At 42.3% G+C, this 134,981-nt stretch overlaps 5 protein-coding genes across 8 annotated transcripts; 2 read left to right on the top strand and 3 right to left on the bottom strand.

Annotated features, from left to right (window-relative positions):
* Positions 1-2,075: 2,075 nt before the first annotated feature.
* Positions 2,076-13,660, bottom strand: LOC132766304 (zinc finger protein ZFP2-like). The gene is made up of 2 exons (XM_067465064.1): positions 13,620-13,660; positions 2,076-7,350 (listed from the first exon to the last, which is right to left on the bottom strand). Exon 2 carries the CDS (start codon positions 7,253-7,255, stop codon positions 6,206-6,208), a length of 1,050 nt encoding a protein of 349 aa, XP_067321165.1. The 5' UTR covers positions 7,256-7,350; positions 13,620-13,660; the 3' UTR covers positions 2,076-6,205.
* Positions 13,661-19,861: 6,201 nt separating this feature from the next.
* On the bottom strand, positions 19,862-69,680 carry LOC132765839 (zinc finger protein 850-like). Its single transcript, XM_067463248.1, has 8 exons — positions 69,608-69,680; positions 63,667-63,779; positions 60,703-60,829; positions 42,028-42,114; positions 33,236-33,322; positions 29,083-30,670; positions 26,403-26,439; positions 19,862-23,346 (listed from the first exon to the last, which is right to left on the bottom strand). The coding sequence occupies exons 1-8, from the start codon at positions 69,672-69,674 to the stop codon at positions 20,833-20,835; spliced, it is 4,620 nt and encodes a 1,539-aa protein (XP_067319349.1). The 5' UTR covers positions 69,675-69,680; the 3' UTR covers positions 19,862-20,832.
* A 4-nt stretch (positions 69,681-69,684) lies between these two features.
* Positions 69,685-89,610, top strand: LOC132766182 (zinc finger protein 585A-like). The gene is made up of 6 exons (XM_067465007.1): positions 69,685-69,752; positions 75,139-75,205; positions 77,088-77,212; positions 81,421-81,547; positions 81,730-81,816; positions 86,091-89,610. Exons 3-6 carry the CDS (start codon positions 77,096-77,098, stop codon positions 88,532-88,534), a joined length of 2,775 nt encoding a protein of 924 aa, XP_067321108.1. The 5' UTR covers positions 69,685-69,752; positions 75,139-75,205; positions 77,088-77,095; the 3' UTR covers positions 88,535-89,610.
* Positions 89,611-95,073: 5,463 nt separating this feature from the next.
* Positions 95,074-105,371, bottom strand: LOC132766279 (oocyte zinc finger protein XlCOF6-like). Of its 3 annotated transcripts, none has more exons than XM_060760663.2 (3): positions 105,299-105,371; positions 101,222-101,296; positions 95,074-97,473 (listed from the first exon to the last, which is right to left on the bottom strand). In XM_060760663.2, the coding sequence occupies exons 2-3, from the start codon at positions 101,226-101,228 to the stop codon at positions 96,275-96,277; spliced, it is 1,206 nt and encodes a 401-aa protein (XP_060616646.2). In that variant the 5' UTR covers positions 101,229-101,296; positions 105,299-105,371; the 3' UTR covers positions 95,074-96,274. The 3 variants fall into 3 exon arrangements, with proteins under 3 accessions (XP_060616646.2, XP_067321161.1, XP_067321160.1); XM_067465060.1 differs by having other exon boundaries at positions 105,224-105,361; XM_067465059.1 differs by having other exon boundaries at positions 105,229-105,361.
* A 231-nt stretch (positions 105,372-105,602) lies between these two features.
* On the top strand, positions 105,603-130,121 carry LOC132766249 (zinc finger protein ZFP2-like). Of its 2 annotated transcripts, XM_067465026.1 has the most exons (4): positions 105,603-105,662; positions 113,935-114,138; positions 120,761-120,964; positions 127,735-130,121. In XM_067465026.1, the coding sequence occupies exons 2-4, from the start codon at positions 113,988-113,990 to the stop codon at positions 129,036-129,038; spliced, it is 1,659 nt and encodes a 552-aa protein (XP_067321127.1). In that variant the 5' UTR covers positions 105,603-105,662; positions 113,935-113,987; the 3' UTR covers positions 129,039-130,121. The 2 variants fall into 2 exon arrangements, with proteins under 2 accessions (XP_067321127.1, XP_067321126.1); XM_067465025.1 differs by lacking the exon at positions 127,735-130,121 and having other exon boundaries at positions 120,761-125,373.
* The last annotated feature ends 4,860 nt before the right edge of the window (positions 130,122-134,981 follow it).

Here is a 134,981-nt window from a genome sequence, read left to right as displayed (position 1 = left end):
TAGCATTACTTCCTTAGATCTAGACACTAGGCTCCTATTGATGCAGGCCAAAATCCCATTGGCTTTTTTTGCCGCCACATCACATTGTTAGGTCATGTTTAACTTGTTGTCCACGAGGACTCCAAGATCTTTTTCACACGTACTGCTCTCGAGCCAGGCATCATCATCCCCCCATTCTTCGTTTTTCCTGCCTAAGTGGAGTATCTTGCATTTGTCCCTGTTGAACTTCATTTTGTTAGTTTTGGCCATTCATCTCTCTAATCTGTCAAGATCGTTTTGGATAATACAGAGTATTGGACAACCAGGGCTCTACTGTATATAGTGTCCCTACTTCACAGATTTTCACTTTTCGCGGGTGATCCTGGAACGTAACACCCGCGATAAGTGAGGGAACACTGTAATAATAATAATAATAATAATAATAATAATAATAATAATAATAATATGCTTTATTTATATTCTGCTCTATCTCACCAAAGGGACTCAGGGCGAACACATATATGGCAAACATTCAATGCAGTTATACTATTAACAAAGGCAAACAATACATTAAAAAAAAGGTATAGGCTTTCCTATCTTTTTCCATCTCCGGCATCTGGAGGCTCTACTCGTCTGCAGACGTCCTCCAGATCGAATCGCTGGCATGTCCCTATGCATGCCTTATATTACCTCCCCGCTTAATATTACCTCCCTGCGGTACCGATTCATCTACTCACATTGCTGTTTTGGATTTGCTAGGTGAGCAGAAGCTGGGGCTGACGGCGGCTGCTCACCCTGACCCGGGGTTGAACTGCCAACTTTTACCACTGTGCTTCTTACATGTGTATGAATGTATGTGTATACACACACACATACATATATACAGTACTACCTGCATATTTAAGACTTACTTGTATATTTAAGAATTACCTGTATATCTACCTATCTATCCATACTTATTCATCTGTCTATCTATCCATCCATCTGTATATCTGAAATGAAAAGCCTCTTCTAGTCTCAAGCATTTCGGATGAGGAAAACACAACAGATATGAAGAAAAGTTCAGAAATAAATCTGTGGATAGAGCACAGCTCTTCCGATATAAACAACCAGTTTCTAAATAGCTCACAAGGAGAAAAGACTTTCATTCGGTGAGAAGAAAAGAGTGAAGAGAGAAGAAAGAAGCCGAAAGAAAGGAGGAGGAGAAAGAGGAAGAAGGGGAAGGAAGAAGAAGAAAAAGAGGGAGGAAGGAAAGAAGGAAGGAAGGAAGGAAGGAGGGAGGGAAGGGAAAAAAGAAGGAAGGACAGAAGGAAGGAAGGAAGGAAGGAAGGAAGGAAGGAAGGAAGGACAGAAGGAAGGGGGGAAGAAGGAAGGAAGGAAGGATAGAAGGAGGGAAGGACAGAAGGAAGGAAGGGAAAAAAGAAAGGACAGAAGGAAGGAAGCACAGAAAGAAGGAAGGACAGAAGGAAGGAAGGGAAAAAAGAAGGAAGGACAGAAGGAAGGGAGGGAGGGGGGATGGAAAGAAGGGAGGAAAGAAGGATGGAAGGAGGGACAGAAGCAAGGAAAGAAAAAAAGAAGGAAAGAAGGAAGGACAGAAGGAAGTGGGGGAAAGAAGGAAGGATAGAAGGAAGGAAGGAAGGAAGGAAGGAAGGAAGGAAGGAAGGAAGGGAAAAAAGAAGGAAGGACAGAAGGAAGGAAAGAAGGAAGGAAGGTCAGAAGGAAGGAAAGAAAGAAAGAAGGACAGAAGGAAGGAAGGAAAGAAAGAAAGAAGGAAGGACAGAAGGAAGGAAAAAGAAGGAAGGAAGGACAGAAGGAAGGAAGGGAGGGAGAATAGAAGGACAGAAGGAAGAAAGGAAAGAAGGATGGAAGGAAGGACAGAAGGAAGGAAGGAAAGAATGAAGGAAGGAAAAAAGGAGGAAGGGCAGAAGGGAAGGAGGATAGATGGAAGGAAGGAAGGAAGGAAAGAAGGATGGATGGAAGGAAGGAAGGAAGGAAAGAAGGATGGATGGATGGATGGAAGGAAGGAAGGAAGGAAGGAAGGAAGGACAGAAGGGAGGGAGGATAGACGGAAGGAAAGAAGGAAGGCTTTTTCTTGACCTAATGAGAGCCAGAACGGCTAACAGTAAAAACCAAAGCCATGTGTGAATTAATACCAAACTCATATAAGCATCAAAGTAGACTTGAACACAGAAATGTTGGAAAAATACATAACTAACAGCAATAAAACCATGAAACAAATATGTTAAATTACACGAAACAGCCCGTATGGATTGGTCTCACAAACTCCCTTCTTTGAACATTGACCCTGACGAACTCATGGAAGATGTGATCCCGGTCATCTTGACACCAACTGCTTTCCTTTCTGACAAAAGGTCTTCTCCACATTTCCTTATAACGTGATGCCACTGGGGCCCCTCTGTTGCCTTCTTCTAAGGGTGGGAATGGCGATCCCAAGTCCATCATTCCAACCTTGCCCTGGATCCCAGTACACAAGTTCATCTATGTGCATAATCATTGAAGTAATGTCCATATTCCACTCCTTTAAGGAAGTGTTTCTCAACCTTCCTAATTTTTATTTTTATTTTTTGTCGTATCAGGAGCGACCTGAGAAACTGCAAGTCGCTTCTGGTGTGAGAGAATTGGCCGTCTGCAAGGACGTTGTCCAGGGGACGCCCGGATGATTTGATGTTTTATCATCCTTGTGGGACCAAATTTGGCACAAATACCTGATACATCCAAATTTGAATTCTGGTGGGATGAGGGGGGGGGGGGGGTTGTTGATTTTGTTATTTGGGAGTTGTAGTTGCTGGGTATGTCAAAGAGTATTCTGAACTCCACCAATGATGGAATTGAACCAAACATGGCACACAGAACTCCCATGACCAACAGAAAATACTGGAAGGGTTTGGTGGGCATTGACTTTGAGTTTTAGGAGTTGTAGTTCACCTACAACCAGAGAGTGGACTCAAACAATGATAGATCTGGACCAAACTTGACACAAATACTCAATATGCCCAAATGTGAACACTGGTGGAGTTTGGGGGCAATGGACCTTGACATTTGGGAGCTGTATTTGCCGGGATTTATAGTTCACCTACAATCAAAGAGCATTCTGAACTCCACCAATGATGGAATTGAACCCAACTTGGCACACAGAACTCAAATGACCAACAGAAAATACTGGAAGGGTTTGGTGGGCATTGACCTTGAGGTTTAGGAGTTGTAGTTCACCTACATCCAGAGAGTACGGTGGACTCAAACAATGATAGATTTGCACCAAACGTGGCATGAATACTCAACATGCCCAAATGTGAACACTGGTGGAGTTGTAGTTGCTGGGATTTGTAGTCCACCTACAATCAAAGATCATTCTGAACTCCACCAACGATGGAATGGAACCTTGACATTTGGGAGTTGTAGTTGCTGGGATTTATAGTTCACCTACAATCAAAGAGCATTCTGAACCCCACCAACGATGGAATAGAACCAAGCTTGGCACACAGAGCTCCCATGCCTTGAAGTTACATGCTGGCACGAGCCTCCCTCCAGCCTCACATGTTCTCCGTTGCCTGCACATGCGCACCATGCTGTCATGCGCCAAGCACGCCTACTCTTCCCTCCTTGCTTGGAGTCTAAGAAACAGCCCTCCCCTTGGCTCAGAGGTCGGCCAATCACGGCGGAGGAGGGCTTTTGGTGGGAGGATTCACATCTGTTTCCAAAAAGGAAGAGAAGGACTAGTGGGAAGATCTTCAGCCTTCTCTACCAAAGGGGTTCTGAAGGCCATCAGAAGTATGTTTTCTGATGGTCTTTGGCAACCCGTCTAAAATCCCCTTGTGACCCTCCTAGGGGTCCCGACCCCCAGGTTGAGTAACACTGCTTTAAGGTCTTACCAGCGAAGGTCTTCTCTAGATTCCTCTATACAAGCAAATCCCAAATTATGCAACTATAGGATTCCATTATCCACAATTATGCTCTTATTGAAGGCCTTTCCACATTCCATTCATGCATAAGGTTTTACACCACCAAAGGTTCCCTGTCGATCCCATTGTACTTAAGGTCATTCTAGTCTAACTGCTACCAGTAACGAAGGTCTTCCCACATTCCATACATTTATATGGTTTCTCCATTATGTGGCTTCTTTGAATGAAGGTAGACGCTCTTCCCACTTCTCTATGAGTTCGTTGATACTTGGAAGATGCACCACAACGATGGAAAGTCCTTCCATACGTTCCTGTAGTTTCTTCATTACATGGCTCCTTTGAATGAAGTAGATGTCCTTCCACAGCACCAAAATCTCCATGGGTTTGATGATGCTTGGAACGTGCACCACAACTATGGAAGGTCCTTCCACATTCCATTCATTACTTGGTTTCTTTAAATGAGAGGAGATGTTCTTTCAAGACATTGTCTCCATGGTTTCATTGATGGCTGGAATATGCACCATGACTACTGAAGGTCCTTCCACATTTCATACATCCATGTGGCTTCTCTGAATGAGGGTAGATGTTCTTTCAAGACGTCATGGTCTCCATGGTTTCATTGATGGCTGGAACAAACGCCATGACTATTGAAGGTCTTTCCACATTCCATACATCCATGTGGCTACTTTGAATGAAGGTAGATGTTCTTTCAAGACGTCATGGTCTCCATGGTTTCATTGATGGCTGGAACAAACGCCATGACTATTGAAGGTCTTTCCACATTCCATACATCCATGTGGCTACTTTGAATGAAGGTAGATGTTCTTTCAAGACGTCATGGTCTCCATGGTTTCATTGATGGCTGGAACAAACGCCATGACTATTGAAGGTCTTTCCACATTCCATTCATCTATGTGGCTACTTTGAATGAAGGTAGATGTTCTTTCAAGACGTCATGATCTCCATGGTTTCACTGATGTCTGAAACATGCAAAATGACTATTGAAGGTCCTTCCACATTTCATACATCCATGTGGCTTCTCTGAATGAAGATAGATGTTCTTTCAAGACGTCATGGTCTCCATGGTTTCATTGATTGTTGGAACATACGCCATGACTATTGAAGGTCCTTCCACATTCCATTCATCTATGTGGCTTCTTTGAATGAAAGTAGATGTTCTTTCAAGACGCCATGGTCTCCATGGTTTCACTGATGCTTTGAACATGCACTACAACTATTGAAGGTCCTTCCACATTCCATACATTTATGATATTTTCCATTGCATGGCATATTTGAATGAAAGTAGAGGTTGTTCCAAGGCATCAAAATCATCATGGGTTTGTTGATGCACCAGAACTATTGAAGGTCCTTCCGCATTCCATTTTTTAATGTGGCTTCTTCAAAGGTAGATGTTCTTCCAGGACTCCATGGTCTCCATGGGTTCATTGATGCTTGGATCATGTGCCCCAACTATTGAAGGTCCTTCTGCATTCCATTCATTAATGTGGCTTCCTTGAATGAGGGTAGATGTTCTTCCAAAACTCCATGGTCTCCATGTGTTCACTGATGCTTGGAACATGTGCCCCAACAAAAAGGTCCTTCCACATTCCATACATTTACGTATTTTTCCACTGCATGGCATATTTGAATGAAGGTAGAAGTTGTTCCAAGGCATCAAAATTGCCATGGGTTTGTTGATGCACCACAACTATTGACGGTCCTTCCACATTCCATTCTTTAATGTGGCTTCTTTGAATAAAGGTAGATGTTCTTCCAGGACTTCCTGGCCTCCATGGGTTTGTTGATGCTTGGATCATGTGCCACAACTATTGAAGGTCCTTCTGCATTCCATTGATTAATGTGGCTTCTTTGAATAAAGGGAGATGTTCTTCCAAGACTCCATGATCTCCATGTGTTCACTGATGCTTGGAACATATGCCCCAGCAAAAAGGTCCTTCCACATTCCATACATTTATGTATTTTTCCACTGCATGGCATGTTCCAAGGCATCAAAACTGCCATGGGTTTGTTGATGTGCCACAACTATTGATGGTCCTTCCACATTCCCTTCATTAATGTGGCTTCTTTGAATAAAGGTGGATGTTCTTCCATGGGTTCCATGGGTTCGTTGATGCTTGGAACATGTGCCCCAACTCTTGAAGATCCTTCTGTATTCCATTCATTAATGAATGAAGGTAGATGTTCTTCCAAGACTCCATGGTCTCCATGAGTTCACTGATGCTTGGAACATGTGCCTCAACTCTTAAAGGTCCTTCCACATTCAAGACATGTATGTGGTTTCTCTGTTAAGTGGCTTCTTTGACCAAAGATGGATCCTTTTCCCAGGCGATGTGATCTCCATGGGTTCGCCGATGCTTAGAACATGCACCACGACTGTTGAAGTTCTTCCCACATTCGGGGCACTGATACGGTTTCTCCCCCGTGTGAATCCGTTCATGGATGGTGCATGCGCCGCACTGGCTGAATCCCTTCCCACAGGACATACATTTGTAGGGCTTCTCCCCGGTGTGGGTCCTTCGATGCCTCACGCAGGTCCCGCTGTCACTGAAGCTCCTCCCGCACTCCACGCAGGTGTAGGGCTTCTCCCCCGTGTGCCTTCTCTGATGGGATGTAAGAGTCCCACTCCGGTTGAAGCTCTTCCCACACTCCGTGCACTTGTAGGGCTTCTCCCCGGTGTGGGTCCTTTCATGTAATGCAAGAGAACTGCTACAAATGAAGGTCTTCCCACACTCCATGCACTTGTAGGGCTTCTCCCCAGTGTGGATTCTCTGGTGCTTAGTGCATGCTCCGCTATCACTGAACATCTTCCCGCATACGGAGCACTTGTAGGGTTTCTCGCCCGTGTGGGTTCTTCTATGAGAAGTAAGATCACTACTCACGCGGAACCTTTTCCCGCACTCCGTACATTGATACGGCTTCTCCCCAGTGTGGGTCCTTTCGTGCAAACTCAAGGCACTGCTCACGATGAAGCTCTTCCCGCACTCCATGCACTTGTAGGGCTTCTCCCCAGTGTGGATCCGCCCATGGATGGTCAGCTTGCTGCCTTCACTAAAGCACCGCCCACAATCCAGGCATTTGTACGGCTTCTCCCCTGTGTGGGTCCTTTGGTGCAGAATGAGAGCGCTGGTGCTGCCGAAGCCCTTCCCACACTCCATGCATTTATATGGCTTTTCCACCATAGGGGTCCTTTGATGGGTTGCCACATGTGCGGCACCATTGTCAAACATCTTCCCACCTTCCATCTGTTTACATAGGTTCTGTGTTGGATGGGTTGTTTGATGTTCGGTCCATGCTCCAGGGTCAATGAAGTGCTTCCCACACTGTTCCTCCTCCATGTTGATGGTGATGTCTACGTTTAGGAGGACTTTTAATACGTTCCCACAGACAAGATACAATTAAGTTGCTTGTCTCCTATCAATTTCTCCTTTTCCTGAAAAAGAAGAGATAAACCTCAGTTACCTTTTTTTATTCAAGTCTCCTATTTTTCCTCTTTATTTATGATGCTGAAATTTGTATACACAATTATTATTATTATTACTATTATTATAATCATTATTATTATTAGTGGTGAAGTGTGAATAGCTTTAGATAGGGTTTGATCAAACCCTAGATAGGGTTTGAGCAAAAAAGGGGAAGAGAACCTCAGTAAGAATCTTTACTGTAATAGAGAGGGAAATAATAGGCTAGTACCTGGAGTGATCTGTTAAGGAGAGAAACACATTTTGAAGGAAATAAGTTTAAAACTTGTCTAGTGGAAAGAACAGTCCTCTTAAGAGTTGTTTTATGGAAGTTTATAAATGTAACCGCTAAAGGAATGTCCCTCTAGGAGTTAAGAAACATTGAAACCATTAAGCTTCTATACTTCAATAAACTTATTACAGTTTCTCTTAAATCCAAGTCTCTGTTTCGTATACTTTCGAGTCAAGCTGTGCTACATATCAAAGGAAGATAAACATCATCCTAGGCATCAAATTGTGCCTTTTGTAAGCCGCCCTGAGTCCCCACTCAGGGGTTGAGAAGGGCGGGGTAGAAATACACGAAATAAATAAATAAATAAATAAATAATACTACAGGCTAGTGGCTGTGTTATCCATTTTGTAGATTCATCACAAGTTGTAGGAGACCCTGACAAATCGGTAACATCCCTTCAACTGGTGGCGTTGTTACATCATCATCATCATCATCATCATCATCATCATCATCATCACTAGCCGTCCCCTGCCAGGTGTTGCTGTGGCCCAGTTTAGTGGTGTGGGAAACAAAGTAATGAGAAAGTATTGGTTTCTAATATATGTAATTCCTTTATGCTTGTGAGTAAATAGTATTTCTTGCTGTTTCTTTGTTAGTGTTGATGTGGAGAGTGTCTGGTTTGCCTAATCTGGAACAAACGGCATATAAATGTCCATCTTTAGGGGTCCCTTTCAAATCTATGATACTATATCTCTCTGTGTGTGAATCATATCTATCTATCTATATCTATGGCTGGATGGCTCTTTGTCAGGAGGACTTTGATTACGTTTTCTTTCCCTGGTGAAGGGAGGTGGACTGGGTGGCCTACAATCAAAGATCATTCTGAACTCCACCAATGATGGAATGGAACTGAATGTGGCACACAGAACTCTTGTGACCAACAGAAAATACCGGAAGGGTTTGGTGGGCATTGGCCTTGAGTTTGGGAGTTGTAGTTCACCTACATCCAGAGTGCACTGCGGGCTCAAACAATGATGGATCTGGACCAAAGTTGACATGAATACTCAATATGCCCAAATGTGAACACTGGTGAAGTTTGGGGAAAATAGACCTTGACATTTGGGAGTTTTAGTTGCTGGGATTTATAGTTCACCTACAATCAAAGAGCATTCTGAACCCCACCAACGATAGAATTGAACCAAACTTGGCACACAGAACTCTCATGACCAACAGACAATATTGGAAGAGTTTGGTGGGTGTTGCCCTTGAGTTTTGGAGCTGTAGTTCACCTACATCCAGAGAGCACTGTGGACTCAATCAAGGATGGATCTGGACCAAGCTTGGCACATATACTTAATATGCCCAAATGTGAACACTAGTAGAGTTTGAGGAAAATAGACCTTGACATTTGGGAGTTGTAGTTGCTGGGATTTATAGTTCACCTACAATCAAAGATCATTCTGAACTCCACCAACCATGGAGTTGGACCAAACTTGGCACACAGAACTCCCATGACCAACAGAAAATACTGGAAGGGTTTGGTGGGCATTGACCTTGAGTTTTGAAGTTGTAGTTCAGCTACATCCAGAGAACACTGTGGACTCAAACAACGATGGATCTGGACCAAACTTGGCACGAATACTCAATATGCCCAAATGGGAACACTGGTGGAGTTTGGGGAAAATAGACCTTGACATTTGGGAGTTTTAGTTGCTGGGATTTATAGTTCACCTATAATAAAAAAGCATCAGCGATAGAATTGGGCCAATTTCCCACACAGAACCCCTGTGACTAACAGAAAATGCAGCGTAATACTGTGTTTCTATCTTGAGGCATTGAAAGTTTGCTTTTTTGTGTTTAAATTGCTCTGAGTCCCTTGATTGTATGTAAAAAGGTAAAGGTTTTCCCTTGACACACTGACTCTGGGACTCTGGTGCTCATCTCAATTTCTAAGCTGAAGAGCCGGCGTTGTGCATAGTCACCTCCAAGGTCATGTGGCTGGCATGACTGCATGGAGCGCTTTTACCTTCCCGCCAGAGCAGTACCTATTGATCTACTCACATTTGCATGTTTTCGAATTGCTGAAGCTGGGGCTGACAGCGGAAGGTCACACCGCTCCCCAGAATTGTACCTGCAACCTTTTGGTCAACAAGCTCAGCAGCTTAATGTTTTAACCCACTGTACCACCGGGGGCTCCGGTGAACATTGATTGTAGGTGAACTATAAATCCCAGCAACTACAACTCCCAAATATCAAGGTCTATTTTCCCCAAACTCCATCAGTGTTCACATTTGGGCATATTGAGTATCTGTGCCAAGCTTGGCCCAGATCCATCCTTGTTTGAGTCCACAGTGCTCCCTGGATGTAGATGAACTACAACTCCAAAACTCAAGGTCAATGCCTACCAAACCCTTCCAGTATTTTCTGCTGGTCATGGGAGTTCTGTGTGCCAAGTTTGGTTCCATTCCATCATTGGTGGAGTTCAGAATGCTAATTGATTGTAGGTGTACTATAAATCCCAGCAACTACAACTCCCCAAATGTCAAGGTCTTTCTCTCCCCCCCCCCCCCCCCAAAAAAAAAAACAACTCCACTAGTGTTCACATTTGGGTATATTGAGTATTCATGCCAAGTTTGGTCCAGGTCCATCTGTGTTTGAGTCCATAGTGCTCTCTGGATGTAGGTGAACTACAATTCCAAAATTCAAGGCCAATGCCCACCAAACCCTTCCAATATTTTCTGTTGGTTGTGGGAGTTCTGTGTGCCAAGTTTGGTATCATTGGTGGGGTTCAGAATGTTCTTTGATTGTAGGTGAACTATAAATCCCAGCAACTACAACTCCTAAATATCAAGGTCTGTTTTCCCCGAACTCCATCAGTGTTCAAATTTGGGTATATTGAGTAGTAGGTCGAGATCCATCCTTGTTAAAGTCCATAGTGCTCTCTGGATGTAGGTGAGAGCCGTTCAGCAGTGGAACTCTCTGCCCCGCAGTGTGGTGGAGGTTCCTTCTTTGGAAGCTTTTAAACAGAGGCTGGATGGCCATCTGTCAGGGGTGATTTGAGTGCAATATTCCTGCTTCTTGACAGGGGGTTGGACTGGATGGCCCAGGAGGTCTCTTCCAACTCTTTGATTCTATGTATGAACTACAACTCTAACATTCAAGGACAATGCCCACCGAACCCTTCTGGCAACTACAACTCCCAAATGACAAAATCATTCTCCCCTCCAACCCCACCAGTATTCAGATGTGGGCGTATTGGGTGTTTGTGCCAAATTTGGTCCAGTGAATGGAAATTCATCCTGCGCATCAGGTATTTACATGACGATTCTTAACAGTAGCAGAAATACAGTTATGAAATAGCAATGAAAATAATGTTCTGGTTGGGGGTCACCACCACAGGAGGACCTGTATCAAGGGGTCGCGGCATTAGGGAGGTCTATTCAAGAAGATGTAGGACCCCTTTCATGGGCATTCCCTCTAAGAAAGGACACCTAGAGAACTCCTGGTGGGGTTGGCGGGGGGATTGATTTTGTCATTTGGGAGTTGTAGTTGCTGGGATTTATAGTTAACATGTAAACAAAGAGCATTCTGAGCCCCACCAACAATGGAATTGAACCAAAGTTGGCACAGAAAACTCCCAAGATCAACAGAAAATACTGGAAGGGGTTTGGGGAAAATAGACTTTGACATTTGAAAGTTGTAGATACTGGGATTTATAGTTCACCTACAATCAAGGAGCGTTCTGAATCCCACCAATACTCAATATGGCCAAATCTGAACACTGATGGGGTTTGGGGAAAATAGACCTTGATATTTCGGAGTTGTACTTGCTGGGATTTATAGTTCACCTACAATCAAGGAGTGTTCTGAATCCCACCAATGATAGAATTGGGCCAAACTTCCCACACAGAACCCCCATGACCAACAGAAAATACTGGAAGGGCATTGACCTTGAGTTTAGGAGTTGTAGTTCGCCAACATCCAGAAAGCACTATGGACTCAAACAATGATGGATCTGGACCAAACTTGGCACAGATACTTTAATATGCCCAAATGTGAACACTGATGGGGTTTGGGGGAAATAGACTTTGACATTTGGGAGTTGTAGATACTGGGATTTATAGTTCACCTACAATCAAGGAGCATTCTGAATCCCACCAATGATAGAATTGGGCCAAACTTCCCACACAGAACCCCCATGACCAACAGAAAATACTGGAAGGGCATTGACCTTGAGTTTAGGAGTTGTAGTTCGCCAACATCCAGAAAGCACTATGGACTCAAACAATGATGGATCTGGACCAAACTTGGCACAGATACTTTAATATGCCCAAATGTGAACACTGATGGGGTTTGGGGGAAATAGACTTTGACATTTGGGAGTTGTAGATACTGGGATTTATAGTTCACCTACAATCAAGGAGCATTCTGAATCCCACCAATGATAGAATTGGGCCAAACTTCCCACACAGAACCCCCATGACCAACAGAAAATACTGGAAGGGCATTGACCTTGAGTTTAGGAGTTGTAGTTCGCCAACATCCAGAAAGCACTATGGACTCAAACAATGATGGATCTGGACCAAACTTGGCACAGATACTTTAATATGCCCAAATGTGAACACTGATGGGGTTTGGGGGAAATAGACTTTGACATTTGGGAGTTGTAGATACTGGGATTTATAGTTCACCTACAATCAAGGAGCATTCTGAATCCCACCAATGATAGAATTGGGCCAAACTTCCCACACAGAACCCCCATGACCAACGGAAAATACTGGAAGGGTTTGGTGGGCATTGGCCTTGAGTTTGTGAGTTGTAGTTCACGTACATCCAGACAGAACTACGGACTCAAACAATGATGGATTTGGACCAAACTGGCACCAATACTCAAAATGGCCAAAAGTGAACATTGATGGAGTTTGGGGAAAATAGACTTTGACATTTGGGAGTTGTAGATACTGGGATTTATAGTTCACCTACAATCAAGGAGCGTTCTGAATCCCACCAATGATAGAATTGGGCCAAACTTCCCACACAGAACCCCCATGACCAACGGAAAATACTGGAAGGGTTTGGTGGGCATTGGCCTTGAGTTTGGGAGTTGTAGTTCGCCTACATCCAGAGAGCACTGTGAGCTCAAACAATGGTGGATCTGGACCAAACTCTACACAAATACTCAATATGTCCAAATGTAAAACCTGGTGGAGTTTGGGGAAAACAGAAAATACTGGAAGGGTTTGGTGGGCATTGACCTTGAGTTTGGGAGTTGTAGTTCGCCTACATCCAGAGAGCACCGTGGACTCAAACAATGATGCATCTGGACCAAACTTGGAATGAATACTCAATATGCCCAAATGTAAAAACTGGTGGAGTTTGGGGAAAACAGAAAATACTGGAAGGGTTTGGTGGGCATTGACCTTGAGTTTGGGAGTTGTAGTTCGCCTACATCCAGAGAGCACTGTGGGCTCAAACAATGATGGATCTGGACCAAACTTGGAAAGAATACTCAATATGCCCAAATGTGAACACTGGTGAAGTTTGGGGAAAATAGACATTGATATTTGGGAGTTGTAGTTGCTGGGATTTATAGTACACCTACAATCAAGGAGCATTCTGAGCTTTTTTAAAGGAAGGTTGAGAAACACTGGTCTATTCAAGAACATGTGGGGATCCTTTTCAGGGGCATTCCCTCTAAGGAAGGACCCCTGGGGAACCTAAGAGAGGGACACTTCATCTATGGGGGGTACACCCTATCCAAGGAAGGGCTCATGGGATCCTTATGGGGGACACTCCTTCTAATCAGGAATATGTGGAATCTCTTTGAGGGACACTCCTTTGAGGAGAAGACCTCTGGGGACCTAATGGGGGGGGGGGGGGACACAACACTCCTTCCTATGGGGCACCCTTGAGAAGCACCCTCCATTCCCCTCCTTCCCACCCACATCTCCTCCTTCCCTCTCTTCCCCTTCATAGGGGGGAAATGTCCCCATCTGTAGCTCTCTTTACCTTCTCTTCTTCCTCCTCCTCCTCTTTGTGCCCCCCCTTCCTTCCTTCTCACCCCCCCCCCTTCCCTTTCCTCTCTAGGAAACAGGGCTCTCTTCCTTCCACCCTTAAGATGCCAAAATCAGTAGCCAAGCAACACACCTGAGTTGTATCTTTCTTGCTGTGTGTTTTCAAATTGTTCCTGATTTATGGCAACCTATCATAGGTTGTGCAAGGCTTTCATTGCTGCAATCACTGAGTTGCTGTGAATTTTTTGGACTGCATGGCTATGCTCTAATAGCATTCCCTCCTGACGTTTTGCCTGCATCTGTGGCTAATGGCATCCTCAGAGGGTTGGAAATGAGGCACCGACACTGATTCACTTTGCAGCTGCAAGGCTACAAAATTGGCTTCAAACTACAAGAGATTCCATCTGAACACAAGGAAGAACTTCCTGACTGTGAGAGCCGTTCAGCAGTGGAACTCTCTGCCCCAGAGTGTGGTGGAGGCTACTTCTTTGGAAGCTTTCAAACAGAGGCTGGATGGCCATCTGTCAGGGGTGATTTGAATGTAATATTCCTACTTCTTGGCAGAATGGGGTTGGACTGGATGGCCCATGAGGTCTCTTCCAACTCTTTGATTCTAGGATTCTATGAAATGCTAATCAAGCTCGCTAATTGCAAACATTTACACTTGCTTCAAACGGGTTTAGGGTGCGGGGTCCCTTTTTGAAGAAATCCACAGAGTCCAATTGGTTCATGTAAGACACCATTTAATCAAGCTGATCAACATGAGACGGACAGAAACACTTCTGTTTGTGCTTTCAAAGACTGCCGTGCCCCTCCTCTGTTTCTGCTGACTTTTATACTGAAGAAATAGGTCATAGAAAGTACTCTCTTTCCAGCCCCTCTCCCTTGTCCTTTTGATGGAAAGTACCTTCTTGTACCTGCAGACTCTGCGCTTAACCACAACCTTTGGAATTAACCACAACACAACTACTTCCCATGTAGGCTTGAACTTTGTATGACCTCTACATGCCACATCTTGTCTCTCAAAAACATTTTCTTCCGTGTTGCTCCTTTTCTACAGAGAAAGGGTATATTTCTCTTTTGCTGTTAATTTCATTCAAAGCCCCTTGCTTAGCATTTGCAAATTTCACTCAGAGACCCTTTCACAAACATAAGGATTCTTTCTCCAACCCTGGACATTATTCCACAGGTGTATGTGTGTGTGCATATATATATATATATACACACACACACATACATATACTAGCTGTACCTGCAACATGTTGCTGTGACCAACGTTTTCTTCCTCTTTCTCTTCTTTCTTTCTTTTCCTTCCTTCCCTTTTTTCTTTCCTTCTCTTCCTCTCCCCTTCCTTCCCCCCCTTTCCTTTCCCCTTTCTCCCTTCTGTACCTATTCTTTCACTGCAACTCCCAGCAGTCCTCCTGATCAATCGATTTACCTACCTATCTACCTACCTACCTACCTACCTACCTACCTCTATCTCTATCTCATCCATCTATCTAATCTATCTGGAGGATTGCTGGGAGTTGCAGTCCAGGAATAGGAAATATGCCGGGATGGTGATGCTCTCAAAGAAATCCAAGGAGAAGAAAGCTTGCAGCTTGGAAGCCGTGCATTTGGATCATCCTCCTCTCCTAAAGGGCCTGGTCTAGGGGATGATGGGAGATGTAGTCCGGAAGAGAGTGTGGATATGCTATTGTGTGTTTTGTTTGCCAGGGGAGTCGTTTTTGCACATGCGCTGTAGCATCCTTTTGCTTTTCTGGCTGTTTAAGTCCCTCCCATTGTGTTTTTCAGTGTTTTTATGAGTGATGGTCACTCATTGGCCCGAGAGGTGTATTCTGTCCAAATTTGGTGTCCATGTGAGGAATCCTAACAGGTACTATCAGGAAACCTGTCATCAGGGCCAGCCCTAGGTAACTTTCAAGTGTAAGCAAACAGTATTTTGCCCCCTCCTTCCTCAAGAGCTTCATGCCCCAAAGAGAAGCATCCTCTCTGCTAAAGTGGCTGGAAAGGGCCTGAAGCTGTTAGGGATGGTGAGAGTTGGCATCCAAAACACCTGGAGGGAAAGCCCAAGTTGGTGCATGTCTGCTTTACTGAGAGACAACAGGTACAAAAGTCAGTAGCGAAGGCCAGGGAATTTTGTAGAAGAAACAGGTCCTCACTACCCTTACTTTCCAACGTCCGTCCCTCGCACACATGCACGATCCTCAATTGCCTCTGATGCCTGGATGTCAACCATGCATCCAGCATGCGTTGCTAAGCCCTTGCAACACACGCATGTGCACTGACCTCCCTGTTTTCCGCACTTGAAATAAAGCCTGTTATGAGTGGGGAGGTAATACTTCTTGCCTGGGGGTGTGTGTAGAGATGCCATGCTGGCTGCCTGTTTCTCTCCCCATTGAAAGAAAGGTACTGAGTCCTTGTTACTACATAGTGGTCATTTCTCTAAAGCACTTCTCCTGGTGTTCTTCGCATCCTTTTTGGTGCAACAAAAGACGGGGAACATTAAGACATGCGCCCTCCCCATCCTTGGCAGTGTCTGAAGGAGGAGAGGGCTGAAGGATGATGGCCCTCCACTAAGAAGAACTCTGTTACTGGATTGGCTGTTGTTAGGTGTTGGACGGGGTTGCCACCTGTGTTGGATGGGGTTGCACTCACCCTGAAGTCACAGGTCCACTTACGTTTGAGGCTCAGGTGTCGGCGGTGGCCGGGAGGGCCTTTGCACAACGAAGACTCGTGCACCAACTGCGACCGTACCTCGGGAAGGCGAATCTGGCCAGGGTGGTCCATGCCTTAGTCACCTCCAGGTTGGACTACTGTAATGCGCTCTACGTGGGGCTGCCCTTGAAAACGGCTCGGAAATTCCAGCTGGTCTAACGGGTGGCGGCCAGGTTGTTAACTGGTGCTCCTTACAGAGAGAGGTCAACCCTGTTTAAGGAGCTGCATTGGCTGCCACTCATTTTCCGGACCCAATTCAAGGTGTAGGTTCTTACCTACAAAGCCCTGAACGGTTTGGGACCCTCCTACCTGCGTGACCGCATTTCTGTGTACGAATCCACACGATCTCTTTGATCATCTGGAGAGGTCCTGCTCGCGCTCCCGCCTGCATCGCAAGCGCGACTGGCGGGGACGAGAGAGAGGGCCTTCTCAGTGGTGGCCCCTCGACTCTGGAACTCACTTCCTAAGGACATCAGGCATGCCCCATCTCTGGCAGTCTTTAGGAGGAGCTTAAAAACGTGGTTATTCCAGTGTGCCTTCCCAAAATAATGAACCCTTAGCACGATGTCCTCTAAAGCATCTTATAGTGATTTAGGATTGTTTGTATGTTCCCACCAACGCCCCATCTCCCTATCTTGTTCATGCCCAGCATTATTTTAAATTTTAATTACATTCAGCCCAGCCATAGATTTTAAATGTATGTTATGCTATTGTCAATCTTTATGCTATTTGGGTTGAGATTTATTTTAATTGCTTTGTATTGTTGTTGTTATTGCTTGTATTGATGTATTGTGGGCTTGGCCTTACGTAAGCCGCACCAAGTCCCTTGGGGAGATGGTATTTATTTACTTATTTCAAGTACTTCTACCCCGCCCTTCTCAACCCCCGAGGGGGGACTCAGGGCGGCTTACAAAAGGCACAATTCGATGCCTACACATACGTATATAACAGCAATTAAAACAATTATAACAGTTAAAACAATCAATATATAGCACAATTAATAAAACTAATCTCATGCTCAGCGTTCATCCTTCAGAGTTCCATAATTTTATTCCACTTTGTCCATTCTTGTCAATTGTCAAAGTCCTTTCTTTATCTGCCAGATTGTCCGAATGCCTGGTCCCAAATCCATGTTTTCAATTTTCTCTTAAAGGAAAGGAGGGATGTCGCTGATCTAATTTCCCCGGGGAGTGAATTCCATAGGTGAGGGGCCACCACCGAGAAGGCCCTGCTCCTCATCCCCGCCAATCTTACCTGTGATAGAGGTAGGGTCGAGAGCAGGGCCTCCCCAGAGGATCTCAGACTCCGGGGTGGGACATAGAGGGAGATCCGTTCGGACAGCAGGGTGCAAATAAAGATTATTATTATTATTAGAATCATAGAATCATAGAATCCTAGAGTTGGAAGAGACCTCATGGGCCATCCAGTCCAACCCCCTGCCAAGAAGCAGGAATATTGCATTCAAATCACCCCTGACAGATGGCCATCCAGCCTCTGCTTAAAAGCTTCCAAAGAAGGAGGCTCCACCACACTCCGGGGCAGAGAGTTCCACTGCTGAACGGCTCTCACAGTCAGGAAGTTCTTCCTCATGTTCAGATGGAATCTCCTCTCTTGTAGTTTGAAGCCATTGTTCCATTGCGTCCTAGTCTCCAAGGAAGCAGAAAACAAGCTTGCTCCCTCCTCCCTGTGGCTTCCTCTCACATATTTATACATGGCTATCATATCTCCTCTCAGCCTTCTCTTCTTCAGGCTAAACATGCCCAGTTCACTAAGCCGCTCCTCATAGGGCTTGTTCTCCAGACCCTTGATCATTTTAGTCGCCCTCCTCTGGACACATTCCAGCTTGTCAATATCTCTCTTGAATTGTGGTGCCCAGAATTGGACACAATATTCCAGATGTGGTCTAACCAAAGGAGAATAGAGGGGTAGCATTACTTCCCTAGATCTAGACACTAGGTTCCAATTGATGCAGGCCCAAATCCCATTGGTTTTTTTTTGCCGCCACATCACATTGTTGGCTCATGTTTAACTTGTTGTCCACGAGGACTCCAAGATCTTTTTCACACGTACCGCTCTCGAGCCAGGCATTGTCCCCCATTCTGTATCTTTGCATTTCATTTTTTCTGCCAAAGTGGAGTATCTTGCATTTGTCACTGTTGAACTTCATTTTGTTATTATTATTATTATTACTAGGTGAAGTGGCCCTATGTGGAAGAGCCCACTAAATCACAGAGTTGGAAGAGACCTTGAGGGCCATCCAGTCCAACTCCCTGCCAAGGAGCAGGAAAACCGCATTCAAAGCACCCCGACAGATGCCCATCCAGCCTCCTCCCACCTCTTTTTCTGATTTTTGTTTTGGGCAGCATTCAGATGACAAAATACAAAGGCTAGTCTTTCTAGGCTGGCAAACAAAAACAGCCTGCAGGTAAAACTTGAGCGACGAGAAGGAACAGAAGGAGGGAGGGAGAAAGTCAGGGAGGGATCAGGGATTCACTTTCAGGGCTTTCGTAGGCGAAGAAAGAGAAAGCAAGCCCTGCGGTGCAAGAGAAGGAAGGTCCTCTACCTCCTCCTCCTCCTCCTGAAGACGTCACAGGAGACAGCTTATCCCGGGACAGAGGCGAGGCTGCGCCGGGTATTGTGAGCCCTTACCTGTCGCTGTCCCTCAAGAGCGCCCCTCAGGACATGGCGCTCTACGCAAATGCGTAATTTGCCTAATGGTTCAGCTGCCCCTGCCTGTCATAAGCAGCCACGGATCTCTGCATAATGGCTGACTTGGCCACGGTAGTACACGCTTTGGTTACATCCCGCTTAGATTACTGCAACGCTCTCTACGTGGGGTTGCCTTTGAAGACTGCCCGGAAGCTGCAGCAAGTCCAACGCGCAGCAGCCAGATTACTAACGGGGGCTGGGTACAGGGAGCACACCACTACGCTGTTACGCCAGCTCCACTGGCTGCCAATTAGCTTCCGAGCACAATTCAAAGTGCTGGTGTTGACCTATAAAGCACTAAACGACTCCGGCCCTGTTTACCTCTCCGAACGTATTCTCCCCTACGAACCATCAAGATTACTAAGATCATCTGGAGGGGCCCTGCTCTCGGTCCCACCAGCCTCGCAAGCACGCCTGGTGGGGACGAGGGACAGGGCCTTCTCGGTGGTGGCCCCGCGACTCTGGAACTCTCTCCCTCTGGAGGCCAGAACCGCCCCATCCATCCTAACATTCAGGAAACGGGTGAAGACGTGGCTGTGGAGTCAGGCCTTCGAGGAATGAGACAACACCATAGGACCCTGGATGGAAGTTGATGTAGATCCATCTTAATAGGACGACTGACCACTGTAGTTTTAGACATAGTGTTATTTTAAAGTTTTTGTAATTTGTGATATATGATATTTTAATGAATGTATATGTTTTTATGGCTGTAAACCGGGCTGAGTCCCTCAACGAGGTTGAGAAGCTCGGTATACAAAACTGTGAAATAAATAAATAAATAAATAAAAAGAGGGATGAAAGGGATTCCTCTTTGGCAGCAATAACGTTGGATTTATAATCCTGGGAACAACTGATGTATCAGCCTTTATATACAGAACCATAAGGAGACCTCCTGATCTTGAAAACAAAAACATGGTGACAGCATGGTGAGCCATGAAGCTCTTCGGAAATAAAGTGGCACTGAGTACAACAGGAAGCCCAACGCTTACCCAAAGTCACCCAGATTTGAAGTTGTTGTCCAACACTCAAAGCAACTACGTCACACTGTCTTTGAATTTACCCTCTTTTAAAAACTGGTACAGGTTAAAACACAGAGATAAAAACAGGCATGAGGCTATGAAACAACTGATAGCGTTAAGAAGAATTTGGAACAAATCGATTAAAACAATGCAACTCTTTCCATATAAAGTCAGTTCCAAACGGTTTCTCGGGAGAAAAAGCTCTCTTCTGGGGAGACCTAGGCTCAATCCTTTAGGTAAAGGTAAAGGTAGTCCCCTGACATTGAGTCCAGTCATGTCTGACTCTGGGGTGTGGTGCTCATCTCCATTTCTAAGCCGAAGAGCCAGCGTTGTCCGTAGACACCTCCAAGGTCATGTGGCCACTGGCATGACTGCATGGAGCGCCGCTCAATCCTTTAGGCCCATATAAAATCCAGATTATCTGCTTTGAACTGGATTATATGGCAGTGTAGACTCATATTTTGGATTAAAACCTGAATCCATGAGTTTACTAAACAGTGTGTAGATAAGGTCAGATGCTGGCAGTTGGACTCTTGCTGATAGATGGGCTGAAGCATGTTTTTGCTGTGAAAGGACTCTGCTGTGTTTCGTTTGCTATCCAGCTTGCAACGGTTCAGAGAGGTCTTGATTTGGAAACTACAAATCACTTCATGTACCAGCATCGCACAATTAACATCAGTGTAGATACTTCGATGTGCAATCTAAAAGCTGTCAACAGTGAAGTGGCTTCCAACGTCCATATGTTGGAGTGTGATTTCTCCACTAAACGGCTTCTTGGGCAGAAGGGAGATGCTTTTCCAACACTCCGCAACCTGCGTGGGTTCGTTGATGCTTAGTGCATGCACCCCGACGGCTGAAGGTCTTCCCGCACTCTGCACATTGATACGGCTTCTCCCCCGTGTGGATCCTTTTGTGGATGGTGCATGCACCGTACTGGCTGAATCCCTTCCCGCACTCTGAGCAGGTATAGGGTTTCTCTCCCGTGTGGGTGCGTTGATGCCTCACCCAGGTCCCGCTGTCGCTGAAGCTCCTCCCGCACTCCACGCAGGTGTAGGGCTTCTCCCCCGTGTGCCTCCTCTGATGGGACGTGAGAGTCCCGCTCCGGTTGAAGCTCTTCCCACACTCCGTGCACTTGTAGGGCTTCTCTCCCGTGTGAATTCTTTCATGCAGTGCAAGGGAATTGCTGCTAATGAAGGTCTTCCCACACTCCATGCACTTGTAGGGCTTCTCCCCGGTGTGGATTCTCTGGTGCTTAGTGCACGCTCCACTGTCGCTGAACATCTTCCCGCACAGGGCGCACTTGTAGGGCTTCTCGCCCGTGTGGGTTCTCCGATGTGAGGTGAGGTGGCTGCTCACGCGGAACCTTTTCCCACATTCTGTACATTGATAGGGTTTCTCCCCGGTGTGGGTCCTTTGGTGCAAACCCAAGGCGCTCCTCACCGAGAAGGTCTTCCCACACTCCATGCACTTGTAGGGCTTCTCCCCGGTGTGGATCCGCCCGTGGATGATCAGTTTGCTACCTTCGCTGAAGCACCGCCCGCACTCCAGGCACTCGTACGGCTTCTCCCCCGTGTGGGTCCTCTCATGCAACGTCAGGGCGCTGCTCATCGTGAAGCCCTTCCCGCACTCGGCGCACTCGTAAGGCCGCTCCCCGGTGTGGGTTCGCTCGTGCAATATGAGAGCATTGGTGCTAATGAAGCTCTTCCCACATTCCATGCATTTGTACGGCTTGTCCACTATGGACATTCTTTGAACTTCAGCGGATGGTCTTGTATGGCCGTACGTCCTCCTGGTTTCCATCTCTTGACCTTTCTCATCTTCTTTCAAATGGGTTTGTTGATGTTCTTCACACACCCAACGCTCATTCATGCATTGATATGGCTTCTCCGCAATGGGTATAGCAGGTCCTTCATTATTAATGAACATCTTCTTGCCTTCCATCTCTTTCCATTTCTCCTCCATGTGGGTTCGTTGATGTTCCTCACATGCCCCATGCTCACTGAAGCTCTTCCTGCATTCCATGCATTGATATGGCTTCTCCGCAATAGATATTCTTTCACGTACAGCAGGTCCATCACTATTAATGAACATCTGCTTGCCTTCCATCTCTTTCCATTTCTCCTCCATGTGGGTTCGTTGATGTTCCTCACATGCCCCATGCTCACTGGAGCTCTTCCTGCATTCCATGCATTGATATGGCTTCTCCACAATGGATATTCTTTCACGTATAGCAGGTCCATCATTATTAATGAACATCTGCTTGCCTTCCATCTCTTTCCATTCCTCCTCCATGTGGGTTTGTTGATGTTCCTCACATGCCCCATGCTCACTGAAGCTCTTCCTGCATTCCATGCATTGATATGGCTTCTCCGCGATGGATATTCTTTCACGTGTAGCAGGTCCTTCACTATTAATGAACATCTTCTCACCTTCCATCTCTTTACATTTCTCCTCCATGTGGGTTCGTTGATGTTCCTCACATGCCCCATGCTCACTGAAGCTCTTCCTGCATTCCATGCATTGATATGGCTTCTCCACGATGGATATTCTTTCACGTATAGCAGGTACTTCACTATTAATGAACACCTTCTCACCTTCCATCTCTTTACATTTCTCCTCCATGTGGGTTCGTTGATGTGCCTCACATGCCCCATGCTCACTGAAGCTCTTCCTGCACTCCATGCATTGATATGGCTTCTTCACGATGGATATTCTTTCCATCTCTTGACCTTTCTCCTCTTCTTTCATATGGATTTGTTGATGTTCCTCACACACCCAACGCTCATTCATGCATTGATATGGCTTCTCCACGATGGATATTCTTTCACCTATAGCAGACACTTCACTATTAATGAACATCTTCTCGCCTTCCATCTCTTTCCATTTCTCCTCCATGTGGGTTCGTTGATGTGCCTCACATGCCCCATGCTCACTGAAGCTCTTCTTGCATTCCATGCATTGATATGGCTTCTTCACGATGGATATTCTTTCCATCTCTTGACCTTTCTCCTCTTCTTTCATATGGATTTGTTGATGTTCCTCACACACCCAACGCTCATTCATGCATTGATATGGCTTCTCCGCAATGGATATTCTTTCACCTATAGCAGACACTTCACTATTACTGAACATCTTATCGCCTTCCATCTCTTTCCATTTCTCCTCCATGTGGGTTCGTTGATGTTCCTCACATGCCCCATGCTCACTGCAGCTCCTTCGGTACTCCACGCATTCGTACCGTTTGTTCTCTATGTTCACTGTGTCAATGGAGTTGACCTATTAATAAGAAAAAAATGCAATATGTCACATGACTTTAGCATGGAAATGCTTCAATACAGCATAAACAACGTATTGGTGGAGTTTAGTTAGAGCAGGCATGGTCAAACTTTGGCCCTCCTTCCAGATGTTTTGGACTTCAACTCCCACAATTCCTAACACACACACACACACACACATGATATACACTACCTTAGGTACCCAATGTTGTCCAGGTTTATCTCTTTAAGGTTATAAAAAATGAAAAATATGCTACTTTATAAATATACCACTGAGAGAGAGAGATTCACATCCCATTGCAATGGACCCTATTATACTGCACCCTTTCCATGCACCAATCCCATGCATCCTATTGCAATGCACCCCACTTTATTGCACCCTTTCCCCATGTACTAAACCCATGAATCCTGTTGCAATTCACCCTATTTATTGCACCCTGTTCCCCATGCACCAAAGCCATGTACCCCTTTGCAATGCACCCCATTTCATTGCATCAAACCCACACATCTCACTGCAGTGCATCCCATTTATTGCACCCCATTTCATTGCATCCCATTGCAATTCACCTTATTTTAATGCATCATTTCCTATGCACCAATCCCATGCATCCAACTGCAATGCACCCTATTTTATTGCACCCTTTCCCCATGTACTAAACCCATGCATCCTATTGCAATTCACCCTACATGCACCAAGGCCATGCATCCTATTGCAATGCACCCCATTTCACTGCGGCAAACCCACACACCCCATTGCAATGCACCCCATTTATTTCACCTTTCTCCACGCAGCACATTGCAGTGCACCATTTCACCATGCACTAAACTCATGCATTCCATTGCAATGCACCCCATTATCATTGCAACCTTTCCCCATGCATCCTATTGCAATGCACCCCATTCCATTGCACCCTTTCTCCATGCACTAAATCCAAGCATTCCATTGCAGTGCACCCCATTTCACTGCAACAAACCTGTGCATTTCACACACTGCAGTGCACCCCATTTCACTGCATGCTTTCCCCATGCACCCCATTGCAATGCACCCCATTTCATGGCATACTTTTCCATACGCCCTACTGCAATGCACCCCACTTTGTTGCACTATTCCCCCATGTACTAAACCCATGAACCCCATTGCAATGCACCCCACACTTGATGGCACCCACTGCCTTGCACCCCTTAAAGGGCCACAACATAATTTCCAGACCCACCCACCAATGCTACATAAACACACAGAAACATGTTTTACCTCTTAGTCCTCCAGAAAGGAGGGGGGTCCTTTCCACTTCCTTTTTAGTCCATTTCCTGCTTCTCTATGACCCCCTCCCTTCCTTCCTGTCTCCCCCCTTTTCCTAATTTGCAGCCACTCTAGGAAGCTCTGTTTTGCTCTTTGGAGGACTGCATTTATTTACAGTCCTTTGGGACTCAGTCTCATTGTTTTGCAAGAACAGCCTTTCCTTCTGACCCTCTCCAACATCACCTTCCAGCTCTGCTTCAGAATAATAATAATAATAATAATAATAATAATAATAATAATAGCAGCACAGGCTGGGTGGCCCTCTGTTGGGAGGGCTTTGATGGTGTCTTCCTTTATGGCACAAAGGGGTTGGACTAGATGGCCTTTAAGGGTCCCTTCCAACTCTAAGATCTTATGCTTCTAATAATAATACATATAATAATGTATATAATAATAATAATATTCCACTTTGAGCTCTTGACCCAGAAGCAAATGGATAAAATAATAACAGTAATAATAAATATAATGTAATTAATAATAAATATATAATAATAATAATATTCCACTTTGACGTCTTGACCCAGAAGCAAATGGCTAAAATAATAACAATAATGAATATAATGTAATAAATAATAAATATTTAATAATAATATCCCACTTTGAGCTCTTGACCCAGAAGCAAATGGCTAAAATAATAACAATAACAATAATGAATATAATGTAATAAATAATAATAATAATATCCCACTTTGACCTCTTGGCCCAGAAGCAAATGGCTCAACTAATAACAATAATAATAAATACAATATAATATAATTAGTATAATAATAAAATAATAAATATATAGTAATAATATTCCACTTTGACGTGACCCAGAAGCAAATGGTTCAACTAATAACAATAATAAATGCAATATAATGTAATTAATATAATAATAAATATATAATAATATCTCACTTTGACCTCTCGTCCCAGAAGCAAATGACTAAAATAATTATATAATTATAATAAATATAAAATGTAGTAAAATATAGTAATAATTTTAATATCCAACTTTTTATAATAATAATAATAATAATAATAATAATAATAAATGTAACATATTTCTATACACATACTAAAATAGAAAATATGTATGTGTGTGTGTGGATGGGATGTCCACTTGCACAGATATATACATACATACACACACACACACATATCCTATGCAAGTTGAGTGTCCCTCATCCGAAATATTTGGCATCAGAACTGTTTGGGGTTTGGGGAAAGAAGTGTTTTTGCATACATGTTGTTGTTGTCGTCGTCGTTGTTGTTACTGCATGCTTTCCAAATCATGGCTGTCAGTCAAATATAAAGCCATGTAAGATCTATATAAATAAAAATGCAAATGTTTGTTCAAAACCTTAAATCTCCCCAAATACTTCACCGATTGCTTTGACAGCTTGTTTTTAAAATAATTTCCGCACTGCTACATTTGTTTTTATTATTAATTTTTAATAGAAGTCGTTTTAATGATGGTGTTTTTACATGCAATAAAATAGAAAAGGAAAAGTATACATAGGCATATAGCATGCAGGAGAGAGAGGTCATCTACAGCCCTAGAATCGCATTGGTGGCCTTGCAAATACCTAGAGACAATATATATATATTCGTAGAGGCAGATAAGTGTGGATACAAGGGTTGTGCTGTATATAAGAAGTATTGGTATTCCACCCCACACTGCTCAAGTCTGCAGTCCTCAATGAGGAGGGGTTAGTGAGCTGAGAATAGGCTGAGGATTGTATCTACAGTGTTCCCTCACTTATCGCAGGTATTACCTTCCAGGACTTTTGTCTTTGACTTCTACGTTTACATCTGAAAAACATGTAACAGTAACCAAAAGTCCCAGGCTCAGCCATCTCCCTGCATGAAGTCCTGTGCTGTGTGCATTGAGCTCTTTCTCTGTTTGTGTGTCAGGAGAGATGTAGAGCTTGGAGATTTCCCCCTCTCTTTTGAAGCCTAGATGAAGGTATAGAATAGCTAGGTCCCAGTTCTTTTACTATTAAGAAATAGTTATTATTTCTGTAAATAAATCTGTTGTAATCTTCAAGATTGTGTTGGAGCATGCTGAGCCTGGGACTGTTGGTTACTGTTACATTTTTCAGGCTCGAGCTAAGCAGGTGTTTAGAGTGAAGCAGAGAGAGACAGATTTTGGAGTGTGCTCACGTTTCATGAACTGCCAAAGGAGTTTGTTTACATGGACAAAGAAAGACTATTGGTTGGACTTCATGAGGGGAAATGGCTGAGCCTGGGACTGTTGGTTACTGTTACATTTTTCAGGCTCAAGCTAAGCAGATGTTTAGAGAGAAGCAGAGAGAGACAGATTTTGGAGTGTGCTCTCGTTTATGAACTGCCAAAGGAGTTTATCTACATGGACAAAGAAAGACCATTGGTCGGACTTCATGCGGGGAGATGGCTGAGCCTGGGACTTTTGGTTATTGTTACATTTTTCAGGCTCGAGCTAAGCAGGTGTTTAGAGAGAAGCAGAGAGAGACAGATTTTGGAGTGTGCTCTCATTTCATGAACTGCCAAAGGAGTTTGTTTACATGGACAAAGAAAGACCATTGGTCGGACTTCATGTGGGGAGATAGCTGAGGCTGGGACTTTCGGTTACTGTTACATTTTTCAGGCTCGAGCTAAACAGGTGTTTAGAGAGAAGCAGAAAGAGACAGATTTTGGAGTGTGCTCTAATTTATGAACTGCCAAAGGTGTTTGTTTACATGGATAAAGAAAGACCATTGGTCAGACTTCATGTGGGGAGACGACTGAGCCTGGGACTGTTGGTTACTGTTACATTTTTCAGGCTCAAGCTAAGCAGATGTTTAGAGAGAAGCAGAGAGAGACAGATTTTGGAGTGTGCTCTCGTTTATGAACTGCCAAAGGAGTTTATCTACATAGACAAAGAAAGACCATTGGTCGGACTTCATGTGGGGAGATGGCTGAGCCTGGGACTTTTGATTACTGTTACATTTTTCAGGCTCAAGCTAAGCAGATGTTTAGAGAGAAGCAGAGAGAGACAGATTTTGGAGTGTGCTCTCGTTTATGAACTGCCAAAGGAGTTTATCTACATGGACAAAGAAAGACCATTGGTCGGACTTCATGTGGGGAGATGGCTGAGCCTGGGACTTTTGGTTACTGTTACATTTTTCAAGCTCAAGCTAAGCAGGTGTTTAGAGAGAAGCAGAGAGAAACAGATTTTGGAGTGTGCTCTCGTTTATGAACTGCCAAAGGAGTTTATCTACATGGACAAAGAAAGACCATTGGTCGGACTTCATGAGGGGAGATGGCTGAGCCTGGGACTGTTGGTTACTGTTACATTTTTCAGACTCAAGCTAAGCAGATGTTTAGAGAAAAGCAGAGAGAGACAGATTTTGGTGTGTGCTCTCGTTTCATGAACTGTCAAAGGAGGTTGTTTATATGGACAAAGAAAGACCATTGGTCGGACTTCATGTGGGGAGACGGCTGAGCCTGGGACTTTTGGTTACTGTTACATTTTCCAGGCTCAAGCTAAGCAGGTGTTTAGAAAGAAGCAGAGAGAGACAGATTTTGGAGTGTGCTCTCGTTTCATGAACTGCCAAAGGGGTTTGTTTACATGGACAAAGAAAGACCATTGGTCGTACTTCATGTGGGGAGATGGCTGAGCCTGGGACTTTTGGTTACTGTTACATTTTTCAGGCTTTAACTAAGCAGGTGTTTAGAGAGAAGCAGAGAGAGACAGATTTTGGAGTGTGCTGTTGTTTCATGAACTGCCAAAGGGGTTTGTTTACATGGACAAAGAAAGACCATTGGTCAGACTTCATGTGGGGAGATGGCTGAGGCTGGGACTTTTGGTTACTGTTGGTTACAACTGATCACATTGTACATATGCTGTTCTGTACTACGAAGAGTAAACTACTTGCTATTCACTATTCATCTGCGTGGTGTGTATTTTCTTTCTATGACAAGACAGTGTGTGGGCCGATCAAACGTGGACTACACGTGGTTTACTTTACATTACACCACGGATTGAACTCTGGATCTTTGCCTCCTAAACTCTAAATTCTTTACAGCCATGTGGCACTTCACGCTGTGCTTGCTGTGGGCTCGATGCTCAACTTTACGTACGCTGTGTTTGCATATTTTTGGATGCTCTGCTCTATTTTTTGGCTAGTTTTCCCTAACACAGAAAATCCTAACACACAAATAAAGATGAAAACACAGCCAAAATGACAGAAAAAAATATTAACAACAATTTTTGGACTTTTCTTCCAATGTCCTAATATATAAAATCCTACACGGACTACATTATTCCCACGCTTCTTTAGCTCATCAAGACCTACTGAGGAGAAAACAGTTTTCAGGTCATTTATGGGTTTTCCCAAATAGTTTATCCATCTCAGTCAAAATCATTCGAATTCAACAATGCTTTTCTATTGACGTTGTTGCGCCCTTCCATTTCTGAACATATAATATGGTCACTGAGAATCGTCCAACGAGGGAGTCATGGGAGCAAGGAAATCATGCGATTCCGGCAACTCCTCGCTGTTTGGCAACGTGTGGGTTTTCTGATGCCGCATATAGGATCCTCTGTCTCGGAAGCTCATCTCGCACTCCAGGCACTTGTAAGGCTTCTCTCCCGTGTGGGCCCGCTGGTGCACCTTCAATGTGCTGCCACTGCTGAAGCTCTTCCCGCACTCCAAACACTGGTAGGGCTTCTCTCCTGTGTGGGTCCTCAGGTGGGAAGTCAGGTTCCCGCTCTGGCTGAAGCTCTTCCCGCACTGCAAGCATTTGAATGGCTTTTCCCCTGAGTGGGTCCTCTGGTGCACGCAGAGGCTTTCCCGGTGGTTGAACCTCCTCCCGCACTCCGCGCATTGGTAGGGCTTCTCCCCAGTGTGGGTCCTTTCGTGTTTGACGCACGACCCAGAATCCACGAAGGACTTCCCGCACTCGGTGCATTTGTACGGCTTCTCTCCGCTGTGGGTCCTCTGATGCTTGATGCACGAACTGCTGTCGCTGAAGCCCTTCCCGCACTCGGCGCACTTGTGAGGCTTCTCCTTGCTGTGGATCTTTTGATGCGAACGCAGGTTCTGAGACCGACTGAAGCACTTCTCGCACTCGGTGCATTTGTACGGCTTCTCCCCCGTGAAAGTCCGTTGGTGGCTGGTACACGCTCCCCGGTGACGGAAGCTCATGCCGCAATCCGCACATTGGTACGGCTTCTCCCCGGTGTGGGTTCTCAGATGTACTTGCAACGTGTTAATGGCTCGGAAGCTCTTTCCGCATTCTGCGCACTGATACGGCTTCTCTCCAGTGTGCTTCCTCTGATGCACCACAAGAGCGTATTCCCTCAGGAAGCTCTTCCCACAGACCAAGCACTGGAAGGGTTTCTCTCCGGTATGGATTTTCAGGTGATTGTTGTAGGCGCCACCGTCGCTGAAGCTCCTCCCGCATTCGGCGCACTGGTACGGCTTCTCTCCTGTGTGCTTCCTCTGATGCACCGACAGCGAGGAGTGCGAGGTGAAGCTCTTCCCGCACTCCGAGCACTGATACGGCCTCTCCCCCGTATGGACTCTTGCATGGGCTGTGAGAGCAGAGCTTCGGATGAAGCTCTTCCCACATTCCGTACACTGATAGGGTTTCTCCCCGGAATGGAGCTTTTGGTGTGCGTTCAGGTAAGAGAGCTGGGTGTAGCTCTTCCCGCATTCCGTGCACGTGTAGGGCTTCTCCCCAGAGTGGATTCTCAAATGGATAATGAACTGGGATTTATATCTGAAGAATTTCCCGCAGACAGGACACACTTGTTGGTGACGTTCCTGAGGGTCCTGGGCTTCGCTATTCTCCGTCCTCTGAGAAGTCGATGGCTCCATGGAATCATAGAATGGGAAGAGACCTAGCGGGCCATCCAATCCAACCCCATTCTTCCAAGAAGCAGGAAAATTGCATTCAAACCAGTCCTTTTCTGTCTTGGATTGGTCCCTTTGGACATTTGCTTGGCTTCCCAATCCCTCTATTCCTGCTTCAGGCTTCATTGTCTCTGGGGGGAAGACGCTTTCTTCCTCGTCGCCTCCTGGACCAAAAAGGGAGAGAAAAATCTCATCAATACATATAAAGGGGGTTAAAGCACCAATATTATTCAATCCATATATCAATGACCTGCCTGGATCATAGAATCCTAGAGTTGGAAGAGACCTTATGGGCCATCCAGTCCAACCCCATTCTGCCAAGAAGCAGGAATATTGCATTCAAATCACCCCTGACAGATGGCCATCCAGCCTCTGCTTAAAAGCTTCCAAAGAAGGAGCCTCCACTGCACTCCGGGGCAGAGAGTTCCACTGCTGAACGGCTCTCACAGTCAGGAAGTTCTTCCTCATGTTCAGATGGAATCTCCTCTCTTGTAGTTTGAAGCCATTGTTCCATTGCATCCTAGTCTCCAGGGAAGCAGAAAAGAAGCTTGCTCCCTCCTCCTCCCTGTGGCTTCCTCTCACATATTTATACATGGCTATCATGTCTCCTCTCAGCCTTCTCTTCTTCAGACTAAACATGCCCAGTTCCCTAAGCCGCTCCTCATAGGGCTTGTTCTCCAGACCCTTGATCATTTTAGTCGCCCTCCTCTGGACACATTCCAGCTTGTCAATATCTCTCTTGAATTGTGGTAATGAAGGACTCTGTAGCTCATATGCCCAAAGTCCTAAACACATACGGAAGGGCGGAATACAAATACTGTAAATAAATAAATAATAAACAAGTGCTGTGGTTCAAATGTAAGCAAGTCACAGTACAGTGTTCCCTCGCTACTTTGTGGTTCGCTTTTCGCAGACTCGCTCTTTCGCGGGTTTTTGCCTCCCAGTTTATGAATGGTTGCCGTTGGTCAGAGCGGTGTTCTAATCCCACTCCCTGGCAACGATAGAGTGTGGAAGGGGGTTTCACCCTCTCCCTTGGGAAAGAGGCTGCCAATCAAAAGAGATCGCAAAGCAAAGCAGAGATGGCTAGCAAAAGGTGTGCGGTGCCTTTAAATCTCTCCTCGCTTCTGCCTCAGACTCGGAACATGATATACATATATATTATTTATTTATTATTTATTTACAGCTTTTATATTCCGCCCTTCTTCTCACCCCGCAGGGGACTCAGGGCGGATTACAGTGTACACATATATGGCAAACATTCAATGCCAATTTTTGACATACAAACATATACAGACATACACAGAGGCTATTTAACTTTTTCTGGCCACCAGGGGAGCTGTTGCTTTCATTGTCCATCTGCGACACTGATGAAGCACTTCCGCATTCCCCGCATGCTTCCCCGCTGGAATGCTTTTTGCTGGAGTCTTCTTTATGTCCTCATAAATCAGTTAATTTAGCCTCCCCACACTTTAAGGTGGTACCTTATTTTCCTACTTGACAGATGCAACTGCCTTTCAGGTTGCAAAGGTCGACAACAGGCTACACACAATTGGTTGGAAACCCACTCCAACCCGGGCTGGCTTCGAACTCATAGAACTAAAAAGTTGGAAGAGACCTCCTGGGCCATCCAGTCCAACCCTATTCTGCCAAGAAGCAGGAATATTGTATTCAAATCACCCCTGACAGATGGCCATCCAGCCTCTGTTTAAAAGCTTCCAAAGAAGGAGCCTCCACCACACTCTGGGGCAGAGAGTTCCACTGTTGAACGACTCTCACAGTCAGGAAGTTCTTCCTCATGTTCAGGTGGAATCTCCTCTCTTGTAGTTTGAAGCCATTGTTCCCTTGCGTCCTAGTCTCCAGGGAAGCAGAAAACAAGCTTGCTCCCTCCTCCCTGTGGCTTCCTCTCACATATTTATACATGGCTATCATATCCCCTCTCAGCCTTCTCTTCTTCAGGCTAAACAAGCCCAGCTCCTTAAGCCGCTCCTCATAGGGCTTGTTCTCCAGACCCTTGATCATTTTAGTCGCGTGAACTCATGACCTTTTTGGTCAGAGTGATCTTAATGTAGCTGACACTCAGCCTGCTGCGCCACAATCCTGGTGCGCAGCAGGCGCAGCAGTCCCTACTTCACAGATTTTCACTTTTCGTGGAACATAACACCCACAATAAGTGAGGGAACACTGTAGTTGCACTATTTACAAGAACTGGGTTCCCATAACACAAATAAGCAAGTACATGGTAGCTTTACATGCATGCAGCAGTCTTCACACTGGAGCTTTTCTTCCAATGTCCTCTCTTTTGAGGTTTCAAGAAAGGGGAAAAAAAACACCAATCACTACATTCCCCTGACACACAAGCAGAGAGAGACCTCAAAGCACACAGCACAAGTAGAAAAATATCAATTTTAAACAAGCAATCAGAACAAGAGCAGAAAAAGAGATGAAAAGATACGTTCCCAACTGTCATAGAGGAGACATGGGAGAAGGGAAACCCTCAGACTATTCTAACGCTAACTAACTTCTCCCCATTGAAGACTTGAGACTTGGGCAGTAGGGGGACAACACAATCAGTTCCGAATCAACTATTTACACAGTCCCAAAGTAAGCATGAGCTCGAGCCTTTGACAACCTGAAGGTGAGTCACCTGTGTGCGTCTTTGTGGATGTGACCAAGTCATTTGCTCTGCCCCAGCTCATTGAGGGCACCATAAATACATGGGCATCCATTACCTGCAGGGCTGTCCCTGTGCATCAATCCCAGGTCAAAGGGGTTTCCTCCGTCCACCAGGCAGGAAATGAGGGTCGGCTTTGAGGATCCTGCCAAAGGAACAGGGAGTGAAAAATACTCGTTATTATTATTATTATTATTATTATTATTAGCTGTCCCCTGCCACACGTTGCTGTGGCCCAGTCTGGTGATCTGGAAATGAAGTAATGAGAAAGTGTTGGTTTCTAATATATGTAATGTCTTTCTGCTTTGTGAGTAAACAGTATTTCTTGTTGTTTCTTTGCCAGTGTTGATGTGGAGATTGCCTGGTTTGCCTACTCTGGAACATGTAACATATCATTGTCCTTCTTTAGGGCTCCCTTTCAAATCTTTGATACTGCATCTGTCATATACATATATGTGTGTGTGAATGGCTGGATGGCCCTTTGTCAGGAGGGCTTTGTTTTGTTGCCCTGGTGAAGGGAGCTGGACTGGATGGCCTTAAGGCAGCATTTCTCAACCTGGGAAGTCAATACACCAAGGGGGGGGGGGGGGTCACCAGGGGGGAGTCAAAAGGGTCACCAAAGACCACCATGGGGGTTTTGGTCATGGGGGTTTTGTGTGGGATATTTGGTCCAATTCCATCGTTGGTGAGGTTTGGAATGATCCTTGATTGTAGGTGAACTATAAATCCCAGTAACTACAACTCCCAAATGTCAAGGTCTATTTCCCCCAAACTCCATCTGTGTTTATATTTGGGAATATTGAATATTCATGCCAAATTTGGTCCAGATCCATCATTGTTTGAGTCCACAGTGCTCTCTGGATATAGGTGAACTATACAACTCCCAAACTCAAGGTCAATGCCCTCCAAACCTTTCCAGTATTTTCTGTTGGTCATGGGAGTTCTGTGTGCCAAGTGTGGTTCAATTCCATCGTTGGTGGAGTTCAGAATGATCTTTGATTGTAGGTGAGCTATAAATCCCAGCAACTACAACTCCCAAATGACAAAATCATAATTTTTTTAGTGATGGTCACTCCTTGCATAGTGAGACATTTTGTTGCCAAATTTGGTGTGATTTCGCTTATTGGTTCTTTTGTTTTTAAGGTACTCTTTATGCACAGATCAGATATATATATATATATATATATAGAGAGAGAGAGAGAGAGAGAGATTATTATTATTAACTTTATTTATACCCCGCAAAACCTCTCGAAGGACTCGATGCGGCTTACAAAGGCCAAGGCCGCCGACAACAACAACATAGAATACACAATAATCTCATAAGCAAATAATAAAACATCAAGCAAAACAATAAAACAGTAAGACAATAACACCGTGACACAATTAAAACCAAGGGCTGGGCCAAATGTAATGGACAAAATTTAAAAAGTGCTGAACTTTATTTATTTATTTACTGTATTTGTATATACTGCATTTCTCAGCCGGTTGGCGACTCAAGGCGGTTTACAACAAATCAGTACACATAATATCATAATACAGGTTAAGACACTAAAACAATATAAAACACAACAGAAGCAATAAAAAACATCATTAGCGTCTCCTTATTATTATAGAAACACTAGCTGTCCCCTGCCACGCATTGCTGTGGCCTGGTCTGTTGATCTGGAAAATAAACTAATGAGAAAGTGTTGGTTTCGAATGTATGTAATTTCTTGATGCTTGTGGGCAAACAGTATTTCTTGCTCTTTCTTTGTCAGTGTTGATGTGGAGAGTGTCTGGTTTGCCCACCCTTAAACATGCAACGTATCATTTGTCCTTCTTTAAGGGTCCCTTTCAAATCTACGATACTATATCTCTCTGTGTGTATGAGAATCCTATCTATCTATCTATCTATCTATCTATCTATCTATCTATGTGGCTGGATGGCTCTTTGTCAGGAGGACTTTATTATGTTTTCTTGCCCTGATGAAGGGAGTGGGATTGGATGGCCTTAAGTATTTTCTGTAGGTCATGGGGGTTCTGTGTGGGAAGTTTGTCCCAAATCTGTAGTTGGTGAGGTTCAGAATACTCTTTGATCGTAGGTGAACTGTGAATCCCAGTGACTACATCTCCCAAATGTCAAGGTCTAATTCCCCCAAACTCCATCTGTGTTCATATTTGGGCGTATTGAGTGCTTGTGTCAAGTTTGGTCCAGATCCATCATTGTTTGAGTCCACAGTGCTCTCTAGCTGTAGGTGAACTATAATTCCCAAACTCAAGGCCAATGCCCACCAAACCCTTCTAGTGTTTTCTGTTGGTCATGGGAGTTCTGTGTGCCAAGTTTGGTTCAACTCCATCATTGGTGGGGTTCAGAATGCTCTTTGATTGTAGGTGAACAATAAATCCCAGCAACTACACCTCCCAAATGACAAAATCATAATTTTTTGAGTGATGGTCACTCCTTGTGTTGTGAGACGTTTTCTTGCCAAATTTGGTGTGATTTCGTTTATTGGTTCTTTTGTTTTTAAGATATTCATTATGCACAGAACATTTATATATAGAGAGATTGTCCAATTCCATTGTCGAGTCATCCTATTTCCTATATCAGTTACTCTGCATTTGTAAACGTTTGCTCAAACAACCATGTTTTACTGGGTTGTTGTAGGTTTTTCCGAGCTATATGGCCATGTTCTGGAGGTATTTTCTCCTGACGTTTCGCCTGCATCCTCAGAGGCGAAACGTCAGAAGGAAATTGCCTTGAGACCTCATTGTGGAGTGGAAAAAAGAGGGGATGAAGAATAAATATATATAGTAGATTAAGCCTGAAGAAGAGAAGGCTGAGAGGGGATATGATAGCCATGTATAAATATGTGAGAGGAAGCCACAGGGAGGAGGGAGCAAGGTTGTTTTCTGCTTCCTTGGAGACTAGGACACAATGGAACAATGGCTTCAAACTACAAGAGAGGAGATTCCATCTGAACACGAGGAAGAACTTCCTGACTGTGACAGCCGTTCAGCAGTGGAACTCTCTGCCCCAGAGTGTGGTGGAGGCTCCTTCTTTGGAAGCTTTTAAGGAGAGGCTGGATGTCCCTCTGTCAGAGGTGATTTGAATGCAATATTCCTGCTTCTTGGCAGAATGGGGTTGGACTGGATAGCCCACGAGGTCTCTTCTAACTCTTTGATTCTATGATTCTATGATTCTATAAGTATCAATAAGCATATATAATACTAACCTACCAACAAATAGACTTAAGTACTGTATATACTCAAGTATAAGCCTAGTTTTTCAGCCCCTTTTTAAGGCTGAAAAAGCTCCCCTCGACATACTCGAGTCAAGGTTATTTATTATTTTATTAATATTATTTTTATTTCATGTATTATTTCACTTTCTTTATTATTATTATTACATTTACAGTATTTTACCCTATTATTATTACATTTATTACTGTACACTATTTATGATTATTTTGCATTTATTATTTTACTTTATTATTATTGCATTTATTTTTTTATTCTATTATTACATTTATTATTTTACTCTATTATTACTGTTATTATTGCATTTCCATTATTATTATTATTACATTTATTATTTTACTCTTTATTATTGTTGGAAGGCTATGTAAGTACATTTACATAGAAGAAGGTGAGAATAATGATTTAATCAGAGTTGGGCAGTCTTATCTCAAATTACAGTTTTACGTAAATATTCAACAGCATTTCACCTCCTGATGCCTCAATTAATGTAATTTTATTGGTATCTTTTTTATTATTTTTAAATTTATTTATTTAGAAGATTTCTATACCGGCCTTCTCAACCTCGACGAGGGACTCAGGTCGGTTTACAGTGCATATCAAATACAATCATATAAAACACCAAATACAAAACATTACATATTAAAATAGTACAACTCAGTACAATAAAAACCTCATCATTACATCATTGCAGTTTCCTACGCCAAATCGTCAATCCAGTCATGGTCATAATCATATTCATAGTCACAGTTCATCATAATTCATTACAGGGAAGGTTCTAGGTTCAGTCTTTGAATGCCGCATTCCAGAGCCATGTTTTTAACGATTTCCTGAACGTCAGGAGGGAGGGGGAAGATCTAACCTCTAGTGGGAGGGAGTTCCAAAGCCGGGGAGCCACCACCGAGAAGGCCCTGTCCCTCGTCCCCACCAGCCGTGATTGTGAGGGTGGTGGGACCGAGAGCAGGGCCCGCCCGGAAGATCTTAGTAGCCTTGATGGTTCATAGGGGAGAATCCGTTCGGACAGGTAAACTGGGCCAGAGCCGTTTAGGGCTTTATAGGTCAACACCAGCACTTTGAATTGTGCCTGGAAGCTGATCGGCAGCCAGTGGAGCTGGCGTAGCAGAGGGGTCGTATGGTCTCTGTACCCTGCTCCTGTTAGCAATCTGGCTGCCGCGCGTTGGACTGATTGAAGCTTCCGGGCAGTCTTCAGAGGCAACCCCACGTAGAGAGCGTTGCAGTAGTCTAAACAGGATGTAACCAGAGCGTGGACCTCCGTGGCCAAGTCAGACTTCCCAAGGTATGGGCGCAGCTGGCGCACGAGTTTTAATTGTGCAAAAGCTCCCCTGACCACCGCCGAGACCTGGGGTTCCAGGTAAATTTACCCATAGCAGCTTCATTTTCCACCCTCAGTTTATATTCGAGTCAATATGTTTTCCCAGTTTTTTGTGGTAACATTAGGTGCCTCGGCTTATATTCGGGTCGGCTTATACTCGAGTTTATACGGTAATAGCTTTCTAAGAATAGCTTAGCAATAAAAAGAACCTAACAAGAACCAAGAAGAACCTTCAAGAGAAAAAGGAAAGAGGACAACCAACCCAAAAAAAAGATCCATCATAAGATCATTAGGATTAAAGGACAATAAGAGTCCTTTACAGGAAGAGAAGAATACTGACTTTACAAAAAACTCTCATTAGTGATGACCACACAGCGGTCATTATCAAGAAGAGGAGATGAGGGTGACAGGAAGTACTTGAACAGCCAGATGTTTACAGGATGTTCTTATCAACTATTAAGGAAAATGAGTCTAAAATATACAGCAGAGCATCCAAAAACACACAGGATACAAAAGTTGAGCATTCAGCTCATTAGTAAGCAAAGCAGGAAGTGCCGTGTGATGTGGTTGTAAAGATTACTAACTACAAGCATCTGAACGTACAAATATGTCCTCTCTAGAGTCCTAAATGTTGCCTTGAGTTCTCACTGTGCAGTGGAAAAAAAGAGGGGATGAAGGATAAAGATATATAGTAGACTAGCTGTGCCCTGCCACGCGTTGCTGTGGCCTATAGTAAAACTTATCAAAGTTGAGGTAGATATCTGGACTATTATGAAAGAGGGGTACCTACCTATTCCTTCCCCCTTTCTCTCCTTTCTTCCTTCTCTACCTCTTTCTTTCTTTCTTTCCTTCTTTCACTACTTGGTTTCATCCTTCTCTCTTTCCTTCATTCCCTCCCCCTTTCTTCCTTTGCCTTTCTGCCCTCCCTGTTTGCTTCCTTCTTTCTCTTTTTATTTCCTTTTATTTCACCACCATCATAACAATAACAATAATGCAATGCATTGCCTCCGGGACCTGACACCTCTCCCATTCCCCCTAAAAGGGTCTCAGAGGAAGAATAGCATCATCATAATAATCATAGAAATAACAACCTTTACCCGCCACGTGTTGCTGTGGCCAATCTTCCCTCTTTCTCTCCTTCTTTCCCTCCCTCCCTCCCTCCCTCCCTCCCTCCCTCCCTCCTTCCTTCCTTCCTTCCTTCCTTCCTTCCCATCTTTCCTTCTCCTCTTCTTTCTCTATCTCTTTCCTTCCTTCCCCCTTTTTCTTTCTCTTCTGCTGTCTCTCTTTTCTTTCCTTCCATCTTTCCTTTTCTTTCCTTTTCTTCTTCCTCTAACTTTCCTTCCTTCCCCCTTTTTCTTTACCTCCCTTTCTCTTTCTTCCTTCTTTCCTTCCTTCCTGTCTTTCCTAGATTTTGACAGGGCGGGAAGGGGCAGGGTGGGGTTTGGAGGTGGCGTGAAGTAAAAGGAGGTAAGATTGGGGCAGGGGAGTGATGGAGCGTGGGGTTGCGTGTGTGTGTGCGGCAGTGGGGGGAGTGATGGAGCGTGGGGTTGCGTGTGTGTGTGCGGCGGCGGGGGGAGTGGGGTTGCGTGTGTGCGGCGGTGGGGGGAGTGATGGAGCGTGGGGTTGCGTGTGTGTGTGTGGCGGCGGGGGGAGTGGGGTTGCGTGTGTGTATGCGGTGGCGGGGGGAGTGATGGAGCGTGGGGTTGCGTGTGTGTGTGCGGCAGGGTGTGTGTGTGTGCGGGAAGCGGCGCGGCGGGGCTTGGAGTGGGCATGGTTTCCGCAGAGGGAATGTTGGCCGGAAGGCCATGTGCGCGTGCCAGGGAACTTGCGGCTGGGCGCCAATGCGCATGCTCAGTTGTTTTGCCGTTTTGTGAGTGTGTTGTTGTGTTGTTTTTCATTTTGAGTAGATATGTTTGTACCTTGTGGGTTGTGTTATGGGTATGGGAATTTTGGTTAAGTTTCGTTGGGGTTTTTTTGAGTTTTGTTCTTTTGCCGTTTTGTGAATGTGTTGCTGTGTTGTTTTTCATTTTGAGTAGATATGTTTGTACCTTGTGGGTTGTGTTATGGGCACGGGGATTTTGGTTAAGTTTCGTTGGGGGATTTTTGAGTTTTGTTGTTTTGCCGTTTTGTGAGTGTGTTGTTGTGTTGTTTTTCATTTTGAGTAGATATGTTTGTACCTTGTGGGTTGTGTTATGGGCACGGGGATTTAAGTTAAGTTTCGTTGGGGGATTTTTGAGTTTTGTTGTTTTGCCGTTTTGTGAGTGTGTTGTTGTGTTGTTTTTCATTTTGAGTAGATATGTTTGTACCTTGTGGGTTGTGTTATAGGCACGGGGATTTTGGTTAAGTTTCGTTGGGGTTTTTTTGAGTTTTGTTGTTTTGCCATTTTGTGAGTGTGTTGTTGTGTTGTTTTTCATTTTGAGTAGATATGTTTGTACCTTGTGGGTTGTGTTATGGGCATGGGAATTTTGGTTAAGTTTTTGAGTTTTGTTTCCTCGTTGGATGCCCCTAACAAATTTATATATATAGATTAAGTATCTATAAGTATATACAGTGGGGGGGGGGCGGGGTGAGTATTCAGTCAGATACCAATTGCACAAGTTCTCCCACTTAAAAAGGTCTGTAATTGACATCCTAGGTAGACCTCAACTATGAGAGACAACATGAGAAAACACATCCAGAAAATCACAGATTATATATCTGTGGAATGACCAGGGTGGGACAAAAGACTCTTGTCTGCTGGAGCTAGGTGTGAATGTTTCAACTAACCACCTTGATTAGCATTTGATGGCCTGGCAGTTTTTTGGTGTAGCTTGTTAGTGCCTGGGGCAATCTTTTGTTGAGAGGTGATTAGCTGTCCCTGATTGTTTCTTCTCTGTTGTTTTGCTATTGTAATTTTAGAGTTTTTTTTAATACTGGTAGCCAGATTTTGTTCATTTTCATGGTTTCCTCCTTTCTGTTGAAATTGTTCACATGCTTATGGATGCAGGCGAAACGTCAGGAGAGAATGCCTCTAGAACATCATCATCATCATCATCTTTAATTACTTATTAATCGCCCTCCATCCGAGATGCTCCAGGCGATTTAGATAGCAGAAATTATACAGGATAAAACACATACATACAAATATTAAAATTAACATGGGTCAAATGATCTAGTAAAAAGCCAGGTCTTAAGTGCGAGGATAAAATGCCCTAACATGGCCACATAGCCCAAAAAAACCTACAACCACCCTATTGAGATGAACTTTTGTTATGGACTAAATACTTATTTTTCCACCATAATTTGCATACAAATTCATTAAAAATCAGACAATGTGATTTTCTGGTTGTGTTTCCTCATGTTGTCGCCCATAGTTGAGGTCTACCTATGATGTCAATTACAGGCCTCTCTCATCTTGTTAAGTGGGAGAACGTGTACAATTGGTATCTGACTAAATACTCCCCCCACCACCGATGGAAAGATCCATCATAAGAGCATTAGCATTGAAGGACAATAAGAGCCCTCTTTTAGACAGAATGCACACGGACTTTCCAAAAACTCTTCTTAGTGATGACCACACAGTGGTACCATCAAGAAGAGGAGATGAAGGCGAGAGGAAGTCCCCAAACCGCGGGTTATTTACAGGATGTTCTTATCAACTATTAAGGAAAATATACAGCAGAGCACCCAAAAACAAACAGGATACAAAAGTTGAGCATTCAGCTCACTAGCAAGCAAAGCGTGAAGTGCCGTGTGATGTGGTTGTAAAGATGTAAACATCACAAAAGTTTTATTTACAATAATAAGAAACAACTGCATTTCTTAATAATCAAGAACTGGTTCTGAGTTACTCTGACACCCATCTCTTCTAAGGTTTCAAGAGAAGGAAGAAACACCAAACATCCCTCTGAGACACAAGTTGAGAGAGATCTCAAAACACACAAAGTAGAAAAGTATTCATTTTAAACAACTAATCAGAACGAGAACAGAAAAAGAGAAGAGAGATGAAAAATATACCTTCCCAACGGTCATACAGGAGTCATGGGGGAAGTGAAACCCTCAGACTATTCCAATGCTAACTAAGATCTCCTCATTGAGGACTTGCAACTTGGACAGTGGGGGGACAACACAATCACTTCCGAATCAGAACCGGCTCAACTATTTACACAGTCGCAAAGCAAGCATGATCTCAAGACTTTGACAACCTGAAGGTGAATCGGTTGTGTGTGTCTTGTGGACATGACAAAGTCATTCGCTCTGCCCCACCTCACTGAGGCCACCATAAATACATGGACATCCATTACCTGCAGGGCTGTCCCCGTGCATCAATCCCAGGTCAAAGGGGTTTTCTCCGTCCACCAGGCGGGAAATGAGGGTCGGCTTCGGGGATCCTGTTGAAGGAACAGGTAGTGAATAATACTCAAGTACAGAAGGAACACTGACTTTCCAAAAAACTCTTCTTAGTGATGACAACACAGTGGTCAACATCAAGAAGAGGAGATTAAGTTCCCAAACGGCCGGTTGTTTACAGTATGTTCTTGTGAACTATTAGGGAAAACAACCCTAAAATACACAGCAGAGCATCCAAAAACAAACAGGATACAAAAGCTGAGAATCAGCTCACCAGCGAGCAAAGTATGATGTGCCGTAGAAAAGAATCCATCAAAACAGATACGTTCCCAACTGTCATACAGTATAAATATGTGAGAGGAAGCCACAGGGAGGAGGAGGGAGCAAGCTTGTTTTCTGCTTCCCTGGAGACTAGGACGCAAGGGAACAATGGCTTCAAACTACAAGAGAGGAGATTCCATCTGAACATGAGGAAGAACTTCCTGACTGTGAGAGCTGTTCAGCAGTGGAACTCTCTGCCCCGGAGTGTGGTGGAGGCTCCTTCTTTGGAAGCTTTTAAACAGAGGCTGGATGGCCATCTGTCAGGGGTGCTTTGAATGCAATATTCCTGCTTCTTGGCAGAAGGGGGTTGGACTGGATGGCCCAGGAGGTCTCTTCCAACTCTTTGATTCTATGATTCTAGGAGACATGGGGAAAGGGAAGCCCTTCATCTATACTAAACTCACTAACTGCTCCTCATTGAGGACTTGAGACCTGGACAGTGTGGGGACAAGCCAATAAAATCAGAAACGGCTAAACTGTTTACACACACAATCTCAAAGTAAGCATGAGCTTGAGGACTTTGACAACCTGAGGTCACATGGACATCCATTACCTGTAGGGCTGTCCCCATCCATGGATCCCAGGTTGAAGGCGTCTCCTCCGTCCTTCAGGTGGGAAAAGAGGGTCGGCTTTGGGAATCCTGCCAAAGGAACAGGTAGTGAAAAATACTCAAGTTATTCCATGCCTTCCCCAGGCTATTTCCCTCTACACCCCCCAAGGTAAGTCCTCAAATGGCCATTTATTTACAAGATGTCCTTCTAAACTATGGCAAACTGAAACTGTAACATGGCATGCAAACCGCAATGATCCTTGGTTTATTATTATAAGCATCAAATGCGTCATGGAGGAGGGAGAGGCTTCCGTTAACCGAGGAGCCCCCATAGAAGTCGTGGTGGGGAAGGGGAGATACGGGAAAAGGAGACCTTTAATTCGGCCTAGGGAACGTGGAACAACATTAGTAATCCCAAATCGGTCTCCTGATACGGTAAGTAGGTGTAACCAGGATGGCGGTCCCTCAGGATTGAAAGTGGTGCTGTTGAACGCCAGATCTGTCAATGGTAAAACAACTTTCATCCAGGATTTAATCCTGGATGAACGGGCAGATCTGGCGTGCATCACAGAGACCTGGCTGGACGAAGCTGGAGGTGTAAACTTGACCCAGCTTTGTCCACCCGGGTTCTCTGTGCAGCATCAACCGAGATCCGGAGGGCGGGGAGGCGGGGTTGCAGTAGTCTATAGCGATTCCATTTCTCTGACCAGGACCCCCATCCCGCAGTCAACAAATTTTGAATGCGTCCACCTGAGGGTGTGTGACCGGGACAGATTAGGGATTCTGCTAGTGTACCGTCCACCTCGCTGCACTACAGTCTCCCTACCTGAGCTAGCGGGGGTAGTCTCGGACCTGGCATTGGAGTCCCAACGGCTGCTTGTGCTGGGGGACTTCAACGTCCACGCCGAGGCTGCCCTAACGGGAGCGGCTCAGGACTTCATGTCTACCATGGCGACCATGGGTCTGTCCCAACAAGTATCTGGCCCCACCCACAGTGCTGGACATACATTGGACTTGGTTTTCTGCCAGGGATGGGAGGAAGGTGGCGGTGTTGAGGAGTTATCCATCTCTCCGTTGCCATGGACCGACCACCACCTGGTCAGCTTTAGACTTACTGCGCCCCCTAACCTCCGCAGAGGTGGAGGACCTATTAAATTGGTCCGCCCCAGGAGGCTTATGGATCCGGAAGGATTCCTGATGGCTCTTGGGGATTTCCCCGCCACCTCGGTTGGTGATCCTGTTGATGCCCTGGTCGCTCTCTGGAATGGGGAGATGACCAGGGCAATAGACACGATCGCTCCAGAACGTCCCCTCTCAAGTAGCCGAACTAAACCAGCTCCTTGGTTTACTGAGGAGCTGGCGGTGTTGAAGCGAAAGAAGAGGGAACTAGAGAGCGTGTGGCGTTCGGATCCGAGCGAGCCAAACCGAACACGGTTTGTGTCCTTTTTAAGGTCATATGCCGCGGCAATAAGAGCCGCAAAGAAAACTTTCTTTGCGGCCACGATTGCGTCTGCAAAGAACCGTCCGGCTGAACTGTTCCGAGTTGTCAGAGGCCTTTTAAAACCCACCATTCAGGATGGGTGCCCTGATGACGCGGCAGCTCGCTGTGAAGCTTTTGCTCGGTTCTTTACAGACAAAGTCGCTTTGATCCGCTCTGGACTGGACACCATATTAACGGCAGTCTCTGAGGATGTAACACGAGCATCTGCTTGTCCGATTTTGATGGATTCATTTCAATTGGTTCAAACCGAGGATGTGGACAAGGTGCTTGGAGGAATGAGAGCTACCACATGCATCCTAGACCCCTGCCCATCCTGGCTTCTAAAGGAGGCCAGAGGGGGATTGGCCGAGTGGGTTAAGGTGGTGGTTAATGCCTCCCTTCGGGAAGGCATTTTTCCAGCCAGCTTAAAGCAAGCTGTGATAAAACCGCTGTTGAAGAAACCATCACTGGACCCCACTCAATTGGTAAACTATCGGCCTGTTTCCAATCTTCCCTTTTTGGGCAAAGTCATGGAACGTGTGGTGGCCTCACAACTCCAGGCATTCTTGGTAGACACGGATTATCTAGACCCGGCACAGTCTGGCTTTAGGCCGGGACACGGTACCGAGACAGCCTTGGTCGCCTTAGTGGATGATCTCCGTCGGGAGCTCGACAGGGGGAGTGTGTCCCTGTTGGTGCTACTCGACCTCTCAGCGGCCTTCGATACCGTCGACCACGGTATCCTTCTGGGACGCCTCGTGGGAATGGGTCTCGGAGGTACTGTTCTACAGTGGCTCCGGTCATTCCTCGAGGGTCGGTCTCAGAAGGTGTTACTGGGAGACTCCTGTTCTACCCCACAACCTTTGTTTTGTGGGGTTCCTCAGGGTTCAATACTGTCCCCCATGTTGTTTAACATCTACATGAAGCCGCTGGGCGAGATCATCCGGAGTTTCGGGGTGCAGTGTCATCTGTACGCAGATGATGTCCAACTCTGTCACTCCTTCCCACCTGCTACTAAGGAGGCTGTCGAGGTCCTGAACCGGTGCTTGGCCGCTGTGACGGTCTGGATGGGGGTGAACAAATTGAAATTGAATCCAGACAAGACAGAGGTACTCCTGGTCAGTCGCAGGGCCGAACAGGGTATAGGGTTACAGCCTGTGTTAGACGGGGTCGCACTCCCCCTGAAGACACAGGTTCGCAGTTTGGGTGTGATCCTGGACTCATCGCTGAGCCTGGATCCCCCCAGGTTTCTGCGGTGACCAGGGGAGCATTCGCACAGTTAAGACTCGTGCGCCAACTGCGACCATACCTTGGGAAGTCTGACTTGGCCACGGTAGTCCACGCTCTGGTTACATCCCACCTTGACTACTGCAACGCTCTCTACGTGGGGTTGCCTTTGAAGACGGCCCGGAAGCTCCAATTAGTCCAACGGGCGGCAGCCATGGTATTAACAGGAGCAGGGCGCAGGGAGCATACAACTCCTCTGCTGTACCAGCTCCACTGGCTACCGATTAGCTACCGAGCCCAATTCAAAGTGCTGGCTTTGACCTTTAAAGCCCTAAACGGTTCTGGCCCTACATACCTATCCGAACGTATCTCGGCCTATCAGCCCACCAGGACCCTAAGATCTTCAGGAGAAGCCCTTCTCTCCATCCCGCCTGCTTCACAAGTGCGGCTTGCGGGAACGAGAGATAGGGCCTTTTCTGTGGTGGCCCCCCCGCCTTTGGAATGCCCTCCCTACTGAAATAAGATCAGCCACCTCGCTAATGGCATTTCGGAAAAAACTGAAAACTTGGATGTTCGAGCAAGTTTTCAACTAATTCCGATGTGATGATGTTTTGATCATGGACTAGCAATCAAGGATAACGAATTGGATTACGACTTTAACTATGAGATGTTCCGGTCTGTATTGGTGGCCCAATACTATGTATGTATATGTATGTATTTTTATATTTTATTTTATATTTTTAAAGTGAATATTGTATTTTTAAATATGTTGTAAACCGCAATGAGTCGCCGCACAGGCTGAGATATTAGCGGTATACAAGTGTACTAAATAAATAAATAAATAAATAAATAAATAAACAACCCAATCAGAACCAGCACCACTGTTTACACAGTCCTCAAAGTAAGCAGGAGCTCAAGACTTTGGCAACCTGAGGGCATAATGGCCAGATTTGTCTTGTGGACGTGACAAAGTCTGTTCACTCTGCCCTTCCTCATTGAGGCCACCATAAATACATACTTAGACCCCCGTTACCTGCAGGGCCGACTCTACCCATCGATCCCAGGTGGAAGGGGTTTCTTCCATCCTCCAGGTGGGAAAGGAGGGCCGGCTTTGGGGATTCTGCCGAAGGAACAGGTAGGGAAAAATACTCAAAGTCATTCCACATCTTCCCCAGGTTATTTCCCTTTTCAGGTTAGTTATGATGTCAGGTTTTACAATGTATTGTAATGTAATATAGCTGAGTCATGCACTGCTAATGGGTTTCTTTTGGAAATGCTGAGTCATGCATTAACTGTATATAGGGAATCATTTGCGGAAACGGTTCTGGCCCAACTTATCTATCCGAACGTATCTCGGCCTATCAGCCCACCAGGACCCTAAGATCTTCTGGGGAGGCCCTGCTCTCTATCCCGCCTGCTTCACGGGTGCGGCTGGCGGGGACGAGAGACAGGGCCTTTTCTGTGGTGGCCCCTCGGCTTTGGAACGCCCTCCCCATAGAGGTAAGATCAGCCCCCTCGCTGATGGTGTTTCGAAAAAGACTGAAGACATGGATGTTCGAACAAGCATTCGGTTAACTCGGTGCAATGAATCTGATGATCAAGGACTGGTAATCACAGACGATGAAATTGGACTGCGTTTTTAGTTAAGAGATGCATTGGTTCGATATTGGTGGCCCAATATTGTATATTATGTATGTGTTTTTATGCTTTTTATATTGAATATTGTTGACTATTGTAGTGTTGTAAACCGCGTTGAGTCGCCAATGTAGGCTGAGAAACAGCGGTATACAAGCGCAGTAATAAATAAATAAATAAATGTGTTCTGGCCTAGTCCAGGTGATTGTGAATGATGTAATCCTGCGTCTGAGTTAAGTTAATGAGTTGGAAACCAATCAGTGATTGCTTTGTGTAATTGTATAGAATTGTATATAAGGAAGTCATGTACAGTGTATATTTCTCTCCTTGTGCTGTGATGTTGTTTGTCGAAGGCTACATGTAATTGATTAAAAGAACCTGTCTGCTAAGACAAGATATAACTGTATGCTGTGGTAAGTCTGTAATATCATCTAGACTGGGGGAAAGACAATGGTAAAACTGACAATGGCCGGGCATGTGCTCAAGTGTCTGTAAAAGGTTCCAGAGTGACTGCAGGCTGTGGGAGCAGTTGACTGAAAATACTGTGCAGGGAGAAGCTACTGGAAAGCGCTGGAGTTGTGCAACTGATCTGCTGCTGAATTGTGAAGTTAATCTCAACATATGATTTATTCCCCATATCCAATTTGCCTTCTGTGAGGTGTGGGGTCCACCCCCTCCACATATAATGGCCTTTGTGTATCATATCCCCATCTCCTCACCTGGGGAGGTAGCGTGGTCACAGTCCTCCATCATGACCTCCTTGTAGAGGCACCTCTTCTCTGGACCCAGGAGGTCTCACTCCACCTTGGAGAAGAGCACCACCACCTCTGCAAAGGAGACACAGACCTGCAAGGTGGTGGTGGGGGGGGGGGGGAGAAGCAAAAACCAACGGGAATGTGGGTTGTTGTAGGTTTTTTTGGGCTATATGGCCATGTTCTAGAGGCATTTTCTTCTGACGTTTCGCCTGCATCTATGGCAAGCATCCTCAGAGGTAGTGAGGTCTGTTGGAAGTAGGCAAAAGGGTTTATATATCTGTGGAATGACCCAATTTGACATAGGGAAGGCCATGACCAAGAGAACATACTGCAGGGGTTACTGGGAACTGACCTTAGTTTTGGGAGTTGTAGTTCACCCCCACCTAGAGATACAGTGACCCCAACAGACCCCAATTTGACATAGAGAAGGCCTATGACCAAGAGAACATTCCGCAGGGGTTTGTGGGAACTGACCTTAGTTTTGGGAGTTGTAGTTCACCCCCATCCAGAGATAGTGACCCCAACAGACAATGGAAGGGGACCCAATTTGGCATAGAGAAGGCCTATGACCAAGAGAACATGCTGCAGGGGTTACTGGGAACTGACCTTCAATTTAGGAGTTGCAGTTCACCCCCATCCAGAGATAGTGACCCCAACCGACAATGGAAGGGGACACAATTTGACATAGAGAAGGCCCATGACCAAGAGAACATACTGCAGGGGTTTGGGGAAAATTGACCTTAGTTTTGGGAGTTGTAGTTCACCCCCATCCAGAGACACAGTGACCCTAACAGACAATGGACTGGGACCCAATTTGACATAGAGAAGGCCTATGACCAAGAGAACATACTTCAGAGGTTACTGGGAATTTACCTTAGCTTTGGGATTTGTAGTTCACCCCCATCTAGAGATACAGTGACCCCAACAGACAATGGAAAGGGACCCAATTTGACATAGAGAAGGCCCATGACCAAGAGAACATACTGCAGGGGTTTGGGGGAAATTGACCTTAGTTTTGGGAGTTGTAGTTCACCCCCATCTAGAGATACAGTGACCCCAACAGACCCCAATTTGACACAGAGAAGGCCTATGACCAAGAGAACATACTGCAGGGGTTTGGGGGAAATTGTCCTTGATTTTGGGATTTGTAGTTCACCTTTACCCACAGAGCACTGACCCCAGAAGACGTTGGATCAGGACCAAGCTTGGCACACAGGCCCCATAAGGCCCATTCTGCACCCAGGCCTGGTTTGGTGGTGGGAGCTGTAGTTCACCCTTATCCTTGGCCTCTGGGAGTTGTAGTTCACCCTTCTCCAAAGAGCCCAGGACACAAAGGCCCTTCTCACAGAACGCCTGGTCCCCAAGCTAACACTACATAAACACAGAGAGACATTTTTACCTCCTACTCCTCCAGGATCGGCGTTTTCTTTCCACTTCCTGTTTAGCCCACTTCCGGTTTCTTCTCTATGACCCCCACCCTCACTTCCTTCCGGTCTCCTGCCGCCTTTCCCGCATTTTCAGCCGCTCTAGGAAGCTTGGCTCTGCTCGTTGGTCTTTGGAGGACTGAAAAGGGGAATCTGTTTACATCTGCTTTTGTTTGCAATCCTTTGGGAATAATTCTCATTCTTTTGCCAGAACAGCCTTTCCTTCTGACTCTTTCCAACATCCTCTTCTAGCTCTGCTTCACTATCATAATAACAGGAATACTACTATTATTATTATTATTATTATTATTAATAATAATAATAATAATAGCAGCACAGGCTGAATGGCCCTCTGTTTGGAAGGCTTTGATGGTGTCCTCCTTTAAGGCAGAAGGGTTGGGCAGGACTAGATGGCCTTGGAGGGTCCCTTCCAACCCTGGGGTCTTATAGTTGTCATAATAATAAATATAATAAAATTATAATACATATAATATAATAAAATTGTAATAATATAATATATAAAATTATAATAAATATAATATATTAAATCATAATAAATATAATATACTAAATCGTAATAAATATGATATATGAAATTGTAATAAATGTAATATATAAAATTGTAATGAATATAATATTTAAAATCGTAAGGATTATAATATATAAAATTACACACACACATATATATAATGTAAAAATATAATAAATATAATATATAAAATTATAATAAATATAATATATAAAATTGTAATAATATATAAAATTATAATGAATATATAAAATTATAATGAATATATAAAATTACACACACATATATATAATGTAAAATATAATAAATATAATATATAAAATTATAATAAATATAATATATAAAATTACATATATATATAATGTAAAATATAATAATAATAATAATAATAATAATAATAATAATATCCCATTCTTACCTCTTGACTCAGAAGCAAATGGCTAAAATGATAAATACAATAATGTAATAAATATAATAATATATCAATCAATATAATAATAATAATAATAATAATAATAATATCCCACTTTTTCCTCTGGGCAGATCTAGACCGCCCAACCCTTCCAACCCTGGGATCTTATAGATCTCATAATAATAAATATAATAAAATTATAATAAATACAATATATAAAGTAATAATAAATATAATATATAAAATTATAATAAACATAATATATAAAATTATTATATATAAAATTACACACATATAATGTAAAAATGTAATAATAATAATAATAATAATAATAATATCCTATTCTTACCTCTTGACTCAGAAGCAAATGACTAAAATAATAATAATAATAATAAATACAATAATATAATGTAATAAATATAATATTTTAATCAATATAATATAATATCCCACTTTTACCTCTTGACTCAGAAACAAATGGCTAAAATAATAATAATAATATAATGTAATGTAATAAATAATATATTAATCAATATAATAATAATAATAATGTCCCACTTTTACCTCTGGGCAGAACAAAACGGCCTTGGAGGGCCCCTTCCAACTCTGGAATCTTATAATAGTATATAATAGTTCTCATAATAGTTCTCATAATAGTAAATATAATCTGTCAACTGCAATAAATATAATCTGCCACCTGACTTGGATCTGCGCCCATCATTCGTAAATACATCACACAGTCCTAGACGCTTGGGACATGTTCAACTTGTGATTTTGTGATACGAAATTCAGCAGAGAGATCTCGTTTGCTGTGACATACTGTCTTTTTGTGTCAGTAAAATAATACATAAATAATAAATATAATAAAATAATGATAATACTATAAATATAATATCCCATTTACCTCTTTACCTACATATAGCTAAATTATTAATAATTAAAAATAAATATAATGTAATATATAATAATAATTGTAATATAATAAATATAATAATAATATCCCACTTTTATCTATTGACTCAGAAGCAAATGGCTATAATTGTTGGGGTTCAGCCTGAGTTTGAACTTGAACCTGATTCTCTGTTTGTTCCTCCTGTTGCTAATGAAAATATATTTACTGATGCTAATGGAAATGTACCTCTTGATGCCAATGCTCCTGAAATTAGTGAGGAAGAAACTGCTGTAGGTTTGGAAAATGCCAATGTTCCTGAAATTAGTGAGGAAGAAACTTCTGTAGATTTGGAAAATGAAAGTACCAGTGTTCATGAGAATGTTTCAGAGGGAGACCTTGACCTCTCCCTCCCTTCTGCACCTGTTAACTGTAATGACAACAGAAGGGGCCAAATTTGGGAAGACAGAAGTAAAACACTCAGTTTGCGTCGATCCTCCCGAATTCAAGAATTAAAAACATTGGCTTCAAAACAGAAGGGCGGTTCACGGAACCAATTCTTGAGTTTTAATTGCCTTCCGCCGGGCTGACTGTCTCAGTTCAGGCATCGTTTCAGAATTGATGAAGACCTTGGCAGTTCTCCCGTTTCCCTGGCCATAGTTTTGAAAGATTTCTGGATATCAAGTACGGTTAGTGGATTGCTAACAGGTTCCAGTATTTCCCAGTGAGGCTTTTGGTTTTGCTTTGTCCACTTAAATTCATGTTTGCTGATTTTGCTGTGGCTTTTGACTTGCATTTTTCCTTTGTTTTGTAACCATTTTTCTTCAATAAAAAAGGATTGTTTTTCACAGCCAAGTGTGGTGGATAGTTATCTTAGGGCCTCGTTCCCTGCTCTGGATTGCAACAATAATAGATAATAAAATATAATAAATATAATAATAATATCCCATTTGACCTATTGACTCTGAAACAAATGGCTATAATAACATAATATAAATAATATTATTCCACTTTTACCTATTGACTCAGAAGCAAATGGCTATAATAATATAATATAATATAATATAATATAATATAATATAATTAATAATAATATCCAACTTTTACCTCTTGACCTAGAAGCAAATGGCTGGAATAATAATAAATATTATAATGTAATAAATATAATAATACAATAAATATAATGATAATGATAATAATAATAATAACAATAATATCCCATCTACCTATAGCTAAAATAATATATATATTTGACTGGATGGCCCACTAGGTCTCTTCCAACCTTATGACTCTATGAAACCAATTTAATATTTTTAAACGGGTTGTTGTGTGTTTTCCGAGCTGTCTGGGCCATGTTCTAGAAGCATTCTCTCCTGACGTTTCGCCTGCATCTATAGCAGGCATCCTCAGAGGTTGTGAGGTCTGTTGGAAACTAAGAAAATTGGTTTTATATACCTGTGGAATATTTTATAAATAAATAACTCACTGCTACATTGGTTTGTCTTAATTATTTTTAATAGAAGTAGTTTTTATTAAGATTTCTTGACATGCAATAAAATAGAAAAGGAAGAGTACACATACACATCTATAGTATGACCCCCACATGCATGGGAGATACGTCGGTCTACAGTCACTTTCCACGGAATTGCATTGAAGGCCTTGCAAATGCCCCAAAACAACATATTTTTGTGTAGATGCAGGTAAGTGAAATCATGTCTGTGGATACAGGGGTTGTATTGTATAGAGTATTGTGATGATGTGTAATTTTATCCCTATAGTCATGTATTGTTTAGACCAGTAATTCTCAACGTTCCTAATGCCGTGACCCCTTAATACAGTTCCTCATGTTGTGGTGACCCCCAACCATGAAATTATTTTCACTGCTACTGTTATGAATCATTATGTAAATATCTCATATGCAGGATGTATTCTATTGGAGTGTTATGGGAGGATTGATTTTGTCATGTGGGAGTTGTAGTTGCTGGGATTTATAGTTCACCTACATTCAAAGAGCATTCCGAACTCTACCAACGATGGAATTGGACTAAACTTGGCACACAGAACTCCCATGACCAACGGAAAATACTGGAAGTGTTTGGTGGGCATTGACCTTGAGTTTGGGAGTTGTAGTCCACCTACATCCAGAGAGCACTGTGGTCTCAAACAGTGATGGATCTGGACCAAACTTGGCAAAAGCACTCAATACGCCCAAATATGAACACAGATGGAGTTTGGGGGGAAATAGACCTTGACATTTGGGAGTTGTAGTCACTGGGATTCACAGTTCACTTACAATCAAAGAGCATCCTGAACCCCATGATGTATCTGGACCAAACTTGGCATGAATATTCAATATGCCCAAATGTGAACACTGGTGAAGTTCGAGGAAAATAGACCTTGACATTTGGGAGTTGTAGTTGCTGGGATTTATAGTTCACCTATAACCAAAGAGCATTCAGAAGCCCACCAACGGTAGAATTAGGCCAAACTTCCCACACAGAACTCCCATGACCAACAGAAAATACTGTCTGTGATGGTCTTTGGCGACCCCTCTGACACCCCCTCGCGACCCCTCCAGGGGTCCCGACCCCCAGGTTGAGAACCACTGGTTTAGACAGTAGTTAGTAATGGTAAGTATGGAAAGTAATGGAAATGGAAAGTTCTGAGAGTGCCTTGGACTGCAAGAAGATCCAACCAGTCCATCCTCCAGGAAATAAAGCCCGGCTGCTCATTGGAGGGAAGGAGACTAGAGACAAAGTGGAAGTCCTTTGGCCACATCATGAGGAGACAGCACAGCCTAGAGAAGACAATTATGCTGGGGAAAGTGGAAGGCAAAAGGAAGAGGGGCCAACCAAGGGCAAGAGGGATGGAGGGCATCCTTGAAGTGACTGGACTGACCTTGAAGGAGCTGGGGGTGGTGACGGCCGACAGGGAGCTCTGGCGTGGGCTGGTCCATGAGGTCACGAAGAGTCGGAGACGACTGAACGGATGAACAACAACAAGTATGTAGAATTGTATTTTTATTAGGGATGGTCACTGGCTTGGCTTGCCTTGAGCTGAGTTGCCATAGCAATGGGGGCGGAGCCAACTGCCACTTGGCAGCGCAGCTTTTTGAAAGTTGTCAGTCTGTAGCTGGAGAGTTACAGAAGAGGACTGATCTGTGAATCAGTAGTCTGTAGTCGGAGAGTGACAGGAGAGGATTCTCCAGCGAGAGGATCAAGGAACTGATCGGTAGTTGTGAACTACAGAGGTAGTTGATCCTGTGTGGAAGTAGAAATCCAACAGGAATCCTGTAGTGATAGATTCTTTGATTAAGAATCAAGATTTGGCTTGGAGCTAATACAGTTGAATAAGTCAAGTGGCTTATTTGTATTACCAGAACGGTTGTTAAAGAAAGAAACATCTGCCTAAAGAAACCTTTTGAAATCTGTTTAGTCCCTAGAGTCAATATCTCTCTTGAATTGTGGTGCCCAGAATTGGACACATCTGGAATATTGTGTCCAATTCTGGGCACCACAATTCAAGAGAGATATTGACAAGCTGGAATGTGTCCAGAGGAGGGCGACTAAAATGATCAAGGGTCTGGAGAACAAGCCCTATGAGGAGCGGCTTAGGGAACTGGGCATGTTTAGCCTGAAGAAGAGAAGGCTGAGAGGAGATATGATAGCCATGTATAAATATGTGAGAGGAAGCCACAGGGAGGAGGAGGGAGCAAGCTTGTTTTCTGCTTCCTTGGAGACTAGGACGCAATGGAACAATGGCTTCAAACTACAAGAGAGGAGATTCCACCTGAACATGAGGAAGAACTTCCTGACTGTGAGAGCCGTTCAGCAGTGGAACTCTCTGCCCCGGAGTGTGGTGGAGGCTCCTTCTTTGGAAGCTTTTAAGCAGAGGCTGGATGGCCATTTGTCAGGGGTGATTTGAATGCAATATTCCTGCTTCTTGGCAGGGGGTTGGACTGGATGGCCCAGGAGGTCTCTTCCAACTCTTTGATTCTATGATTCTATGAAATGTAAGCGAAGACATATACAACTTAACAGGTCAGGACTGGTGTGTTGAACGGTCACTGAGAATTGGTTGATGAGGGAACCATTGGAGCAGGGGAACTGTGTGACCCCGGCAACCCCTCGCCCTTTTCTGACTTGTGTGTTTTCTGATGCCGCGTATAGGACCCCCTGTCACGGAAGCTCTTCCCACATTCCAGGCACTTGTAAGGCTTCTCCCCCGTGTGGGCCCTCTGGTGCACCTTCAGCGCACTGCCGTTGCTGAAGCTCTTCCCGCACTCCACGCACTGGTAGGGCTTCTCCCCTGTGTGAGTTCTCTGGTGTAAAGTAAGGTTCCCACTCTGGCTGAAACTCTTCCCGCACTCCAAGCATTTGAACGGCTTCTCTCCCGAGTGGGTCCTCTGGTGTGCGTAGAGACTTTCCCGCTGGTTGAACCTCCTCCCGCACTCCGCGCACTGGTAGGGTTTCTCCCCAGTGTGGGTCCTTTCGTGTTTGATGCACGACCCACTATCCACAAAGGTCTTCCTGCACTCGGTGCATTTGTACGGCTTCTCCCCTGTGTGGGTCCTCTGATGCTTGATACACGAACCACTGTCGCTGAAGCCCTTCCCACACTCTATGCACTTGTGAGGCTTCTCCTTGGTGTGGGTCCTTTGATGCGAACGTAGGTTCTGGGACCGACTGAAGCTCTTCCCGCACTCGGTGCATTTGTACGGCTTCTCCCCCGTGAAAGTCCTTTGGTGGCTGGTGCACGCTCCCCGGTGACGGAAGCTCATGCCGCAATCCGCGCATTTGTACGGCTTCTCCCCAGTGTGGGTCCTCAGATGTACTTGCAACGTGCTACGGACCCGGAAGCTCATTCCGCATTCTGCGCACTGATACGGTTTCTCTCCAGTGTGCTTCTTCTGATGCACCACAAGAGCATAGTTCCTCAGGAAGCTCTTCCCGCAGACCAAGCACTGAAAGGGTTTCTCTCCTGTATGGATTTTCAAGTGATTGCTGTAGGCACCACCGTCGTTGAAGCTCTTCTCACATACAGCGCATTGGTACGGCTTCTCTCCGGTGTGTTTCCTCTGATGCACTAAAAGGGCAGAGTTTGCGGTGAACCTCGTCCCGCACTCCAAGCACTGATAGGGCTTCTCCCCCGTATGGACTCTTGCGTGGACCGTAAGTGCAGAGCTTTTGATGAAGGTCTTTCCACAGTCCGTACATTTATAGGGTTTCTCCCCCGAATGGAGTTTTTGGTGCGAATGTAGATATGAGAGCTGGCTGAAGCTCTTCCCACATTCTGTGCATTTGTAGGGTTTCTCCCCTGAGTGGACTCTCCAATGGATGATGAACTGAGATTTGAATCTGAAGAATTTCCCGCAGACAGGACACGCTTGGTGGTGACGTTCTGGAGGGTCTTGAGTTTCGCTATTCTTGTTCCTCTGAGAAGTTGGTGACTTCTTCTTTCCTTTCCTTTGGACACTTGGTTCACTTTCCAATCCCTCTTTTCCTGCTTCAAGCCTAATTGTCATTTGGGGAAACACGTCTTCTTCCTCATCACCTCCTGGACCCAAAAAGGAAACAAAAATCTCATTACTTACAGGGCCAGAGGTTTAGCACAGTTGGTAAATCGTCTATGCTGACGATCGTGCCATCACCGCTCAAGCAGGAAGCTTTGAGATGGTTGAACAGAAGCTCTCCTAAGGTCTTACTGCCTATTACAGGTGAAACCAGCTCATCCCTAACCCATCTACACAGACATGTGCTTTTCATCTAAAGAACAGACAAGCATCCCGAGCTCTGAGGATGACCTGGGAAGGAATCCCACTGGAGCATTGCAGCGCACCCAAATACCTGGGAGTCACTCTGGACCGTGTTCTTACCTACAAGAACCACTGCCTGAACATCAAGCAAAAAGTGGGTGCTAGAAACAATATCATACGAAAGCTGACTGGCACAACCTGGGGATCACAACCAGATACAGTGAAGACATCTGCCCTTGCGCTATGCTACTCTGCTGCTGAGTATGCATGCCCAGTGTGGAACACATCTCACCACGCTAAAACAGTGGATGTGGCTCTTAATGAGACATGCCACATTATCACGGGGGGTCTGAGCCCTACACCACTGGAGAAATTACACTGCTCAGCCGGTATTGCACCACCTGACATCCGCCGGGAAGTAGCAGGCAATAGTGAAAGGACCAAGGCAGAGACATCTGCAGCTCATCCCTTGTTGGGGTATCAGCCAGCATGTCAACGACTTAAATCAAGACATAGTTTTCTAAGATCTACAGAGACACTCGCTGGAATACCTCAGCAATTGAGAGTCCAAAAGTGGCAGGCTCAAACCCAACACCTCAACCAATGGCTGATACCAAATGAGAGACTCCCTCCTGGGCACACAGAGGACGGGGCAACTTGGAAGGCGCTGAACAGACTGTGCTCTGGCAACACATGTCTGTGTTTTAGATGGGTTGGGGATCAGCTGGTTTCCCTTGTAATAGGCAGGAAGAGCACCTAGAGCTTCAGAGAGCTTCTGTTCAACCATCTCAAAGCTCCCTGCTTGAGCAGTAATGGCACGGTCATCAGCATAGATGAAGCTCTCTGTCCTTTCTGGCAGTGGCTGGTCATTTGTGTAAATGTTGGACATGGATGGAGCAAGCACGCTCTCCTGAGGTAGGCCGTTCTTCTGTTTCACTCCAGAAGCGACCAGAAGTGACTAACCTACTAACAATAGACTTAAGTAACAGCTTTCTATGGCCCCTTCCACACAGCTGTATAAAGTCCACACTAAACTGGATTATATGGCAACGTGGACTCAGATAACCTAGTTCGAAGCAGATTATTGTGAATTAGCTGACTTGATATTCTGGGTTATAGGGCTGTGTGGATGGGACCTAGGAAGAAACAACCTAATGGGAACAACCAAGAAGAACCTTCAAGCAGAAAAGGGAGGAGGACCACCAACCGGAAGGAAAGATCCATCATAAGATCATTAGGATTGAAGGACAATAAGAGCCCTCTTTTCTGTGGAAGGAACATGGACTTTCCAAAACCCCTTCTTAGTGATGATCACCCAGTGGTCATCATTAAGAAGAGGACACGAAGGTGTCACGAATGACTTTTCAGTGACTTTAAAGCATACGTCTTCCATCCTGGATCCACCTCCGTTTCCTGGCCAGATGTTGAACTTCTTGATTGGTGTTGATCTTATGTTGACTTCCTTCTTAACATTATAAACAATTCTTATCAGAGTTTACTTTTCAGCTCTTATTAGCAATTTTTAATTACAATCCAGCAAGCAGGCAGTTAGTCATCGTAGGCCTTATCATTTCCCTGGTTTTTCCAAAATTATTCACCCATACATTCGGTCAACCCTCCTGTTTAAGGAGCTCCACTGGCTGCCGTTCATTTTCCAGTCCCAGTTCAAGGTGCAGGTTCTTACCTACAAAGCCCTGAACGGTTTGGGACCCACCTACCTGCGTGACCGCATTACTGTGTACGAACCCACACGATCTCTCCGATCATCTGGAGAGGCCCTGCTCACGCTCCCACCTCTTTCACAGGCGCGATTGGTGGGGACGAGGGAGAGGACCTTCTCGGTGGTAGCCCCTCGACTCTGGAATTCACTCCCTAAGGACATCAGACACGTCCCAACGCTGGCAGTCTTTAGGAGGAGCCTGAAAATGTGGTTGTTCCTGTTGGGGTTCAGCCTGAGTTTGAACTTGAACCTGATTCTCTGTTTGTTCCTCCTGATGCTAATGAAAGTATATTTACTGATGCTAATGGAAATGTACCTTTTGATGCCAATGCTCCTGAAATTAGTGAGGAAGAAACTGCTGTAGGTTTGGAAAATGCCAATGTTCCTGAAATTAGTGAGGAAGGAACTTCTGTAGATTTGGAAAATGAAAGTACCAGTGTTCATGAGAATGTTTCAGAGGGAAGCTTTGACCTCTCCCTCCCTTCTGCACCTGTTAACTGTAATGACAACAGAAGGGGCCAAATTTAGGAAGACAGAAGTAAATCACTCAGTTTGCGTCGATCCTCCCGAATTCAAGAATTAAAAACATTGGCTTCAAAACAGAAGGGCGGTTCACGGAACCGATTCTTGAGTTTTAATTGCAATACGCCAGGCTGATTGCCTCAGTTCAGGCATCGTTTCAGAATTGATGAAGACCTTGACAGTTCTCCCGGTTCCCTGGTCATAGTTTGGGAAGATTTCTAGGATATCAAGTACGGTTAGTGGATTGCTAACAGGTTCCAGTATTTCACAGTGAGGCTTTTGGTTTTGCTTTGTCCATTTAAATTCATGTTTGCTGATTTTGCTGTGGCTTTTGACTTGCATTTTTCCTTTATTTTGTAACAATTTTTCTTCAATAAAAAAGGATGGTTTTTCACAGCCAAGTGTGGTGGATAGTTATCTTAGGGCCTCGTTCCCTGCTCTGGATTGCAACAGTTCCAGTGTGCCTTCCCAGACTAAGGAAAACTCTTAGCAATATGTCCTCAAATGCACTTTAATATTGATTTAGGATTGTCTGCGCACCCTCATCTTTCTCTGAAAACCCTATCCTAGTTCACCTCCTTGCTCATGCCCAGCATTTAAACATTTTAATTATTATATTTGGCCCGGCCATAGGTTTTTAAATGCTGTTATGTTATTATTTTTATTGTTTATTGCTTATTGTGTATTTTTGTTTTTGAGTTTTATTTTATTTTAATTGTTGTATTGATTATTTGTTATTGCCTTCGTTTACTGATGTGCTGTGGGCTTGGCCTCATGTAAGCCGCACCGAGTCCCTTGGGGAGATGGTAGCGGGGTACAAATAAATAATAATAATAATAATAATTATTATTATTATTATTATTATCTTCCATTCATTCCCACACATCATCTTAAATTCACAATTATCAAATCTGCAATGATATTTTCGCGACAAAGGAAGTCCCTGAACGACCGGTTGTTTACAGGATGCCTTTGTAAACAACCCAATCAGCTCCAAATCAACTCAACTGTTCACATAGTCCCAAAATAAGCATGAGCTCGAGACTTTGACAACCTGAGGATGAATTGGACATGTGTGTCTTGTGGATGTGACAAAGTCCATCCACTCTGCTCCACCATAAACACATGGACCGCCATTACCTGCAAGGTTGTCCTCGTCCATCGATCCCAGGTCGAAGGGGTCTCCTCCATCCTCCAGGCGGGAAATGAGGGCTGGCTTCGGGGATCCTGCCAAAGGAACACGTAGTGAAACATACTCAAGTTATTCCATGTCTTCCCTGGGTGAATTCCCTCTTCACCCCCAAGGTTACTTGTGACTTATTCCCCATAACTAGTCCACCTTCTGTAATACGAGGGGTCCGTCCCCTCCGTGTATAACGGCTGTTGCGTATCATCTCCTGATCTCCTCACCTGGGGAGACGGCATGGCCGTAGTTCTCCATCATGACCTCCTTGTAGAGGCGCCTCTGCTCCGGACCCAGGAGGCCCCACTCTGCCTTGGAGAAGAACACCGCCACCTCCGCAAAGGAGACACGGACCTGCAAGGCGGGGGGAAGACTGAATGGAAAGGCGTTTCAGGAGACAATCCCTCCAAAGAAGGTCCACAAATGCCAAAGGGAGGGGACTATAGAGTGGGCATGGGCCAACTTTGAGAGAGAGAGACATGGTATAGAGATAGATATAAGATACAATATAGAGCTAGATATTATATAGCACTAGATATAAGATACTACATAGAGATAACTTAATGTAGATATAGATATTATATAGGTATACGATATAATATAGAGATAGATATAATATATTATATAGAAATAATGTAATGTAGAGATAGAGATAATAGAAAGCTAGATATAATATAGAGATAGATATAAGATATAGATAAATATACAAATAGATACAATATAGATGTGCTATAATATGAAGATATGATATAACATAGAGATAGATATTATATAGCTAGCTTTGGTATATAGATATAATATATAGATATAAGATACAATATAGAAGATAGATATTATATAGAGCTAGATATATTATATCTATATTATTATATAGAGCTAGATATATTATATAACATATATACATAATGTATAGGTATTATATAGATATACAATATAATATAGATAGATATTACATAGAGATATACAGATATACTAAGTTAGATATAAGGTATTATATAGAGATAATGTAATGTGGAAGTAGAGATAATATAGAGATAGATATAATATAATATATATATAATATATAGATATAAGATATATATATAATATATAGATATAAGATATAATATAGATAAATATACAAACAGATATAATATAGATGTTCTATAATATAAAGATATGCTATAACAGAGATAGATATTGTATAGATATAGTATATGGATATATAGATATAAGATAGAATATAGAGCTAGATATAAGACAATATATAGAGATAACGTAATTTAGATATAGATATTATATAGATATACAATATAGTATAGATAGATATTACATAGAGATAATATACAGATATACTGAGTTAGATATAAGGTATTATATAGAGATAATGTAATGTGGAGGTAGAGATAATATAGAGATAGATATAATATATAGATATAAGATATAATATAAATATACAAATAGATATAATATAGATGTGATATAATATAAAAATATGATATAACATATAGATATTACATAGATAGATATAGTATATAGATATGATATAGATAGAAGATATAATATAGAGCTAGATATAATATAAATATATAGATATTATATAGAGCTAGATATATTATATAAACCTAATGTAGATAGAACTATTATATAGATATAAGATATAATATATAGATATTATATAGAGATAATATAGAGATAGAGATCCTATAGATAGATATATAGAGCTAGATATGATATTATACAGAGATAATGTAATGTAGATATAGATATAGAGATAAACATATAGATATAAGATAAAATATAGATATACAAATAGATATAATATAGATGTGCTATAATATAGGGATATGATATAATATAGATAGGTATTATATAGAGATAATATAATGTAAATATAGATGTAATATATATTATGTTATCTCTATATAATATCTTATGAGTCGCCTGAGGGCTGAGAAAAGCGGTATAGAAATAAAGTAAATAAAAAAATATATAGAGAAAGAGATAATATAGAGATAGAAATAAACATACAGATAGATGTAAGATATAATATAGATAAATATACAAATAGATATAATATAAATGTGCTATACTATAGGGATATGATATAATATAGATAGATATTCTATAGAGATAATATAATGTAAATATGATGTAAGATAGAGAAAGAGATAATATAGGAGATAGATATATAGAGCTAGAGATAAGATATTATATAGAGATAACGTAATGTAGATATAGAGATAAACATAGAGACAGATATAAGATATAATATAGATAAATATAAAATAGATGTAATATAGATGTGCTATAATATAGGGATACGATATAATTTGTTGTTGTTCATTCGACCTCATGGACCAGCCCACACCAGAGCTCCCTGTCGGCCGTCACCACCCCCATACAATATATTATAGAAATAGATATACAATATTATATAATAATGTAATGTAGATATAGATATTATAGAGATAGATATAATATAGATCAGGGGTCCTCAAACTAAGGCCCAAGGGCCGGATACGGCCCTCCAAGGTAATTTACCCGGCCCTCACTCAGGGTCAACCTAAGTCTGAAATGACTTGAAAGCACACAACAACAACAACAACAACCCTATCTCATCAGCCAAATCAGGCCTACACTTTCCATTGAAATACTAGTAAGTTTATATTTGTTAAAATTGTTCTTCATTTTAATAATTGTATTGTTTTAATGTATGTTTTGCACTACAAATAAGATATGTGCAGTGTGCATAGGAATTCATTCGTATTTTTTCAAATTATAATCCGGCCCTCCAACAGTTTGAGGGACTGTGACCTGGCCCTCTGTTTACAAAGTTTGAGGACCCTTGATATAGATAAATATACAAATAGATACAGATGTGCTATAATATAGAGATAAGATATAATATAGATATTATATATAGTATATACATATATAGATATAATATAGAGATAATATAACAAAAATATAGAGATAATATAATGTAGAAATAGATATACTATAGAGACATATATAAGACATAATATAGAGATAGATATAATTATCTCTGTATTATATCTATCTCTATATTATGTCTTATATCTGGGTTGTTGTTGTTGTTGTTAATATTATTAATATTACTATTATTATTATTATTATTATTATTATTATTATTATCCTTCCTGCAGTTGCCACAATGAGAAAAGCCAGAGAGCTTTCCGCTTCCTCACCGGGTTCCCTTGGGATCCTCTTGCAAGACCCCAAAGAAGGGGGACGGGGGGCTCCATGGTGGCCCTTTCTCCCCGATCCTGAACGAGGGCGCGTCCGGATGCCATTTCCCAACCTGTGGAAAAGACAGGAAGAAATAAAACAATATTGGTCCCATGTCTCTGGACTGTCCAGACAACGATGGAATATATTTTTGCCTTAATTACTGTATTTCAGTATGAATCTCAAGTCAATACAGAATTTACGGTATGGTGATAGTAAGGAGTGTAGTACGAATTAGGGCTATTTTTAATAGTACTCAAGTCCCATATTATAAAATGTTGGCAAAACTATTATTATTATTCACTTTCCTTTCCTAAAAGGGACTCTAAACTCAGACAAAAATAGACACATCGAAACATTTACTCATAGGGAGCATTACTGTGTTTTCAGTAGATCAGGTGGATCCTAGAGCCAAATCCTTGAAGATATGGTGTTCCCATATTATTATTACGATCTTTATTATTATTATTATTATTATTATTATTATTATCGTCACTAGTAGTATTATTTAGTTTTCTTTTTTATTACTCGTATTATTCTCTATGGTAATATTATTTAGTTTATTATTACTTTGTTGTTGCTGTTACTATTACTAGTAGTATGAGTATTATAACTAGTAGTGTTATTTAGTTTATTATTGCTATTACTACTAGTATTATTTAGTTTATTTCTATTTATTCCTATTATTACATTAGTATCATTTAGTTTATTATTGCTTTGTTGTTCTTACCATTATTAGTATTGTTATTATCATTAGAATTATTTAATTATTACTATTACTACTATTTAGTTTATTATTAGTATTATTGCTATTATTATTATCTATAGTAGTATTAGTTTATTACCTTGCTGTTGTTATTACCGTCACTATTTGTATTATCAAGAGTAGTATTATTACAATTGCTATTACTACTAGTATTATTTAGTTTATTATTTATTACTATGACTACTTGCATTATCCATAGGAGTATTAATTTATTTATTATTACTAGTGGTATTATTTAGTTCATTATTATTATTATTGATTACTATTGTCACTAGTAGTATTACTTAGTTTATTACAATTACTACTAGTATCATTTAGTTTGTTATTCTTATTACTATTAATGATCATTAAAGTTTATTACCATCACTATTTGTATTATCAAGAGTAGTATTATTACAATTGCTATTACTACTAGTATTATTTAGTTTATTATTTATTACTATGACTACTTGCATTATCCATAGCAGGATTAATTAATTTATTATTATTAGTGGTATTATTTAGTTCATTATTACTATTACTATTGATTATTATTGTCACTAGTAGTATTATTTAGTTTATTACAATTACTACTAGTATCATTTAGTTTGTTATTCTTATTACTATTAATGATAATTAAAGTTTATTACCTTATTGTTGTTATTACCGTCACTATTTGTATTATCAATAGCAGTATTATTACAATTGCTATTACTACTAGTATTATTTAGTTTATTATTACTATGACTACTTGCATTATCCATAGCAGTATTAAATTATTTATTATTATTAGTGGTATTATTTAGTTCATTATTACTGTTACTATTGATTATTATTGTCACTAGTAGTATTATTTAGTTTATTACAATTACTACTAGTATCATTTAGTTTGTTATTCTTATTACTATTAACGATAATTAAAGTTTATTACCTTACTGTTGTTATTACCGTCACTATTTGTATTATCAATAGCAGTATTATTACAATTGCTATTACTACTAGTATTATTTCGTTTATTATTTATTACTATGACTACTTGCATTATCCATAGCAGTATTAATTTATTTATTATTACTAGTGGTATTATTTAGTTCATTATTATTACTATTATCGATTACTATTGTCATTAGTAGTATTATTTAGTTTATTACAATTACTACTAGTATAATTTAATTTGTTATTATTTATTAATATTAATTATAATTAATTATTATCTAGAGTAGAATTGTTTAGTGTAATTATCTTGCTGTTATTACTACTAGTATTATTAGCACTAGTAGTATTGCTTTGTTTATTATTACTAATACTATTAATTAGTTTTTTTTATTATTTATTACTATTATTAGCCCTCGGTGGCGCCATGGGGCCGGCAGGACTGCTGACTGACAGATCGGTGGTTCGAATCCAGGGAGAGTGGGTTGAGCTCCCTTTGTCAGCTCAAGCTTCCCTTGCAGGGACATGAGGGAAGCCTCTCACAGGATGGTAACACATCCGGGCATCCCCTGAGCAAGTCCTTGCAGAAGGCCAGTTCTCTCACACCAGAAGTGACTTGTAGTTTCTCAAGTCACTCCTGACATGCAATAATAATACTATTATTGCTTATGATTATCTATAGTTGCATTTAGTTTATTACTTTGCTGGTGTTTTTATTATTACTACTAGTATTATCATCATCACTAGTAATATTATTTGGTTTATTATTATTATTATTATTACTACTACTACTACTACTACTACTGCCCAGTTTTTCTCTCTTCAATGAGACTCAAAGCAACATACATCGGTCCCAGAGATTATATGTCTTCATTCCTCTCTTTCCCTTCTGTTTCTTTTTCTGGGATGTGTATTCTTTTGACTGGATTTCAAACTCCACCATATGCCTGGTTTTTGTTTTTGTGTATTTTGATACGTATTCTGTGGAGGTATGTTTTAATATGTGTATCTTATGGGGTGTTTTAAAATGATTACGTGTCCTTCAAAAAAAGCAGCTTTTCGGGAGCAGAGTGGGTTTTCTATACAAATGGAAACTAATCTAATTTGGACCGTTATTTGGTGCTTACCTTAATAATATTGCAGGATGGAGGCACACAACAACAACAACAAATATATATACATACACACACACACACAGAGAATATATATATGAAGAGCTGGGCATGTTTAGCCTGAAGAAGAGAAGGCTGAGAGGAGATATGATAGCCATGTATAATAAATATGTGAGAGGAAGCCACAGGGAGGAGGGAACAAGCTTGTTTTCTCCTTCCATGGAGACTAGGACGCAATGGGACAATGGCTTCAAACTACAAGAGAGGAGATTCCATCTGAACATGAGGAAGAACTTCCTGACTGTGAGAGCCGTTCAGCAGTGGAACTCTCTGCCCCAGAGGGAGTGTGGTGGAGGCTCCTTCTTTGGAAGCTTTTAAGCAGAGGCTGGATGGCCATCTGTCAGGGGTGCTTTGAATGCAATATTCCTGCTTCTTGGCAGAATGGGGTTGGACTGGATGGCCCAGGAGGTCTCTTCCAACTCTTTGATTCTAGGATTCTATATATACACACCCATATACACAACAATATATATATATATATAGTATACATATATACACTATATATATATATATGCACACAATATAGTCGGAAGCGACTGAACGAATAAACAACACAATATATAGAGTATATATATATATATATATATATATATATATAAAAACTATATATATATAGACAGACACACCCCAACAGTACGGTATATATATAGAGAGAGGGGGGAGATAGACACATACTATATATATAGAGAGAGAGAGAGAGAGAGAAAGAGAGGGGGGGAGACTCTGAGTGTTTACGTGTACATATATATATATATATATATATATATATATATAATAAATATATATATGCATGCACACACAACAAAAATACATATAGAGAGCGAATATGTATATATATATGTGTGTGTGTGTAAGCAATATACACAATATATATAGAAAGGAGGAGTGTTTATAATATATATATATATATATATATACACACACACATAGACATATATGTACATATATATACACACAACAATAATAAATACACACACTATATATATATATATATACAGACAACATATATATAGTGTGAATATATAAATATATATACACACAACAATGTATATACAAGGTGTATATATGTACATACATATATACAATATATACACAATAATAATAAATATACACACACAATATACAGACAACATATATATATATATAGTGTGTATATATTATAAACACAACAACCATCATAAATATACACACACAACAATAGAGAGGTATATCTATAAATAAATATATATACACAAGATATATACAGAGTGCATAGATAGATATAGATAGATAGATAGAGATAGATATAGATAGATAGTCTATACACATACACCACCTTTTACCTCAACATCTACACAAATGACCAGCCGCTGCCAGAAGGGACAGAGAGTTTCATCTATGCTGATGATCGTGCCATTACCGCTCAAGCAGGGAGCTTTGAGATGGTAGAACAGAAGCTCTCCGAAGCTCTTACTGCCTATTACAGGGAAAACCAGTTGATTCCCAACCCATCTAAAACACAGACATGTGCCTTTCATCTCAAGAACAGACAAGCATCCCGAGCTCTGAGGATTATTACCTGGGAAGGAATCCCACTGGAGCATTGCAGCGCACCCAAATACCTGGGAGTCACTCTGGACCGTGCTCTGACCTACAAGAAGCACTGCCTGAACATCAAGCAAAAAGTGGGTGCTAGAAACAATATCATACGAAAGCTGACTGGCACAACCTGGGGATCACAACCAGACACAGTGAAGACATCTGCCCTTGGGCTGTGCTACTCTGCTGCTGAGTATGCATGCCCAGTGTGGAACACATCTCACCACACTAAAACAGTGGATGTGGCTCTTAATGAGACATGCCGCATTATCACGGGGTGTCTGCGCCCCACACCACTGGAGAAATTACGCTGCTTAGCTGGTATTGCACCACCTGACATCCGCCGGGAAGTAGCAGCCAATAGTGAAAGGACCAAGGCAGAGACATCTCCAGCTCATCCCTTGTTTGGGTATCAGACAGCACGCCAACGACTTAAATCTAGACATAGTTTTCCTAAGATCTACAGAGACACTCGCTGGAACACCCCAGCAAGCGAGAGTCCAAAAGTGGCAGGCTCAAACCCAGAACCTCAACCAATGGCTGATACCAAATGAGAGACTCCCCCCTGGGCACACAGAGGACTGGGCCACTTGGAAGGCGCTGAACAGACTGCGCTCTGGCACCATGAGATGCAGAGCCAACCTCAAGAAATGGGGCCACCAAGTGGAGTCCACGACATGCGAGTGCGGAGAAGAGCAAACCACTGACCACCTGCTGCAATGCAACCTGAGCCCTGCCACATGATGCACAAGGGAGGACCTCCTTGCGGCAACACCAGAGGCACTCCAAGGGGCCAGATACTGGTCAAAGGACATTTACTCAACTACCAAACTCACAAGTTTTGTATTTTTCTGTCTGTTTGCTTTGTTCTGTTAGAAATGTAATATATAATGGACTGGTTTTATTTATTATTTATTTGCTGCATTTGTTGACCGCCGTTCTCAGCCCTTTAGGGCGACTCACGGCGGTGTACAACATATAAAAGACAATTTACAATAAAGCACGACAAAAAAATCAACATATCACTAATACACACTAATATAATTACACTAAAATAATCCGCTCCGTCTTATCGTAGAATCATGGTTGCTCTGACATGACATATATATATATATATATATATATATATATATAGTGTGTATATATTATAAACACAACAACAATCATAAATATACACACACAACAATAGAGAGGTATATCTATAAATAAATATATATACACAAGATATATACAGAGTGCATAGATAGAGAGATAGATAGATAGATATAGATAGATAGATAGATAGATAGATATAGATAGATAGTCTATACACATACACCACTTTGTATGCACCTTGTATACACCACCTTGTATGCACCTTTGTCTGCATAGATAGATATAGATAGATATCTATAGATAGAAAGATAGATAGATAGATAGATAGATAGATGGTATATACACACACACCACCTTTTTTCCTCTTCTACCTTTCACCTCTCTTGCCTGTCTTGCTCCCCTTCCAGCCAGAGGGGAAGTCCCGCCCCCTTGTGCAGTGAGGCATTGTGGGAGTTGGAGTCCAAAACAACCCCTCCTCCCTAACGTCACTTCCGGAGGGCAGGAGCAAGACACAGGAAAGCAGGTGAGAAGAGAGGGGACTAGGCCTGGATCACAACAACAATAACAATAATAGTAACAAAGGCTCCTAGGCCGCTTTCCTATGGACTCTTTTCAAGCCAGGTCTCATCCTTCTGGGGCAAGGAGCTCTTGTCTGCTGGAGCCAGGTGTGAATGTTTCAACTGACCACCTTCATTAGCATTTGAAGGCCTGACTGAGCCTGGGGGAATCTTCTGTTGAGAGGTGTTAAGATGTGCCTGGTTGAGAACACAGAAATGCTGGAACACACCAACAACCACCATGTCAGACTATACAGAGAAGCCATTGAAATCCACAAGAAGCATGTGGACAATTCAACAGAAAGGAAGAGACCATGAAAATGAACAAAATCTGGCTACCAGTATTAAAAAACTCTAAAATTACAACAACGAAACAGCAGAGAGGAAACAAACAGGCACATCTTAACACCTCTCAACATAAGGACATCTCTCTCAACAAAAGTTTGCCCCAGGCTCTGTCAGACCATTATATGCTAATCAAGGTAGTCAGTTGAAACATTCACACCTAGCTCCTTATATATTATTTTAATATATTATATATGCTGCAACTTACAATATTATTATAGTATTATTTTAATACATTAGTATATAGTATTATTTTAATGCATTATATATTACATATGCTACAACTTATTTCTCTGGTTGAACTAGTCTGCAGTGCCTTTCATGTTCCTTGACTCCTTCAGCAGACAAGAGTCCTTTGTCCCACCCTGGTCATTCCACAGATATATAAACCCATTTTCCTACTTCCAACAGACTTCACTACCTCTGAGGATGCTTGCCATAGATGCAGGCGAAACGTCAGGAGAGAATGCCTCTAGACCATGGCCCTATAGCCCAAAAAACCCCACAAGAACCTAATAATAATAATAATAATAATAATAATAATAATGTGCTGAAGAAGCAGTATGTATTATTAATTTATTACATTATGTTATTATAATTTATACCAGGCCTGGGCAGACTTGAAATATACACAAAGACAATAAGAAAACAGAATATCATTTATATATATATATATATATATATATATATATACACACACACACACACACACACACACATATTGGTCTGGATGAGGGCAAACAAATTGAAATTGAATCCAGACAAGACAGAGGTCCTCCTGGTCAGTCGCAAGGCCGAACAGGGCATAGGGTTAGAACCTGTGTTGGACGGGGTTACACTCCCCCTGAAAACGCTTTGATCCGTTCTGGTCTGGACACCATATTAAGGGCAGTCTCTGAGGATGTAACACGAGCACCTGCTTGTCCAATTTTGATGGATTCATTTCAATTGGTGAAGCCCGAGGATGTGGACAAGATACTTGGAGGAATGAGGCCTACCACGTCCATCCTAGACCCCTGCCCATCCTGGCTTCTGAAGGAGGCCAGAGGGGGATTGGCCGAGTGGGTGAAGGTGGTGGTTAATGCCTCCCTTCGGGAAGGCAGAATTCCAGCGAGCTTAAAACAAGCTGTAATAAAACCGCTGTTGAAGAAACCATCACTGGATCCCACTAAATTTGACAACTTTCGGCCCGTTTCCAATCTTCCCTTCTTGGGCAAAGTCATGGAAAGCGTGGTGGCCTCACAACTCCAGGTATTCTTGGGAGACACGGATTATCTGGATCCGGCACAGTCTGGTTTCAGACCGGGACATGGAACCGAGACAGTCTTGGTCGCCTTAGTGGATGATCTGCGCCGGGAGCTCGACAGGGGGAGTGTGTCCCTGTTGGTGCTTCTGGACCTCTCAGCGGCCTTCGATACCGTCGACCACGGTATCCTTCTGGAACACCTCGCGGGAATGGGTCTTGGAGGTACTGTTTTGCAGTGGCTCCGCTCATTCCTCGAGGGCCGGTCTCAGAAGGTGTTACTGGGAGACTCCTGTTCAACCCCACAACCTTTGTCTTTTGGGGTTCCTCAGGGTTCAATACTGTCTCCCATGTTGTTTAACATCTACATGAAGCCGCTGGGTGAGATCATCCGGAGTTTCGGGGTACGGTGTCATCTGTACGCAGATGATGTCCAACTCTGTCACTCCTTCCCACCTGCTACTAAGGAGGCTGTCGAGATCCTGAACCGGTGCTTGGCCGCTGTAACGGTCTGGATGAGGGCGAACAAATTGAAATTGAATCCAGACAAGACAGAGGTACTCCTAGTCAGTCGCAAGGCCGAAAAGGGCATAGGGTTACAGCCTGTGCTGGATGGGGTTACACTCCCCCTGAAGACGCAGGTTCGCAGTTTGGGTGTGACCCTGGACTCATCGCTGAGCCTGGAACCCCAGGTTTCGGCAGTGACCAGGGGAGCATTTGCACAGCTAAAGCTTGTGCGCCAGCTGCGCCCGTACCTTGGGAAGTCTGACTTGGCCACGGTAGTCCACTCTGGTTACATCCCGTATAGACTACTGCAACGCTCTCTATGTGGGGTTGCCTTTGAAGACTGCTCAGAAGCTCCAACTAGTCCAACGCTCGGCAGCCATGATTGTAACAGGAACAGAGCGCAGGGAGCATACAACCCCCCTGTTGCGCCAACTCCATTGGCTACCAATCAAAGTGCGGGTGTTGGCCTTTAAAGCCCTAAACGGTTCCGGCCAAAGTTACCTATCCGACCGCATCTCTGCCTATGAACCCACCAGGACTTTGAGATCTTCCGGGGAGACCCTGCTCTCGATCCCGCCTGCTTCTCAAGCACGGCTGGCAGGAACGAGATACGGCCTTCTCGGTGGTGGCTCTCCAGCTGTGGAACGCCCTTCCTATGGACATTAGACTAGCACCATCTCTAATGGCATTCCGCAAAAAAGTGAAGACCTGGCTGTTTGAGCAGGCGTTCGAATAATTAGTGCAATGATTGGTTAATGAACACTGGAATGGAACAATGGATGACGAATCTGGATCGTGTTTTTGATGACGAGACGATAATGAATGGTTATTGTAGTAATTGTTATTAATTATGTAATGTGTTAGGTTATTAACTGTTTTTTACACTGTAGCATTGAATTTTTGCTGTTCTTATTTGTTGTGAACCACTGTGAGTCGCCTTCGGGCTGAGAACAGCGGTATATAAGTAAGGTAAATAAATAAATAAAATAAATATTGCTATTGTTTTTATTATTATGTGTCCCCTGGCAGGCGTTGCTGTGGCCCAGCCTGGTGATCAGGAAAATAAAGTAATGAGAAAGTTGTTGGCTTTCTAATCTATGTCATGCCTTGATGCTGGAGGGTAAACTGTATTTCTTCTTGTCTCTCTCTCTCTCTAGCTATATAAATAAAAATGTAATGTTCAATGTATTGACAAAGGCTTTCATGGCTGGAATCGCTAGGTTCTTGTGGGTTTTTCCGGGCTGTATGGCCATGGTCTAGAGGCATTCTCTCCTGACGTTTCGCCTGCATCTATGGCAAGCATCCTCAGAGGTAGTGAGGTCTGTTGGAACTAGGAAAAAGGGTTTATATATCTGTGGAAGGATGTCCAGGGTGGGACAAAGGACTCTTGTCTGCTGAAGGAGTCAAGGAACATGAAAGAGTGTGTACATATATACACACTATTGACAGATTAGAGAGATGGCCCAACATTAACAAAATGAAGTTCAACAGTGACAAATGCAAGATACTCCACTTTGGCAGGAAAAACGAAATGCAAAGATACAGAATGGGGGACGATGCCTGGCTCGAGAGCAGTACGTGTGAAAAAGATCTTGGAGTCCTCGTGGACAACAAGTTAAACATGAGCCAACAATGTGATGTGGCGGCAAAAAAAGCCAATGGGATTTTGGCCTGCATCAAGAGGAGCCTAGTGTCTAGATCTAGGGAAGTCATACTCCCCATGCTCTATTCTGCTTTGGTCAGACCACACCTGGAATATTATGTCCAATTCTGGGCACCACAATTCAAGAGAGATATTGACTCTAAGCTGGAATGTGTCCAGAGGAGGGCGACTAAAATGATAAAAGGTCTGGAGAACAAGCCCTATGAGGAGCGGCTTAAGGAGCTGGGCATGTTTAGCCTGAAGAAGAGAAGGCTGAGAGGAGATATGATAGCCATGTATAAATATGTGAGAGGAAGTCATAAGGAGGAGGGAGCAAGCTTGTTTTCTGCTTCCTTGGAGACTAGGACGCAATGGAACAATGGCTTCAAACTACAAGAGAGGAGATTCCATCTGAACATGAGGAAGAACTTCCTGACTGTGAGAGCCATTCAGCCGTGGAACTCTCTGCCCCGGAGTGTGGTGGAGGCTCCTTCTTGGGAAGCTTTGAAGCAGAGGCTGGATGGCCATCTGTCAGGGGTGATTTGAATGCAACATTCCTGCTTTTTGGCAGAATGGGGTTCGACTGGATGGCCCAGGAGGTCTCTTCCAGCTGTTTGATTCTAGGATTCTTTGATTCTTCTCTCTCTCTCTCTCTCTCTATATATATAAATAAAAATGTAATGTTCAATGTGTTGTCAAAGGCTTTCATGGCTGGAATCACTAGGTTCTTGTGGGTTTTTCCGGGCTATATGGCCATGGCCTAGAGGCATTTTCTCCTGACGTTTCGCCTGCATCTATGACAAGCATCCTCAGAGGTAGTGAGGTCTGTTGGAACCAGGAAAAAGGGTTTATATATCTGTGGAATGACCGGGGTGGGGCAAAGGACTCTTGTCTGCTGAAGGAGTCAAGGAACATGAAAGGCACTGCAGACTAGTTCAACCAGAGAAATAAGTTGTAGCATATGTAATATATAATGTATTAAAATAATACTATATACTAATGTATTAAAATAATACTATAATAATATTGTAAGTTGCAGCATATATAATATATAATGTATTAAAATAATATATAAGGTAAAGGTAAAGGTAAAGGGTAGTCCCCTGACATTAAGTCCAGTCATGTCTGACTCTGGGGTGTGGTGCTCATCTCCATTTCTAAGCCGAAGAGCCAGCGTTGTCCGTAGACACCTCCTAGTTCATGTGGCCACAGGCATGACTGCATGGAGCACCGTTACCTTCCTGCCGGAGCGGTACCTATTGATCTACTCACATTTGCATGTTTTCGAACTGCTAGGTTGGCAGAAGCTAGGGCTGACAGCGGAAGCTCAAGCCGCTCCCCGGAATCGAACCTGCGACCTTTTGATCAACAAGCTCAGCAGCTCAGTGCTTTAACCCACTGCGCCACCGGAGGCTCCCAAAATAATATATAATTATATAATATATACAACATTAACAAAATATGTAATATATTAGTATTATTACATTACAATGTTATATATACAATTGACACATATGAATTTTATATTAATAACAATCCTCATATAATTCATAGTCCCTTTATTGATAGGAAGTTGAATACTCTGAATGAAATAAACACTTTGGCTCCTTTTCAGATCACAGAATCCTTTCACCGGCAAGACAAAGATCTTCAAATCAAAAGAGGCCTTTGGAATTTAGCTGGTGAGTGACATGCCACACACACACACACACACACACACACACAAACACTAGCCGTCCCCTGCCATGTGTTGCTGTGGCCCAGTCTGTATATATGTGTTTTGTGCATGTATGTATGTGTATATGTGTATATATGTGGTTTTGTGCATGCGTTGTAATATATATATATGTGTGTGTGTGTGTGTGTGTATGTGGTTTTGAGGTCTCTTTCACTGTGTTTTTCAGTGTTTTTATGAGTGATGGTCACTCGCTGGCCTGAGAGGTGTCTTGTGTCCAAATTTGGTGTCCATTCGTCCAGTGGTTTTTGAATTATATTAATCCCACAAACGAACATTACATTTTTATTTATATAGATACACTATTCTTGATATGTGTGTGTGTGTGTGTATGTGTGTATTGTTGTTTATTTGTTCAGTTGCTTCCGACTCTTCGTGACCTCATGGACCAGTCTGCGCCAGAGCTCCTTGTTGGCTGTCACCACTCCCAGCTCCTTCCAAGTCAAGCTAGTCACTACAAGGATATATATATATACACACACACACACGTGTGTGTGTGTGTGTGTGTGTGTGTGTTTGTTTGTGTGTGTGTGTGAGAACGGCAGGGGTGAGAAGGGCAGGGTACAAATGCCTGAAATAAATAAATAAGTGTGTGTGTGTGTGTATATATATAAATGTAATGTTAGTTTGTGGGATTAGCATAATTCAAAAACCATTGGACGAATTGACACCAAATTTGGACACAAGACACCTCTCAGGCCAATGAGTGACCATCACCCATAAAAACTCTGAAAAACATAGCAGAAGAGACTTAAAAAGCCAAAAAAATCCCAAAAAATTACAACGCATGTGCAAAACCACTTATATATACACAGACACACATATATACACACATATATGCATATACACACACAAAGCACATACACAGAAAGGAAGGAAGGAAGAAGGAAGGAGAGAAGGAAAGAAAGAAAGGGCAGAGAAGGAAGGAGGAAGAGAAAGAGGGAAAGAAGGAGGGAAGGAGAGAAAGAAGGAAAGAAAGAAGGGTAGAGAAGGAAGGAAGGAGAGAAGGTGGGAGAGGAGGGAGAGACAGAGGGAAAGAAAGGAAGGAAGAGAAGGAAGGAGGAAGAGAAAGAGGGAAAGAAGGAGGGAAGGAGAGAAAGAAGGAAAGAAAGAAGGGTAGAGAAGGAAGGAAGGAGAGAAGGTGGGAGAGGAGGGAGAGACAGAGGGAAAGAAAGGAAGGAAGAGAAGGAAGGAGGGAGAAAAAGAGGGAAAGAAGGAGGGAAGGAGAGAAAGAAGGAAAGAAAGAAGGGTAGAGAAGGAAGGAAGGAGAGGAGGTGGGAGAGGAGGGAGAGACAGAGGGAAAGAAAGGAAGGAAGAGAAGGAAGGAGGAAGAGAAAGAGGGAAAGAAGGAGGGAAGGAGAGAAAGAAGGAAAGAAAGAAGGGTAGAGAAGGAAGGAAGGAGAAAAGGTGGGAGAGGAGGGAGAGACAAGAGGGAAAGAAAGGAAGGAAGAGAAGGAGGGAGAGAAAGAGGGAAAGAAGGAGAGAAGGAAAGAAAGAAAGGTAGAGAAGGAGGGAAGGAGAGAAGGAAATAAAAAAGTGAAAGAAGGAAGGAAGGAGAAAAGGAACAAAAGAGAGAAAGAGGGAAGGAAGGAGACAAGGAAGGATGGAACCAAAGAACAAAGGAAGCGAGAAAAGAAACAGGTAGAGAAGGAAGAAAGAAGAAGAGAAAGAAAAAGAGGGAAGGAAGGAAAGAGGGAGGGAGGGAAGGAGAGAAAGAAAAAAGGAGAGAAAGAGGGAGGGAAGGTTGGCCACAGCAACTTGTGGCTGGTACAGCTAGGGTGTGTGTGTGTGTGTATTTCAATTCAGCTTCTGTTCTCTCCTCTCTTCAGGTTGCGAAATGGCTTCGAAGGCCCTCTCCAGATGTCCTTTTGTTCAGGATTTGGAGGAAAGGGCCACAACGGAGACCCCTGACCCCCTTATTTGGGGTCTCACTGGAGGATCTCAAGGGAACCTGGTGAGAAAGCAGAAAGCTCTCTAGCTTCTCTCTTTGTGACAAATGCAGGAAGGATGATGATGATGATAATAATAACAACAACAACAACAACAACAACAACAACCCCTATATCAGGCATGGGCAAACTTGGGCCCTTTGCCTATTAGGAATTATGGAAGTTGCTGTGCAAAACACCTGGAGGGCTCCTGCCTGATATATATGTCAAAATAAGATATTTCTACCCCGCCTTTCTCCGCAAGTGGCTTACAACATGTACACCATACCATACAAAATTAAAACATAATTGCCAAAGTTAAACCAGAGATAAATTAATTTCATCAATAATGAACAAAATCTGGCTACCAATATTAAAAAACTCTAAAATTACAACAGAGAGTAAACAATCAGGCACATCTAATCACCTCTCAACAAAAGATTCCCCCAGGCACTGCCAAGCCATCAAATGCTAATCAAGGTGGTCAGTTGAAACATTCACTCCTAGCTCCAGCAGACAAGAGTCCTTTGTCCCACCCTGGTCATTCCACAGATATATAAACCCCTTTTCCTAGTTCCAACAAGCCTCACTACCTCTGAGGATGCTTGCCATAGATGCAGGCGAAACGTCAGGAGAGAATGCCTCTAGAACATGGCCATATATCCCGGAAAAACCTACAACAACTTAATATAACCCAATGCCACCTCCCTAGTATAAAACCCCTTCGAACCTTAAATACACAGCCGCCTTGCATCTCCTTGTGCAGAGAAAAAGCAGGGTATAGATTAATATAACAATAATAATTATAATAATTATAATAATAGACTCCTCCCCCGAGCAGCACCTGCCGCATCCATGCTTTTGACCTTCTGCAGGCTGATCATATCAATCAAATGAAATAATAGCATAAAATAATAATATAATAACATAAAATAATGTATTTATTTATCGTGTCAGGAGCAAACCAAATAGTTGTGTTGCATTTTTAACAAATAAACAAACAAAACACAAAGTTTGCAAGCTTGGTAGTTGATTAAATGTCCTTTGACCAGTATCTGGCCACTTGGAGTGCCTCTGGTGTTGCCGCAAGGAGGTCCTCCCTTGTGCATGTGGCGGGGCTCAGGGTGCATTGCAGCAGGTGGTCAGTGGTTTGCTCCTCTCCGCACTCGCATGTCGTGGATTCCACTTTGTGGCCCCATTTCTGAAGGTTGGCTCTGCATCTTGTGGTGCCAGAGTGCAGAGTTCAGCGCCTTCCAGTCGCCCAGGGGGGAGTCTCTCATTTGGTATCAGCCATTGGTTGAGGTGCTGGGTTTGAGCCTGCCACTTTTGGACTCTCGCTTGCTGAGGTGTTCCAGCGAGTGTCTCTGTAGATCTTAGAAAACTATGTCTTGATTTAAGTCGTTGACGTGCTGGCTGATACCCAAACAGGGGATGAGTTGGAGAGTCCCTGCCTTGGTCCCTTCACTATTGGCTGCTACTTCCCGGCGGATGTCAGGTGGTGCAATACCGGCTAAGCAGTGTAATTTCTCCAGTGGTGTAGGGCGCAGACACCCCGTGATAATGCTGCATGTCTCATTAAGAGCCACATCCACTGTTTTAGCGTGGTGAGATGTGTTCCACACTGGGCATGCGTACTCAGCAGCAGAGTAGCACAGCGCAAGGGCAGATGTCTTCACTGTGTCTGGTTGTGATCCCCAGGTTGTGCTTTGCGTGGGCAGACTTAATAATAACATAACACAATATACTAAAATAATAATATAATAAAGGACTGTATTTGTTGAAAGCTCATAAATGAAACCATACTTGTTCCTCTGGATATGAGGACTGGGTGATATTGCACATGCATAGAGGTGCCATTGCTGTACATGGAGCTTTGCGACAAAACAGTACAGCCTCCCAGCGAAGAGAAGGCATTTTGCACCTCATTCTGCTTTGCTCAGGCTTCCCTTGGAATAAGGCAGCACCTAATTTAAGAAGATATCGACTAGCTAAAATATGTCCAGAGGATTGTGACTAAATGGGCCATGGTTTGGAAACCCCAAAGCCTTCTGGGAAAGGAGTCTGGGTGCTGAGTATTATTATTATTATTAATGTATTAATAATAATGATAACAATAATGGTAATAATTGTGATATGAAATCTGAACGCATTTCCTCCTATGAGCCAGCTAGGGTGTTAAGATTGTCTGGGGAGGCCCTGCTCTTAATAACAATAAATAATAATAATAATAATAATAATAATGATAACAATGATACTAATAATCGTGATATGAAATCCAAACACATCTCCTCCTATGAACCACCTAGGATGTTAAGATCGTCTGGGGAAGCCCTACTCTTAATAAATAATAATAATAATAATGATAATAATTATAACAATAACAATAATAATTATGATATGAAATCTGAACATATCTCCTCCTATGAACCAGCTAGTGTCAAGACCCAGATGTTTGCAAACAATGCCAGACACAAAATAAAGGTTCAAACATGGTACCGAGACAGCTTTGGTCGCCTTAGTCGATGATCTGTGCCGGGAGCTCGACAGGGGGAGTGTGTCCCTGTTGGTGCTGCTGGACCTCTCAGCGGCCTTCGATACCGTCGACCACGGTATCCTTCTGGGACGCCTCGCGGGGATGGGCCTTGGAGGGACTGTTTTGCAGTGGCTCCGCTCATTCCTTGAGGGTCGGTCTCAGAAGGTGTTACTGGGAGACTCCTGTTCAACCCCACAACCTTTGTCTTGTGGGGTTCCTCAGGGTTCAATATTATCTCCCATGTTGTTCAACATCTACATGAAGCCGCTGGGTGAGATCATCCGGAGTTTCGGGGTACGGTGACATCTGTACACAGATGATGTCCAACTCTGTCACTCCTTCCCTCCTGCTACTAAGGAGGCTGCCGAGGTCCTGAACCGGTGCTTGGCCGCTGTGACGGTCTGGATGGGGGCGAACAAATTGAAATTGAATCCAGACAAGACAGAGGCACTCCTGGTCAGTCGTAAGGCCGAACAGGGTATAGGGTTACAGCCTGTGTTGGATGGGGTCGCACTCCCCCTGAAGACGCAGGTTCACAGTTTGGGTGTGACCCTGGACTCATCGCTGAGCCTGGAACCCCAGGTTTCGGCGGTGACCAGGGGAGCATTCGCACAGTTAAAACTCGTGCGCCAACTGCGCCCGTACCTTGGGAAGTCTGACTTGGCCACGGTAGTCCACGCTCTGGTTACATCCCGTTTAGACTACTGCAACGCTCTCTACGTGGGGTTGCCTTTGAAGATGGCTCGGAAGCTCCAATTAGTCCAACGGTCGGCAGCCAAGATACTAACTGGAGCGGAGCGCAGGGAGCACACAACTCCTCTGCTGCACCAGCTCCACTGGCTGCCGATTTGCTACCGGGCTGAATTCAAAGTGCTGGCGTTGGCCTTTAAAGCCCTAAACGGTTCTGGCCCAACCTACCTATCCGAACGTATCTCGGCCTATCAGCCCACCAGGACCCTAAGATCTTCTGGGGAGGCCTTGCTCTCTATCCCGCCTGCTTCACAGGTGCGGCTGGCGGGGACGAGAGACAGGGCCTTTTCTGTGGTGGCCCCTCGGCTCTGGAACGCCCTTCCCATGGAGGTAAGATCAGCCTCCTCGCTGATGGTATTCCGAAAAAGACTAAAAACGTGGATGTTCAAGCAGGCATTTGGTTAATTCGGTGCAATGAATGTGTCGACTACGGATTGGTAATATGGATGATGCAATTGGACCACGATTTTAGTTAGGAGATGTATTGGATTGTGATTTATGTGAAATATTGTGTATTATGTTTTTTACGGTTTTAATTGTATACTGTGTACTGTATATTCTGTTGTAAACCGCGTTGAGTCGCCAGTTAGGCTGAGAAACGGCGGTATACAAGGACAGTAAATAAATAAATAAATAAATAAACACAGCTTTATTGAAAGCAAAAGAACCAAAAACGCACTTAACAGCAGTGCAGAAGGTCCAATGAGTAATTTGGCACCAAAAATGAGTCCATAGGGCAAACTGAAATATAATCTGGATTATAGTGTAGACTCTTAATCCAGATTAAACTAAAAATCCCACAATTGTGGGAGTAGAAGTCCAAAACACCTGGAGGACCAAAGTTGGTCCATGCCCACCCTATAGTGTCACCCATTTGGCATTTGTGGGCCTTCTTTGGAGGTAGTTGTCTCCTGAAACACCTTTCTATTCGTTCTTCTCCCCACCTTGTAGGTCCGTGTCTCCTTTGCGGAGGTGGTGGTGCTCTTCTCCAAGGCGGAGTGGGGCCTCTTGGGTCCGGAGCAGAGGCGTCTCTACAAGGAGGTCATGATGGAGAACTACGGCCTCACTGCCTCCCTGGGTGAGGAGACCAGGAGATGATACACAATGGCCGTTATACGCAGAGGGGATGGACCCCTCATGTCACAGAAGGTGGATTGGATATGGGGAATGAATCACAAGTAACCTTGAAGTGAAGACGGAAATATCCTGGGGAAGACATAGAATAACTTGAGTATTTTTTGCTGCCTGTTTCTCTGGCAGGATCCCCGAAGCCGGCCCTCATTTCCCGCCTGGAGGATGGAGGAGACCCCTTCGACCTGGGATCGATGGACGGGGACAGCCCTGCAGGTAATGGAGGTCCATGTGTTTATGAGGTGGGACAGAGTGAATGTTTTGGTCACGTCCACAAGATGCACACAGCCAATTCGTCTTCCGGATGTCAAAGACTTGAGTGCATGCTTCCTTTGGGACTATAAATAGTTGAGTCGGTACTGATTTGGAGCTGATTGGGTTGTTTACAAAGGCATCCTGTAAACAACTGGCTTTTTGGGGACTTCCTGTCACCTTCATGTCCTCTTCTTAATGATGACCGCCGTATAGTCATCACTAAGAAGAGTTTTTGGGGATGATAGTGTACTCCCTGAATTGCTACCAGAGGGATTTGGGGCTTGAAAACAACTGGGCACCTGGCCCAGCTGCGAGACTTAATGAGCAAATAGAGAGGCGAGAGGAAATTAGTCAAAACAGACAGGCCGAACAGTGCCTTTGGCGTTCTGCCAGGCTCCAACAGAAAAAGATAAGGGGATTTCAAGTAATAATAACATTACAAAAGTTATTGATCTTATATTGCAAAACTTTTCCATGATATATAGTAGGGAAGTGAGGGTGAAGGAGATGATTGATTCATGCTTTTGTTGTTAGCAATTCAATGTATTTTAACACATCTATCTATCTATATATATAAAACTGCTCTGTGCATAATGAGTACCTTAAAAACAAAAGAACCAATGAATGAAATCACACCAAATTTGGCAACAAAACGTCTCACAACACCAGGAGTGACCATCACTCAAAAATTATGATTTTGTCATTTGGGAGTTGTAGTTGCTGGGATTTATAGTTCACATACAATCAAAGAGCATTCTGAACCCCACCAATGATGGAATTGAACCAAACTTGGCACACAGAACTTCCATGACCAAAAGAAAATATTGGAAGGGTTTGGTGGGCATTGACCTTGAGTTTGGGATGTGTAGTTCACCTACATCCAGAGAGCACTGTGGACTCAAACAATGATGGATCTGGACCAAACTTGGTACAAGCACTCAGTACGCCCAAATAGGAACACAGATGGAGTTTGGGGGAAATAGACCTTGACATTTGGGAGTTGTAGTCACTGGGATTCACAGTTCACCTACAATCAAAGAGCATTCTGAACCCCACCAATGACAGAATCGGGGGAAACATCCCACACAGAACCCCCGTGACCAACAGAAAATACTTAAGGCCATCCAATCCAACTCCCTTCATCAGGGCAAGAAAACGTAATCAAAGTCCTCCTGACAAAGAGCCATCCAGCCACATAGATATATTTATTTATTTATTTACTTTGCTTCTATACGGCTGTATCTCAAGCCCGAAGGCGACTCACAGCGGTTCACAAACAGTAAAAACAGTAGAAACAGCAGTGGTTCCATACAACATATAACAATTGACTTAACACATTATCCATAAATTACCAATAAGCAATTACAATGCACAATTATTACGAAAAACAACCGTACCCAATCTTCTCATCATCCAAGCGTAGTCCAGGTTCGTCGTCCATTGTTCCATTCCTATGTTCCATTACCAGATTGCACTAAATTACTCAAACGCCTGCACAAACATCCAGGTCTTCACCTTTTTGCGGAATACCATTAGAGATGGTGCTAGTCTAATGTCCGTAGGAAGGGCGTTCCACAGCCGAGGAGCCACCACCGAGAAGGCCCTATCTCTCGTCCCCGCCAGCCGAGCTTGAGAAGCAGGCGGGATCGAGAGCAGGGTCTCCCCGGAAGATCTCAAAGTCCTGGTGGGTTCATAGGCAGAGATGCGGTCAGATAGGTAGCTTGGGCCGGAACCGTTTAGGGCTTTAAAGGCCAACGCCAGCACTTATAGATAGATAGATATGATTCACACACACACACACACACACACACAGAAATAGTGTCATAGATTTGAAAGGGACCCTTAAAGAAGAACAATGATATGTTGCATGTTCCAGGGTGGGCAAACCAGACACTCTCCACATCAACACTGACAAAGACACAGCAAGAAAGACTGTTTACCCACAAGCAGAAAGACATGACATAAATTAGAAACCGACACTTTCTCATTACTTTATTTTCCAGATCAACAGACTGGGCCACAGCAAGGCCTGGCAGGGGACAGCTAGTATCTAATAAATCATCAGGAGAGAGGAGGGTGTTACATCCAGTTTTTTTTTTTTGGTCTCTCTTACCCTAACATTCATTGTTTACACTACTAAAGGTTTGGAAATCAGTTTAACTTCCAATTCCTGAGTGCGTGGAATACCTTAACGAGGGGATAAAAGTTCCTAGTATGGGAAATATAGTCAGATGAAGCATCGTTGGAATCAAGCGTAGTTCTTGTCCTTTGTTTCATGGAAGCTTTACTTGGAAGATTCTTGTGTAAGTATTTGTTGTTCATGGTTTGGACTTTTCGAATGTATGAATGCCTATTCATGCTTTGGATTAATGTTTCCTGTTTTTCCTGAATTATATTAGAGAAGTGTGTCCTTTGTTTTTATGGACTTTGCTGACGTTTACTCTGGACTATTTTTGCTTCTGCTTATCTTCTTACCTAATTGGGTTTACCTATTTCTTTAAAGTGCTTTTTACTTGCTGCTTTTTAATTACCGTATATACTCGAGTATAAGCCGACCCGAATATAAGCCGAGGCACCTAATTTTAACACAAAAAATGGGGAAATGGATTGACTTGAATATAACCTGAGGGTGGGAAATGCAGCAGCTACTGGTAAACAGATACCAATAAAATTATATTGATTTAGGCATCAGTAGGTGAAATGTAAAGCCAATTAGCTTCCGAGCACAATTCAAAGTGCTGGTGTTGACCTATAAAGCCCTAAACGACTCCGGCCCTGTTTACCTCTCTGAACGTATTCTCCCCTACGTACCATCAAGACTACTAAGATCATCTGGAGAGGCCCTGCTCTCGGTCCCACCGGCCTTGCAAGCGCGCCTGGTGGGGACGAGGGACAGGGCCTTCTCAGTGGTGGCCCCGCGACTTTGGAACTCTCTCCCTCTGGAGGCCAGAACCGCCCCATCCATCCTAACATTTAGGAAACAGGTGAAGACGTGGCTGTGGAGTCAGGCCTTCGATGAATGAGGACCCTGGATGGAAGTTGAGGTAGATCCATCTTAATAGGACGACTGACCACTGTAGTTTCATATATAGTGTTTTTAAAGTTGTTTTTGTAATTGTGATATATGATATTTTAATGAGTGTATATGTTTTTTATGGCTGGAAACCGGGCTGAGTCCCTCGATGAGGTTGAGAAGCTCGGTATAGAAAACTGTGAAATAAATAAATAAATAAATAAATAAATGTTTTTGAATATTTACATAAAAACTGTAATTCAAGATAAGACTGTCCAACTCTGCTTAAACCATTATTCTAACCTTCTTCAATGTAAATATGCTTACATGTCCTCCAATAATGATAAATAGAGTAAAATAATAATAATAATAATAATAATAATAATAATAATAATAATAGAGTAAAACAATGGAATGTAGTAATTGTCAGGATAATTGCAAATATTATATGTATGTTTTTCAATGTGTTAATAATGTAATTCAAGATGGTTTCAGTCATGTTCATTTTTGTTCATTCGTGTAGTAGATTATTATCGTTATAGGCCAGAGAGTTAAGACCTTGGCTAAAGTTAGATAAGACTTTTCCTTTGCCCTGAGAAGAAAAGGGAGTTAACCAGCTAGGAGACAGATAAGACAGGAGGGCAGATGTTTCTTTGTCTGTGTGTTTAGTCCTGTACTTTTGTCAGTCGCCATTTTTTCATCTGCAAGATGTCGTCGCTTATGAAAATGCTGTCAGTAAAGTTTGTTGTTTTTGAAAGTAAAGAAGACTGCAATGTGATAACTGAGTCTGTGTGTTTTGGAAACCTCAAGTCCGCTGTGCCAGACCAGAGGGTCTCACTCTGATAGTAATAATAGAGTAAAATAATAAATGTAATAATAACAATACAGTAAAATAATAAATGTAACAATATCAATAATAAATAGAGTAAAACAATAAATGTAATAATAACAACAATAATAAAATAATAAATATAATAATAATAACAACATAGTAAAATAATAAATGACATTGTCTCGAGTATAAACCGGAGGAGACTTTTTCAGCCAAAAAGTACTGAAAAACTAGGCTTATACTCGAGTATATACATTATCTTCATTAAAAGAGTTGTTTTCCCATCAACGCTGTTGTGTTTACAGTCAGAGGGCTTTTCCTGTCCTGGAGTGCAACACTGTTTTCCATATTCAGTGGCTAATGAGATTTTTCTTTCCCTTTTTGGTCCAGGAGGTGACGAGGAAGAAAACATGTTTCCCCCAGAGGCAACCAGGCACAAAGCAGGAAAAGACAGATTAGGAAGTGAACCGAATGTCCAAAGGGACCGATCCAAGAAAGGAAAGAAGAAGCCATCGACTTCTCAGAGGGCCAAGAATAGTGAAACCCAGGACCCTCCGGAAAGTCACCACCAAGCGTGTCCTGTCTGCGGGAAGCTGTTCAGATTTAAATCTCAGTTCGTTATCCACTGGAGAGTCCACTCAGGGGAGAAGCCCTACAAATGCACAGACTGTGGGAAGAGCTTTGGCCAGCTCTCGTGCTTACATTCGCACCAAAAGCTCCACTCCGGGAAACCCTATAAATGCCTGGAATGTGGAAAGAGCTTTATCAAAAGGTCTGCCCTTACAATACATGAAAGAGTCCACACAGGAGAGAAACCGTATCAGTGCATGGAGTGCAGGAAGAGCTTCACGGCAAATTCCGCTCTTGTGGTACATCAGAGGAAACACACAGGAGACGGGCATTATCAGTGCGTGGAATGTGGAATGAACTTCACGGCTAACTGTGCCCTGAGAATCCATCAGAGGAAGCACGTAGGAGAGAAACCGTATCAGTGCACAGAATGCGAAACGAGTCTCCCTAATAAGAAAGCCTTCACTAGGCACCAAAGAACTTGCCGAGGGGATAAACCCTACAAATGCATGGAATGTGGGAAGAGCTTCAGGTGGTCCCACAATCTGCGTTCGCATCAAAGGACTCACACAGGGGAGAAACCCCATCGATGCATGTTTTGCGGCAAAGGGTTTATCGATAGCGGCTCATGTATTAAACACCAAAGGATCCACACAGGGGAGAAACCCTATAAATGTATGGAGTGTGGGAAGGCCTTTGTGAGCAGTGGGTCGTGTCTGAAACACGAAAGGACCCACACAGGGGAGAAACCCTATCCGTGCGCAGAATGTGGGAGGAGGTTCACTCAGCGGGAAAGTCTGTACGCACATCAAAGGACTCATGTCGGAGAGAAGCCGTTCAAGTGCTTGGAGTGTGGGAAGAGTTTCAGCCAGAGTAGCCACCTGACTTTACACCAGAGAACTCACACGGGAGAGGAACCACGTCAGTGCAAAGAGTGTGGAAATGGATTGTGCGATTGCAGTACTTTGCAGGAAGCAACCCACACAGGGGATCAACCTTATAAATGCGTGGAGTGTGGAATGAGCTGCAGAAAGGGGGAATGCGCTAGCCGTCAAAGAAGCCACGTCGGGGAGCGACCCTATCAATGCGTGGAATGTGGAAGGAGCTTCAATCAACGCGAAAGCCTCCATGCGCATCAGAGGACCCACACCGGAGAGAAACCATTCAGGTGCTCGGAATGTGGGAAAGGCTTCAACCAGAGTGGCAACCTGACTCTGCACAGGAGAACCCACACCGGGGAAAAACCGTACCAGTGCACCGAGTGCGGAAAGCGGTTCAGTAACCGCAGCACATTGAAGATGCATGAAAGGATCCACACTGGGGAGCGGCCTTATAAATGCGTGGAGTGTGGGAAGAGCTTCAGCCGGAGCGAGATTCTGATTGTACACCAAAGGACCCACACCGGGGAGAAACCCTTTAAATGCACGGATTGTGGGAAGAGCTTCAGTCGGAGCGGAAGCTTGACGGTGCATCAACGGATCCACACAGGGGAGAAACCGTTCAAATGCTTGGAATGTGGGAAGGGCTTCAATCGGAGCAGGAACCTGGCTGTACACCAAAAAAGCCACGCAGGGGAGAAACCTTGCGCGGATTGTGGAACGAGTGGCCATCCTAAAGGAGAATGCACAAGCCGTCCAAAAACATTCACAGGGGAGAAACCCCACAAATGCACGGAGTGTGGAAAGGACTTCAGCGAACGCGGTTTGTGGCTCAAACACCAACGAACTCACACAGGGGAGAAACCGTACAAATGTATGGAATGTGGGAAGACCTTTGGAGATAGCGAGTCATGTATCGCACATGAAAGGACGCACACGGGGGAGAAACCACATGAGTGCATGGAATGCGGGAGGAGGTTCACCCAGCGTGGGAGCCTCCATTTGCATCAAAGGACCCACACGGGAGAGAAGCCCTTCAAATGCATGGAGTGTGGGAAGAGCTTCAGCCAGAGTGGGAACCTTACTCTGCACCAGAGAACCCACACAGGGGAGAAGCCCTTCCAGTGCATGGAGTGCGGGAAAGGCTTCACGAATGGCAGCTCGTTGAAGGTGCATCAGCGGACCCACACAGGGGAGAAGCCTTATAAATGCCTGGAATGCGGGAAGGGTTTCATTGATAGTGGGTCATGCACTAGGCATCAAAAAACTCACTCGGGGGAGAAGCCACAAAAGGGTTCCAGGTGGCCGGGATCACTCAACTCCCCTGCATCAACAGCTTTGTCGGATGCCAATTTGCTTCCGGAGACAATTGGCCATGACTTATAAAGAGCTATATGACTTCTGTCCAGGATATCTGATAAGTCATATCCTATTCTACCTATATACCTGGTTATTGAGATGCTTAGGAGGGACAAAATAGAGTTAGATGGCATGTTGGCCAAGTTTTGCTAGAAAAGGAAGCTGGGTTGCCATTTATTTATTTATTTATCGTGTCAGGAGCAACCAGACATTTGTATTACATTTTTAACAAAACAAACAAACAGACAAAACACAAAGTTTGCAAGCTTGGTGGTTGATTAAATGTCCTTTGCCCAGTCTCTGGCCCCTTGGAGTGCCTCTGGTGTTGCCGCAAGAAGGTCCTCCATTGTGCATGTGGCAGGGCTCAGGTTGCATTGCAGCAGGTGGTCAGTGGTTTGTTCCTCTCCACACTCGCATGTCGTGGACTCCACTTTGTGGCCCCATTTCTTGAGGTTGGCTCTGCATCACGTGGTGCCAGAGCGCAGTCTGTTCAGCGCGTTCCAAGTCGCCCAGTTTTCTGTGTGCCCAGGGGGGAGTCTCTCATTTGGTATCAGCCATTGGTTGAGGTTCTGGGTTTGAGCCTGCCACTTTTGGACTCTCGCTTGCTGAGGTGTTCCAGATCTTAGAAAACAATTTCTTGATTTAAGTCGTTGACATGCTGGCTGATACCCAAACAGGGAATGGGTCAGAGATGTCACTACCTTAGTCCTTTCAACGCCTTAGTTGCCATTAGTCATGTGCATTCGGGGTAAACCTTGATCTGTTTCATGTCCCAGCTTTCAGTGGGGGCCTTGATTCATTTTGACTGAGCCTCGCAAAATCGGGAGGGCAGGTAGTGTTCCCTCGCTACTTCGCAGTTCACTTTTAGCAGACTCACTGCTTCGCGGTTTTCAAAAAATATTAATTTAAAATATATATTGTGATTTTTTTGCTGTTTTGCGGGTTTTTGCCGCCAAGACGCTTTCCCTCCTCAGTCCTCCTTCCCACCCTCCTGAAGGGCCTTTCCTTCTTTTCCTTCATTTTATTATAAGTTTATAAAGACTTAAAATAGTGTATAATTACTAAAATAATGTATAAATATTAAAATAAATATAGCATCCCTACATCGCGGTTTTTCACTTATTGCGGGAGATCTTGGAATGTAACCCCTGCAATAAGTGAAGGAACACTCCATTTGTTTTACGTTTTCAGTGCTGAAAGATCCATTTTCTGTATTGTTGAAGGCTTTCATGGCTGGAATCACTGTAGTTTTTTTCGGGCTATATGGCCATGGTCTAGAGGCATTCTCTCCTGATGTTTCGCCTGCATCTTTTTTAAGCATCCTCAGAGGTAGTGAGGTGACTCTGAGGATGCTTGCCATAGATGCAGGCGAAACGTCAGGAGAGAATGCCTCTAGACCATGGCCATATAGCCCGAAAAAACCTACTACAACCCAGATCCATTTTCCTTCGGCCCATTATTGGGGGGACGGACACTTCACCCATAGGCCCAAAGTGCATGGCCCTATGGATCCAGGCTTTGGGCCGATGTGCTCGGGCCTGGCAGGGCTTCAGCCGAGTGCCAAGTAAGGAGCTCTCATTACTCAGCACTAGGCTCTGCCAGGCCCTGGCACTTTGGGCACATTAATCAATCCGAAAAGCGGGCTTGGAGACAGTACCCGCTCCCGCCTACCTTTCGTATCGAGTTCCAGGAGGGTCCTTCCCGTTCTGTGCCATTCAAATGGATGGAACGAAACGGAAACATGAATCGAACAGATGAGATAAATTTGGGGCCCATGACTAGTTGACATACATTTGAAATTGACTGCTTAAAGAGGAAATCATGTGTGAAACGGAAAGAAAAAGGAAGAGGGGCCGACCAAGGGCAAAGTGGATGGATGGCATTCTTGAAGTGACTGGACTGACCTTGAAGGAGCTGGGGGTGGTGACGGCCGACAGGGAGCTCTGGCGTGGGCCGGTCCATGAGGTCACGAAGAGTCGGAAACGACTGAATGAATGAACAACAACAACACATGCGTGAGATAATTTGGTATCTATTGTTGGGGAAATCTGATTGCCAAGTTCGTTTGGGCGCAGCCGAAGGAAGAGACAAGACAGTAGATTTGGATTTCAGCTCTTTACTATTTGCAAAATAGTAGTGACAGTGTAAGCTCACACTGAGTAAGGAACAACCACACTTTGACTGAGGTGGGCTTCCAGTTTTAGCACCTTGCAAGCATGCGCAGAAGGCTATTTAACAATTGTGGGTAGGAAAAAAGAGGGAAAGAATTCAGAAAATGTAGCATAGCAATTTGAACCTGGGGCTGGACTCACTGGGTGACTTTGGGCAAGTTACACTCTCTCGGCCTTAGACCAACACATTTCTATTTATTTTTTTTTACACAAATCTTTGTGCCTTAGGGTTGCCCTAAGCTTGATTTCGCAATAACAAGGAGCTGTAGTTCGGCTCTCCAATAGTCTGAGGTGTAGGGATTAGTAAAAGGCACCATGCTATAAATGGGTTGACTGGAAAGACCTGTGTTGGCAGCTGATTGGCTGAACATGCCAGGAGCCAGAGTTCTGATTGGCTGCTGTCTCCGGCTTGCTGCTGAGACAAACGGTTTTAACTGCCATTTTCACCCTGGAGAGTGAAGAGAGTGCTGACTGGAAACAGACGGGAAGGAAACGGCTGCCAACTCTATGAAGCCTGATTATTTCTAAGGCATGAAGCATATATTTAAACACAGGTTAAAAAGGACTGTTTATTCCCTCTTTGTGAATTCAAGAGAGATTGCTGTATATATTGTTGCCCTGTTTGACCTTTAGAACTGAAGTAAAGATACTGTTACTGGTTACACAAGCCCGAGTGACACTTTATTATACTACAGGGTATATCTTGGTTCAGAAACTGTGGTAAAGCTTCTGTTTATTTATATCTACAACCCTCTACATGAGGGACCATAAATCAATCCACTATTTAGAAAGTTTGAGGACCTCTGAACTTCATAGATCTAGGAAACAGATTAAAACGGATATTGGACTCGATCCCCAGCCATTCCAGAAATGTCGTCTCCTCTGAAATGTTTTCCTTGGGATGAATGGATGATCAGTAGAAGAGGCTCCTACAATGCACAACTAGCATTGCAAGAAAAATGGGACAATACAACACGTGTGGGTTTAATCTAGGAATAATGTTTTGGTCATAGGTTCTATATTATGGCTTATAACTATTGTAAAGAAAAATGGGAAGTTGTGTATAATTGTCTGTGTAAATTATTAATAAAAAGAATCCAAAAAAGAGAAGAAAACATGGAACAAAACTTTGCAGTCGTAGAATTATTTTTGTCATGGTTTGTTAGATGGTTCCTTCACAACAATTCTACAATTTCAACCCCAGACTGGGACATAAGGCTTCTGTGAAAATTAATGTTGATGTTTAGATCAGTTTGGTCCAATGTGATTGTCTCCTTAAGCAGAGGATGAATGGCCATCTGTCAGGAGGGATTGGATGGCGCCTTTTTTGCCTGGCTAAAAAGGGTTGGACTGGATGGCCCTTGGGAGTCCCTTTCAACTATAATTTTTATTTACATTTATTTATTTACAGCATTTATATCCCGCCCTTCTCACCCCGCAGGGGACTCAGGGTGGATTACAGTGTACACATATATGGCAAACATTCAATGGCAGTTTTAACATACAACATATACAGACATAGACAGAGGCTATTTAACTTTTTCTGGCTGCTTTCATCGTCCATCTGCAACACTGATGAAGTACTTCCGCATTCCCCGCATGCTTTCTTGGAGTCTTTTTATGGCCTCATAAATTAGTTTATTAGCCTCCCCACACATCGGTGGTACCTAATTTTCCTACTTGACAGATGCAACTGTCTTTCGGGTTGCAAAGGTCGACAACAAGCTACACAATTGGCCGGACACTCACTCCGACCTGGGCTGGCTTCGAACTCGTGACCTTCTGGTCAGAGTGATCTTAATGCAGCTGACACTCAGCCAGCTGCGCCACCTTCCCCCTCCTCTTTCGTTTCCTTCCTTCGTCTTCCATTTCTTTTTTATTCTTTCTTTCTTCCTTTTTCCTCCCTTCATGACTTTCCCCTTTCCTTTCTCTTTCCTCCTTTTTCTTTCATAGAATCAAAGAGTTGGACGAGACCTCATGGGCCATCCATTTCTTCTCCATTTCTTGCATTTCCTTTCCTTTCTTCTCTTCTGCCTTTTCTTTCCCACAAACATGTTCCCTCCTTTCTTTTCTCTTCCTTCCTCTCAAACTTCTTTCCTCCCTTCCTACATCTCTTTTCCACCTTCCTTCCCCTTATACCTTTTCTCCCTTCCTTACTTTCCTTCTTTCCTTGCATACACTTTCTCCACTTCTTCCTTTTCTTCCTTAGTTGTACCTTGCTTTTTTTCTTCCTTTCCTTTCCATCTTTCTTCCTTTCCTTTCTCACAAAAACCTTCCTTCCTACCTTCCTTCCCTCCCATCCTTTATACCTTCTTTCTCTTTTCCGACCTTTACTCTTTCCTTCTTCATCCCTTCCCCTATTTTTATCTCTCCTCTCCTTCCTTCCTTCCTTCCTTCCTTCCTTCCTTCCTTCCTTCCTTCCTTCCTTCCTTCCTTCCTTCCTTTCCTTCTTCCCTCATACCCCTTCCGGTCAGAATAGTGTTAGTAGGCTGCAGAATGTCTCCGCTCCTTTTACTTTTACTGTGATAAAAAAAATCAAAAAATACACATGAGTCTAGGTTCTTGTGGGTTTTTTCGGGCTATAGAGCCATGTTCTAGAGGCATTTCTCCTGACGTTTCGCCTGCAACACATGAGTCTGTTGCTTTAGAGTCAGGGATTGCAGTAGCGCAGCAGGTTAAACCACTAGCACCAGGTAATCTGCTGACCAGAAGGTTGACAGTTTGAAGCCGCGAGTCTGTGAGCGCCCAACTGTCAGCCCTAGCTTCTGCCTACCTAGCAGTTCGAAAGCATGCAATGTGAGTAGATCAATAGGTATCACCTCAGCTGGAAGGTGAAATGGTGCCCGATGCTGATTTGCAGACATGCCGGCAAACATAATCAGAGGTGTCTACGGACAACAGGCTCCTTGGGATGGAAAAATGGAACAAGAGCACCTCCCCATGGCTGGAGTTGAGCACTGCCTCCAGATGCCAGAGATGGAAAAAAAGGGGAAGACCTTTACCTTTGTCTAATGTAGTGGTTCTCAACCTACCTAATGTTGCGACCCCTTAATACAGTTCCTCATGTTTTGGTGACCCCAAACCATAACATTATTTTTGTTGCTACTTCATAACTGTAATTTCACTACTGTTATGAATCGTAATGTAAATATTTGATATGCAGGATGGATTTTTATTCACTGGACCAAATTTAGCACAAATACCCGATACGCCCAAATTTGAATACTGGTGGGGTTGGAGGAGATTACTGTTGTCATTTGGGAGTTGTAGTTGCTGGGATTTATAGTTCACCTACAATCAAAGAGCATTCTGAACTCCACCAATTATGGAATTGAATCAAACGTGGCACACAGGACTCCCATGACCAACAGAAAACACTAGAAAGGTTTGGTGGGCATTGACCTTGAGTTTGGGAGTTGTAGTTCACCTACATCCAGAGATCACTGTGAACTCAAACAACAATGGATCTGGACCAAACTTGGCTCGAATATTCCAAATTACTAATATGAACACAGATGAAGTTTGGGGGAAATAGACTTTGATATTTGGGAGTTGTAGTTACTGGGATTTTTAGTTCACCTACAATCAAAGAGCATTCTGAACCCCACCAACGATGGAATTGAACCAAACTTGGCACACAGAACTCCCATGAACAACAGAAAATGCTAGAATGGCTTGGTGGGCATTGACCTTGAGTTTGGGAGTTGTAGTTCACCTAAATCCAGAGAGCACTGTGGACTCAAACAATGATCAATCTGGACCAAACTTGGCACGAACACTCAATATGTCTGAATGTGGACTCTATTGGAGTTTGGGGAAAATAGACCTTGACATTTGGGAGTTGTAGTTGCTGGGATTTATAGTTCACCTACAACCAAAGTGCATTCTGAACCCCACCAATGATAGAATTAGGCCAAACTTCCCACACAGAACCCACATGACCAACAGAAAATATTGTATATTCCGATGGTCTTCGGGGACCCCTCTGACACCCCCTCGCGACCCCTCCAGGTTGAGAAACACTGGTCTAATGTATGCCGCTTTTCACGGTGTATAAAAGAAATTGAATGTTTGCCTCATATGTCTATGTTGTACTCCACTCTGAGTCCTTCTATGGAGATAAAGCAGAATATAAATAAAGAATAAAGTTTATTGTTGTTGTATTGTCGAAGGCTTTCATGGCCGGAATCCATGGGTTGTTGTAGGTTTTTCCAGGCTATATGGTCATGTTCTGGAGGCAATTTTTCTCCTGACGTTTCGCCTGCATCTATGGCAAGCATCCTCAGAGGTATTGTTGCTGTTGTTGTTGTTACTATAGGTCACAAAAAAAATATATGAATGTTGCACCCCAGCAGGAGTTCACCTTGCTCACAACACTCACCAAGAAACCAAACGTGGTAATAAACAGTTTATTGATCAAACATAACATAAAAAGGGCCAAAGACACCTTAGGCGAATAGTAAAAATCCAAGAGTTAATACAGGAAGCAGGTCCCAAAAACAGTGGTCAAAACATGAACATTAATCCAGGAAACAAGGAACAAAACATGAGCAGGAACCCAAAGGTAAATCCATAAAACAAGGAGCAAAACTTGACCATGAATCTTGGGTCTTGAACTAAGGCATGTTCTTCTTCTTAGGCGGTCCCTCGTTATCTGAGTAGGCTAATCCTCCAGGGTGGGTCCGTAGGTGACTGTGGAGCCCTATTCTTGATCTGCACCTTCTCCTGAAGTGAGGGCATCGGTTTCCAGGTGGAAGGCGGTCTCGGTCGGGGTTGGCTTGACACACCTTCCTCTTGGCACGCTTCTCTCTTTCGCCCTCCATTCGTGACTCTTCAAATTCTGCAGCACTGATGGTCACAGCTGACCTCCAGCTTGAGCGCTCAAGGGCCAGGGCTTCCCAGTTCTCAGTGTCGGAGGACCATCGCTTCAATGCTGGTGGTCTTTGCTTCTTCCAGCACGCTGATGTTTGTCCGCTTGTCTTCCCAAGAGATTTGCAGGATTTTCCGGAGGCAGCGCAGATGGAATCGTTCCAGGACTTGCATGTGACATCTGTAGACAGTCCACATCTCGCAGGCATAGAGCAGGGTTGGGAGGGAAATAGCTTTATAAACGAGCACCTTGGTCTCCCTATGGGTGTCCCAGTCCTCAAACACTCTCTGCTTCATTCGAAAACAACAGAAAGGAAACAATCAGGGACATCTAATCACCTCTCAACAAAAGATTGTCCCAGGCACTGCCAGGCCATCAAATGCTAATCAAGGTGGTCAGTTGAAACATTCACCCCTAGCTCCAACAGGCAAGAGTCCTTTGTCTCACCCTGGTCATTCCACAGATATATAAACCCAATTTTCCTAGTTCCAACAGACCTCACTACCTCTGAGAATGCTTGCCATAGATGCAGGCGAAATGTCAGGAGAAAATGCTTCTAGAACATGGCCATATAACCAGAAAAAACCTACAACACAATGGTTATGTTTCTTCCACTTTCCACATTCCATGCACTTTCTATGGTTTCTCCTTTTCATGGGTTCTTTGACAAACAGTGTCAGGAAAGCCCTTTCCACATTCTGCACGTTGATATGGTTTTGGCTTCTTTTATGTAAAGCCAAGTTGCTCCTCCTCCTCCTCTTTGGGGGTCTCTTGGGGTGCTATCACATTCTTGCCAGTGTGGAAGCTCTTCCCACATTCCATACAGCTATAGGCTTTTTCCCCTGCATGGGCTCTCTGGTGAGAATGGAGATGATCATGCCGACTGAAGCTCTTCCCACACTGCGCGCACTTGTAGGGCTTCTCCCCAGTGTGTGTTCTCTGGTGTCTATGGCACGCCGCACTGCTGCAGAAGCTCTTCCCGCACTCAGTGCATTTATACGGTTTCTCTCCTGTGTGGGTCCTTTGATGTGATCGCAGATTTCCACGCAGGCGGAAGCTCTTTCCGCACTCGGTGCATTGGTACGGTTTCACGCCGGTGTGGGTCTGTTGGTGCTTCGCGCACGCTCCACGGTCGCCGAATCTCTTTCCACATTCCGTGCATGTGTACGGCTTCTCCCCCGTGTGGGTCCTTTGATGTCGAGCGCATGCTCCGCTGTCACTGAAACCTTTCCCGCAGTCCTTGCACGTGTACGGCTTCTCCCCTGTGTGCGTCCGCTGATGTCTTGTATAGGCCCCGCTGTCGGCAAAACTCTTCCCGCACTCTCCGCAAGTGTACAGTTTCTCCCCCGTGTGGGTTCTTTGATGCCGAGCGCACGTTGCACTATCGACGAAGCCCTTCCCGCACTCCGCGCATCGGTACGGCTTCTCCCCGGTGTGGACCCGTCGGTGCAAGTGGAGGCGCTCGTGCCGACTGAAGCATTTCCCGCACTCCTCGCACTTGTAGGGTTTCTCTCCCGTGTGGGTCCGCTGGTGCTTGACGCACGCCCCGCTGTCAATGAAGCTCTTCCCGCACTCCGCGCACCGGAATGGCTTCTCCCCAGTGTGGGTCCTGCGGTGCGAATGGAGGCTCTCCTGCCGACTGAAGCTCTTCCCGCATTCGTTGCATCCGTAGGGCTTCTCCCCCGTGTGGACGCGGAAGTGGATGTCGAATTGGGCTTTGCAATTGCATACTCTCCCGCAGATCGGGCACGTCACCTGGCTGGACTCCTTGGCCTTGCCATGAGGAGCCCCTGAGTTGTTCTTCTTCTTCCCTCGCGTTTTCGGTTCCTTCTTACTCCCGAATTCCTCTTTTCCCATGAGAGAGGGAGTCATTTTCCAAGGTGCCACATTTAGGTCCCCACAATTTTCATTCGCCTGCGCTTGACCTGTTTGAAGACATAGAAGATGCCATTAGAGGCAAAGCAGAGGAAACAAGGATCACATTGAAGGTTCAACTGTGTGGGCCTTACTTTGAAAGTAGTTGTTCTAGAGCAGGTATGGCAAGCCCAGGGGCAGGATGAGGCCCCTTGGGCTATTTTTTCTGGCCCTCTTCTCTCTCACCATCATATCCTTCCTTTCTTCCTTCCCTCTCTCCCCCTTTCTCCTTCCATCCTTCCCTTCCTTCCTTCCCTTTCTCCTTTCACCCTTTCTTCCTTTCGTCTTTCCTTCCTTCTCCCTTCCTTCCCTCCCATTCTCTTCCACCTTCCCTTCCTCCTTCTATCCTTCCCTTCCTTACCTTCCCTCTTTCCTCCCTCTACCCCTTTCTCCTTCCTTCCCTTTTGCCTTTCCTTCCATCTCCCTTCCCTCCCTCCCATTCTCTTCCACCCTTCCTTCCTCTTCCTATCCTTCTCTTCCTCTTTCTCCTTTCATACTTTCCTTCCACTCTTTCATCCGCCCTTCCTTCCCTCTTTCCTCCCTCCATCCCTTTCTCCTTTCTTCCCTTAGTCTTTCCTTCCTTCTTCCTTCCCTCCCATTCTCTTCCAGCCCTCCTCCCTCCTCCTATCCTTCCCTTCCTTCCCTCTTTCTTCTTCCATACTTTCCTTCCACCCTTTTGTCCTTCCTTCCTTCCCTTCCTCTTTCTCCTTTCGTACTTTCCTTACACTCTTTCATCCGTCCTTCCTTCCCTCTTTCCTCCCTCTTTCCCTTTCTCCTTCCTTCCCTTTTGTCTTTCCTTCCTTCTTCCTTCGGTCCTATTATCTTCCAGCCCTCCTTCCTCCTCCTATCCTTCCCTTCCTCTTTCTCCTTTGAAACTTTCCTTCCACCCTTTTGTCCTTCCTTCCTTCCCTTCCTCTTTCTCCTTTCGTACTTTCCTTACACTCTTTCATCCGTCCTTCCTTCCCTCTTTCCTCCCTCCATCCCCTTTTCCTTGCTCCCTCCCTTTCCTTTTGTCTTTCCTTCCTTCTCCCTTCCCTCCTCCCATTCTCTTCCACACTTCCTCCCTCCTCCTATCCTTCCCTCTTTCTTCCATACTTTCCTTCCACCCTTTTGCCCTTCCCTCTTTCCTCCATCCCTCTCTTCTCTTTTGTCTTTCCTTCCTTCCCATTCTCTTCCAGCCGTTCTTCCTCCTCCTATCCTTCCCTTCCTTTCTTCTTTCCTTCCACTCTTTCATCTGTCCTTCCTTCCCTCTTTCCTCCATCCCCCTATCCCTTTCTCCGTCCTTCCTTTCCTTTTGTCTTTCCCTCCTTCTCCCCTCCTCCCATTCTCTTCCACCCTTCCTTCCTCGTCCTATCCTTCCCTTCCTCCTTTGATACTTTCCTTCCACCCTTTCATCCTTCCTTCCCTCTTTCCTCCCTCCATCCCCTTCTCCTTCCTCCTTCCCTTTCCTTTTCTCTTTCCTTCCTTCTCCTTTCTCTGTTCCCATTCTCTTCCATCCTTCTTTCCTCCTCCTATCCTTCCCTTCCTTCCCTCTTTCTTCCATACTTTCCTTCCACCCGTTTGTCCTTCCATCATCATCATCATCATCATCATCATCGTTATCTTTATTTATACCCCGCAAAAATCTCCCGAAGGAGAGATTTTCCTCTTTCTTCTTCCATACTTTCCTTCCACCCTTTTGTCCTTCCTTCCTTCCCTCTTTCCTCTCTCCATCCCGCTCTCCTTTTCTCCTTCCTTCCTTTTTATCTTTCCTTCTCCCTTCCCTCCCTCCCATTCTTTTCCTCCCTCCTTTCCGTCCATCTCTTTTTCCTTCCTCCTTTCCTCCTGGGGGATGTTTAACTGGAAGAAGAGAAGGTAGAGAGGGAACATGAGAACCATGTCTCAAGATTTCAAGGGGTGTCCCAGTGAGGAGGAAGAGGAGAAGGAGGAGGGAAAACTGACTTTCTGCTGCTCTAGCGATCAGGGCACAAGAAGGGAGCAATGGGTTCAAATGGCAGGGAAAGAGATTTATTTACACAGCCCTATAATTCCAATTTTTATGATGAAACATATGACTATGAAAAGATTAGGAAGAACTTCCTGAGAGTAAAAGCTGTTGGAGAGTGGCCTAGGCTACCTGGGCTGTGTGGTGGAGTCTCCTTCTCTGGAGGTTTTTCTGCAGAGGGCATCTATTGGGAGTGCGTTGATTGTGCCTTCCTGCCTGGCAGGGGGTTGGACTGGATGGCCCTTGGGGGTCTCTTCCAGCTCTAGAATTCTACATCAGGAGTAGATCTAATGGATACCCCATATTTCTCTCCCGTCCACCATCTCCTCCTGACCAAGGCCAACCCTTTCGGGATCCCAATGGGAACAGAGAAGGGAGAAGGAAGGAAAGACAAAAGGAAAGGGAGGGAGGAAGGAGAAGGGGATGGAGGGAGGAAAGAGGGAAGGAAGGAAGGATGAAAGGGTGGAAGGAAAGTATCAAAGGAGAAAGAGGAAGGATAAGACGAGGAAGGAAGGGTGGAAGAGAATGGGAGGAGGGAAAGGAGAAGGAAGGAAAGACAAAAGGAAAGGGAGGAAGGAGAAAGGGATAGAGGGATGGAGGGAGGAAAGAGGGAAGGGACGGATGGAAGAGTGGAAGGAAAGTATGAAAGGAAGGGAAGGATAGGAGTTTCCTGTCTTTCCTTCCCTTTCTGCCTCCAAAAGAGAAGACGAAGGGGAGGAAAGGGCAGCGGGGAGAATCCAAAAGCCTGCTCTAAAATTCATGTTTTAGGCTTGATTGGAAGGAATCGAGGGTGGAGGAAGGGAGGAAGGAAGGAAAGAAGGAAGGAAGGAAGGAAAGAAGGAAGGAAGGAAGGAAAAAAGGAAAGCAGGCAGGCAGGAAGGAAGGAAGAAAAAAGAAAGGCAGGCAGGCAGGCAGGAAGGAAGGAAGGCAGGAAGGAAGGAAGGAAGGAAGGAAGGAAATAAATAAAGAAGGAAGATAAGAAGAAAGGAAATAAAGAAAAGAAGGAAGAAGGAAGGAAGGAAAGAATTAAGGAAGGAAAGAAGTAAGGAAATAAGAAAGGAAGGAAATAAAGAAAAGAAGGAAGGAAAGGAAGAAGGAAGGAAGGAAAGAATTAAGGAAGGAAGGAAAGAAGTAAGGAAGTAAGAAAGGAAGGAAATAAAGAAAAGAAGGAAAGAAGGAAGGAAAGGAAAGGAAAGGAAAGAAAGAAGAAAAGGAGGAAGGGAAGGTGGGGAGAGCAGGGAGGGGGGATAAGGGAAGGTAGTAAGAAAAGAAAGATAGTAGGTAGATAGAAGGAAAAAGGAAAGAGGGGAGGGGAGAGAGAAAGAAAGGAAGGAAGGAAGAAAAGAAAGAAAAGAAGGAAAGAAGGAAGGAAGGGAAGAGAAGGAAAGAAAAGAAGAAAGAAAAGAAGGAAGAAAAGTAAAATAAAGGAAAGGAAAGGAAGAAAGGAAGAAGAAAAGAGGAAATTAAGAAAGTGAAGGTAGGGAAGAAGGAAGGGAAGGAAAAGAAAGAAAAGAAAAGAAAAGAAAAAAGAAAAGAAGGAAGGAAAGTAAAATAAAGGAAAAGAAAGGAAGAAACGAAAGGAAGAAAGGAAGGAAGGAAGAGAAAGGAAGGAAGAAAGAAAGAAGAAAAGAAGGAAGGGAAGGAGAGAAGAGGGGAAGCTAGTAAGAAAAGAAAGACAGTAGGAAGATGGAAGGATAAAGGGAAGACGGAGGGAGAAAGAAAGGAAGGAAGAAGGACTTGATTACCATCTAGGCAGATACCTGCCCCTTCCTCACCTTCCATGGAGCCGTGTCCAAAGGCATTCCTGGGCCCTTCTTCCGGGCTGAAGCTGAGATCTGGCTTGGGATGCTCTTTCAAGAAGAAAGGAAGGGAAAGAAAGAAAGAAAGAAAATTTTTGGAAGATAGAATTACATTATTATTATTATTATTATTATTATTGTTGTTGTTGTTACACTCATACAGTTGGACGGGACCCCTAAAGGACATCCGGCCCAGCCCGCTGCAATCATAAAGGAAGGCAGAATTGCATTACTATCATCATCATCATCATCATCATCATCATCATCATCATCCATATAGAGCACCATCAATGGCCATTTCTCTGGGTAATACCAAAACATTATATTATATAACATATAATATATAAGCTGACTGGCACAACCTGGGGATCACAACCAGACACAGTGAAGGCATCTGCCCTTGCGCTATGCTACTCTGCTGCTGAGTACGCATGCCCAATGTGGAACACATCTCACCACGCTAAAACAGTGGATGTGGCTCATAGTGAGACATGACGCATGATCACGGGGTGTCTGCGCCCTACACCACTGGAGAAATTACATTGCTTAGCCGGTATTGCACCACCTGACATCTGCTGGGAAGTAGCAGCCAATAGTGAAAGGACCAAGGCAGAGACATCTCCAGCTCATCCCTTGTTTGGGTATCAGCCAGCACGTCAATGACTTAAATCTAGAAATAGTTTTTAAGATCTCTAGAGAGACATTTACTGGAACACCCCAGCAAGCGAGAGTCCAAAAGTGGCAGGTTCAAACCCAAAATCTCAACCAATGGCTTATACCAAAGGAGAGACTTCCCCTGGGCACACAGAATAGACTGGACGACTTGGAAGGTGCTGAACAACTTCTGAGGATGCTTGCCATAGATAGAGGCAAAACGTCAGGAGAGAATGCTTCTAGAACATGGCTATATAGCCCGAGAAGCCTACAACAACCCAGTGATTCTGGCCATGAAAGCCTTCGACAATACAAAATATGTCATATATAAGGTCATATATATTACAGTAATTATAATATAATTATAATTATGAAATAATAGACATAATAATGTATTATAATGACATTTTGCATTAGAGCTGAATAATAAAAATAGAAATAATAATAATAAATTACATTATGTAGCATTATATAAACGCTGGATAAATATAGTAATTTAATTTTATAATACTAACTATAGTATAAATATACTGATATATAATAATCAAAGTAGTAGAAATAATAGAAATAATAGCATATTATATATTTTATATAAAAGTGGAATAAAATCAAAATATGTCATATATAAGGTAATGCTACTATACTAATTATAATATAATTATAATTATGTAATAATAGACATAATAATGTATTATAATAAATAAGTATAATATAATAAATATAAAAACATTTTGCATTAGAGCTGAATATTAAAAATAGAAATAATAATAATAAATTACATTATGTAATGATATTACACTAGTTATTATAGTATAATTATAATTATGTAATAATAGACATAATAATGTATTATAATAAATATAAAAACATTTTGCATTAGAGTTCAATAATAAATAGAGAAATAATAATAATAAATTACATTATGTAATGATATTACACTAATTATAGTATAATTGTAATGTAATAACAGACATAATAATAAATATAAAACATTAGAGCTGAATAATAAAAATAGAAATTATAATAATAAATTACATTATGTAATGGTGTTACACTAATTATAGCATAATTATAATTATGTAATAACAGACATCATAATGTATTATAATAAATACAATATAATAAATACACAAACATTTTGCATTAGAGCTAAATAAAAATAGAAATAATAATAATTATAAATTGCATTATGTAATATGACACGAATTATAATATAATTATAATTAAGTAATAATAGACATAATAATGTATTATAATAGATATAAAAACATTTTGCATTAGAGCTCAATAATAAATAGAGAAATAATAATAATAAATTACATTAATGATATTACACCAATTATAGTATAATTACAATGTAATAGCAGACATAATGTATAATAATAAATATAATAATTATAAAACATTTTGCATTATAATAAATATAATAATTATAAAACATTTTGCATTAGAGCTGAATAATAAAAATAGAAATAATAATAAATTACATTATGTAATGATATTACACTAATAATAATATAATTGTAATGTAGTAACAGACATAATAATAAATACAATAAATATAAATCATTAGACCTGAATAATAAAAATAGAAATAATAATAACATTATGTAATGATACGACACTAATTAGAGTATAATTATGGGAGGGCTGACTTGGCCACGGTAGTACACGCTTTGGTTACATCCCGCTTAGATTACTGCAACGCTCTCTACGTGGGGTTGCCTCTGAAGACTGCCCGGAAGCTGCAGCAAGTCCAACGCGCGGCAGCCAGACTACTAACGGGGGCTGGGTACAGGGAGCACACCACTCCGCTGTTACGCCAGCTCCACTGGCTGCCAATTAGCTTCCGAGCACAATTCAAAGTGCTGGTGTTGACCTATAAAGCCCTAAACGACTCCGGCCCTGTTTACCTCTCCGAACGTATTCTCCCCTACGAACCATCAAGATTACTAAGATCATCTGGAGAGGCCCTGCTCTCGGTCCCACCAGCCTCGCAAGTGCGCCTGGTGGGGACGAGGGACAGGGCCTTCTCGGTGGTGGCCCCGCGACTCTGGAACTCTCTCCCTCTGGAGGCCAGAACCGCCCCATCCATCCTAACATTTAGGAAACGGGTGAAGACGTGGCTGTGGAGTCAGGCCTTCGAGGAATGAGACAACACCATAGGACCCTGGATGGAAGTTGAGGTAGATCCATCTTAATAGGACGACTGACCACTGTAGTTTCATATATAGTGTTTTTAAAGTTGTTTTTGTAATTGTGATATATGATATTTTAATGAATGTATATTTTTTTTATGGTTGTAAACCGGGCTGAGTCCCTCGATGAGGTTGAGAAGCTCAGTATAGAAAACTGTGAAATAAATAAATAAATAAATAAATAATGTAATAATAGACATAATATATTATAATTCCATTTTCTATGATTCCCTAACTAATAATAATAATGTAATAATAATGTAATAATATATTATATAATATTATAACATAATATATTATAAAAACATTTTGCATTAGAGCTGAATAATAAATAGAGAAATAATAATAATAAATTACATTATGTAATTATATTACACTGATTATTATAGTACAATTATAATTATGTTATAAGAGACATAATAATTTTATATAATAAATATAATATATTCTATATTGCAAAATAAATATAATACTTATATTATAAGTATTTATACTATAAATATATTGTATTCATATAAAATATTATATTATAAATATATAATAATAATAATAGACATAATAATGTATTATAATAAATATAAAAACATTTTGCATTACAGCTGAATAATAAATAGAGAAATAATAATAAAAATTACATTATGTAATGGTATGACACTAATTAGAGTATAAGTATAATTATGTAATAATAGTGTATTATAATAAATACAATATATTCTATACTGCAAAATAAATATTATATTTCTATTATAAGTATTTATACTATAAATATATTATAAATATTCATATTATAAAATGTTATATTATAAATATATCATAAAATAATATAAAATTATTATAAAATAAAATATAAAATATAAAATAAAATATAAAATAAAATAAAAATATATAAAATAAAATATAAAATAAAATAAAAATATATAAAATAAAATATAAAATAAAATATAAAATATATAAAATTAAAAAATAAAATAAAATATAAAATATATAAAATAAACTATAAAATAAACTATAAAATATATAAAATAAAAATATAAAATAAAATATAAAATATAAAATAAAATATAAAATAAAATATATAAAATAAAATATGAAAGCTGCATAATAATAAATAATAACATTATTATACATTACTCTAAATGTGCTTGAGATCTGCTTCCCCCCCAAATTAGCATATTCCTGCCTCATTTGCATCTCCTTTCACCTTGTCTCCCTGCTCTCCTTTGTGCTGAACTTCCAGGCTCTAAACACACACTCACTTCCGGTCTCTCTAGGAAGACAGCAGCCAGCTCTCTGCCTCCCTTCGGCCTTGGAGGGCCACGTGCTCGCCTCGGCCCCGCCCCCTTCCCAACGGTCGCGCCGCGTGGCCCCGCCCCCTCCGCCGCTTAGCCAATCACAAATAGAGGCTACCCCAAAGGGCTTTTGGAGGACTCCATTACCCAGAAGGCTCGCTCATTGGCCGAAGCAGCGGAGGCTTCTGGGAGTTGGAGTCCCAAAACCTCCTGGCGGGCTTAAAAGGAGCTTGGGGATCCATCCTTGCAAAGGCGACCAGGCGGGATGGAAGGAAGGTGAGAGGAGAGGAGCATTCCACTATTAATATTATTATTATTTGCTAAGGAATAATAGAAAATAGAATTATATTATTAGTATAATATATTATTATTATTAGCTAGGGAATAATAGAGGATAGAATTACGTTATTATTATATTATTATTATTATTAGCTAGGGAATCATAGAAATTATTATTATTATTAGCTAGGGAATCATAGAAAATAGAATTACATTATTATTATTATTATTATTATTAGGTAAGGAATAATACAGGATAGAATTACATTATTATTATTATATATTATTATTATTATTAGCTAGGGAATCATAGAAATTTTTATTATTATTATTAGGTAGGGAATAATAGAAAAGATAATTGCATTATTATTATTTATTAGCTAGGGAATACATTATTATTATTATTAGCTAGGGAATCATAGAAAGTAGAATTATATTATTATTATTATTATTATATTATTATTATTATTAGCTAGGGAATCATAGAAAGTAGAATTACATTATTATTATTATATTATTATTATTAGCTAGGGAATCATAGAAAGTAGAATTATATTATTATTATTATATTATTATTATTATTAGCTAGGGAATCATAGAAAATAGAATTATATTATTATTATTATTATATTATTATTATTAGGTAGGGAATCATAGAAAATAGAATTATATTATTATTATTATTATATTATTATTATTAGGTAGGGAATCATAGAAAATAGAATTATATTATTATTATTATTAGGTAGGGAATCATAGAAGATAGAATTATATTATTATTATTATTATTATTATTAGGTAGGGAATCAAGATAGAATTATATTATTATTATTATTAGCTAGGGAATCATAGAAAATAGAATTATATTATTAGTATAATATATTATTAGGTAGGGAATCATAGAAGATAGAATTACATTATTATTATTATTATTATTATTATCATTATTAGGTAGGGAATCATAGAAAGTAGAATTATATTATTATTATTATATTATTATTATTAGCTAGGGAATCATAGAAAGTAGAATTACATTATTATTATTATTATTATATTATTATTATTAGCTAGGGAATCATAGAAAGTAGAATTATATTATTATTATTATATTATTATTATTAGCTAGGGAATCATAGAAAATAGAATTATATTATTATTATTATTATATTATTATTATTATTAGGTAGGGAATCATAGAAAATAGAATTATATTATTATTATTATTAGGTAGGGAATCATAGAAGATAGAATTATATTATTATTATTATTATTATTATTATTAGCTAGGGAATCATAGAAAATAGAATTATATTATTAGTATAATATATTATTAGGTAGGGAATCATAGAAGATAGAATTACATTATTATTATTATTATCATTATTAGGTAGGGAATCATAGAAAGTAGAATTATATTATTATTATTATTATTATATTATTATTATTAGCTAGGGAATCATAGAAAGTAGAATTACATTATTATTATTATATTATTATTATTAGCTAGGGAATCATAGAAAGTAGAATTATATTATTATTATTATATTATTATTATTATTAGCTAGGGAATCATAGAAAATAGAATTATATTATTATTATTATTATTATATTATTATTAGCTAGGGAATCATAGAAAATAGAATTATATTATTATTATTATTAGGTAGGGAATCATAGAAGATAGAATTATATTATTATTATTATTATTATTAGGTAGGGAATCATAGAAAATAGAATTATATTATTAGTATAATATATTATTAGGTAGGGAATCATAGAAGATAGAATTACATTATTATTATTATTATTATTATCATTATTAGGTAGGGAATAATAGAAAATAGAATTATATTATTATTATTATTAGCTAGGGAATCATAGAAAATAGAATTACATTATTATTATTATTATTATTATTATTAGCTAGGGAATCATAGAAGATAGAATTACATCATCATCATTATTATTATATTATATATTATTATTATTATTAGCTAGGGAATCATAGAAAATAGGAATTGCATTATTATTATTATTATTATTAGCTAGGGAATCATAGAAAATAGAATTACATTATTATTATTATTATTATTATTATTATTAGCTAGGGAATCATAGAAGATAGAATTACATCATCATCATTATTATTATATTATATATTATTATTATTATTAGCTAGGGAATCATAGAAAATAGGAATTGCATTATTATTATTATTATTATTATTAGCTAGGGAATCATAGAAAATAGAATTACATTATTATTATTATTAGGTAGGGAATCATAGAAGATAGAATTGCATCATTATTATATATTATTAACTAGGGAGTCATAGAAAAGAGAATTACATAATAATAATAATAATAATAATAATAATAATAATAATAATTAGCTGGAGAATCATAGAAAGTAGCATTACATTATTATTATTAGCTGGGGAATCTGTTATGAACCCAAAGAGGTTCCTGTTCTTTTGTGCAGAGTGTATAAGGAATGGTAAGGTAGCTCAGATCAATGAGACACTTTGGAGACCAAATTTGGTTTTGCCACTATTCATGTAACATTTATTGAAATACAATTATCATAGAATCACATCAAGGAGAGCTCTCTTGCACGCACACACTCATTCATACTCACGCACACACGGGCCTCTTCCGGCGAAGGTGATCAGTCTTTCCGAAGAGGGATGGACGCTCCCGGTGCCGCGGATCAGGAGACGTGCAGATTGTCAGGGGCCCCCTACATTTATAGGCCAAAATCTCAACAGTCAAGTTGTCCCGTTCTCTTTCAAGTCCTCCCAAATCTTTGTTCTCTCCAAAGTTCGGGACATTCAGACTCCAGGCCTCATGATTTATGGGGTACCTCCTGTATGCATCGTGCACTCCTTACATGCTCGGTCGCACATCTTATTGTCCATTGTCATCCAGTTATGCCTTGCTGCATCCTCGCTTCAGCTGCCAAGGCCGTCCCACATAATGCTTTGCGGGGACTCCATGTTGTTCTTCTGCTTCTTCTGCTCTTCTACATGCATACAGACATTCATTCTTTACAAATCATACAAAATAGAATTACATTATTATTATTATTATTAGCTAGGGAATCATAGAAGACAGAATTACATCATTATTATATATCATTATTATTATTAGCTAAGGAATCATATAAGATAGAATTACATTTATATTATTATATTTATTATGATTAGCTAAGGAATCATAGTAGTTAGAATTAGTTATTATTATTATATTTTTATTGTTATTAGCTAGGGAATGATAGAAAATAGAATTACATTATTATTATTAGCTAGGGAATGATAGAAAATAGAATTACATAATAATAGTAATAGTAATAATAATAATAATAATAAGCTGGGGAATCATAGAAAGTAGCATTACATTATTATTATTATTATTATTAGCTAGGGAATCATAGAAAATAGAATTACATAATAATAATAATAGTAATAATAAGAAGCTGGGGAATCATAGAAAGTAGCATTACATTATTGTTATTATTATTATTATTATTATTATTATTATTATTAGCTGGGGAATAACAAGATAGAATTACTTTATTTATTTATAAGCTAGGGAATAATAGAAAACAGAATTACATTATTTTTGCTCACTAGGGAATCAGAAGATAGAATTACATTATTATTGTTATTGTTATTAGTTAGGGAATCATAGAAGATAGAATTACATTATTATTATATTATATATTATTATATATTAGCTAGGGCATAATAGAAAATAGAATTACATTACTTTTGCTCACTAGGAAATCAGAGAAGATAGAATTACATTATTGTTATTAGTTAGAGAATCATAGAAGACAGAATTACATTATTATTATTATATTATATATTATTTATTAGCTAGGGCATCATAGAAAATAGAATTTCATTCCTTTTGCTTACTAAGGAACCAAAGAAGATTGAATTATATTAATATTATATTATTTATTAGCTAGGGCATCATTGAAAATAGAATTACATTCCTTTTGCTCACTAGGGAATCCGAGGATAGAATTTCATTATTATTTTTATTTTTATTATTAGTTAGGGAATCATAGAAGATATAATAACATTATTATTATATTATATATTATTATTTATTAGCTACAGAATCATTGAAAATAGAATTACATTACTTTTGCTCACTAGGGAATCAGAAGATAGAATTACATTATTATTATTGTTATTGTTATTAGCTAGGGAATCATAGAAGGTAGAATTACATTATTGTAATATCATTATTATATAATATTTATTAGCTAGGGCATCATAGAAAATAGAATTACATTACTTTTCTCACTAGAGAATCAGTGAAGATAGAATTACATTATTATTGTTATTAGTTAGGGAATCATAGAAGATAAAATTACATTATTATTATATATTATTTATTAGCTAGGGCATCATAGAAAATAGAAGTACATTACTTTTGCTCACTAGGGAACCAGAGAAGATAGAATTACATTATTATTGTTATTACTAGCTTGGGTGTCCAGCGTTGCCTGGGTTATTTGAAAAAGTCAATTTTGCTTAAGATTGTGGGTGAACTACAACTCCCATCAAGCCAGGTTAACCCTGAGAAACTCCAATCAATACTTAGAAGTTTGTTACGTTTCCTCTAGCTGTATCATATATGGGGTTCAGTGTGCGTTCTGTCAGTAGAGTAAACTACAACTCCCACTTTGGTGAGTCAGTCCCCTCAAACTCCTCCAGTAGGTTGAGTTAGTCATGGAGCTTCTGTGTGCCAAGTTTGGTCCAGGTCTATCATCGGTGGTCACAGTTTCTGTGGTTGTGGGGGAACTACAACTCCCAGAAAGGAAGGTCAATTTCCCCCAAACCCCTCCAGTGATCAAATGTCATCATACCAGGTATGTATACCAGATCCATTGGTGTTGGGTTCACAGTGCTCTCTGGATGTAGGTGAACTATAACTCCTCCAAATCAAGGTGAATTTCCCCCAAAGTATTTTTTGCTGGTCATGGGGGCTCTGTGTGCCAAGTTTGATCCAATTCCAACAGTTTGAGGGATTGTGACCTGGCCCTCTGTTTAAAAACTTTAAGGACCCCTGGTCTAGCATTTCTGTGTCCTCAGATAACATTATGTGTCCAGGTTGGTTCATAAAGTGCTCTGCTATGGCTGACTCGCCTGATTATGTTAGTCTGCAGTGCTTTTCGTGTTTTTGGACTCGTGGGTGAATAATGCTGTATTTGGTGGTCCCTGTGGAGACTTGTCCACAGCTGAACGGCATGCAATAGACTCCTGCAGAGGTGAGAGGATCCCTCTTGTCCTTTGCTGAACGGAGCTTTAGTTGGATTTTCTTGGTGGGTCTGGAGATAGTTTGTGTGTTGTGTTTCCTCATCAGCTTCCCTCTGCGCTCAGTGGTTCCCTTGATGTCTGGTAAGAACACTTTTCCTCTAGTTGGATCTTTGTCTTGACTCTCGTGGCTTGTACTTGGTTTTACAACTCTTTTGATGTCTGTCATGGAATACATACCTGTTGGCCTGTAGAGCCCAGTTTAGGTGGTGCACTTCCCCTTGGAGGAGGTGGCGTTCTCAGATCCTGTTTGCACCTCCTACCAGGGTTTTGGTTGTGCTTCTTTTTTGACCTGGGTGATGGGTGGAGTTTTTATGTAGATATCTATCAGTGTGTGTCAGTTTTCTGTAGACTATGTGGCCCAATTGTTGGTTGGGTTTGCGGATGAAAAGATCTTAGGGTCTTTGTAGACAACAATGTGATGCGGTGGGAAAAAAGCCAATGGGATTTTGGCCTGCATCAATAGGAGCATAGTGTCTACATCTAGGGAAGTCATGCTCCCCATGCTCTATTCTGCTAAGGTTATACCACAACTGAAATACTGTGTCCAATTCTGGGCACCACAATTGAAGGGAGATATTGACAAGCTGGAATGTGTCCAGAGGAGGGCAACTAAAATCATCAAGGGTCTGGAGAACAAGCCCTATGAGGAGCGGCTTAAGGAGCTGAGCATGTTTAGCCTGAAGAAGAGAAGGCTGAGAGGAGGCATGATAGCCATGTATAAATATGTGAGAGGAAGTCATAGGGAGGAGACACGTTTACTGCTTCCCTGGAGACTAGGACATGGAGGAATGGCTTCAAACTACAGGAAAGGAGATTTCACCTGAACATTAGGAAGAACTTCCTGACTGTGAGAGCCGTTCAGCAGTGGAACTCTCTGCCTCGGAGTGTGATGGAGGCTCCTTCTTTGGAAACTTTTAAATAGAGGCTGGATGGCCGTCTGTCAGGGGTGCTTTGAATTCAGTATTCCTGTTTCTTGGCAGAATGGGGTTGGACTGGATGGCCCATGACGTCTCTTCCAACTCTAGGATTCTATGACCAAGGCCCCTTCCACACAGCTGAATGAAATCCCACATTATCTGCTTTGAACTGGAATATATGGCCGTGTGGACTCGGTTCAAAGCAGATACTGTGGGATTTTCTGCCTTGATATTCTGGGTTCTATGGCTGTGTGGAAGGGACCTAGGCCATCTAGAAGCTGTAGTTTTCCTTCATTTTCCATGGTAAATTGCATGTTTGGTTGGATGCTGTTGATGTGGTCCAGAAACTTGTTCTGTTCATCTTCTCAGTGGCTTCAAATAGTGAAGGTGTCATCCACATATCTGAACCATATAGTGGGTTTTTATGGTTCCGTTTCCAGGGCTTGTTTCTCAAAGGGTTCCATGTAAAGATTTGCTGTAACAGGGCTGAGAGGGCTCCCCATGGCTATGCTATTTTTCAGTTCATAGAATTCATTGTCCCACTGGAAGTAGCTGGTGGCGAGACAATAGTGAAATATGGCTGTGATGTCTTCTGGGAAATTTCCCCAGAAAAATAATAAGTACAGTTTGGCATTTGGATCCCAGTTGGTTGCTCTAACCAGAAGTGGTTGCAAATATTAAGATCTCACCTTGGTTTATAAGCAACAATAGAATAGGATGTGCATAATGTCATCTATGGCTGGAGTGCCACAGATGCTGATTCTTCCACGATGAGGGATTTTTTGAAATAATAATTATCTAGAAAATACACTCCGCACCCCTGGGCAGAGGTAATAGTAGCTGTAGTAGTAGTAGTAGTGGTAGTAGTAAATATAGAAAATACACTCTGCATCCTGAAATAATTTGGGAATAATAATACTGTACTGTCTTGGAGATGGAACCCAAGCATAAAACACACATCATCATCGTCGTCGTCATTATTATTATTACACACAAAAACACAGTATGTCACAGCAAACGAGATTTCTATGCTGGATTTCGTATCACAAAATCACAAGTCGAACACTTCCCAAGCGTCTAGGACTGTGTGATGTATTTTCGAATGATGCGCACAGATCCAAGTCAGGTGGCCTTTGGCAGTTGACAGATTGTGATTATGTCAATGTTTATGGTTTCCAAATTCTGGCTGAGACCTTTTGGAACGGCACCCAATGTGCCCATGACCACTGGGACCACCTGGACTGTTGATGCCATCAGAGCCTTTGCAGTTCGATTTTGAGGTCTTGATAACGGTTGGGTTTTTCCTATTGTTTTTCATCAATGCAACTGTCACCCGGTATGGCGACATCAATAATCCAGACTTTTTTCTTTTCCACAATCGTGATGTCTGGCGTGTTGTGTTCCAAAACTTGGTCAGTCTCGATTTGAAAGTCCCACAGTAGTTTTGCATGTTCATTTTCCACGACCTTTGCGGGGTTTATGATCCCACCAATTCTTTCCTGCTGGCAGATGGTACTTGTGACATAAGTTCCAGTGAATCATCTGGGCCAAAGAGTTGTGCCTCTGTTTGTAGTCCGTCTGTGTGATTTTCTTGCAACTGCTGAGAATATGGTCCATGGTTTCATCAGCTTCCTTGCACAGTCTGCATTTTGGGTCATCCGCTGATTTTTCAATCTTGGCCTTAATGGCCTTTGTTCTGATGGCTTGCTCCTGGACTGCAAGAATCAGGCCTTCTTCTGTCGCCTTCTTCAGGGTTCCATTCATGAACCATCACCAGGTCTTCTCCTTGTCAACTTTTCCTTCAATTTTGTCAAGGAACTGCCCATGCAATGTTTTGTTGAGCCAGCTGTCAGATCTAGTTTGGAGTGCAGTTTATGTACTGGTTCTTTGTCTCCTGTACTTTGAGAAGTTTCTGATTGTTGATTTCAATTAAAGCAGGTTCTTGGCTTTCCTTTACAGATTCTGCCAGGGCGTGTTATCATTATTGTTGTTATTGTTATTTTCCTCTTTTTTTCAACAGGTAACGGGCAAGGCAGTGAGAGTGACTGGGAAGCAGCCCTGAAATCCTCAAAAATGAGTGAGCATCCAACAGGGAAAGAGCCTTCAGGGTATCAAAAGAGAGGAAACCAAGTCAAGAAGGGAAAGAGGAAACCTCTCCCTTCTCAAGAGTCCGACACCTGGGAACCTCCGGCTGCCCAGAAGACTCTCAAAGGCAAAAGGAGAAGTAAGTGTCCTGTCTGTGGGAAAAGATATTTGCAATTAAAGGTACACTACAGGTGCCACACAAGCGAAGAACTCAACAGAGTCTCCTCAAGTAAAAAGCCACATCAGTGCACAGAATGCGGAAGGAAATTCCGTTTAAGGGGAAACCTGGAATCTCATCAGAGGATCCACACAGAGGAGAAGCCCTATGAATGCAAGAAATGCGGAAAGTGCTTCTCTCAGAGCAGAGAGTTGCGTTCCCATTGGAGAAGCCACACAGAAAAGGACTCGTATATATGCAGGGAGTGCGGAAAGAGCTTGAAATCCTACGCAAGCCTGTATTCGCATGAGAAAACCCACAGGGAGAAACCCTTTGCGTGCGTGGAGTGCGGAAAGCACTTTGTTTGGAAGACTGCCCTCATAATACACCAGAGGACCCACACAGGGGAGAAACCGTACAAATGTGCGGACTGCGGAAAGAGCTTCTCTCAGGCTGGGAATCGGGATATGCATCAGAAAATCCACAGAAGTGAGAAGCCGTATAAATGCCTGGAATGTGGGAAGAGATTCCTTTTGAAGAGTATGCTGCAGTCACATGAGAAGGTCCACACTGGGCAGAAACCTTACAAATGCCTGGAGTGTGGGAAAAGCTTTGCTCAGAGCACACATCTTCGCGGGCACCAGAGGACCCACACAGGGGAAAAGCCACATCAGTGCTCTGAATGCGGGAAGGAATTCAGATGGAAAAGGTCTCTGAGATTTCATGAGAGAATCCACACGGGAGCAAAACCATACAAATGCACGGCCTGCGGGATGTGCTTCAGACACAGTGCGTCCCTGCACATGCATGAGAAGGTCCACATGGGAGAAAAGCCACACCAGTGCAAGGAATGTGGAAAGAGCTTCATTCGGAAGGACCACTTGCGCCTCCATGAGAGAACCCACACTGGGGAGAAGCCCTATAAATGCATGGAGTGTGGAAAGACCTTTTCTCAGAGCGGAAATCTGCATTTACATAAAAGAATCCACACAGGAGAGAAACCTCATAAATGTACAGAGTGTGGAAAGAGCTTCAGCTCTGTTCAATCCCTAGTACTACACAAAAGAATCCACACAGGGGAGAAACCCTATATGTGCCTGGACTGTGGGAAAAGCTTCACGCAGAATTCAAATCTCTGTAAACATCAAAGAACCCACACAGGGGAGAAACCCTACAAGTGCCTAGACTGCGGGAAATGCTTCAGTTTGAGCGATGGTCTCCGTTTACATCAAAGGACCCACATAGGGGGGAAGCCATATCAGTGCTCAGAATGCGGAAAGGAATTCAGATGGAAAAGGTCTCTGAGCTTTCATGAGAGAATCCACACAGGAGCAAAACCATACAAATGCACTGCCTGCGGGATGTGCTTCAGACACAGTGCATCCCTACGCAAGCATGAGAAGCTCCACACAGGAGAAAAACCACACCAGTGCAAGGAATGTGGAAAGAGTTTCACCTTGATCGGCCAACTGCGCCTCCATGAGAGAACCCACACTGGGGAGAAGCCCTATAAATGCACGGAGTGTGGAAATAGCTTTTCTCATAGTGGATATCTATGTTTACATAAGAGAACCCACACAGGGGAGAAACCTTATAAATGTACAGAATGCAAAAAGAGCTTCAGCCTTAGACATTACCTAGTACTACACAAAAGAATACACACTGGGGAGAAACCCTACATGTGCCCAGAGTGCGGGAAAAGCTTCACGCAGAGTTCACATCTCTCTAAACATCAAAGAACCCACACAGGGGAGAAACCCTACAAGTGCATAGACTGCGGGAAATGCTTCAATTCAAGCAACCAACTCCGTTTACATCAAAGGACTCACACAAGGCGGAAGTCGTGTTAAAGCATCGGATGTGGAAGGAATTTCAACGAGGATAATGGGCAAACTTCAGCCAGATCATGTACAATGAGAAGTGATACTACAACAGGCCCAGAAATATTGGACTCAGATACACAGGGTGCTGAAAGATTTTGCAAAGGTTACATTGACGAGGAAGCCTGGACTGTATTTGTTGGGGATGCTAGATGACAAATTAGAAAAGAACACAGAGAATTAATTACTGCTCTATATAACCACAGTGGCAAGAATGTTATGAACCCAAATGGTTCCTGTTCTTTTGACGCAGAGTGTTCAAGGAATAGTGATGTATATTGGATCAATGAGGCACTTCAGAGACCAAAATTGGTTTTAATACTTTTCATGTAACATTTATGAAGTATAACCACCTTAGAATCACATCAGAATCACATCAAGAGAGAGCTCTCATCCATTCATCTCAAAGCATACTCACACACAGAATCACATCAAGAGAAGCCTCTCCGGGCACACAGTGAGCCCGCATGACCTACTCCACATCCTGGAATTTGGAGATGGATGATGGGACTTGCAGTAACTTAACTCACTTCCTGAAACCACTGAGACCTTCACCAATGACTGATCAAGATCAAACTTGGCACACAGAGCCCCCATGACCCACTCTACATCCTGGTGCACTTTTGAGGAGAACAGACTATGGATGATAGGACTTCAAGTACCTCCACTCACTTCCCAAGACTGTTGCCACCCTCATCCAATGACCGATCAAGACCAAACTTGACACACAGAGTCCCCGTGAGCCACTACATCCTGGTGCTGTTTGGAGGAGGACGAACAGTGTATGATGGGACTTGCAGTACCTTCACTCACTTCCTGAAACCACAGCGACACTCATCCAAATACCAATAAAGACCAAACTTGGCACAGAGAGCCCCCATGGCCAACTCAACATTCTGGTGAAGTTTGGAGAACAGACTGTGGAAGATGATCAGCTTTCTCCGAGAGGGTTGGGCGCTTTAGTTGCTGTGGTTCCTGAAAGTGTGCTTGGTCTTGGAAGTCCCCTGCATTTATAGTCTGCAGTTACTCTTTAACATGTTGTTCTGCTCTTGTGATTTCAGAACACTCACATTCACCTTTCCTGTTGTTTTTCGTCAATGCATCTTTTTCGTCAATGCAAAGACATCTTAGTCTTACCTAGGTCACAATCTAGTACCCCATTAAAATCCCCTAGAATTATCAGACTTTTGTATTTCCGTTCTTGACTATTCCTCTTTAGTTGTTTTATAAATTGCGATTTGGCTCCTGTCGGGGCATATATGTTGCAGATTAGGGTTTTCTGATAATTCATTTTTGCTTTAATCCCTACCATCCTACCCTCCTGATCTTTAAATTCCAATGTGGCCTCCATTTTTTCCTTTGTGTATATCACTACCCCTCTTTTTTTGTAATGCTGAGGAGTAGAATTAATTCCCCAATTGTTTCTGAAACAAATAGGAGACCTTCTTCTGTGAGATATGCATCTCTTGTAAGGTGATTAAATAATAGTTTTTTTAATTGATTATATATTATTTTCCTTTTATTTGGTGTGTTTAGTCCATTTACATTATTCAAAAATATTGACACACATTGTCTGATTCTTTGTTGAGTTCATTCTGTTTCTCCTCGTCCTTGCCTTGGGATTCTTCGTATATCCGGGGAGTCATGTCTAGGTCTTTTTTTCTCTTTCATTTCATCTCCTTTCCATTACAGTTTCCCTGTTTCTGGTTTATTGTTGGGTTCCTTATCCTTTTTTCCATACCTCGGATTCTTTTCCAAATCCCTCTTGAATTCTTTATAAAATTCCTTCGCTTTTCCGTGTTATTAATCAGTGCTTTCTTTGAACATCACCAGAATTCCATCTGTCCTCTCCCATCTAAATTTTATTTGGTGCTTTTTAACTTCATCTGTGAGAAAGTAGTACTTTCGTCTTTTATTCATTGCTGATGGAGTGAATTCTTACAAGAGTACTATTTTTTCCCCTTTGTAATATGTTGGTTCTCATGAGTTGTTTCAGAGTAGCTCTTTTTCTTTCATAGTGTACACTAATGTCTCCAGCTACCTTATTTCTCCTTGCATAATTCGTATTGATTCGATATATTTGGTCAATATTTCGGTCCATTTTTCCTGCTGTGATATCTAACATTTGATATCTAATAAAATCCCCTATTTTGTCTTTTTCCCTTTAACGTTTTATCCATTACTTTTTTTTAAAAAAATGGAAATTTCTTTTCCATTACAATTGGGTTTATTACTGAACCATCCGTTATTAACATTCTCCTGTATTTGTTCCATGCTTCTAATATATTGCTCAACGCCAGCTCTTTGGCTTAGAAATGGAGATGAGCACCAACCAGAGTTAGACACGACTAGACTTAATGTCAGGGGAAATCTTTAACTATACCTATGTATATCATATAGTGCATGTGTTGTTTACTCCTAGTACTTCTTTGTGGAGTCTTAAATGCACACATATGGGTTTTCACTGCGTATATGCAGCTATTCAGAACATTCTAGAGCTTTAGCATTGAAACATTTTGACAGGGGCCCCATCCACGCTCCTCCAGTAGTAAATAAGCCACTGAGCGAGGCTGAGTCTTAGTTACACTCCGAACCTTTGAGTAGCAGCAGCAGCAGTAATAATAATAACAATAATAATATAGAAAATACTCTGAATCCTGAAATAATTTTGGAATAATAATAACAACGTACTGCCTCAGAGATGGAACCCAAGGTAAAACATGGAATTATGTTGTTATTATTATTATTATTATTTCTTACCTTCTTCTCCCCAAGGCAAAGTATAACAAAGTTATAGCAAAGTATATCATCATTAACATGCAATAGATAAAGCTAAACAGAATGATACTAGATGTCTTCTTAGAAATAATTGTTTATTTTTAGGTTTTAATATAACTGTTATTGGATTATCGATGTTTAATTTTTATGCTTTATGTCTAAATGTTATTTTATGTTTATGTTTTAATTTGGTTAGGTTGATTTATAGTTCTATGTCACTGTCTTGCTATTATTTTTCAATTTTCATATGTATGTACGGCATTGAGTTTTTCCTTTATAATGTTGGAGAATGCTTTGAGTTCCTTTAGGATGAGAAAAGCAATATATAAATGTAGTTAATAATAATAATAATAATAGTAATAATCAGACAGAAGGTGGGAAGGTAAAGCCCTTAGATTAGATAATGTAGGACGTAGTTAATGCTTTCTTATGTATAGAATGTAGCAGTCCTCACAATGTTGCCTTTTCTTCTAGAAAATGTATTTCTCACTTTGTTGTTCAGCTTGTTTGCTTGTATATATATTTTGTATTGATTTAAGCTAAATAAAAATTAATCAAAGGAAAGAAAAGAGGCTCATTGGTTTGGCAGATGACACTGAATTGGGAAGGAAAGCTAATGCCCCAACAAAATGAACGTCAACAGTGGAAAATGTAAGACAGGCAACAAAAATTGGAATGAACAGATAGACAAGGCGAGAGACCTGGCTTGAAAAGAGTTCATAGGAAAGGGACGTAGGGAGTCTTAGGGGGCCCCAAGCTGAACGTAAGCCGAGGATGTGATGCGGCAGCTAAAGAAGCCAAAGGGATTCTAGGCTGCTTCCATAGAAATCTAGTGTTGAGATCGAGGGACGTAATAAGGTGAGGTGAGGCGCCAGGCATGGATGGGTTCCTCTTTTGCCGATTCCCTCCATTTTTCATAGGGACTTACAAACAGTCTCACTCTGCCTCATTCAGTCACTATTAAAGATGGCATAGGCCAGCAGAATAGTGCAGGAAATTATCTGTGAATTATCAAACCTCCTTTTCCTCTTCTGTTTCTTCTTTTTTTATTATTTCTGCCCTGCCTTTCTTCCCAGAAGGACTCAAGATTAAAGTTATTTTATTTATTTACCTTATTGATATTCCACCCTTCTCACCCCACAGGGACTCATGGCGGATCACAATGCACATATACATGGCAAAGATTCAATGCCAATTAGTTTACTCTTCTTAGTTCAGAACAACATATGTACAATATGATCAGTAGCATATTGTAAAGATGGCATAGGCCAGCAGAAGGGGGCGGATTACAATGCACATATACATTGTAAACATTCAGTGCCAATTAGACACACAACATCTATAGACAGACACAGAGGCAATTTAACACTCCAGCTTTTTCCGGCTTCATGAGGGTATGCTCGATTCCAGCCACAGGGGGAGCTGCTGCTTCACTGTCCATTTGTGACACTGAGTCCTTTGATGGAGTACTTCCTCATTCTTCTGCACACTGCTGGAAGGTTTTATGGCGTCGTAAATTAGTTAAAATAGCCTCCCTGCATAAAGTGGTACCTAAATTTCCTATTTGACAGATGCATCTCTCTTCTGAGCTGCCAAGATTGATAGAAAGCTAAACTAATGGCCAGAAGCTCACTCCAACCCAGACTGGTTCTCTCTGCCCCGGAGTGTGGTGGAGGCTCCTTCTTTGGAAGCTTTTAAGCAGAGGCTGGATGGCCATTTGTCAGGGGTGATTTGAATGCAATATTCCTGCTTCTTGGCAGAATGGGGTTGGACTGGATGGCCGATGAGGTCTCTTCCAACTCTTTGATTCTATGATTCTATGGTTTCGAACTCACGATCTCTCAGTCAGTAGTGATTTAATGCAGCTGGCAATCAGCTAGCTGTGCTGCGGCCTGGGTAACAATTAGTTACTTAATAGGGTTTTTCTTTTCCTCTTTTCTCAACAGGTAATGGGCAAGGCAGTGAGAGCGACTGGGAAGCAGCCCTGAAATCCTCAGAAACGAGCAAGCATTCAACAGGGAAAGAGCCTTTGGGAAATCAAAAGAGAGGAAACCAAGTCAAGAAGGGAAAGAAGAAACCTCTCACTTCTCAAGAGTCCGACACCTGGGAACCTCCAACTGCCCAGAAGACTCTCAAAGGCAAAAGGAGAAGTAAGTGTCCTGTCTGTGGGAAAAGATATTTGCGATTAAAGGTACACTACAGGTGCCACACAAGCAAAGAAGTCAACAGATCCCCCTCAAGTGAAAAGCCACATCAGTGCACAGAATGTGGAAGGCAATTCTGTTTAAGGGGAAACATGGAATCGCATCAGAGAATCCATACAGGAGAGAAGCCTTATGAATGCAAAGAATGCAGAAAGTGCTTCTCTCAGAGCAGAGAGTTGCGTTCCCACTGGAGAAGCCACGCAAAAGAGGAGTCATATATATGCAGGCAGTGCGGAAAGAGCTTGAAGTCCTGCGCAACTCTGTATTCGCATGAGAAAACCCACAGGGAGAAACGCTTTGCTTGCGTGGACTGCGAAAAGCAGTTTGTTCGGAAGGATGCCCTTATAATACACCAGAGGACCCACACGGGGGAAAGACCGTTCAAATGTGCAGACTGCGGAAAGAGCTTCACCCAGGCTGGGAACCGAGATAAGCATGAAAAAACCCACAGAAGTGAGAAGCCGTACAAATGCCTGGAATGTGGAAAGAGCTTCGGCACAAGAGCATACCTGTCTTTGCACGAAAAAACCCACACAAGGGAAAAGCCATATGCATGCTTGGACTGCGGGAAGAGATTCCTTTTGAAGTCTATGCTGTGGTCGCATGAGAAGGCCCACACCGCGGAGAAGCCCTACAAATGCCTGGAGTGTGGGAAAAGCTTCGCTCAGAGCAGAAATTTCCGCAGGCACCAGAGGACCCACACAGGGGAGAAGCCACATCGGTGCTCAGAATGCGGAAAGGTCTTCAGTCAGAGAGGTCAACTGCGCAGGCATGAGAGAATCCACACAGGAACAAAACCATACAAATGCACGGCCTGTGGGATGTGCTTCAGGCACAGTGGATCCCTACGTCAGCATGAGAAGGTCCACAAGGGAGAAAAGCCACACCAGTGCAAGGAATGTGGAAAGAGCTTCATTCGGATCGACCACTTGCGCTGCCATGAGAAAACCCACACTGGGGAAAAACCCTATAAATGCATGGAGTGTGGAAAGGGCTTTGCTCAGAGCGGATATCTACGTTTACATAAGAGAACCCACACAGGGGAGAAACCTTATAAATGTACAGAATGTGATAAGAGCTTCAGCCTTAGTCATTACTTAGTACTACACAAAAGAATGCACACAGGGGAGAAACCCTATATATGCCCGGAGTGCGGGAAAAGCTTCACACAGATTTCAAATCTCTCTAAACATCAAAAAACCCACACAGGGGAGAAACCCTACAAGTGCTTAGACTGTGGGAGATGCTTCAGTTCGAGTGACGGTCTCCATTTCCATCAGAAGACGCACACAGGGGAGAAGCCATATCAGTGCTCAGAATGTGGAAAGGAATTCAGATGGAGACGGTCTCTGAGACTGCATGAGAGAATCCATACGGGAGTGAAACCATCCAAATGCACAGCCTGCGGGATGTGCTTCAGACACAGTGCATCCCTGCGCCTGCATGAGAAGATCCACACGGGAGAAAAGCCACACCAGTGCAAGGAATGTGGAAAGAGCTTCACTTTGATTGGACAACTGCGCGTCCATGAGAGAACCCACACCGGGGAGAAGCCCTATAAATGCATGGAGTGCGGAAAGAGCTTTTCTCAGAGTGGAAATCTACGTTCACATAAGAGAACCCACACAGGGGAGAAACCTTATAAATGTACAGAATGCGATAAGAGCTTCAGCCTTAGTCAAAGCCTAATACTACACAAAAGAATCCACACTGGGGAGAAGCCCTATATGTGTCCAGAGTGCGGGAAAAGCTTCACGCAAAGTTCACATCTCTCTACACATCAAAGGAGCCACACAGGGGAGAAACCCTACAAGTGCATAGACTGTGGGAAATGCTTCAGTTCGAGCACTCGTCTCCGTTCACATCAAAGGACCCACACAGGGCGGAAGTCCTATTAAAGCATCGGATGTCGAAGGAGCTTCAGCGAGGATAACGGGGAAACTTCAGCCAGATCGCAAAAACTTACTATGAGGAGAAGCGATACTGCAAAAGGCTCAGAAATATTGGACTCAGATACACAGGATGGTGGACGATTTTGCAAAGGTTAAATTGACAAGGAAGCCTGGACTGTATTTGTTGGGGATGCTATATGACCAATTAGAAAAGAAAAACAGAGAATGTTATGGCAAGAATGTTATGAACCCAAATGGTTCCTGTTCTTTTGATGCAGAGTGTTCAAGGAATAGTGATGTATATTGGATCAATGAGGCACTTCAGAGACCAAATTTGATTTTAATACTTTTCATGTAACATTTATTGATTATAATCATCTTAGAATCACATCGGAATCACATCAAGAGAGAGCTCTCATCCATTCATCTCAAGCATACTCACGACGCTTTAGTTGCTGCGGTTCCTGAAAGCGTGCTTGGTCTTGGAAGTCCCCTGCGTTTATAGTCTGAAGTTACTCTTTAACATGTTGTTCCGCTCTTGTGATTTCAGAACATTCACATTCATCTTTCCGTTCATATGATTTATGGGGTACTACCTGCACGCTTTTGTTGTTAGCCTTGGTATGCTTCTATTGTCCATTGTTTTTCAGCTGAGCATTATTGCTTCCTTGCTTCGTCTGGAAAGTCCGATCCATCTCATGCTTGGCGTGAACTCCATGCGGATTCTTCAGGTCTGTTCTTCTTCTGCTCTTTTTCATACACTCACACATTCGCCTTTTACAGGAATCCTCTCTGCCCAGAGATGGAAATAACCAAATATTCTGCCGCAAGAATGAAATGATGAAAATACACAAACTAGCTGAGATTAATAAATTGACAGCATTGAGGAGAAATCTTTGACTAAATTCAAGAAATAACGAGACACATTTATCACTATTCTACAGCAAAGATGGCAGCAACCTTCAACTATTGTTTTTCCGATATGGAAGAATGTTCTTAAAAGTAGAAAGGTAGAAATAAAGGGACCAAGAAGGAAGAAAAGCAACAAAAGGGCGGCATATAGATTAGTAGGGTTCTGTAGAAAATGCATAAAGGTTCTATGCTGTAGAGAAAGGTGTGTTGGTTACTTTTGTATGTAATGAAAAACCTTTTTAGCGATTTCTTAAATCACCTTTATTGTGAAAATTTTACATTAGGAGGGTAATTAAAATGAGATAGGGTACATAGTAAGGGGAAGAAGGGGTTTTGGAGTTTTGGGGTGGAGGGGAGGGGGAGAATAAAGAGAGAAAACAAATATATAATAATATGTTTTTTAAAGGGAGTGGGAATGTGTTGGTAGACTTCTGATCTTAGCTTGAAGTTTTTATTCCTTGTAATTAGGCTTTTTATGCCAGCTTTCCTCTTTTTTTTCCTTTTTCTTGTCTTTCTCCTTTTTTTCTTTTCTTTTCTCTTCCCTCTTCATTTTTCTCAATTTAGTCCACATGTAATATTTTATTTTCCTTCAGGTACCTTCTCAATAGTAGCCAGTCCGTTTTGTTTCCTCTATTCTTTTCCTACATTATGTACATAAGGGAGTCCATATCCATATAATCCGTTTATGGAAGAAAGACATCTTAGTCTTATCTAGATCACAATCTAATACCCCATTAAAATCCCCCAGAATTATCAGACTTTTGTATTTCTGTTCATGACTTTTCCTTTTTAGTTGTTTTATAAATTGCGATTTGGCTCCTGTCGGGGCATATATGTTGCAGATTAGGGTTTCCTGATAATTAATTTTTGCTTCAATCCCTACCCTCCTGATCTTTAAATGCCAATGCGGCTTCCATTTTTTCCTTTGTGTATATCACTACCCCTCTTTTTTTTGTAATGCTGAGGAGTAGAATTCATTGCCCAATTGTTTCTGAACCAAACAGGAGACCTTCTTCTGTGAGATATGCATCTCTTGTAAGGTGATTAAATAATAATTTTCTTTAATTAATTTTATATTTTTTCCTTTTATTTGGTGTGTTTAGTCCATTTACATTATTTGAAAATATTGACACTCATTGCCTGATTCTTCATTGAGTTCATTCTGTTTCCTCTTGTCGTTGTCTTGGGATTCATCCTAGTCATCTAGGGAGTCATGTCTAGGTCTTTTTTCTCTTTCATTTCATATCCTTTCCATTACAGTTGTCTTTCCCTGTTTCTGGTTTATCATTGGGTTCCTTACCCTTTTTTCCATGCCTCGGATTCTTTTCTAAATCCCTCTTGAATTCTTTATTAATTTCCCTCGCCTTTTTTTGTTATTAACCAGTATTTACTTTCCTTGAACGTCACCAGAATTCCTTCTGTCCTCTCCCATCTAAATTTTATTTTAACTTCATCTGTGAGAAAGTAGTTCTTTCATCTTTTATTCATTGCTGATGGAGTGAATTCTTACAAAATTACTACTTTTTCCCCTTTGTAATATATTGGTTCTCATGAGTTGTTTTTTAGTAGCTCATCCCAGACTCTCTGTCTTTCAAAGTGTACACTGATATCTCTGGCTACCTTATTTCTCCTTGAATAATTCGTATTGATTCGATATAGTCGGTCAATATTTCGGTCCATTTTTCCTGCTGTGATATCTAACATTTGATATCGAATAAAAAACCCCTATTTTGTCTAAGTGTTTTCCCTTTAAATATCCCTTTCACCATTACGTTTTTTTTTTAAAAAAGGAAATTTCTTTTCCATTACAATTGGGGTTATTACTGAACCATCCGTTATTAACATTTTCCTGTATTTGTTCCATACTTCTAATACATTGTTCAACGACGGCTCTTTGGCTTAGAAATGGAGATGAGCACCACCCCCCAGAGTCGGGCACGACTAAACTTTATGTCAGTGGAAACCTTTAACCTTTACCTACGTATATCGATAGTGCATGTGTTGTTTACTCCTAGTACTTCTTTGTGGAGTCTGAAATGCACACATATGGGTTTTCACTGCATATGTGCGGCTATTCAGAACATTCTAGAGCTTTAGTATTGAAACATTTTGATGGAGGCCCCTGCCCATGCTTCTCCAGTAGTAAATAAGCCCGTGAGCGGGGCTGAGCCTTAGTTACACTCCGAACCTTTGAGTAGCAGCAGCAATAGTAATAATAATAACAATAATAATATAGAAAATACTCTGCATCCTGAAATAAATTTGGAATAATAATAATAACACACTGCCTCAGAGACGGAACCCAAGCTAAAACATGGAATTATGTTATTGTTGTTGTTGTTGTTATTATTTCTTACCTTCCTCTCCCCAAGGCAAAGTATAACAAAGTTATAGCAAAGTATATCATCATTAACATGCAATAGATAAAGTTAAACAGAATGATACTAGATGTCTTCTTAGAGACAATTGTTTATTTTTAGGTTTTAATATAACTGTTATTGGATTATTGATGTTTAATTTTTGTGCTTTATGTCTAAAGGTTATTTTATGTCTATGTTTTAATTTGGTTAGGTTGAGTTATAGTTCTATGGCATTATCTTGCTATTGTTTTTCAGTTTTCATGTGTATGTGCGGCATTGAGTTTTGCCTTTATAATGTTGGATACTGCTTTGAGTTCCCTTAGGAGGAGAAAAGCGACATATAAATGTTGTTAATAATAATAATAATCAGACAGAAGGTGGGAAGGTAAAGCCCTTAGATTAGATAATGTAGGACGTAGTTAATGTTTTCTGATGTATAGAATGTAGTAGTCGTCACATGTTGTCTTTTCTTCTAGAAAATGTATTTCTCACTTTGTTGCTCGGCTTGTTTGCTTGTAAATATATTTTGTGTTGATTTGTCTAAATAAAATTTAATCAAAGTAAAGTAAAGAAAGGCTTATTGGTTTGGCAGGAGACACTGAATTGGGAGGGAGAGCTAATACCTCAAAGGACAGGAACAGGATCCAATGACGAGAGGTGGGCCCAATATCATGAACATCAACATGGAAACATGCAAGACAGGCAGCAAAAATTGGAATGAACTGATAGAAGAGGGGCGAGACTTGGCTTGAAAAGAGTCCATAGCAAAGGGACCAAGGGAGTCTTAGGGGGCCACAAGCTGAACGTGAGCCGAAAGTGTGATGCGGCAGCTAAAGAAGCCGGCTCCCTCCATTTTTCATAGGGACGTACAGTCTCGCTCAGCCTCATGCAGTCCCTATTAAAGATGGCATAGGCCAGCAGAAGAGGGCAGGAAATTATCTGTGAATCATCAAACCTACTTCTCCTTCTTTGTTTCTTTTTTAAATTTTTATTTCTGCCCTGCCTTTCTTCCCAGAAGGACTCAAGATTAAAGTTATTTATTTAATTCCATATTTCCTCCCTTCTCACCCTGCAGAAGACTCACAATGCACTTATACATGGCAAACATTCAATGCCAGTTAGACACACAACATCTATAGACAGACACAGAGGCAATTTAACATTCCAGCTTTTTCCGGCTTCATGAGGATATGCTTGATTCCAACCACAGGGGGTGCTGCTGCTTCACTGTCCATTTGTGACATCGAGTTCTTTAATGGAGTACTTCCTCATTCTTCTGCACACTGCTGGAAGATTTTATGGCGTCGTAAATTAGTTAAATTAGCCTCCCCGCATAAAGCGGTACCTAAATTTCCTACTTGACAGATGCAACTGTCTTCTGAGCTGCCAAGATTGATAGAAAACTAGACTAGTGACCAAAAGCTCACTCCAACCCGGACTGGCTTCGAACTCATGTAGTGATTTAATGCAGCCGGCTATCAGCTAGCTGCGCCACAGCCTGGGTAACATTTAATTACTTAATAGGGTTTTTCTTTTCTTCTTTTCTCAACAGGCAACTGGGAAGCAGCCGTGAAATCCTCAAAAATGAGTGAGCATCCAACAGGGAAAGAGCCTTTGGAGTATCAAACGAGAGGAAACCAATTAAAGAAGGGAAAGAGATCCCCCCCACGTGAAAAGGAGTCGTATATATGCAGGGAGTGCGGAAAGAGCTTGAAGTCCTGCGCAACTCTGAATGCGCATGAGAAAACCCACAGGGAGAAACCCTTTGTGTGCATGGAGTGTGGAAAGCAGTTTGTTCGGAAGGATGCCCTTATAATACACCAAAGGACCCACACAGGGGAAAAACCGTACAAATGTGTGGACTGCGGAAGGAGCTTCAGCCAGGCTGGGAACCGGGATACGCACCAGAAAACCCACAGAAACGAGAAGCCGTACAAATGCCTGGAATGTGGAAAGAGCTTCAGCACAAGAGCATCTCTGTCTTTGCACGAAAAAACCCACACAAAGGAAAAGCCCTTCGAATGCTTGGACTGCGGGAAGAGATTCATTTTGAACTGTATCCTGCGGTCTCATCAGAAGGTCCACACCGGGGAGAAGCCCTACAAATGCCTGGAGTGTGGGAAAAGCTTCTCTCAGAGCCTGAATCTCCGCTTACACCTGAGGACCCACACAGGGGAGAAGCCATATCAGTGCTCAGAATGTGGAAAGAAATTCACTCAGAGAGGCAATCTGCGCTCGCACGAGAGAATCCACGTGGGAGCAAAACCATACAAATGCACAGCCTGCGGGATGTGCTTCAGGCACAGCGCATCCCTGCGCATGCACGAGAAGCTCCACACGGGGGAAAAGCCACACCAGTGCAAGGAATGCGGAAAGAGCTTCATTCGGATATACCACCTGCGCCTCCATGAGAGAACCCACACTGAGGAAAAGCCCTATAAATGCATGGAGTGCGGGAAGACCTTTTCTCAGAGCGGAAATCTACGTTCACATAAGAGAATCCACACAGGGGAGAAACCTTATAAATGTACAGAATGCGAAAAGAGCTTCAGCCTTAGTCATTACCTAGTGCTACATAAAAGACTCCACACAGGAGAGAAACCCTATATATGCCCAGAGTGCGGGAAAGGCTTCACGCAGAGTTCAAATCTCGCTACACATCAAAGGAGCCACACTGGGGAGAAACCCTACAAGTGCCTGGAGTGTGGGAAAAGCTTCATGCAAAGTTCAAATCTATTTACACATCGAAGAACCCACACAGGTGAAAAACCCTACAAGTGCTTAGACTGCGGGAGATGCTACGGTTCGAGCAATGGCCTCCGTTTTCATCAAAAGACCCACATGGGGGGGAAGTGATATTAAAGGCATTGGATGTGGAAGTAGTTTCGTTGAGGTTAATGAGCAAAATTCAGCCAGATCACAAAAACGTACAATAGGGAGAAACCATACTACAAAACGACCAGCCTTAGTCAATGCCTAGTACAACACAAAAGAATCCACACAGGGGAGAAACCCGACACATGCCCAGAGTGTGGGAAAAGCTTCATGTAGATTTCATATCTCTCTAAACATCAAAGAATCCACACAGGGGAGAAAACCTACAAATGCATAGACTGCGGGAGATTCTTCAGTTCGAGCGATACTCTCCATTTCCATCAAAAGACCCACACAGGGGAGAAACCCTATATGCGCTCAGAGTGTGAGAAAAGCTTCAGGCAGATTTCACATCTCTCTATACATCAAAGAACCCACACAGAGGAGAAACCCTACAAGTGCATAGACTGTGGGAAATGCTTCATTTCGAGCACCCATCTCCGTTTACATCAAAGGACCCACACAGGGCAGAAGTTGCATTAAAGCATCGGATGTGGAAGGAGTTTCAGTGAGGATAATGGGCAAACGTCAACCAGATCACAAAATGTGCAGTGGGGAGAATCCATACTACAAAACGCCCAGAAATATTGGATTCGGATACACAAAATGCTAAAAAATATAGCAAAAGTTTAATTAATTAATAAGGGAGCCTGGACTGTATTTGTTGGGAATGGTAGATGACCAATTAGAAAAGAAACACAGAAAATTAATTACTGCTCTATATGCTCACAGCAGCGAGAATCCTCTCTACCCAGAGATGGAAAGAACCAGATATTCTGCCACAAGAATGAAATGATGAGAGTACGCAAGTTAGCTGAGATGGATAAATTGACTGCGTTAATTGATGATCCTTGACTAAATTCATAAACACCAAGACACATTTATTACTGTTCTACAGCAAAGATAGGGACAACCTTCAACCATTGGTTTTCTGATATAGAAGAGTGTTTTCAAAAGTAGAAATAAAGGGATACTTAAATAGACAAACAAGTAAAAAAATCAACAAAAGAGCAGCATATAGAGTTGTAGGGGATTTTTTAAATGTGTTGTAGAGAAAGGTGTGTTAGTTACTTCTGTTTGAAATAAAAAATTAGCAATAGTTTTAATTTTTTGTCTTATTTTACTAGCATGTTTTTTCTTTGTACATTTGAATAAAATGTGCAGAATGTGTAAAGGACTTGTAGTCTTGTCATGAATGAGTTTTCAATAACTTTGAACCATAGGTTCTTTTTATTTCCAGTGTGAGGGGGTATATCAATTTACAGAAAAACATTTAGACAAAGAATGACATTGGACATACCGATATACAGATTCTATGCAACTATATTGGATGTACAACAACTTGAGTTACATTGGACTAACAAACAGAGAAAGGGGAATTACATTTTCCCTCAGCATTCACACCACATTTACACGCATTCATTCTCAGGCATTCAAGTATTACCATATCATTTTCTCCCTCCTTGAAGAAGCACCTGTTCGGCCAGACACTGCTTCCCTGAAGCCTGCCAAACACATAGTTCCAAAACGCCAAAATACCAAAACTTCTTTTCTAAGCACAATGCCAAGGGCCAGATCTCTGGTTTCCATGCAGCAGAACCTGACTCCCTACACAAAATCTAAGACTCCAAAAGCACACTTCTTCCCTTGAGAAAGAAGGCCAAAGTGACCAGACTGCTCCCGTGCAGATCTCCCACTCTCCATACGCACACTATCTCTCTCCTTCCCATAGAGCAGAGCATAGCAGGTGAACCAGACTCCTCAGGTCTGCCACACTTTGAGCATTATTAGACTGAGTCTTTTATAGGAATATTCTGCTAATGTCATCCCAAAGTTGTAAATTAATGACAGACGTCTTCCATCCTGGCTCCATCTCAGTTTCCTGGCCAGAAGTTGACTCTTCTTGATTGGTGTTGGCAAACACAAGGCTTGTGTTGACTTCCTTCTTAACATAAGGAATGTTGCAAACATTTCTGTTATCACTGTCCCAATCTTATCAGAGTTTATTTTTCAGCTCTTATTAGGAACTTTTAATTACAGTCCAGCAAGTAGGTAGTTAGCCATTGCAGGACTGGGTCTTTTACTGGTGTTTCCAAAATTATTAGCTCCATCCATACATTCATCTTCCATTCATTCAACACATCATTATTAAATTCACATTTATCAAATCTGCACATTGAATTTCGGATTACAGTCTAAATGTGTTATATGATAAATGGTTAGGAATAGCAGAAAGAAGATCATTGATGAGAAAACGACATGAGATAGAACTATTAGGTGGGTATGAGATTCTATATGTGTGTGTGTGTGTGAGAGAGATAGAAATGAATTGGGACATTTGATGGAACCACAACTTTCTATTTGATAAGCTGGGAGAAGAATTTAGAAACAATCAGATAAATATAGTTTTTTATAAGAAGCCAATACCACAAGATATAGGAAATTTGAGAAATATATAATAGGTGCTTATTTTATGTTAAAGATAACTCAGGTATCAGGCTCAGAATAATGACAATGAAGATAATGAGAATTAAGACAAAGTTTAAGGCTTTGGAAGAATATCAGTTTACTATAGATGACGTGTTTATATGGGCCCGCTGGTGGTGCAGCGGGTTAAACCACTGAACTTTTGAACTTGCTGACCAAAAGGTAGGTGGGTCGAACATGGGGAGCCGGATGAGCTCCCTGTTACACCCAGTTTCTGCCAACATAGCATTTCAAAAACATGCAAAGGTGAGTACATCAATAGGTACCACTTCAGTGGGAAGGTAATGATGTTCCATGCAGTCATGCTGGCCACATGACCTTGGAGGTGTCTACAGACAACGCTGGCTCTTTGGCTTAGAAATGGAGATGACCACCACCCCCCAGAGTTGGACACGACTAGACTTAATGCAGTGGTTCTCAACCTGGGGTTTGCGACACCCCGTGGGGTCAATGAGCCAATTGCCAGGGGTCGCAAAGTCCTCTCCTTTGACTCCGGCCCCTCTGTAAGCGCTTGGAGAAAAAGGTGCACGGGAAAAGGCTCACCCATTTCTGCAGATGATCTGGGCCTACAGGGCGAGTACAATGCCTGCTGCCTTGGCCTCCCCTTTTTGCGGGGCCTCCCTTGCCCAGCTCCTGCGATTCTATATATATGTGTGTGTGAGAGAGATATTATTATTATTATTATTATTATTATCAACATCATCACTATTATACTACATTTATACTCCGCCCTTCTCACCCCAATGGGGGACTCAGGATGGCTTACAGACCATGGCATACCATGCCACATCACACATATAATAATGAACATGCCTACCTGTCTGAATGTATCTTCCCCCCATTAACCATTTAGGAGAATAAGATTGTCTGGGGAGGCCCTGCTCTCAGTCCCACCTTTGCAAGTGCGGTTGGTGGGAATGAGAGACAGGGCCTTCTCAGTGGTGGCCCCTCAGTTGTGGAACTCCTTCCCTAGTGATATCAGGGCAGCCCCCTCCCTCCTAGGGTTTAGAAAGAGCGTCAAAACCTGGCTCTGGGAGCTGGCGTTTGAAAAATAGGGAAGTCTAGTAATACAATGTTCCCTCACTGTTTCGTGGTTTGCTTCATGCAGACTCGCTATTTTGCGGGTTTGTTTTTTAAAAAAATGGATTTAAAATGCAAGTAGTGAGGGAACACTGTATACCCATTATGAAAGTGTGTTGTTTCTCCAGCATAGATGCTTCCACAGACTTGAGTTACAGAGTGGAAGAACGGCTCTCGCACTGCCCTGGGGAGGGTGGAAGCGGGCAAGCCAGGAACCCCTTGGTGGTGGTTCCCAGAAGCTGGAATCGTCACCCTGGCTGGTGGAGATGGTGGGCTGTGAGGGAGACGTGTGTGTGGCTGGCGAAGAGCCCCATCTGACGCTGGCGAAGGACGCGGAGAGGGCCACTCGACTTCCACCGGGACTTCTTCCTCGGGCAACCGGGTGAGAATCCCATGTCAGTGGGGAAGCAAGGAGGGAGAGAGAATGGTGACTCCAGCAAGGGGAGGAGAGACAGGGAGGAAGGGAGGGGGAGAGAGGAGAGGAAAGAGAAGGCTAAGGGATTGTTACACGCTCTTGTTACATCCCGAATAGACTACTGCAATGCGCTCTACGTGGGGTTGCCCTTGAAGATTGTTCGGAAACTTCAACTAGTCCAGCGAGCAGCAGCCAGATTGCTCACCGGAGCGACATACAGGGAGCATACCACCCCCCTGCTGTGCCAGCTCCACTGGCTGCCGATTCAGTTCCGAGCACAATTCAAGGTGCTGGTTTTGACCTACAAAACCCTGTACGGTTCCGGTCCAGTGTATCTGTCCGAACGTATCTCCCTCTACGTCCCACCTCGGAGTCTGAGATCATCTGGGGAGGCCCTGCTATCGACCCCACCACTGTCACAAGTGAGGCTGGTGGGGACGAGGAGCAGGGCTTTCTCAGTGGTGGCCCCTCACCTGTGGAACTCACTCCCGGGGGAAATCAGGGCATCATCATCCCTCCTCGCCTTTAGGAGAAGGGTGAAGACTTGGTTATGGGACCAGGCCTTTGGGCACTCTGGCAATTAAATCAGACAACCAGGCGAGTAAGACCAGCAGGATTGATGAAGTGGAACGTAAAACTAGATCTATGAGTAGCGAACGCTGACCATGTAAGAGGAGAAATTGGGTTTGTATTTGGTTTTATTGATTTTATGGTTATAATGTATATTTGTTGTAAACTGTGTATTGATGTAATTTTGTGTTTGATTGTCTTTATGATGCAGGCATCAAATTGTGCCTTTGCTTTTGTAAGCCGCCCTGAGTCCCCTTCGGGGTGAGAAGGGCGAGGTAAAAGAACCCAAAATAAATAAATAAATAGATTGATTGAGAGAGTGGGAGGGGAGGGGGAGAGAGGAGTGGGTGGAGCTATATGGTACATATACTGTATAGCGTCCCTACATTGCGGTTTTTCACTTATCGTGGGTGGTCCTGAAATGTAAACCCCGCAATAAGTGAGGGAACACTGTGTGTGCAATTTGATTACAGATTGGCCTTTAGACTATGACTCTGGATGACATGATTCATTGCAATGTATTTTTATTATGCTTATTATGTTTTAATTTTTAACTGATATATGTTTTAAGGCTTCGTGGAGGTACGATTCTACGTCTTGAATCCCCCTCGGGGTAGAGAAAGGTGGGATATAAATATGGTCAATAAATAAATATCAGTTTAAACAATCTCAAGAACAGAGAAGCATCCCGAGCTCTGAAGATCAGAAGCTGATAAAACTTTCAGTCTTTGTAGGAAAAGTGAAAGGATGATGATGATGAGAATAATAGAAATAATAATAGAAAATATAGAAAATAAACATAGAAATAATAGAAAATAGTAACAGAAAAAAGTACTAGAAAATAATAATAGAAAATAACAACATAATAATAGAAATAATCTTAGAGATAATACTAGAAAATAATGCCCCCTCGATGGACTGTCACCTTGTCGTGGTGAGGGGGCTTGCGTGTTCCGATGAACCTGTGGGCACAACAACTGGAGTCGTGCACTCCCAGGAGTGGCCGCGGGGGAGGTCCCAGACCAAGCACAGTCCGAAGACCCAAAGACCTCAACGGCGGAGCAGGCGGAGGATAACATGGCACATGTTACAACGGCTGCGAAGGCGGAAGAAGGCTGCAACAGACTGAGAAGCCATGGTCATTGTGTTAAACTACATCACCAGTGGAACCTCATCTGTGAAGACTGTGTGTTGTTCAGTTGTGCACTGACCTCCACACATTAAAAAAACCCACGCACAGGCGTCTTCCGAAGAAAAAACAAACAAAAAACAAACCAACCAAAGTCCCATGGCGATCAGTGAGTGGTGACGGGGGCAGGACTGTGAAATCTGGAAGCCCCTAGTCACAGACTGGCACATGGGCGGTGGGTACG

Source organism: Anolis sagrei, chromosome 2 (assembly GCF_037176765.1).
Source record: "Anolis sagrei isolate rAnoSag1 chromosome 2, rAnoSag1.mat, whole genome shotgun sequence".
NCBI lineage: Eukaryota > Metazoa > Chordata > Lepidosauria > Squamata > Dactyloidae > Anolis > Anolis sagrei.
This window is presented reverse-complemented; position numbering and strand designations above follow the sequence as displayed.

Bases quoted from the DNA above. Each gene is read 5' to 3' on its own strand.
- LOC132766304 (XM_067465064.1), bottom strand. From the start codon at position 7,255: ATGGAGGAGGAACAGTGTGGGAAGCACTTCATTGACCCTGGAGCATGG.
- LOC132765839 (XM_067463248.1), bottom strand. From the start codon at position 69,674: ATGCCTCACTGCACAAGGGGGCGGGACTTCCCCTCTGGCTGGAAGGGG. The intron at 60,830-63,666 runs GTGAGGAAGCGG...CCCGCCTTGCAG, and splicing joins GAGGATCCCAAGGGAACCCG to GTCCGTGTCTCCTTTGCGGA. The intron at 33,323-42,027 runs GTAATGGATGTC...TTCCTTTGGCAG, and splicing joins GCACGGGGACAGCCCTGCAG to GATCCTCAAAGCCGACCCTC.
- LOC132766182 (XM_067465007.1), top strand. From the start codon at position 77,096: ATGGCTTCGAAGGCCCTCTCCAGATGTCCTTTTGTTCAGGATTTGGAG. The intron at 81,548-81,729 runs GTGAGGAGACCA...TTTCTCTGGCAG, and splicing joins CGGCCTCACTGCCTCCCTGG to GATCCCCGAAGCCGGCCCTC. The intron at 81,817-86,090 runs GTAATGGAGGTC...TTTTTGGTCCAG, and splicing joins GGACGGGGACAGCCCTGCAG to GAGGTGACGAGGAAGAAAAC.
- LOC132766249 (XM_067465025.1), top strand. From the start codon at position 113,988: ATGAGTGAGCATCCAACAGGGAAAGAGCCTTCAGGGTATCAAAAGAGA. The intron at 114,139-120,760 runs GTAAGTGTCCTG...TTTTCTCAACAG, and splicing joins TCTCAAAGGCAAAAGGAGAA to GTAATGGGCAAGGCAGTGAG.